This window comes from Aulonocara sp. 'chitande type north' Nkhata Bay, linkage group LG23 (assembly GCF_057382095.1).
Source record: "Aulonocara sp. 'chitande type north' Nkhata Bay isolate Kocher_YH1m ecotype deep benthic linkage group LG23, A_spYH_male_GT1.1, whole genome shotgun sequence".
Lineage (NCBI taxonomy): Eukaryota > Metazoa > Chordata > Actinopteri > Cichliformes > Cichlidae > Aulonocara > Aulonocara sp. 'chitande type north' Nkhata Bay.
The window spans coordinates 25978259-26110255 of record NC_141365.1 but is presented as its reverse complement, the minus strand read 5'-3'; the positions used below and the strand labels follow the sequence as shown (position 1 = coordinate 26110255).

General features: G+C 40.5%; 2 protein-coding genes across 8 annotated transcripts; one reads left to right on the top strand and one right to left on the bottom strand.

The window, feature by feature from the left end:
* Positions 1-12132: 12132 nt before the first annotated feature.
* On the bottom strand, positions 12133-74452 carry LOC147301967 (fibronectin type III domain-containing protein 4-like). The gene is made up of 7 exons (XM_086282248.1): positions 73528-74452; positions 41534-41649; positions 33617-33718; positions 23270-23372; positions 17948-18037; positions 17573-17739; positions 12133-14746 (listed from the first exon to the last, which is right to left on the bottom strand). Exons 1-7 carry the CDS (start codon positions 73610-73612, stop codon positions 14705-14707), a joined length of 705 nt encoding a protein of 234 aa, XP_086138374.1. The 5' UTR covers positions 73613-74452; the 3' UTR covers positions 12133-14704.
* Positions 74453-100134: 25682 nt separating this feature from the next.
* On the top strand, positions 100135-128092 carry LOC147301966 (poly(rC)-binding protein 3-like). 7 transcript variants are annotated; one of them, XM_086284071.1, is made up of 13 exons: positions 100135-100268; positions 110092-110260; positions 110397-110420; positions 110521-110553; positions 110644-110760; positions 114595-114726; positions 115038-115166; positions 118170-118313; positions 120599-120640; positions 122576-122651; positions 123155-123210; positions 123881-124050; positions 124797-128092. In XM_086284071.1, exons 2-13 carry the CDS (start codon positions 110186-110188, stop codon positions 124849-124851), a joined length of 1053 nt encoding a protein of 350 aa, XP_086140197.1. In that variant the 5' UTR covers positions 100135-100268; positions 110092-110185; the 3' UTR covers positions 124852-128092. The 7 variants fall into 7 exon arrangements, with proteins under 7 accessions (XP_086140197.1, XP_086140195.1, XP_086140196.1 ...); XM_086284069.1 differs by having other exon boundaries at positions 123152-123210; XM_086284070.1 differs by having other exon boundaries at positions 122573-122651.
* Positions 128093-131997: the final 3905 nt, after the last annotated feature.

Below are 131997 nucleotides of genomic sequence, written 5' to 3'. Positions count from 1 at the left end.
TAAATAAATTGCACTCTGGAAATACCATGAATAACAGTGCACTACCTTCCCGAGATAACATTAGCAGAGCAAACTTGACAAAGCTACCTCCCGATTGACAGCAAGCTGATGGCTCAGTTACACAAGTAAAAATAGGACAGCAACCTCCTGGAATCTGTTGGTGATTGTTGTGAATTTTTCCACGTGCTGCGACTGATCGTAACTTGTGACTAAATGGTTGCCCAGATCTTGAAGGTGTTGCACTTTTGATTGCACGGATCATCTGATAGGAGTCAACCTTTTTGCAAAAGGTCTTACTTGGACTGACTGCAGTCACTTGGAGAAATTGACAAAGGTTTGAAAGTAATTATTTTCTACCCTACAAATGTAGACAGATTGCCAGCATGTTTAAACAGATATTGACAATATTTTACTTAAACTACATAATTTCAAGTAAAAGAAAATGTGATAAATCACAATATATGTTATTGCAAAACACAAAATGTTAAAAATCTTAATACCATCGTATCATGAGCAAAGTATGGTGATAGTATCATTTTACTACAAATAAATTTCCACAAAAGTTGGGCTGCTGTGTAAAATGTTCATAAAGACTGAGTGCAATGATTTGCAGACGTCAGGAACCCATACTTTAGTCAAAATAGAACATTAAAAAATGTTCCAATGTTTAAACGGTGTGAGACACTGTGCCATTTTAAGGGGACCGAAACAAGGTCACTTTGAAATGGAAACAACACAGTTAAAAAAAAAAAATACTTGGGACTGGGACGCGTTTACCACTTGTTTACAATATCCACAGCTACACTGTGGGTTGTGTATTAATGACGTGGTTAATTATTTTGATTTCAATTTTTGAGGTGTCCTTGGGTGAAATGCTGAACCCCGAATCTTCACAGAGTCCCAAAAAATGAAAATATTTCGTGTTAATCAGTATCTGAATCATCACCTCCCACATTGCAGCACATCTTCCCTCACTACCAGCCTCTCCTCAGGTTTTATAATCTAAAAGAAGCGTGTGCAGGCTGTTCCTCCTTACTGCCTTTATGGTGTGATTCATTCTCACTAGCAACAAGTATTCAGTTTCTCTTAGGCCTTTTTCTTATTCCCTTCACAGAGTCGTGCTGCAGGTTTTCCTTCTAAAACACTGTAGCTGTTATTGCAGTGTATCAGTGTGCGGTCACGTGGGGGTTCGACTACAATACCTCGACACTGAGGACCCTTCAGGCTGCCACCGCTGCCCGTCTAACCTGAATAGCTCATGGGCAGTGCGACTTAAATCCTGATGCTTGATTGTCTCCTTTGGATGAAATTACAGCTTTATCCAGGGTCAAAGAGAATCATATTCTTTACTGCTTTTCTCTTCACCAGCACTGTAAAAATGCAGCGATCCAGTCTCCAGGTGGAAAAAGAAACAACAGCAATTATCTAATTAAATGTATCTGGTTGCTTGCAGAGCTTTGTGTGGTTTTTGTCTTTCTGGTGAGCATCAGTCAAAGCTGGCGTCACAACAGCCGAGGATGTGAGCGCCTGTGAGAGAGGAAAGTGAGCATTTTAAACCAGAAGTGTTTTCCTTGTTTTTGTTTTTAATTTGATGTTATTTAATATCAGAAACCATGTGATACGAGTACAGTAGAGCTTACTTACAGGGACCTGTTTGCCTTGTTTTATTCTTATTTAGAATTCAGGTTATTCTGCAAAAAGTGGTAAAAAATGTGAGTTGAAACTTGTCAGATTCATTTTTCCTGCCTTTATCTAAGTACTAACTGAACAGATATCACCTTTGGTTTTGGAAAACTGACAAAGGTTTGTTTACACACCAGAAGACTGACAAACGATAGACAAAACTTACCTAAATTCCCAGGGGGAGGGACAAATGCCTTTGGAGGTTGCATCCATCCAATGTAAAAGTCTGCCAAATAAAAAAGATGTTGAGCTATTTGCTGAGGTGACAGATGAAAGTATCTTAGTTCTTGGCGCGAACTCACTACTGCAACCATGCTGTGCCTCATGCATGTATGGAAACCCTTATGCTTGAAGGTGGAAGGTGCATTATGGACAAAGTGCGAGTTCAATAACAGAACACCATTTGTGTTCAGGCCTGGCACGCTGTTCCTCCCAGTCAAACCCTTTGAGGTCACAGTTTCATCGCCCACGTGAGAGTTGAAGTGCCCCTAAATGGACAATGCAGTATCCAGATGGGGCACTTTCCGAGCTCAGTCTCCTTCCACACCCAAGAGATGATATTATACAGCCACTTGGGATTGGACCATCAGGGCCTCAGCCACTGAGAGCACTCTGAGTCCCCACTGAATAGGTCTTCATTTGACTCTTGGGAGACTGAGAGATGGGTTGGGGCTGCATTGTGTTGGTATGGTGTGGTGAAGAGACAGCTGAGTGTAGAAACCCTAGAAACCCAGCTGTAAGTTTACCCACTGATCTACACCCCTACCCTCACCTGTGGTCACAAGCATACGTTAGTGATTGAAAGAATGAGATTGGGTTTGCAAGTGGCTTCCATGAAGGGTGGCAGGCTGTTGCCTTAGAGATGGGATGAGGAGTTCTGTCATCCCATCTATAAGAGTAGAGCCACTATTGCTCCACATCAAAAGGAGTCAGTTGAGGTGTTTTGGGCATCTGACTCAGATGCCTTCTGCGTGAAGTGTTCCAGGCATACACTACAATGAAGAGGCCCTGGGGTAGACCCAGGAAATGCTTGCCTGGGAAACCCTTGGTGTTCACCTCAATAACCTGTAGAAGGTAGCCAGGGAGTTGGAGGTTTGCACTTCTCTGTTTAGGCTAATGTCCCCACAACCCAGCGCTGGATATGTTGAAGAAAATGGATGGATGGTCTTTATCTGGCTTCTCAACAAAGGCCTACTTGCTTTGGGAGATTTTGTAAGGGTTAATACACCTTTGACAACGTAGCTGTTGGGATGACTACTAGGGCATAGGCCAGGTCAGGTGTTTTATTCATATCCTGCCAGGGGAAGGCCTCAGGGCAGACCCAGGACCCACTGGAGACATTATATCTTTTGCCTACCTTGGGAACACCTTTGTTTCCTCCTGGTGGGGCTGGAGGAGGTGGCCGGGGAAGAGAGGTCTGGGCTATTTCATCCCCGACTTGCAAGACCCAGAAGAACAGCAGAAAATAAATGGCTGGATATATTTTGGTGAACACATTTAGTAACTTACTTTGCTCTAGTCTTCATGTCTTTCATGCATGCCGTGCAATTAATTAGTGACTTTTTTATTTTAGGATTGAAGCAGTTCAGTTTGCCTTTTTTTTAGTTTTCATGATAAGCTAAGCTAAGTAGTAGCTGGCTATAGCTTCATATTGTACATGGATGGAAGAACAATTCTCTCACAATTCTTTTATTTATATGGTAGGTTTTCAGAAGAATCTAGTCACATAACAGGGTGTTCCACAACAGACTATTGAAAATGTACACATTCTGTAACTCCTTGTTCAAAAACATACCGACTTCTGAATTCCAGTGACAACTGAGAACAAAGCTCTCATGTTAAGCTCCAGAGCAGCAGCTGAAAGTACCAGATGGTGACATTTTTACTTTTAGGAACACCTCACGGCAGACCTATGTTGTTAAATGTCGCACCCCTTCTGTAACATCTCCGTAGCTTATGGATATTTCTAACCAAGAGTTCATTCAGTTAAAAAAAGAAGTGCTTTTCTCCCAAGTGTTACTTTTCACTCTGCGGCTGTAAAACATTGGGTGAACTTGGACCAAGCCAAAACGTCCTCACAGAGGCTGAAGTACACGACCACACACACACACACACACACACGCACACACGCACACACGCATTAACCTTCATGCAGTCGGCTCCTGCAAACTGGGTGAAAAACAGCCTTTTCTCCTGAAAGGTCACAGCCAGATTTGAGTGACAGCTTTAAGTTCTGCGCTCATATTACAATCTGCAGCCGAGACGTCTTCATGGGAAAGGCCGCGAGTACGGGGAAGCAATTAATTGTAATGAATAATGGGACAAATCTGGTTGGCATATGACCACTAATGCTCCTTTTTTCTCCGGAGGGTTAGGACGCTGATGCCAGCCACACCGTAGCGTCCGCCTGCACGCTAATTGAAAATGTGTGGAGGATGTCAAGGGATGGTGTCAACTACTGCCTTCTGCTTAATTCAAAAGAAGATGAGGTTTTTTTATGCCCTCTTGTTTTTTAGTAAACTTTAAAATAGCATAGATTGGGATTATTTTTTAAATGATGAGGTCATAAAATTAAATAAAAGAACAAGTCACCAAATTAATAAATAGCAAAAAGGTGTTTGAATGTCATTTAATGGACTGAATGTCTTCGAAAAATGCTTGTGCTGATATTTTGCATCAGGATGATGCGGTTTGAAAGTCTGCAGCCTGTGAAGAAATATGAAATCCACACATATTGGACAAAAAAAGTTAAATTCAAAGAAAAAAAACTGAAAGAGTGGAAGAGTCAGCATTTATCATCAATGAAATGAAAACTTAAACTATAGAAATTATTTTAAAATTCTACTACAACTACAATTACAGTCGCTTAAAAGTAAATCATGCAGATCATAAGAATTAGCTGTGGTCCTGTCCAGCAAAATCAAAAAAAGGCAAATAAAAAAAACCAAACAAACAAAAACACCCAGAACATAATATTATAAACAAACAACAGCTTGCCCACCCCGATGGGGTTTTTATTGTCGCCGGCGACTTTAACAAAGCGTGCCTAAAGACTGTGCTTCCTAAATTTGTCCAGTTCGTGGACTTTGCTACGAGAGGAGAACACACTTTGGACCATGTCTATTCAAACATCAGGCATGCTTTCAGAGCGACACCCCTCCCCCACCTGGCTGGATCTGACCACCTCTGCATGTCCCTCACCCCCACCTACACCCCCCTGCTGAGAAAAACAAAGCCCCAGACAAAGACAATAAAAACCTGGCCTGAAGGAGCCCTTTCTCAACTGCAGGACTGCTTCTCAACAACTGTATGGGATTTATTCTCCAGCCACAACCTCCAGGAGTACACGGACACTGTACTCTCGTACATCAGGAACTGTGTTGACAATGTCACCGTCAACAAAAGGGTCAGGGTGTTTCCAAATCAAAAACCCTGGATGAATAGCGAAGTGCAATCCCTCCTAAAAAGCCGCAACACTGCCTTCAAGTCAGGGGACAGGGCTGCGTATAGGGCGGCCAGGGCAGACCTGAGTAGAGGCATCAGGAAAGCTAAGGCTGCCTATAGGAGGAGGATTGAAGATCACTTTGCTGACAACGACCCCAGAAAAATGTGGCAGGGGATCAATCACATTACCAACTACAGAAGCAATAACCAGGCAACATCTAGGACTGATGCCTCACTGGCTGAGGATCTAAACCGTTTCTTCGCCCGCTTTGAGACGACCAAGCCCTCAGCTGCCACACCACTTCCACCCGCCCCCAGCACTGGCACACTAACACTTAGGGAGCACCAAGTGAGGTGTGTTCTAAGGTCAGTGAATCCCAGGAAGGCGGCAGGTCCTGATGGAATACATGGAAAGGTTCTCAGAGCATGTGCTGACGAACTGACCGGAGTCTTCACTAAAATCTTCAACCTTTCCTTGTCATCAAACACCGTCCCGCCCTGCCTCAAAACCTCCACCATCATCCCCATCGCCAAGAAGACAGCTGTGGCCAGCCCAAATGACTACAGGCCTGTTGCACTTACGCCTGTAGTGATGAAGTGCTTTGAGAGACTGGTCTGTCAGCACATCAGGGCCGGTCTGCCTCCCACTCTGGACCCCCACCAATTTGCCTACAGGACAAATCGTTCCACCGAGGACGCTATCACCATAGCGCTCCACACTGCGCTGAGTCACCTGGAGCACCGAGGAAGCTATGTGAGAATGCTCTTTCTGGACTTCAGCTCAGCATTCAATCATATCATCCCGGAGATCCTGGTCCAGAAACTGTCTCACCTGGGACTCTCCACCCCCATCTGCCTCTGGATCAAGGACTTCCTGACAAATAGACCACAGTCTGTCAGACTCGGCCCCCACCGGTCCAGCACCATCACACTCAGCACCGGGTCTCCACAAGGATGTGTTTTGAGTCCCCTCCTGTTTACGCTCTACACATCCGACTGCTCCCCTACCCATCTCTCAAACACCATCATAAAGTTCGCGGATGACACCACAGTGGTTGGACTCATCTCAAGGGGGGATGAGTCGGACTACAGAGATGAGGTCAACAGACTGACTGAGTGGTGTTCAGTTAACAACCTCCAACTGAACACCACGAAAACTAAAGAACTTATCTTGGACTTCAGGAAGGGCAGAGCAGACCCGGCCCCACTTTACATTCACGGGAGCTGTGTGGAGAGGGTACACTCCATGAGGTTTCTGGGCGTGCAGATATCTGATGACCTCTCCTGGACTGCAAATACTACAGCGGTGGTTAAAAAGGCCCAGCAGCGTCTCCACTTTCTGAGAGTGCTCAGGAGGAACAACCTGGAGGAGAGGCTGCTGGTGACATTTTACAGAGCCACCATAGAGAGCATCCTAACGTACGGCATAACAACATGGTATGCAGGGTGCTCAGCTGCAGACAGGAAAGTACTGCAGAGGGTCATCAACACAGCCCAGAAGATCACTGGCTGCTCTCTGCCCAGCCTGGAGGTCACTGCAAACTCTCGGTACCTCAGCAGAGCTGGCAATATCATCAAGGACCACTCTCACCCCAGCAACCAACTGTTTGAACTATTACCGTCAGGCCGACGGTACAGGTCACATAAAACCAGGACAAACAGATTCAGGGATAGCTTCTTTCCCAGAGCTATCACCGTAGTAAATAAGCACAAAAACAATTGAACCTATTCCATACCATCACTGTCATTATATTATGCTGCTATTCATACTGTCATTATATTAATGCTGCTATCCTGTATATATTGTACATACTATTGTTTGAGTACTTACGATTGTTTTTTTTGTACTTTTTATATTTTACATTTATATTTATTATTGAAACTTGCACCAAGGGAGTGGCACTCCAATTTCGTTGTACTCTGTACAATGACAATAAAGGCTATTCTATTATATTAGGTAATAATTTTGAGTTTAATGCAACTTAAATATATAAAATCAAGGGTTTATTTATTCAAATGATTAATTGTTAAGGAAAATATGGTTGGTGAAAACTGACTGTATACCAGTCAAGTCAGAATAGATTCCATTAAATTAAATATTTTGCATTCTACTTATGTTTATATGTAACATAATTACACATAAAATGTAATTAAATTACTTAAAGTCAATATCCTTTTGAGAGCAGTCACTTCAAGGTGCTGTATATTAGGGTAAGGTAAAGACCCAAAATATTAAAAAGAAACCCCAACATTACACAACTCTCTTTGAGCAAGCATTTGGTGACAGCGGGGAGGAAAAACTCCCTTTTAACAGGAGGAAACCTCCTTCAGAAACAGGCTCAGGGAGGATGGCCATCTGCCATAGAAAGGACAATTAAACTTTGAACAATGAGTTAACGTTAATGTTTGTTCTTGTTCTTCTGCGGGGCTCCAGATAAAACTGGGAGCATTTTAGAAGCAGTAGTCTGGGTGGGGTCTTTTATTTTGAAAATTGGCCTTATTCTTTATGCTGTTTAGACAGCTTCATGTGTCTTCTCAGAAAATAGAATCAGTGCCGTCTTAAATGACACAGACCAGGTGGACACTTCTGGGATGCTTCTTAATGCAAGTCTCGTATTGAACGTGTGTGATCAGCTGGGCCCATCTGATGTGATCTGAAATGACCTGTGATTGGTCAGCGTCTCCTATCATGAGCTAGCGTTTTCAGAACCTTACAAAAAGGTGCAGAGTCCCCATCTTTGAAGCAATCATTTAAAAGACAAAAAGATCTCAAGTTGCGCATCATTGCACAGGATGGCAACAGCTGTGCTCCCCAGCTGCTGTTTGCTTGTTTTTTTGTGGCATTTTTGCCTTTATTAGATAGTTGAACAGTGAAGATAGACAGGAGAGTGGGGAAGAGAGTGCGCAGGAAAACATTCAGCAATGGACCACAGGTCACACTCAAAGCTAGGCCGCTGCTCTCCGGCTAAGCTAAACTACAACCCCCCAGCAACTGTTTTTCCAAGTGTGACTGTATCATAGCTTTACACTAGGGCTTCATGAGCAGTGTTACACTGCACGGCCTACACACAGACATAATAGTGCATTTACAGGATTTTCTTTCAGGCGATTTTGAAAGGAAACTTGTCAGGTCAGTTCTTCAGGTAAAAATATGGCCACTTTTGTGACCCTCTAAAGTCAGGCTTTAGGATCAGCTTACCTCACTTACCCACAAACTTTTCTTTGTAGTATGTTTCTCAGCTGGCGAGACCACTTGAGTTTAAACATGCTGAAAGGTTATGGATGTTTTTTGTCACATTAACTCACAAATTCCCTATTTTAAATAGAAAACTTTACATTAAGTGTATCTCATTTACTTTTTCAATTACTTGATTTTATTTCTATTTATTTTACTAGTTTCCCTCTAGTAAATAAAACTTAAAAACAAAACAATAGTTTGTCTTTGCTGTAGGTTCCAGCAAGTAAACTGATATTTTCTTTCTGTATTTATTAAATGAGGATATAAAGTGGATGTTTCACATCTTTTAAAGCTTGATATTAGATGTTATGACATCATGCGTGTGCTTGACAGGCTTTTCTGGGTTTATTTTAATCACATTTGCCATAATCCGGCCTCATCATGCATATGATAGCAGTGTTAGCATCTATTCAGTCCCACGAGCTTGAGCGCCAGTGTCAGTAATGAGAAATTTCTAAGTGGGAATTATCAGCTATTCGCCCAGTTTGCACAAACAAGTTTCAAAATAATGCCCTTTTGATGAGTTTTAATTAGAGTGCACCGGGACCAGAGGGCCCCACAATGACCCGCCAGGGCTTTAATAATTATGGTAAGAAAGGAGATAATTAACTGATGGCTGGAGAAATTAATCACATCGACCACTTGTGAGGAAGGAAAAGTTCAATTATTGATATGAGAGGGCAGGTCTGACTAATTTAATATATTGTTATTTAACATTTTTTTGATGTACAGCTGATTGCAAGTGGAAGTCGTTAAACCTGAGGTTGTTTTTGAAATGCGGATGCACTGAAATGACTACCTGCAGTCGCTGATTGATTCTCCAGGGTGCTCTTGGTGACTTTTAGGGGCGTCCGAAAGTGAAAAACCTTCATTTAATGGGGGAAATAATGGTTCAGACCTTTCGGGGGCCACTCTTGAACCTTCTCCCATTGAACAAAAGGTGTCCTGACATTTACCTGGGTCATTGGCAGGCTTTGTGCCTCGCAGCGTGCAGACGGGAAGTTCTTTTAGCTGCGTTTCAATGGATACCTGCCAGTCAGCCGAGAATCTCAACTCCACAATCATTCTGAAGCCGAAAGGAGAAGAGGAACATTAACATCAATAAAGAAAAAAAAATCCCTTCTTCTCAAACAAGGCTTTTTTGTTTCAAAGAGCCACCGATTGGCATGACCAAATATCTCAATGAGAGGAATGTGCACTGCAGTTTAGTGATGCTGGCTACTTCTGATTCCTCCTACGCAAGTGAAAATTGAGCAGTGTCTTTATGAAGAGTTTCCTAATCTTTTGCCTTCCTCAGACTGTGTCCATGATGTGTTTCTCCCTGGCAACAATGCCTCCTTTCACGTTGGACTCGGCACAGTGAGTCATTCAGCTGAATGTCCCTGGCTCTGAATGATTTTGAGTGGGCTGACCAAATGTGTTGGGAGATTCAACACTGAAACAGCTCTTTCTCTCTGAGAGACTGGATGCTTCACTGTCATTTTAGACATATTTTGTTAGAGTTCTGCAAGGCTTTCATGGAGGCATGCAAGGTCAAAATGTTATAAGACTCCCAGGAGAGTTGTGGTTTCAATCCAGTAACACTTCCTGTTGCTGGACGTTTAAGTTTTAACTCTTTCCTCAAGAGGTTCAGGACTAAATATTTTGACCGGTAGAACATTGGTCGGCTTTATTTTCTTTACTAAATGTCTCTGACGGTGAAAAAAATATAGAGATTTGATAAATATTAAGGCAAAATAAATAAATACAAAGACTTCTTCAAAAGTATGTCTGACAGTTTGCTGAGATGGCTTTGCCAGGTAAGGCCCTGCTCTGGAGCTTGTGGGTTTTAATTCTTCTGTGCGTCAATGAGTTTTAGGCAAAACACATCATGAAGACTGAAGAGCTGGAAGAAACTAATTTGAAGTAATTGTATAAATGAATCTAGCAGTTAAAGAAATGCCTGTTAGATTCTGGTCTTATAGACCTTATAGAAACTTGGAGTTTGGATGTTTGTGAGTTTCATCCTCTCAAACTCAGACCAGTAAAAGTCCCATTTCTGTCAGTATAAAGAAGTTTAACAACACATTTAATCCTTGAGGTCACCCTTAATATGAGGGAAAAAGAGCAATTTCCACAACACATCTCAGTGTTTTCTACATGATAAACAAATGTTGGAGTAAACGAAAGAAATCTGGCGGCACAACTCTTTAATTGGAAGAAAACATGTGTAAAATTGCACATTACAGTTAAGTGTATAAGCGTGTACAATGGATACTGTGCAGTCTCTACACAGTGTATCTTGTGTATCCATTGGGCAAGCTAATGTGTGCTGGTTCTGGAATATTTTAGCCTATTTATATGATCATCTGACTGGTGGCATGACAGATTGTTAATTTGATCTTTAATTTCACTTCAGCTTGAGAAACATGTGAGGGTATCTTACCGAATTTTAATTGGATGGAATAAAATAATTAAAAAAATACATATCTGGTCAGGATATGTGTGGGTCGAGCGTACTGTAGAGAACATTCGAACACCTTTTAAAGGCAAACCTTAATGACTTCTTTAAATGTCAGTGTGGAGGGTGCTGTTATGTATGTCTGATTAAAATCTCATTAACTGAGAATGAATCCCTGGCACCGGCAGGAAAGTGGATGTTTTTTTTTTCCCTTTTAAAGAGGAAATGTGATGGGAGAGTCAGTACAACATTAAAGAAGAGGATTTATCCACAGTCAATGATTCAGTCAGCAGCGCTTGATCGATCCTGTTCCCTCGCTCCTCTGCCTCAGTATTACCACAGACTTGTCGCAGACTCCCTCAGAGCATCAAAGAGGATGACGAGCCCCGGGCAAGCCGTGATATTTCAGACTGTTGGTGAAGGCGACCTGCCCTTTACCTCCGCAGTCACTGAGGATTCCTCCACTCCTGTCTTTTTGTTTTTAGGAAGAGAGGACAAAACATTTCAGGAACATATTTCACTTTTAACTCAGAAGGTCGACACGTGCCTGAGGTGGAAGCCCTTCCTTCCTGTGACCTCTGACCTGGAAAGCCTTACAGCTGCAAATCACGCTCTGTGTGAGGTGAATTAGTGACATTTCCCTTTATTCAAATGAAGCAGAAATATACGCTTACTTCTGAATGATATGCAGACCTTGCCTCTCGTTAACTGCAGGCCAGGTTCTGATGGTGTTGTTCATCTGCTAACGTGTGAAGAATGGGATGAATAATCCTCTGAAAAGAGGATAGTATTAAGCTAAATTCTTTTTGCTTTGAAAAATAGATGTTTTTAGATTCATAATCAGTGAAGTCACTGAAATCTTAGAGAAAAAAACTTTCTCAGATTCTCCATGCATCAGAGCAATCCAGTACAATAATAGCATTAAAACAAACAAAGAAAAAAAAAGCTCATTTTAAATCTATGATCTCGTCTTAGATGCTTTACCACTAGCATCCCCAGGCTTCTACCTTTCTACCTATAAAACCGTGTCAGGTCAAACACAAATGCAAGAAAAATCAGGCCACTGTGCGATGTGTTCACTGCAAAAGATACACATGTGGTAAATGCAGACTACAGGTACCATGGCAGTGCCAGGATTGTGAGTGATTGCTGACAATGTTGAATTATTTGTAAATATGTGTACAAATGGTTGGTTTTTTGTACTGTTTTTATCAATAAATGTCAGCAACAAAGGACATACACCCATGTGTGTTGATTTCTCCCCAAGATGGCAAACTGAAACACTCCACTCCCCCACCCCCACTCCCCTCCCTCCAGAATTCCTACTTAACAGCCTAATATACATATGAATGACTAGCCAATTTAGCTTCCACTTCCACCATTTGACTGCTCTCCGGGTTTTATAGGTAGGAATCCCTAAAATGATGGCTCGCGGGGGTTTAAGTGTTACCTGCACGGACAGAGATGCAGATGCACAAATACCCCTGCAGCTTGCAGAACAAAAAACTGTATGTGATGGAGTTCAGGCGCCACCTTGTGTCCAATCTGCATACAGCAGTTATCAAAATTGATATTTGTTTAAGTCCATTTATAAAACATGGCAGATAAAAGCTTCAAACTCAGTCTTAGCTCCATCAAAAGGATTTTTCTGTTTGAGCAGCAAAAGTGTCACGTGTTTGTGTGCACTGATGCAAAACCTTATTGATGTTAACATCTGCACTCCTGCAAACGGTGCCTATTGATTAGCTGGTGATCTGCTAATCATCTTAATGCACCAGTAGGCTCACACTGATAACATTTCATGTTAATTTCCTGCTTGATGAACCCATGACAGAAAATAATGGCTTTGCAGATAATAGCATTTGATGCAGTTTGATTATGTACCCTGGCCTAAAAGCTTTTTCAGAGGACCTTTCCAAAGACAGAAAGTTTGGCTTTTGGCACGAGAAAATTCACTAAGTGTCCATATTGTGCATAATGGCAATGAGATGTCATCTATCCAGATATATTATAGGCTTTAAACTCAATATACTGCAACCAGTATACTGAGAATACATCATCCATCCCAAAATATGGCTTACTCTTATGAGGTTACTTGTCATTGGTTGGCTGTATTGCACAAACCAATAAGAATTCAGATCCACTGGGAACAAGGATCAGGTCATTTCTGTGTGCGAGTTTCACTAAAAACTGAACAGTTCTGCAGCAGGAGAACAAACAGCTACAACAGCTGGTTGTGTTGTAGATGTTTACTAAACTTACATTTTTTTAAACAAATTTAGACATAAAGAAACGTCTTTCTAAAAGTGCCCAGAGGACAACGTCCAGGGATGTCTGGTGTTCAGAGAGTACCTCTAATTGCTTCACATTTTGTTTTCTGTTGGCAAACGCAACTGCAAATGGTTTTCTACCTAGAGTTGATGTTGCTAATGTTGTGATTTACCAGACACTTTATTGGGTACACTGGTTTGGCCTTTCATGATTAGAATTTGATGTTCAACCACATCCCAAATGTGCTCAATGGGATAGAGATCTGGTGACTGTGGAGGCCATTTGAGTACAGAGAACTCATTGTCATGTTCAAGAAACTAGTTTGAGATGATCTAAGCTTTGTGACATGGCGTGTTATCAGAAGATGGTAAACTGTGGTCATAAAGGGATGGACATGGTCAGTAACAATGCTCTAAGCTGTGGTGTTTAAATTATGCTCAGTTGGTACTAAGGGGCCCAAAGTGTACCAAGAAAATATCCCCCACATCATGACACCACCAGCAGCCTGAACGGTTAGTACAAGACAGAATGGATCCATGCTTTCATGTTGTTACACCAAATTTTGACTCAACCATCTGAACGTTGTAGCAGAAATTGAGAATCATCAGACCAGGCAACATTTTTCAAATCTTCTACTGTCCAGCTCTGTTTGAGCTTATGTTCAGTAAGTCATTTTGACCATGTCTACATGCCCTGAGTTGCTTGCACTTGATTGGCTAATTAGAAATTTTAATGCTTAATGAGCTGTTTATCAGACATGCATAATGAAGTGGCCATTGAGTGTAAGTTAAGCTGTAAAAATAGGTGTTTTTGAGGGACAGACAAGGTTTAGAGCTGTACTTTTAAGTGGCTCAGATAGAAATAAAACCTTTTAACAAAATCCGAAACAACAAGAGAAGCTGCTGGAAACTTCAGGTGATATATCTTGAGAGTTGTTCACATCATTTCTGCTTTTAGAAACTCTGAGAAAACAAAAAGCTTAAACTTAATTTAAAAGGCGATCACACAATTTCAATGATTTAATTAAACTAATTATGAATTGTTTTACAATGTAAATTCCCCACTACCACCTCCTACATTCAAATGCTTCTGTGAATTACCTTTACAATCACCTTCAGCCTATGTACAGATTTGAATTGCGATGCTAAATTACCGAACATGAAAGTAATGTGAATTAATCCCATTAAATAACCATCCAGACAGGATTTCAAACGTGTGGTTCTACAGCGGGTAAAAAGAAAAAGGGATGAGCTGAACACCCGAGATGAAAGAATGTCTGCTGAAAATGAATGAGTCTGAGGCGAGTGGGACTTGGCACACGGTCGGGCCGACATGCTGGCAAATATTCACACTTCAGTCTTTGACATCAGAGAGAAGAAAACGGGAGATTAGTTTGGCCGCACTTCAGATGAGTCCAGCTTCCTTCCAGCTGTTTCTGAGCCCCCCGAGTCTCTGGCCACTAGAGAGCAGCAGCCGTCCACGGTCTCCGCAGCATGGCTCCTCGCTCTCATTTCAGTCTGATTTGCATGGAGTGGTTCCTTACTCGGCCCATATTTTACAATAGATTGGACTCTGAGTTTGTAAATCCTCCTCGCTTGTCCAAGAGGCTCCGATCCGGCACCCGCATCTCAGACCCTGATGATGCTGATGGAGGAGGAGGCCCTGTGCAGCTGAAAGAGAAGGAGCACACCATGAGACGTGAATCACAGACCACAGCATGTCATGCATGTCAGAGATTTACTTGCCAATCAATGAGCGAGGGTGAGCAGAGAACTAACTGCTCCCAGGAGCTTTTTATTTAAAGACTATCCTATTTAAAGTAGGATGCTTTTATTTTGAATCCATCATTAGGCTTTGGTATTTAAATCTCTGCAGAAATCTGTGTGTGCACATATATCCCCAGGAAAGTAGACATAGCCCTAAATGAATTATTTTTTTAAAGGATTAAACTCACGAGAAGTAGCTAATAAACTGTAAGGACACTTAAAAGCTGCAGAAATGCCAATAAGAAAAGACTAAATTAAGATAAGAGTGGTGTTTTTATAATTAAATTAACCATTAAATCCAGCCAGTGCAGTTTCAGCTCCGTAAACGCTCAAAGTAACGCTGCCTTTCTCTCACTTTGACACCACTGGAAGCCGTCCTGTATGAATAAACAGTGCGAGCTGCGCGCGGTGGGCGGTCAATTGACCCGTACATCGCGAGCAGTGAAGTCACAGGTTCTCGCAGCGAGAGAGGCCAATTAGAACGGGAAGTGTGAATTAACTTCCGACAGACAGATGCCCTGCCAAAATGTTCCGGGACATTCTCTCCACAAACACTCTTTGATACATATAGACAGGCGATGGATTAAAGGAAAAGATTTTAAAACAGAGCGCAGCAGAGGACAGAAATCTGTAAACTCCACATTTATGATTTGGAGTCACACAGGCTGTCGCTCACTTCAAACTTACCATGCCACATAGAAGCTTTTAAAGGACTCAGTGGCATTGCATCTAAATGCACTGGCTGACCATGGTTCATTTTGTGAAGGGCCGTATTTTAATCCAAGCTGTGAACCTTTCCCAAACCAAACTGACTGTCTCCGTCACATTAAAGTAAAAACAGCATGTCAACCTCTTTGCGACCAGAAAATTGAACTAGAAAACTAGAAAAGCTGGTGATTGCACTGCATTTTTTCATGATCGAGTGCTGCAAGTAGTTGCGACACCAAAAGCATGAACACTTTTGATTGCCTGGAGGGAGGCAACCTGTCTTGAAACAGACTGCAATCACTCTGAGACCACTTGGCAAAAGTTTGGAAATGATCCTAAACGCAAATTCAGAAACACAGATTTCCAGCATTCAATCAATCTAAGTCAGTCTGCACCAAATGAGCATGAATCTCTGTGCAACATGAGACTCAACTTAACTAGTACTCCCCCTTGTAAAAGCAAGGCTGCTGAGCACCAAGATCATTTTGCAGTTAAATGAGTCATGAGAGCGTCTGCTTCGCGAAAATCCGCTGGCAATGAGTCTTTCACATCGCTGTGGAGGAATTTTGTCCCACTCTTCTTTGCAGAATTGTTTTAATTCAGACACATTGGAGGGTTTCCAGCATGAACGACCTGTTTAAGGTCAGTGCAAAGCATTGCAATCTAATTTAAATCCAGAGTTTGACTTCACTCCAAAAACATTTTGTTTATTTCTGCTGGTGTGTCTCTGATCATTGTCCTGATGCATAACCCAAGTGCTCTTGAGCTTCAGGTCTTGAACTGATGGTCGGACATTCTCCTTCACGATTATCTGGTAGAGAGCAGAATTCATGGTTCTATCAGTTACAGCAAGTCGTCCTGAAACAGCAAAGCAGCCCCATCACACTACCACCACCATGTTTGACGGTTGCTGTGATGTTCTTTTTATGAAATGCTGTTAGTTTTATGTCAGATGTAACAGGACTCAAACCTTCCACAAAGTTCAGCTTTTGTCTCGTCAGTCCACAGAATATTTTCTTGGGGATCATCAAGATGTTTTTGGTAAATGTGATACAAGCTTTTGTGATCTTTTTGGTCAGCAGTGGTTTTCTCCATTTTTGTCCAGTCTCTGTTTTATTGTTGAATCATGAACTCTGACCTTAACTGACACAAGTGAGTCATGCAGTTCTTTCAATGTTGTTGTGGTTCTTTTGTGACCTCCTGGATGAGCCATCGAAGCTGTTGGAGTAATTTTGGTTGGCTGGTCACTCCTGGGAAGTTTCACCGCTGTTCCAAGTTTCCTGCATGTGTGGATAATGACTCTCACTGTGGTTCACTGGAGTCCCAAAGACTCAGAAATGACTTTTTAACCCTTTCCAGACTGATAAATGTCACTGACTTAATACATGATTTAATAAAGGGGGCAGTTACTTTTTCACAGCACCGGGATTCAGGCTGCTGGATAGTTCCTTATTCTATTAACGCACATAATCTGTGTCCTCTGTTTCCTTCCTCTTAATGACCAAAGTTTTATGATTTGTTGTAACCTTCCTCTGAGAGTTTGTAATGAGGCCGTGAACGTACAGCCTCGCTTTCTCTACTCAACACCACAAGTGAAGAAATGTTCTTCTATCTGATGTTATTCTCTGCACCAGTAATCTTGCAGATGACGAAATGGGTGATAAATGAAATGTGGCCATTAGGGGGCGCTGCAACCAGGACACCTGTAGCTGGTGTGTCTAATTAAAGCTGCTCGCATGTGGAAAAACAAAAACAAATCGTCTGCCTGTTCGCTTTAACTGAGGAGATGCTCAGCAACAACTGAATGGGCGTTTGCGCTGCTCTCTGTTTTCAGCCCGGCTGTTTTATATTTAGCTGCGATGGCAGTAGCTCTAGTTGCTAGGAGATCTCTGATGCAACTACAAAGACTCTACAGAGGAAACAAAATACTCCTGGCAGCCAGGAGCGAGCGTGCATTATAGAGGAGTTCTGCAGCAAGACGAAGAGGGGAGGAAGAGGAGGAAGTTTTAGTAAATGAGTCACCCTGCTGCTGCGGACGGCTCCGTTGTGGTAGATGGGCGAGCTGCCAGCTGAGGCATTGTAGTAGGAGGAAGTGGCTCGGACCAGCGGCCGCTTGGCTTTCTCCTTGGTGCCGTTGGAGTCGTTGTCTTTGATGATGTCGTACTGCCGGCAGAAAAGGGCGATGACGGCTGGCGGTGTGGAAAGCAAAGAGAAAAGAAGTCAAAAACATCCCTCGCTTGATGAGTTTGCGGTCTCAAGCACTAGATTCAGGTCATATTAAATTAACACATGAATTTTATTGAATACATTAAGGCGGTTAACGGAGTTAGAAAGGAAAATTATTCAGAAGAGATGCTTAGAGTGTCCATTGGATGGTGTCTGTTGGTGCAAGCTGACCTGCCCACAGCAACAGCACAGTGGTGATGATCAGCAGCTCTCCAGTCTCCAGTTGTGGAGTCATACCCAGACCCTCCATCGCTGGCTCATCTGAGGACAAAGACAAGTCTGGTCAAACTCTACTCAACAGAATATACTACAGTTCTATCTTCTACCAGCAAATCCCATTAAAAAAAATAAAAAAATCTGAAAGGCTCACAGTACGTTTAATGTGGACTATTTTTAGTAGCGGATTGATCCACATTTTCTGTTGTTTTCATGGTAATAATGCAACATGTGAGTCAGTGCAACAGTGTGACTCACTGATGTGTTTTTAATGACCACCACAGTGAAGCTCTGAGGCACACAGGAGTAACATGTACGCTATGACACTTTGTAAACACAGTACTTAATGGGATTTTTCCCCCCAGATGTTTGTAGTTGCTATGGCTACTTTACAGGTATTATTTTTACTGCTACTGTTCCACCCTTATACTACAGTGCTATGCAAAAGTCTTGAGTCAACCCTTTCTTTATATCTTTCTAGGAAAATGTGATCTACTGAAACGTGCAAATATATGAGGCAAAAACAGAGTTTGTACAACTCTAATGAGTTGTGACCATCTTTATTCTTCAGGACAGTCTTAGGCAGCTGGAATAGTTCTCCAGGCTTCTTGAAGGACATTCAAAGCTCTTCTTTGGTTGTTTCTGCCTTTTGTTCCGTTCTCTGTCAGCATGATCCCACACTGCTTCGATAATGTTGAGATCCAGGCTCTGGGGAGGCTAAATCCATGGCCGATAGTGTTCCACTATGTGTTTTTCAATCGAGGTATTATTTTACTGCATTGGCATTGTGTTTAGGATCATTGTCATGGTGAAAAATGAAGCTGCTGCCAATCAGATGGTTTCCAGATGGTATTACATGATGGATCAAAAATTCATAATTCAACAATTATGACAAAGATCGCCAAGATGTCAGCCTTTCCTCCCTGTTTCCCTCCATTAATGATTGCTTCCTGACAGCCACGCTTTCACTGAGACCATTTCAATGAGGCTTCAATGAACAGTAGCTGGATCAGCTGAAGGTCCAGATGCATTTCTCGTGTCCTGTGTCTGTTAGGAGACCTGGGTCGTTGACCCAGAGTTTTGAGTTTTCATTATTGTTGAACTTTGACTTAGCCATTTTTTATCATTTCTAGTCTTTTGGTTTATTTGTTAGAGTTCTCTGTCCTATGGTTTATGTATCTGTGTTCTATAGTTGCTCTGTCTCCTCTGTCATCTTTATCCCCTTGTCAAGTCCGCGTCTCTGTATTATGTTTCCTGTTTTACTTTGAAAGTCCCTGATTTTGCTTCCCTTGTCTCGTTAGCCCTGATTTGTCCCAGCTGTGTTTCCCTCCTGCCTTCCATTCCTTGATTGCGCCCTCTGTGTATTTAAGCCCTGTGTGTTCCTCTGTCTGTGTCACGATCTAGTGTCTTATCATGCTGTGTGTTCTGCCTGTCAGCCTGTTTGGTTTTGTCGTTTTCAGTTTAGTTTTTGGTTTTTATTTTACAATAAATCTAAGTTTGAGTTTACATTCCATCTCTGTGAGTCTGCACTTTGGGTCCTCCTTACCACCACTCCTGCCTGCATACAGCCTCACCTGACAGTGTCAGGTCTTTGCTGGATTTCCCCCCCCCCCTGTTTTCATCTGCTGTACTTGTCCAGTTTCCTCAAAATTTTTAAGGACACAGTGCACACCATGCTGAGATATGCCAAGCTTTCAGCTATATCTCTTTGTGAATCACCTTTCTGGTGCAAAAATACTATTTTATGTCTGTCAAACTGTGTTATCTTTGATATTTTTCACAGATTCAACCAAAGAAATTGAAACAAATGGTGTGTTTTTATGATAGGTTGCTAATAACAAAGTAACTAAAGATACAAAAGAACTATGCCTTTGAAGTAAAACACAAAGACATGAGGAGTGGCTCAAGACTTTTGTATACTGAATAACGCGTACAACATTACAACTACATCATTTTATTATTATTGCCAGTGTCTGTGAAGGTTCTCAGTCATCCAGGTCAACATAGTCTAAGGAGCTTGGAAAGAAAAGCGTCTGGACTTCTTTAAGTTGCTTCAAGACGTTTCACCTCTCAACCGAGAAGCTTCTTCAGTTCTAGGGTCAAATGGTGGAGAGTCCCAGATTTTAGCCCTGTGGGAGTATCCCCCCCGAGAGGGACAAAGGACCCCCTAATGATCCTCTACCTAATCACATGAGCCAAGTTGTGAAAATAGGTGTAGCTCACAATCAGCCAGGCTTTCGTGTGGGCTCATTGTGAAACCTAGCCCCACCCTATCATGTGAGTACCTGAGTTTAGAAGGCCCAGGATGTGCGTGGGCGTTAAGGCGTCTGGGAAGGGATCTCAAAACTGAATTTTAGATAGCAGACAGTTGGTGTCGTAAAGCCCCGCCCTCTGTTCATAGATGGTTTGACTGATGGCCCTTACTATAAAGATTTGTTTTGGACTTTACGTTTCCCAATTTTGCTTTAAGTTATAAAGTTATTTTGTTATTTACATATGGCCTAATAATTATCCTTATTGCTGTTTTAGATGCTTCAAAGGATAGTTACAGATTTCTGTCAGAATCTGCAGATTATACAGTACTCTTGAGGGTACACCAGTACTGAAGGTCCAGATACACTCAACTCAAACGCTGCTCATGACATCCTTCCATCTCGTATTATTAAAGATGGGTTTAACATTATCGAGCCCTGTATTCTATCATTAATTAACCTGTCATTGTTATCGGGTTGTGTTCCGGCTGCTTTTAAACATGCTGTAGTGCAACCTATACTCAAAAAGACCTCCCTTGATCAGAATTATCTCGCTAACTTTAGACCCATTTCCAAACTCCCGTTTCTGTCTAAAATCCTAGAGAAGATTGTTCATTCCCAACTTCAAACTTATTTGGATGCAAATAATATCGAGGAAAAATTTCAGTCGGGCTTTAAGCCACGCCATAGCACGGAAACTGCATTACTGAGAGTCTTTAATGATCTTCTCTCAATTGCTGACTCAGGGCGCCCTGTGGTGTTAATTTTCCTTGATTTGTCCTCTGCTTTTGATTTGGTGGACCATAATGTCCTTTTAATGAGGCTTAAACATCTGGTGGGCATCACGGGCAGTGCCCTTAGCTGGTTTAAATCCTATCTCTCAGAAAGGTCCTTTTCTGTCACCATGGGTACCTACTCCTCCTCCATTGCCCCTGTTACCCCTGTGTCCCCCAGGGGTCTGTGTTGGGTCCCATGCTGTTCTCTTTATACTTGTTACCCTTGGGCCGAATCTTTGATAAATACAATATTTCTTTTCACTTTTATGCGGATGACATTCAAATCTATTTTGAACTGGCTGAGGATGTCACGTTGTCGTTGCAACACTTCTCCGATTGTATGAATGAAGTTAAAATCTGGCTACTGAGCAATTCCCTCACTCTAAATGATAAGAAGACTGAAATTGTAATCTTTGATACTCCCTCCTCTCAGGCTGAACTAATTGGTATTCTCAGGCCCTTTGCTGACTCCCTTTCTGACACTGTGAGGAACCTGGGTGTTGTCTTGGACAGTTCCTTCAAGTTGCACAAACATGTGTCCTCTGTAGTTAAATCGAGTTTCAATAAATTATGTCTAACCTCTAAGGCCAAGCCCTACTTACCACGTAAGGACCTGGAGAAACTTATCCATGCCTTTTATTACATCAAGGTTAGATTACTGTAATTCCCTTTACACTGGTCTCAATTCTGCCCTTGTTCACAAACTGCAGCTCGTTCAAAATGTGGCTGCGCGTCTCTTAACTGGAACTGGCAGGTTTGAGTCTATTACTCCAGTTCTTTCCGACCTGCACTGGCTCCCTATTAAATTCCGTATTGATTTTAAAATCATATTGCTCACTTTTAAAATCATAAATAACACCGTGCCCAGCTATCTTACGGATCTCCTCAGCTTTTATACCCCTGGGAGAGCGCTTAGATCAGCAGGTCAAATGCTCCTGGTGCGACCTAGATCTCGGCTCAAGACCAGAGGTGACCGCGCATTCGCCGCTTTCGCCGCTTTCGCACCCTACCTCTGGAATAACCTCCTTCTAGCTATTCGGGCGTCTGATTCAATTCAATCTTTTAAATCTCGATTAAAAACGTATTTGTTTAGCCTTGCTTTCCCCGCCTCCTAGAGCCCGCATTTTTAGTGTATTGTAACTTATCTTTTTCGCTTTATTAATGTTTATAATGTTTTAACCTTCAGCCTTTTGGGTTGTGCCTACTATGCCTGGTGTATTATTGGTTAGTTATGTCTCCCGCCTGTTAGTATATTTTATTTGTTTTTTGTATTTTGTGTTTTGTACTTGTATTTATTATTGCTCTTAACTCGTTCTGTGAAGCACTTTGGCATACAGTACCTGTGGTTTTTTAAATGTGCTATATAAATAAAATTGTATTGTATTGTACAAATAAAATGTTCACATTTCTCCAACGTTGTCTTCCCAACAGTTTCACTAACATCTACACTGGATGGCCAGGAAGCATTCACGATGTCTTCTCCGGCGCTGATAATTGGTGTCTGTCTTGTGTCAGTGACATAAGACACGGATTTAATGCGACATGACCATTCAAACAGCAGTCGCTTTCTAAAACATCAGATATGTATCGGATTCAGTAACACATATGAAAGTAGCCCAGATCGGATTTGAAAATATCGGATTTGTGCTGTTCACACTGTCATACCATGATCGGATATGGGTCGCACAGGGTCAAAAAAGTCGGATTTGATGCGCTTTCGCCTGCCATCTGAACGTAGCCATAGATGGCTTCTTTTCCTCCTATTTCAAACCATCTGTCTTCTCTGTCCAAAATTTGAACATTGGCGTCCTCAAAAGAGTGACCTTTGTCCTTTAGATGGAGATGGACCGCTGAGTCTTGTCCCGTCGAGGTGGAGCCATGCGTTTGTGAAGTGGCTGTTTGGTCTCTCCAATGTAGAGGTCTGAACATTCCTCGCTACACAGTACAGCATATACTATGTTGCTAAGTTTGTTTTTAGGAGTTTTGTCTTCGGGATGAACCAGTTTTTGTCGGTCTTAAAGTCCAGACACATTTCTTTCGAAGCTCCACAGACTATTATTGCCAGTATTTAACATGTGCATACACACCTTGAAAACTTGACTTAAAACAGCGTTTCTGAGACACCAAACTTCTGCGTACTTCATGCAACAATAAAATACCTCAGATTTGTGTCTGTGCTGCTGAAACACGGCACGTCATGTGTTTTACTTTAGGAAGCTCCCCTCTGGAGTGTGTTTATGAGCACTCACGGTGGTCCAGGACTCCGGCTGGATAATGGTCGGTCCTCTCCAGAGTCCTGAAGTGGACGGCACGGCTGGGTGGGCTGTCACCGTGCGGCCCAACGGACTGCACCTACATCCAACAAGGGGGAAAAAAGTATTTAGAGGGAATGTTAAGATATTTTTAAGCAAAGGTAGAGCCAAGCTGATGACAGCTGAGCACAAACTCTGGGTGCATTCTTACAGTGGCATTAACAAAGGACAACATTATGCAACGATGGTAAGAAACTGGCTGCCGAGGGTATATTTAGTGAGCGAGCGGTGCTTTGGCTTTTGGCCGTGATCCTGAATGATCATTGGAGGACGCTGAGTAAAAGCTTGAAAGGCAACAGAGAGAATATGAATTTAAGCTATAAGCTCATTTGGGGACATTTTCAGTCACTGGGAAAGATTATAAAATTAGGCTTTGTGTAAAAAATAAACACGTGTTAATGGTGTTTCACATTCAAATCGGGCTGCAGTGGAGTTTTGTAACAGGAAGCACTCAGTTTAATGCACACACAGGGAAATCAATCAATCACAGAGATAAAATTACATCCACACGAGGTCTCAATGTGCCACAGATGCTCTCTCCACCTACACAACACAGCCAACGGCAGTATGCAGCAAGTTTTCTGTGGAGTGTATGAAGTAAGTCCTTGAATTTAGTGTTTGTTCTCCTCTAATTCTACAGTCTGATGCCTGCAAAGTGTCCTCTGCAAGCTCTAATCTGTCCCCTCATCCTGGATAACAACACCCAACTCCATTGGGAAATTCATCCTGTAATTTTTAACCTCCCCGCACGCCAAAGGGAGGTCAGAGGTCAAATTCAGCCCCCTCTGGACCTCACCGGGCAGCAATGCATTGCTCAATGACACTTTCGCAGGACATCTGTCTGCTGACGAGCACATTGAAGCAAGTCCTGCAGCTGAAGGACAGTCTGCAGTCTGCGTCAGTCTGTTAGGCTATAAAAATTTTAATAGCACCACGATAATGGAGTCACATTAGAGACTCCCTCTTCAGAGAGGAGCTGCAGTTTTAGTTTAAACTTTCAGAACAGAGACGTGTCACTGTTTAGGTTGATCAAACACTGACACTTGATTTAAGAAAAAATGCTTTGTCATCATCTAAGAAAGTTTCTCAGCTGTGATGCAGATGATCCATCTATTCGCTAACCAAGCATTAAATGATACTGAAATAATTAACATAATTAAAATGGTAATTAATGTTTTTATGAGAGGTTCAGCAGTGTTTTTCAGCCCTGGATAAGCAATTTGTAAGGTTGCCAGGTTGTGAAAATATCAAATTATTTTACATTTATGTGGACTTGTGCTTAAAATATGAGTTTATAATCAGCTTTCAGCTTCATTACACTGAGTAATACATAGATATACAGTTTTGGTCAGACGTTTACATCCACTCATCATAGGCATGAATGTCGTGGTAATTTTGGGCTTTTAATTATTTCTTGGAACTGTTCTATTTCTAGGCTGGGATGATTGTACAGGATAAATCTTTAATGACTTTGAAAAACAAGAACTGGGTAAGTTTCAATTCAGTTATCTATTTATTTTGGATTTTTTCTAATCCAAACAGGCTCAAAAATATGCATACACTCTTAAATCTTTTACTAAATGGTGCTGATTGTTCTATGATGTCTTTTAACTCACAAGGCCAATTAACTTCTCGTTAGTGATCATGACTGTGTACAGCTGGTAGTTTCTCTTTGCAGTATTAAAAGGATTTGTTTGACGGCACTCATTAGGCTGACCAATACTCGGAACAATGGGAAAGTCCAAGGAACTCAGTGAAGATCCAAGAAGGAGAACTGTAGATTTGGGAAGGTTGTGAAGGTCTTGCAGCCATTTCTAAACAACTGCAGATTCCAAGATCAGTGATTCAAACAAATGTACATAAGTAGGCTACAAGTTATTCAGATGTGTCACCACTTTGTTGCTACATCATGAAAATAATGTTGATCGTGGACCAACATTATTATTACCTAAGAACGCCGTACCAGCTGTCAAGCATGGTGGTGGCAGGTTCATGCTGTGGGGCTGTTTTGCTGCCAGTGGTACTGGTACTGTCACAGTCTGGCGAGGGCAGACTGTATGAATTGAGAAAAGGACCCAAAACGCAGACTCCAAGGAACAGGGAACAGAACTTGAAATGTTAACAAAAGGCGAGCCGTTTAATATGGCTGGTAGAAGAGATACAAACAAAGGGCAAGGCAAACTGAAGCAAAATTAACACAAACCTAAACTGGGGAATCTAAACAAACAATAAGAAAAACCTAGACAAGAAACTTGGAAGCATGGCATGGCGTGGACAACAGACGACCTGACAATCACACACTGAAAACAGAGGACTTAAATACACAGGAGGTGATTAGGGGAAGTGGAGACACATGAGGAAACAGCTGACTAGGATAAACATAATGATGCACAGGCAAGAGTAAAACTAACCACATGAGCACAGAACACAAGACCCCTTTTTCAAAATAAAACAAGAAACATGCAGACTTAGACACGACAACCAGAACTTGACAACGTAAGACACAGACATGAAACGCATGAAGAGCAGGGGAGATTTAACATGGTTGGAAACGGAGGGGGAAATAATAAGAACTAGAAACACTTAGGCATGATAATACAAACTTGATAACATAAGACACGCAGCATGAAACACAAAGGGTGAGGGGAAGCTTAAATACAGGGGAAGAAAACACAAGGAGTCTAATAACCAAATGAACTTAGATAACCTAATGAACAAAATAAACTCAAACATAAAACGCTGGGTCAAAAGACCCAGGACCATGACAGGTACACTGCAAGAAGTTGATGGAATAATGAAGAAGGATGACTATCTCCAAATTCCTCAAATTCACCTCAAATCAGGACAATGATCCCAAACAGATCAAAACTAGTTGGGAATAGATAAAGCAGGCTAGCATTGAGCTTCTGGAATGGCCTTCCTAAAGCCCCGACCTCAATCCTGTTGAAAATCTCTGAACTGGGCTTAAAAGCCGGGTCTGTGCCAGGAAACCATCCAATTAGAATGAGCTGGCAGAAAGTATAATAGGTGAGTTTTGAAGGTAAAGATATTTGATATTAAAGAAGATATTATATATATATATATATACAAGCTGATCTACAATACGGCAGCAGTGATCAGTGAGATGCTTGGCTACAAGTTGAACAGCCACAAGGTGCAGTACCCCCCATGGAGAAGGAGGCTAGAGGGCAAGATCAAAGTAGCACGGAGGGAGGTTAGCCAACTAACGGAGTTGCAGAAAGGTGCGACAAATAAGGTGCCTAAGACCAGGAGTGACATGTTTAGCCGCATGTTCTCCTTAAATTGCTGGCTGTCTGAGTGGTGTCCCAGAAACGATGTGGGCTTCATAGATAATTGGCAAACCTTCTGGAGGAAACCTGGTCTTGTTAGGAGAGACGGCATCCATCCCACTTTGGATGGAGCAGCTCTCATTTCTAGAAATATGGACAAATTTATTAAAACCCCCAAAATATGACTATCCAGAGTTGGGACCAGGAAGCAGAGTTGCAGTCTTACACGCCTCTCTGCAGCTTCTCTCCTCCTGCTACCCCCCCAAAAACCCATCTCCATAGAGACTGTGTCAGCTCCCAAACAGACAAAAAACAAACTAAAAACCAGCAACAAACAACTTAAACTTAAAAAATCACAAAGAAAGAACAATACAGTATCCACATCTGAACCAAAGAGTAAAACAGTGAAATGTGGATTATTAAATATTAGGTCTCTCTCCTCCAAGTCTCTGTTAGTACATGACTTAATAATTGATCAACAAATTGATTTACTCTGCCTTACAGAAACCTGGTTGCAGCAGGATGATTATGTTAGTTTAAATGAATCAACACCCCCGAGCCATTCTAACTACCAGAAATCTCGAAGTACAGGCCGAGGGGGCGGTGTGGCAGCAATTTTTCACACCAGCCTATTAATTAATGAAAGACCAAGACAGACTTTTAATTCATTTGAAAGCCTGATGCTTAACATTCTCCACCCCAGCTGTGAAACTCAGAAACCAGTCTTACTTGTTATCATCTATCGTCCACCTGGGCCTTACACAGAGTTTCTGTCTGATTTCTCAGACTTTATATCTAATTTAGTTCTGAGCTCAGATAAAATAATTATTGTGGGTGATTTTAACATCCATGTAGATGCTAAAAATGACAGCCTCAACATGGCATTTAATCTGTTATTAGACTCAATTGGTTTCTCTCAAACTGTAAAAGAACCCACCCACCACTTTAATCACACTCTAGATCTTGTTTTAACATATGGCATAGAAACTGAACATTTAACAGTGTTTCCTGAAAACCCTCTCCTGTCTGATCATTTCCTGATAACATTTACATTTACAATAATTGATTACACAGCGGTGGAGAGTAGACTTTATCAAAGTAGATGTCTTTCTGAAAGCGCTGTAACTAAGTTTAAGAATATAATCCACCCACTGTTATCATCTTCAATGCCCTGTACCAACATAGAGCAGAGCAGCTATCTGAACGCTACCCCAACAGAGGTCGATTATCTTGTTAATAATTTCACCTCCTCACTACGTACGACTCTGGATACTGTAGCTCCTGTGAAAACTAAGGTCTCTAATCAGAAGTACCTGACTCCGTGGTATAATTCTCAAACACGTACCCTAAAGCAGATGACTCGTAATCTGGAGAGGAAATGGCGTGTCACAAATTTAGAGGATCATCATTTAGCCTAGAGAAATAGTTTGCTGCTTTATAAGAAAGCCCTCCGCAAAGCCAGAACATCTTACTATTCATCACTGATTGAAGAAAATAAGAACAACCCCAGGTTTCTCTTCAGCACTGTAGCCAGGCTGACAAAAAGTCAGAGCTCTTTTGAGCCAACAATCCCTTTAACGTTAACTAGTAATGACTTCATGAACTTCTTCACAAATAAAATTTTTATCATTAGAGAATAAATTACCAATAATCATCCCACAGATGTAATATTATCTACAGCTACTCTTACCATTGATGTTAAGTTAGACTCTTTTTCTCCAATTGATCTTTCTGAGTTAACTTCAATAATTACTTCCTCCAAACCATCAACGTGTCTTTTAGACCCAATTCCTACAAAACTGCTCAAAGAAGTCCTGCCATTAATTAATTCTTCGATCTTAAATATGATCAACCTATCTCTAATAATCGGCTATGTACCACAGGCCTTCAAGCTAGCTGTAGTCAAACCTTTACTCAAAAAGCCATCTCTAGACCCAGCAGTCTTAGCTAATTATAGGCCAATCTCCAACCTTCCTTTCATATCAAAAATCCTTGAAAGAGTAGTTGTCAAACAGCTAACAGATCATCTGCAGAGGAATGGTTTATTTGAAGAGTTTCAGTCAGGTTTCAGAGCTCATCACAGCACAGAAACAGCTTTAGTGAAGGTTACAAATGATCTTCTTATGGCCTCTGACAGTGGACTCATCTCTGTGCTTGTCCTGCTAGACCTTAGTGCAGCATTCGATACTGTCGACCATAATATCCTATTAGAGCGATTAGAACATGCTGTAGGTATTACAGGTACTGTGCTGCAGTGGTTTGTATCATATCTATCTAATAGACTCCAATGGAGTGTCCTCTTCACACACTGAGGTTAATTATGGAGTTCCACAGGGTTCAGTGCTAGGACCAATTCTGTTTACATTATACATGCTTCCCTTAGGCAGCATCATTAGAAGACATAGCATACATTTTCACTGCTATGCAGATGACACCCAGCTCTATCTGTCCATGAAGCCAGATAACACACACCAATTAGTTAAACTGCAGGAATGTCTTAAAGACATAAAGACCTGGATGGCCGCTAACTTTCTGCTTCTTAATTCAGATAAAACTGAGGTTATTGTACTCGGCCCTGAAAAGCCTAGAAATATGGTATCTAACCAGATTCTTACTCTGGATGGCATTACCTTGGCCTCCAGTAACGCTGTGAGGAACCTTGGACTCATTTTTGACCAGGATATGTCCTTCAATGCACATATTAAACAAATATGTAAGACTGCGTTCTTCCATTTGCGCAACATCTCTAAAATTAGAAATATCCTGTCTCAGAGTGACGCTGAAAAACTAGTTCATGCATTTATTACTTCCAGGCTGGACTACTGTAATTCATTATTATCAGGATGTCCAAAAAACTCACTGAAAAGCCTTCAGCTAATCCAAAATGCTGCAGCAAGAGTACTGACAGGGACTAGAAAGAGAGAGCATATTTCTCCTGTTTTGGCTTCCCTTCATTGGCTTCCTGTTAAATCCAGAATTGAATTCAAAATCCTGCTCCTCACATACAAGGTCTTAAATAATCAGGCCCCATCTTATCTTAATGACCTTGTAGTACCATATCACCCTATTAGAGCACTTCGCTCTCGCTCTGCAGGCCTACTTGTTGTTCCTAGAGTATTTAAAAGTAGAATGGGAGGGAGAGCCTTCAGTTTTCAGGCCCCTCTTCTGTGGAACCAGCTTCCAGTTTGGATTCGGGAGACAGACACTATCTCTACTTTCAAGTTTAGGCTTAAAACTTTCCTTTTTGCTAAAGCATATAGTTAGGGCTGGACCAGGTGACCCTGAATCCTCCCTTAGTTATGCTGCAATAGACGTAGGCTGCCGGGGGATTCCCATGATGCATTGAGTTTTTCCTTTCCAGTCACCTTTCTCACTCACTATGTATTAACAGACCTCTCTGCATTGAATCATATCTGTTATTAACCTCTGTCTCTCTTCCACAGCATGTCTTTTATCCTGTCTTCCTTCTCTCACCCCAACCGGTCGCAGCAGATGGCCGCCCCTCCCTGAGCCTGGTTCTGCCGGAGGGTTCTTCCTGTTAAAAGGGAGTTTTTCCTTCCCACTGTTGCCAAAGTGCTTGCTCATAGGGGGTCATATGATTGTTGGGTTTTTCTCTGTATCTATGAAGCGCCTTGAGGCGACTTATGTTGTGATTTGGCGCTATATAAATAAAATTGAATTGAATTGAATTGAATTGATTCTCCTTATGGGGACCTGATATGTTTAATATGCTGCTGAGAATATAGCCCAGAAGAAGCGTATAGTATAGCTTTTATTCTGGAAAGAGCCATTTCTCTGTAATAAACTCTCTTTTCCAAAGATGAGTGATTCCTCAATCAGACATTTTTTTTTTTTAGTACTTTGTTGTTTCAGCAACATTAAATTTAAAAACTGTACTTATGAGTTAAAATATATATTTATAATTTCAATAAATGACAAATTAAAAAGGCATGAACATTTTTTTTGTATCAAAAAATATCGAACCGTGACACCGTGAATTTTGTGTATCGTTGCACCCCTAAATGCACCCCTAAATATATATATATATATATATATATATATATATATATATATATATATATATATATATATATATAAAAACACCCAGCACGCCCCTGCGGGCGGTTTATCCTTCAAGCTCGGGTCCTCTACCAGAGGCCTGGGAGCTTGAGGGTCCTGCGCAGTATCTTAGCTGTTCCCAGGACTGCGCTCTTCTGGACAGAGATCTCCGATGTTGTTCCCGGGATCTGCTGGAGCCACTCGCCTAGCTTGGGAGTCACCGCACCTAGTGCTCCGATTACCACGGGGACCACCGTTACCTTCACCCTCCACATCCTCTCGAGCTCTTCTCTGAGCCCTTGGTATTTCTCCAGCTTCTCGTGTTCCTTCTTCCTGATATTGCTGTCATTCGGAACCGCTACATCGATCACTACGGCCGTCTTCTTCTGTTTGTCTACCACCACTATGTCCGGTTGGTTAGCCACCACCATTTTGTCCGTCTGTATCTGGAAGTCCCACAGGATCTTAGCTCGGTCATTCTCCACCACCCTTGGGGGCATCTCCCATTTTGACCTCGGGACTTCCAGGTTATACTCGGCACAGATGTTCCTGTACACTATGCCGGCCACTTGGTTATGGCGTTCCATGTATGCCTTGCCTGCTAGCATCTTGCACCCTGCTGTTATGTGCTGGATTGTCTCTGGGGCATCTGTACCCTCAGAAGGTCTGCTAGATGATGTTAATGCAGCACTACGGGCAATACCTACAACCACGATTACCGACACTAACAAGCTGATCTACAATACGGCAGCAGTGATCAGTGAGATGCTTGGCTACAAGTTGAACAGCGACAAGGGGCAGTACCCTCCATGGAGAAGGAGGCTAGAGGGCAAGATCAAAGTAGCACGGAGGGAGGTTAGCCAACTAACGGAGTTGCAGAAAGGTGCGACAAATAAGGTGCCTAAGAAATACAGCAAGCTGTCCATACCTGAGGCCTTGGAAACTGCCAAGCAAAGACTCACAGCCTTGGCCAGCCATGAAACAGGCTAAAATGAGCTTTCAAGGTGTAGGTCTTAAAGAACAGGAGGTAAAACTACTTGTTTCAGACAGAGGATGAACTGAGGAGCTCTATAAACAACCAGTCACAGTTTTTTAAACTGTGAATCATGCAAATGTACTCTAGCTGACTCATAGAATGAAAATAAAGAAGAAAAGGATGATGATAGGTCTCTTTTTTCCATACACAGAGGTAAGAAATCTCAATTTCAAAGCACTTACAAAGACCAAATCGTCCAGTTTTATTTCTAAATGTATGGCTTTGTTAATATATCATTTAGACCTCATGTCTATTTGTACAAACATGATGAACATTTTCTTACCTTATGGCTCAAAACTATGAGTCCCTTTTTGCAACATGCTGAAAATTCTTTGGTCTGGCATCTAAAAGATTGTCCTGACCTGGACAGACACATACTCTTGTGACACAACTTCATTCATTTAAGGTGCACAGAGAAGAGCATTAATCTGAAGACATTAAAGTTCTTTTGCAGCAACTTTTGTGGAATACAGGACTTTATTGTTTAACCCAAATGGTTTGGCTTAGCTTCCATGATTGTTGTCAATTTTTTAAAATTTGCAAAGTTAGGAGGACACAGACAGTTTTTCTTTAGTTGTTTCCTGTTTTATTCTGCTGGCTGATGTCAAGTCTACCTACTTCCTTTTTCTATTTTTCTATTTCTCTGTTGCTTTAGCCACTTCCTGTTTTATTCTGAAGTCTCAGCCAGTCTTACACTTCAGTCAGACGTACTTCCTGCCTGTTTTCAACTGCTTTTTCATCATACCTGTGTTCAATCAGTAATCAATCTCTTAATTTTTGAGGTTTTGTAGACGTGACCGCTAACCACATGATGTTAACTTGTGCACCATTTTTGGACACCTGGCTAAAGCAAAAGTGTCATTCAATGCCCGTTTTCCTCCATCATTTTTCAACTGTTCCTATCATAACAGCCTAAAAGAAACAGCTTCCAATATCAAGAATGTGGAAGCTGGCAGACATGCCAGTGAGCCCCCAGCAACCATCTGTAACTAAGGGAAAATGTATATTCCCCATCTACCTGGCAAAAACTTTGCTGTGATTGATTTTGTTGCTAGCAGATTGCTGTGGCCGTAATTTGAATTGTAGTGATGGGCTTGCCTACAAACACCTGCTCTCTCAGGCGCCGTGAAACTGTGAAAAGTGTGACAGACCAGAAATGGAGAAGGTTTGCCTTCAAAACAAAAGTTGCCTCTTTTGAAGAACGCTGGCTTCTCTTTGAAACTTCTCCATTTTCAGTTCACATTGCACATTATCAAGTTGTGTAACAGTGAGTGATTTGTAGGAAAATATGGAAAAAATACAGGCAAATGGAGGAAGCTTAGGCCTCACTCACACAGACCTAAGGACACAGACCACCCCCTCTCGGTAAACACTGGTTGCTAGGGAGCAGTGTGTATTCCCCAACTGATTGGCAAGTGGTTGCTGGAGGTTTCTGGCAGTGAGACATCACGTGAGAAACCTCCTTAAATTTGCCAGATTGCCTTGTTGCATTCCTCAAACTTCCCAGCCATCATTCCTGGTTTTCCAGAGTTTTTTCTTGTTTCCTTGTGTACAGCTGTGGGCTGAACACTTCAGTCCTGTTCACGGTGCGTCCTGCATGTCGTTCCTCCTCCTGGGTTTCACAACTGCTCCAAAATACTTCTGAATTATCAACTTCTTCTTCTTTTGCTATTTTGTGTTTTGTAAGCCTACATTTGCATAAGACCTTTTGTAATGGCAGTGTTTATGGGTTACATAGCCAATAAAAATGGTTAGTTACACCATTACACACCTGCCTTTTAGAAAAAGATACCATCCAACTAATACATACATCAGTCTAATTAGCTATTAGCTATTACATAGCTATCATTAAATAGGTAATAGCTATTACACTTCACACTGTGTGTGTTTTTCTCTCACCTGCACACTGTAGTGTGTGTCTTCGTCCAGGTCCCACAGCACACACCAGCGGCTGGACGTGTTCACCTCTCGTATGGAGCGCTGCATCAGGCCGTCCTGCCTCTGGAGACAGGATACGTGCACACATGAGGAATACATGTGGTGGATGCTTTTGCACACACAAAGACATTAATGTGCCACACTTACGGCAAATTTAAATCAAATCTCGGGATCTGATCAGCGTATCCGGCTGACAGCTTAAGTATTATGATCTAATAAAAGCAGTAATGGCCTCGTACTTTGCTCGAGGCAGATAGTGTTGTCTTAAAAGGAGAAGAATCTTTTCTGTTTTCTTTTAAAGTAAACTTTGCTAAACTAATTTACCAATAAAAAAAATCATCATTATGTCACATTTAAAGGCAAATACTTGAAATGCAAGCAGAATCCCTGCAGTAACAAGCAGCTTCGCCTCATAGAAATTCACCTCACACCCATACAGCCCCAATGGGAGAAATTAGGTCTGCAGGCAAGGTAACACCAGCAATAGTCATTCAAAATAAACAGAAAAACACATGTTTAGGCAGAGACGCTCTGTTAGTATAAGGAGCTGCAGAATTAATGAAGAAATGTCACTTTCTGGATCAGCAGGTAAACAGATGGTGACCCCGTGGAGATAAAGTTTACTTTTTAACAGCTGTATTTAGTGAAAATTTGGGGATGGGTGGATTTATAAATTGTAAATACAACACAGACATATTATCATCTCCATTTTTGCAATCAGAAGGTAAAACACAAAAAGATAATTATTAATTTAGAGCCATGCTTTAATTCAAGTCCACAATTTAATCAGTTTTAGCTCCATTTTTGGTCACCACCACCTCCCTGGGGAAATATCTGAGTTTTCAGCTGCTTTAGCACTGAGAAGATCACATTCACCGTGTTTATTTAAAGTCCAGTGATAAAAGGTGCCTGCAGAAGAAGACAAAATTACTGGAAAGACAACACAAAGCAGTATACATCCATGAGGGGCTGCGAGAATCGAGGCAAGAACATTTTCACAAGGTTACCCACCAAACTCTACAGTTCATATCTTTAAAATGAGCTGTGGATTCAGAGGGTAATATGTAAATACACTGTGCATGTAACCCATATCAACTACTCCCTGTCACATGACCCACGTCAGCTGATTTGAGGTCCCTCTTCTGATTGGCTCCTCCCACGTCGCGGCAACTCTGAAAACCGGCTGTGGAGGGATACTTCCGGGTTCGACTCCTGCTGTGGCTGTGAGCTTATGGCATTTAGAACGGTGTTGGAAAACAAAGCGTTTTCTCCCCTCAATTCATCTTTAAACTTTAAACTCAGCGGTCAGGTTTTTTTTCCCTCTTTGAATTGATCTTCTTCATATTGAAGTGGCGAGCCGGTAGGACCATTCTTTCTTTTCCCCCACTTAGCCGTCTTTGGATTACGGACATATTTCCCCCTTGTATGAAGCTGGACCCTAAGGAGGAATACCTTAAAAGTGAACTTTAAAAAGAAAAGGACCAAAAAAGGACTCTTAGCAAAAGGACTCTTGCACAGAAAAATCACAGCACTGATTTATTATTTAATTGTGGACATTTACGTTGTGTGTTGTGTTAATTATTTTGTTCCATTTCCCCTTTCCCCTATTTATTCAATATATTTTTGGTACAAGACATTGCAGTTTTTGGTCTCATCATTCACACCATCTGGGCTCCATAAAGAACTATTTCTTCTGCGCGTCAGTCAGTAAATTCATCCATTGACATAAACTAGTCCTTAAATAACTTAGCGTTACACGGAAGTATCCCTCCAAAGCCGGTTTTCAGAGTTGCCGCGACGTGGGAGGAGCCAATCAGAAGAGGGACCTCAAATCAGCTGACGTGGGTCATGTGACAGGGAGTAGTTGATATGGCTTACATGCACGTGGATTCAAAGTAACAATTGCAAATCAAATCCTTCATGTTATGTGAACATGAAGACTGGTGGAGTCCCAGGACCCTGAATTGATAAGAGGAAGAAAATGGATGGTTAATAATAATAATAATGTCTGCAGAGGATTCTCTGCCAGGCAGATATCTGCACTATATGGAGTAAATAAACTTACTAGTAGTTCAGTAAAATTAAGAAAATGGCAAAAAACAAACAACAACAGAAAACACAAGGCTTCCACTTAACGTGGCACCATGGTAACAGCAGTTAAGATGCATTTTGGTTCTTCATTCCCCCTCGGACACAGAAAACAAGCTAAGAGTTTCCAGCATAATTTGCATTTGTGTTTGTGTGTCTGGAATTGCTAAGCCAACACAATGAGACCTGATTTTAGCCTTTAAGATTGGTGATCTTGATAAAACTGCACATGTGGCAACGCTTGATTGCAGTTCTTGCGGCCAAGTGTGGCACAGCTAGTTATTAGATTTAATTTAATTTATTTAAATTCAATTCAGTTTTATTTATTTGGTGCTAAATCACAACAGCAGTTGCCTCAATGTGCTTTATATTGTAAAGTAGACATCCTACAATAATACAAAGAAAACAGAGAAAACACGACAATCAGTCCCCGTACAGGCTTGGCGAGAATGGGGATGAAAAAACTCCCTTTTAACAGGAAGAAACCTCTGCATGAACCAGGCTCAGTGAGGGAAGGCCATTTGTCACAACTAATTGGGGTTAAGGGGGGAAAAAAAAGACGAAAACATGTTGTGGAGAAGAGACAGAGATTAATAATAACTAATGATTAAATGCAGAGAGGTGTATAAACACATAGCAAGTGGGGAAAAAATCAAGTGAAGAAGAAACACTAAGGGGGCAATTACTCTTTCACACAGGCCCAGGTAAGTTTGGGTAAATTTTTCTTCTCCTAATAATCAAAATTATAATTTAAAAACTGCATTCTGTATTTATCTTGTTTAGCGTGACAAAAAAAAAAAAAGAAATCATGTTTTTGTGTGGCTAAGTTTTCCCGACAACACGAGACTTGCACGAGACTTTAATTGCTCTGATTGGAGACTCTGTATGAAGGAACCTTTAACTGTCTTCTTTTTAACTGCAGACATCCTGATGAGCGCTGCTCAGAGATAACTGGTGTTCACACAAAAGCACCAGCCTGCATTCTTGTTTTTGAGATTGTAGAAAATGGCTCATAATATATTCAAGCTTTTCGTTATTGTCATTGGTGTGTAACTTGCCCATTACACACCAATTACACCAAATATTCTAAAAAACCACCAGCTCGGCATCAGAACAGCTCATAATGAGGATTTTTTAACAACTGCTTGGTAAGCATCATCTAGCGACAGCTAGTCCAGTTTGAGAAAGTTTCCCAGATTGCGAACGTGCCTGTGGAGCACTGAAGGCTGAGGAAGAGTCAATAAATAGAAAGCTGTCAGGACGCTCGAGGCTCTCCAGATGTCTCGCGTGGAGAGTCAAAGTGGTGTTTGCTGCTCCTCTGGCAGCCCTGCAGGCAGCGAGTCAGCCAGGACACTTTGATCTAAAAGGCCGTCATATAAAAGTATATACTGAATCAACGGGGGTTAAAAGGATCGTTAATCAGCACCAGTGACTCAGCTGTGATGGAGGCATTACCATTTTGGAATAAAAACTCCAAAACCATCTAATTTTGAAAAGTGCCGCTGACGTAACTCAAGATACTTTCTAATTTTCAGGTTTTGTCAGTTTATCTCATAGGCACATTTAATTCTGCAGTTTTAAGTAAGACAGTAAACCAGGAAATCAAAACTAATGGACACTTGTCACAGCCATCTAAAGGTCTGTGCAAAAGTCTTGAGCCACCCCTTTTTCCTTTATATTTTTGTGCCACAAAGGTCAGCTCCAAAATAGATAACCGCTTTTAAAAAAAGCTGGTCATCTTTATATATATTTTCTAATTGTAGTTCACATAGGAATACCCATGGGAAAACAGATTTTTTCTAATTCCTAACAAGCAAAAGAGCATTTGATGATGAGCGTTTTATACTGTTTGATGACAGAAGAAAGTAAAGCCTGCAGGTTTGAGGTGCCTGCTGAGAGTCAGTCTTTATATTTTCAAGGTAGGTAAAACAAATGTTCTACATTGACAGACTCTCTGCTTTTAGTTGATTTCATGAGTGTTTTATAATCCCTGCATCCATTTACAGGATGGAAAAAATAGGATTTTTAAAGTATGCATAATTCAGTAGTTTGTAGAACCACCTTGGGATCAGCGACAACTTGAAACAATACATTTCTGTATGTCATATCAGTCTCTCACATCGTAGAGGACTTTGGGTCTGCTCTCCTGTCCATGCAGCGGTGCTTCGGTTCATTGAGGGTTTGAGGGCATTTATTTATGCACAGCTCTCTTTTGCCAAGCCACAGCATTTCAATCAGGTCGAGGTCTGCACTTAGAGGTGGTCATTACTTTGATCCACACTTTAACTGCCTAACAGATGTCTCTAGAGTACTTTGGTATGCAGGGGAGTTCATGATTGACTCAACGACTGTAACTTGCCCAAATCATTACGCCTCCACCTCTATGCTGACAGCGGGTATGAGGTGTTTGTGGTGATACGCGGCGTTTGGTTTTGTGCATTATGAGCAAACATAATAACAAACTTTAGCCTCATTCCAGGGATTTTGTGGGTTGTTAAGAGCAAAGAGGCTTTCTCCTGGAAGCTCTTCCAAAGAAGCCATACTTTTTCTGTTTCTTTCTAATTGTACTGTCATGAAGTGTGGTGTAGCTCTTTTTGCAGTTTCTCTGAGCATTGAACAGTCTGACTTTGGGGTGAATTTGCTGGGACGTCTACGTCTTGAAAGACTGTGGCATTGTGATTTCTGAAGACCAGCAAACTGCCCAAATGTCTGCTTTTATAGAGGTGCTCACACTCACTAATGATCAGTTTATCAAATGGATTTGATTATCAACAACTGGCTGCTACAAACCCTAATGTGTGCTCTTGGAAGTTCTCTGACAATTGAAGTAAATATTTTCTTGTTCTTGCAGGGGGTTTTGAGCTTTCTTTTAATTTTGGCAGCAGTCTTAAAGTTTGATTTGTCAGGGTTCAGCTTCAGACACTTTAAAAAGGAACAGAAGGCACCTTTACTTCAGTAAAATGTGACTGTGAAGTCTGCAGGTGAACACGAAGTTTGGGTGCATCGCTATTTTTAGGTCAGGAAAGAAGTCAGCAGCAGCCTAATGCATTTCAGAAGGAAAGTGGTGCAGAAAAACAAATCTCTCCTCTGATGTTGTCACAGTCTGACAATCTTCTTCTGGTACAAACATCACAACACAAGTTTAAAACAGGCACTCTCTGCAGGTTTTATTTGATAAGCATTGCCCTTGCACTAATCATCAATTAACCCTGTGTGTTTGATATTTGAAGTCATAGAAACCAGGACTGCTGGGAGTCTCAGACACAGAAACTTAAACTGGGTTACTTCATGTGTTTGTGTGCTTGGGAGCGAGGTTGTGTAACGCGTGCATCTTGGCAGCCAGCACCGTGGGATTTGGAACAACTTTAGATGAGTGAAGCAACTCTTTGTCTGGGCACATTCACTCGTCCTGCTTCTCCTTCACAAACAGAAGGCTCGGCATGTCACCGAAAAATACTGTGAATGAAATAATCCCACAAAGCAGCCACGTTTGAATCCTAATCAAGACTTAAGCCTGATGCGAGACCACTCTTGCAATAAGGAAAATAGAAATGGTAGAAAACATACTTGATTGACAGAGCAGCCTTTTATATAACAGCATTTTTTGCCCTTTTGTAGCAGCTCACTCTGATCCAAGGCAACCTTTGATGACTAACAATGGAAAATACGGGCTCGGTAGATAAAACCTGCAGCACGGATACCCGCTGCATCCACCTGCTACCATCACCTCCCCGATTAATATTTGAGTAAGTGTTTTTTACATAAGTGCTTTCTGAGGTTAAAGCAGGAGATGTTTTAAATCCCGATCCTGTGTTTTCTTGAAAATGCCAAAAGGTTGATGGATTCTGACTCAGATGTGAGGTGACTTGGGAAAAAAAACCAAAAAGAAAGAATAAGAGTTGTTTGGCATCGACACCGCTGTGGATGTTTCTCCTGTGAGACGAATCCTGGCCAAATAATTTCCGCTAATGGAGACAACACCCACTCAGAGCTCAGCTAATGTCTCATTCTCCTTTTGCCAAAACTGTAGGTGGTGAAGACTGATTAAAATGAGCCAAGCTGAGCTAGCAGCCGAGGTTTTTAAGAGATCTCAGACAGACAAAATGTTGTTATGTAACAGCAGAATTAATGTGAAACGTCTCTTACGGTGACGCAAACTTCTTGTACTTTAGGTGACAGTTGTGTTCTTTAAAGGTGCTACGTGGAAGGACTGCAGCGTTTAATTAAATGAAATGTAAGCAATGAATCGATGAATTCATGAAGAAAAAGAAATACATTCTGAACAATCATATTTTGTTCAACCGCTCATTAATGCAAATATCTAATTAACCAGTCAGCTGGCAGAAACTCAATGTATTTACACAAGTGGACATGGTTAAGACGACCTAGTGAAGTCCAAACTGAGCATCAGAATGTGGAAGATTATGTTAATGTGGTAATGTTGTTGATGATTTAAGTATTTCAGAAACTGCTGATCTGCTGTGATTTGCCTGCACAACCATTTCTAGTGTTTACTAGTGACCTGAAGAAGAGAAACTATTTGGTGAGCATCAGTTCACTGAGGGAAAATGCCTTTTTGATGTCAGAGGAAAATGACCAGTGTGCTTTGAGCTGATAGGAAGGCAACAATAACTCAAATAACCACTTATTACAACCAAGGTATGCAGAAGAGCATCTGAACAGCAGCAGAAGACCACACCTGTAAGCTGAGAGCAGTCTGTATTTCTTCTTCCAGATGTTAGGGTCAGAAAGAGGACAAAATACACTATTGTTCTATTGTCAGCTGTCTGAAAGGCAAACAGACAGCTGTATGAAGTACAGCTGAACACAGTATCTATAATACTAGACAGAGCAGTAATGAGTGAATTCATGGCTTTAATAAAGCATGTGCTACCAATGTGTCTGTTGCTTTCAGCTATTTGTTGGAGTCTTTTTTTCCTGAATTAATTAAATACCTGCAACTTCTTATGAAGATCTCTAAAGCCCATTTTTGCATTAACACACCGTTATGCATGTGGCCCAACAGCTGTGCAACTAAATTATTTATGATAAATTACCCCAAACACAGGCAGAGCATATGACTTTTGTTAACCTCACACAGTTGAGCTGACACACCAGTGCACAGCTGTGGATGTCTTACTTGTGAGCGATCTTTTCCCCCTCAAATCCACGGCAGGATCTTTCCTCCTGGGGGATATTTAAAGATCGATTAATTCGATAATCAGGTTTTTCTTGCTAATTGGATACTTGGAAAGTCCTTCTTTTGGCTGCACCTTATGTAATTAAGAGATTTGGTTTTTTATTATTACCTACGTCAACCAGTAGCCATCCTTGACATTAATGAGCTCTTTAAGAAGTAAAATGTTAATGAGCAAATTCCTCTGACAGGTTTCCAAACTTTCCCACCCCTCATGACTCAAAGTGTCTTTGAGCCGAATGCTGACTGCCTACCCGGCTAATGAATGACGCAGCATTTTAATAAATCCCAGAAGACAGCAGCAGGAGGACAAAAGAGAAAGAAGTAAGCCCTCGTGAGATCGAGATGAGCATGAGAAATACATAATTTATCTTTGAAAAGCTGTTCCAGCCCCGAGCATGGCACCGGTCCAGCTTTTCTGGGCATTCAATTCATAATTTGGATCCCTGCAAAATTAATCGGCCTTCAGCTGAATGAGAGGGCACATCAGGATGTATTTGACATTCAGTTTAAAAAGAAGAAAAGGCATGGTCCATTGGCCGTGCATGCTCAGTGTATGCATGCAGCGATGATACGAGGCTGCTGTATTGTACCTGCTGTGAGATGGCGTATCCGATGACGGTGTCTCCCTGAGGGACATTCCAGGTCACCATGGCCGAGTGTGCCCTCAGCTGGGTCACCGATACATTCACCGGGGGTGCTGGCACAGCTGTTAACACACACACACACACGCACACACACACACACACATTTATATAGTTTGTTAGCGACGGTCAGTGAAGGCCAGGTAACACATGCAGTCTGCAGAGCATTTAAACTGAGATGATCACAAATATGTAGGCACACCAACATTACTTGCAATTCATTTATGGGCTCCTTTTTTAAGTATTTATTTATGCCTTTATTTGATCAGGATAAACAGAACAAGTGGAAGGAGAATGATCAAGAGCCTTAATCGAAGCAAGGAGGACCTAAACCTTTGGTCCATTCAATATATATATCAATCAGTTATAACATTATTACCACCTGCCTAAAATTGCATTTGTCCACCTGACTCATCGAGGCATGGACTCCTCTTTACCCCTGAAGGTGTGCTGTGCTATCTGGTACCAAGATATTAGCAATAGATCCTTTAAGTCCTGTAAAATGTGAAGTGAGCCCTTCAGGGGCCAGACTTGTGTGTCCACCACATCCCACAGATGTTTGAGTGGAGTGCATAGTAGGGCTGGGCCATATCATACCGTTCACGGTAATACCAGTATAATGTTATAAGAAAATGAAATATCGCAATAGAATATGGGTAAAACGCGCATGCGCAGTGCCTTTGTTTTCATACGCACATGGCGGAAAAAGCATGGCAGAGACGGAGAATGAGAAGGCCGAAAGCGGATCGTTGAATGAAACAGATGAACCAGAATTGGTTTGTAAAAACGTCGCAGCTCCAGTGGTGTGGAACTGGTTTGGCTTTTGTCCGTTAGATACACACCAAAGCACATTTTTTGGTAGAGCATGCAAGCGGGCCGTCGTTATTACTGTTATTACCAAACCGATTTTATGTGGTACACGGCGCTCAAAAATCTGTCAAAAAATGTTTTAGTACGACTTTGCTAAGCTACAGTCTGAACTCTCTGTTACGCCTGATGGATTGTCGGAGCATTACAGCTACCGTAGTCGGGAGCCTCGCGGAGTAATACATACTGTGTTTCAACATAAAATTATGGTATTGTGTGTGTATAACCTCTTTTTAAGTTTTGTGGATATTATACATGGTTATGCTGAGGATATGTCGGCCAATTTCCACTGGAAATGCCTTTTGGCAAGTAATTTGCATTTGCACTGTTAAATTTTTATATAGCTTTAATGCACATAAAAAACAGCTGCTTGTTTAAGTGAAAATACATTGATGGGGTTTTTTTTTGCACTAATAAAGTTGTGGAGTTGTAAAGTATTTTATCTCACGTCAATTATATCGTCAGTTATATCGTTATTGCAAATTTTCAAATGTATATCGTGATAAATATTTCTGGCCATATTGCCCTGCCCTAGTGCATAGTGCATCCTGGTATCAGGTGTTCCCCAGGTAAATGACTCACATGCACCTGGCAATCCACATGATGTAAAAGAAAATGTGATTCATCAGACTAGAACACCTTCCTCGGTGGTCTAGTCTGATGCTCACATGCCCACTGTTGGTGCTTTTGACACTGTGCAAGGGTCAGCATGGGCATCCAGAGTGATCTGCAGCTATGCCGCCACATACGCAACAAACTGTGATGCTCTGTGTATTCTGTCAGAACCAGCATTAATGTTTTCAGCAGTTTAAGCTACAGTGGCTCGTCTGTTGGATTGGACCACTCGGGCCAGCCTTTGTTCTCCACAAGCATCAGTGAGCTTTGGCCACCCATGACTCTGTCGGTGGTTCACCGCTGTTCCTCCTTTGGATCGCTTGTGATAGATACTGACCACTGCAGACCAGGAACACCCCACAAGAGCTACAGTTTTGGAGATGTTTTGACTCACTCGTCTAAGTCATCCTCAACTTCGCTTAGATTCTTACACTTGTCCATTTCCCTGCTTCTAACAAGTCAACTGTTTTTCACTTCACCTGTCTGTGGTCATAATGTTGAGCCTTTTCAGTGTAGAGACATCCAGCTGCACCAGATGTTTTGTCATTTGCTTCCAATTACTTACAGGGGTATTAGTGAAGGCTGATGCTGATTTTGATTTAAAATCTTTCCCATAGTAAAACTGAACCAAAAGTTTAAAGTCAAATTTTAATATCTCTGCATCTGCGAAGTGTTCAAAAAGCTTTCAAGTCTTTATCTCTGTCAGGAAAATCAATCCATTAAGGATGGATTCAATCATATGAATAATGTACTCCAGCCCCCTGGCATTTCATAAAGACCGTTCTCCCATTTATTCATAAAGAAATACAATTTAAAAATGGCTTATGACCTAGAACAGAAGCTGTGCATTTGCAGAATTATAAGTGAAACTGTATTTAACTGTAAAATAGCATTATTATGATAATAATTTAATGTACTCTGCCAACAGTACAAAAGTATTCATTGCTGTTTGATCGGTTCACACCTGAGTGTCAGGACTTGCTCCAGTGGATCAAACAACAGATTTGAGAGGTCCATGGATCAATTCCAGTCCAAATTTCATCTTTCACAGAAATTCTAGCAATTATTTGCAGTCCCTTCATTTTAAAGAGGCCATATGCTAACTGGGAGGTAACTGGATATTTTAAAATGTCTATGTTTAAAAAATATGTTTAAAATTACATGGATGGATAATTTGTAAAGGACAACCATAGAAACACGCTGACAGCTGCACAGCTGCACAGACTGTGTCTATATACACTCAACAAAAATATAAACGCAACACCTTTGTTACTGCTCCCATTCCCCATGGGATGGACGTAGAGACCTAAAATTCATTCCAGATACACAATATAACCATCCCTCCCAAACAGTGGTCACAAATCAGTCCAAATGTGTGGTAGTGGGCACATCTGCTATATTGAGATAATCCATCCCACCTCACAGGTGTGCCACATCAGGATGCTGATCTGACATCATGAGTAGTGCACAGGTGTACCTCAGACTGCCCACAACAAAAGGCCACCCTGGAATGTGCAGTTTTTTGCGCTATTGGGGGTCTGGGGACCCAGAACCGGTCAGTATCTGGTGTGACCACCATTTGCCTCATGCAGTGCAACACATCGTCGCATGGAGTCTATCAGATTGTCAATTGTGGCCTGTGGAATGTTGGTCCACTCCACTTCAATGGCTGTGCGAGGTTGTTGGATATTCATGGGAACTGGTACACGCTGTCGTATACGCCGGTCAAGCACATCCCGAACATGCTCAATGGGTGACATGTCCGGTGAGTATGCTGGCCATGCAAGAACTGGGACATTCTCAGCTGCCATCTGCCCTGAACAATGTGAACCATGATTCATCCGTGAAGCGCACACCTCTCCACGCCATCGAATGTGAGCATTTGCCCACACAAGTCTGTTACGGCGACGAGCTGGAGTCAGGTCAAGACCCCGATGAGGACGACGGGCATGCAGTTGAGCGTCCCTGAGACGGTTTCTGGCAGTTTGTGCAGAAATTGTTTGGTTGTGCAAACCAATTGTTCCAGCAGCTGTCTGGGTGGCTGGTCTCAGACGATCTTGGAGGTGAACCTGCTGGATGTGGAGGTCCTGGGCTGGTGTGGTTACACGAGGTCTGCGGTTGTGAGGCCGGTTGGATGTGCTGCCATATTCTCTGAAACGCCTGTGGAGACGGCTTATGGTTGAGAAATGAACATTCAATGCACGGGCGACAGATCTGGTTGACATTCCTGCTGTCAGCATGCCAATTGCACGCTCCCTCATTGCTTGTGGCATCTGTGGCATTTTGCTGTGAGACAAAACTGCACATTCCAGGGTGGCCTTTTGTTGTGGGCAGTCTGAGGTACACCTGTGCACTACTCATGATGTCAGATCAGCATCCTGATGTGGCACACCTGTGAGGTGGGATGGATTATCTCAATATGGCAGATGTGCCTACTACCACACATTTGGACTGATTTGTGACCATTGTTTGGGAGGGATGGTTATATTGTGTATCTGGAATGAATTTTAGGTCTCTACGTCCATCCCATGGGGAATGGGAGCAGTAACAAAGGTGTTGCGTTTATATTTTTGTTGAGTGTATAACCAAAGCTAATGTCCAAAACCAGTCCCTTCGTGGATGTTGAAAGATGAAACTATTTTGTTACAACTGAGACAAGTTTTTGATGTCAACAGAAACAAACATTCATCTGTTTAACCCTTGTTTCACTCTGGTGTGTGAAAGCCGATCAAAACTTAACCCTGTCATGCATGAATTATGACAACCTAAATCAGGATTTTTTTTCTTAAGTATTTTTATTCATCTTTAGGCATGAAAAAATATTTTTGAACTTTATTTTTTTAAGCATGTACTTTTCAAATAGTTTTTTACATGTTCACTTAGTCAGTCCGCTGGCTGACCAGTGGGTGGCAGGGTATGGAGTGACACATTAGTGTCCAATGTAGTAGTTTATGTGCAAGTATACCATCAACACTGACACAAATACAAGAAAACAGCCTTTGAATATGTTATGACTTCAGGATAAAAATGCTCGGAAACTCAGGTGCCACTTTTAGGATGTTTACTGACCACTTTTAGAAACAACCACAGCTAGTTGCTACACAAACAGGAAACTGTTTCTCACATAACATTCTGACAGAGAAAACCCTGAAAAACCTCTAAAGGTTCCGGGGTGCAACGCCCCCAAACATACATTAACATCAACACTGTCTATAACAGAATAGCTGTCCACTGTTATGACCACTATGCGTGAAAGGGTTAATGCAGATGTTTGGTCATAATGCACAAAACCAAACACAACATATTAGCACAAACACCTCATACCAGCTGTCAGCACGGTGGTGGAGGGGTCGTGATTTGGGCTTTTTTTGCAGCCACATTAGCACCTTACAATCATTGAGTCCACCATGAACTCCTCTGTATTCTAGAGTCAAATGTGAGGACATCTGTCAGACAGCTAAAGCTTGGCTTAAACTGGGTCATGAAACAAGACAATGATTCCAAGTACATCAACACATCTACAACAGAATGATTAAAAAGGAAACATCAAGGTACTGCAGTGGACCAGTCAAAGTCCAGACCTCAACCTGACTGAAATGCTTTGGTAGGACCGCGAGAAAGCTGTGCATAAATGAAAGCCTGCAAATCTCAATGAACTGAAGCAATGCTGTAAAGAAGACTGGGCCAAAAGTCTTTCACAATGATGTGAGAGAATGATAAAGTCATGCAGAAAACAATTACTTTGAGTTATTGCTGATAAAAGTGGTTTACAAACTACTGAATCATGGGGTGTAATTAGTTTTCCACATGACTGCAGAGAGACCTGCAAAAACGTTCTTTGTCATGGCTCTCTATATATCACAAGTTATTCCTGCTTTTCTGGCCGATTTATAATCTCGAGCTTGTTTTATATCTTGTCAATAGCAGGAAAGGATTATAGTGCCTATAAGGTACCTTAGGTAAAGCTGTAAGTGGTTATCAGCTTTGTAAAACAAATTATAAGATTGTGTTAGATTTTGATGATGATCAGAGTGTGATTTTAGGTGTTGGAGGGCCACTGCAGAAGTCTTTAGTTTGGAAGAAGTCAGGCACAGGAAGGAATTACCAAACTTTAGATGTTCTCGCAGGTTGTATAACCTTTGGACAAAGTCAGAATAACAGTTTCCCCCTGAGGGTGTGCTGTGCTATGCTACAAAACTGTTGGATCCAGCTTCATATATTATCATGACAGTGCTACCTGTCACCTGTCTCTCAAACTAATCGTCTAACTCTCAGCAACAAAATATTTACAGTGTTTTGTATTGTTTTGTATTTCTTGTTTTGTATTTTGAGTTTGAACGATGAAGAAATCAAAGAAAAGTAAGAAAAATGACTGAAAGTCTTTCTAACTGATTAACCTGAACCTTGGAAACATGAGATAATATTTCCTTTAAAATCTTATGTTAGACAGGTCTTTTAAGATGTTGTTAAAAATGTTTTTGTCCCCAAAACAACTTTCTCCTAAACCAAACTGAGTAGCTTTCTTCCTAAAACTAACCAGACTGAAAGGCATTCTTCATCGTTTGCTTCCATCAGTGTTCTTTAGTACGACCGCTCCTCCCGCACTCTGATTCAGATTGAAATGCCAACTAAATGGCTGAAATTCGTATATTTTATTTATATTGTCTCTGTATTTATATATATGTGTGTGTGTGTGTATATATATATATGTATATATAATATTCTGTAACTTCTGTCGGTGCTGTGCTTTTTTGGAAATCGAATTTCCCAGAGGAACCCACCCGAGGGATTAATAAAGTTCTATCTAATCTAATCTAATCTAATCTAATCTAATCGAAATGTAAATGTATGATCACACCCACGCACATACTGTACTTACAGGCGTGAATGATTCTCTGGGGGCCGGTTAAAACTGATGGGAAATCTAAAGCACTCACAAATGAAGTGTGTGATTTCTTTTCTCTTTTTTGTATTTTAATGTTACTAAATCATCAGGAAACATCATGACCTTCACTGAGAGTGAGACAGGGAGAAAGTAAACTCTAAATGGGAGTTTAAAAAGGGATATTTGCTTTTAATGGAGAAAACAGAAATGGAAAACAGGGGAAATGAACATTTATGGTTACAGTAACAGAAAGTGGATTATTAAAGGACTAAGCTTTTACAGAGACCACAATTTGTTTGCATTTATTTAGTTAAATCTATGAAGAAAGTCAAAGACAACAGTTTGACAGACAAAGTAACATTTTTCCCATCATTCCCTAAAAGCTATTAGCTGAACATTTGTCTAAACCTGACAGGTCAAGGACAAAAGAAGATGTGTCAGGCCTAGAAAAAAACACCCCAAAAAACTATCTACAGCAGATGAATATTTTCTGAAAGTCACTCTCTTAAGAGACAGGAAAAAACCCAGCAAAGACCTGAAACAGACCTGAGAGACACATCTGAACCTTCAGCTCATTCAGCTATATCACTAAAGCCTCATCAGAAATGGTCTCAGTGGAAGAACTGGACTGAAAAATCAGTGGCAACTGTTGGAGTGATGAGTCACTAATCACTAACAGTATGTATGGAGGAGGTAAGGTGGAGGCTCTGTCATGGTTTGGGTCTGCATTAGAGCCAGTGGTGTTGGAGATCTTGTCAAAATTGATTAATTATAAACAAAGAAAAGTACCATCAGATATTGATCCACCATGAAGTACCATCTGGAACTGCACCTGATTGGCACCGGCATCATTTTTTAGCATGACAATGATCTCAAACACACTGCCAATGCAGTAAAGTCGTACCTGGATAGAAAAACACACAGTTGAACTCTATCAGTCATGGATTGGCCTCCCCAGACCCCAGACCTCAACTATTGAAGCAGTGTGGGATCATGTTGGCCAGAGGGGCCGATGGCGCGATAGGGCAGCCTCGCATCTGTCAGTCTGCCCCAGGGCAGCTGTGGCTACAACTGTAGCTTGCCTCCACCAGTGTATGAATGTGAGAGTGAATGAATAGTGGTATTGTAAAGCGCTTTGGGTGCCTTGAAAAGCGCTATATAAATCCAATCCATTATTATGTTGACAGAAAATAGAACGAAAGGCAGAAACATCCAAAGAAGAGCTTTGAATGTCCTTCAAGAAGCCTGGAGAACTATTCCTGAAGACGACTTAAAGACATGACAAGAAAGCTGCCTAAGAGAGTTCAGACTGTGCTGAAGAATAAAGGTGGTCACACTAAATGTTGACTTTCAAGCTTGATAGAATTGTACAAACTTAGGTTTTGCTTTATATACTGTATATAAATGTAATTTGCACATGTTTCTATACATTGCTGAACCTATTCCACAATTTCCTAGGACAACACAAAGAAATGACGGGTGACTTGAGACTTTCCACAATACTTCAGACTAAAAAACAAGAAAAACGTGTTAAAAAGACAGAAAACAAGATGAAACGAGCTTCAAAAAAGTGAAAAAAGAGAATACATAACGCAACAACACAGAAAGCTGAAGAAGTGAAATTTAGAGTCAGAAAACTTCCAGGAAAAAAATGAAAGTAAAAACAAGAAGAATTCTAAATAAGTCAGAGAAAGAAAGTTTGAAAGCGAGAGACACAAAGACAAACCCTGGAACAATGAAAGGAAATGACAGATGAGCAGCCATCCCTACTTTCATCTTACTGATGATAAAACATCTAATGGACTCAAAAGCTACTTCAAAAGCCATCGATGAGTCTAGTCTGCCCACTCCAGCTCCTCCTCCTTTACTGCGGGACAGGAATAGCACCCCACATTTCTCTCTTTAGTTTTCTCATCCTCAATTAATGAGTACCCGCTGGTAGAGTGTGTGTCCTTGTCTGTTGGTGTGTGTTTGTAGTATGAAAAGACACAAATACACGATGATGAGGGAAAAGGAATCAGCGCAGCAGCCAATTAGGACATCAAGGCTAAAAAAAAGGACATTAAAATGCTGCGATTTTGCATTACACAGCACTAACTTGCATTCCTTTCTGAAAAATGATGCAGCATATTGTTATGCTTCAGTTTAAACTGCATTTTACTCAAGAGCAGCAACCTCTTATTTCATGGCGGTGTCACGATCCTGGGTCTGTTGACCCAGCGTTTTGAGTTTTAGTTTTATGTAAGCCCTTCGGGTTCCTAAGTTCATTTGTTATCATGCCTAAGTGTTTCTAGTTCTTATCATTTCCCCCTCGTGTTCCCAACTATGGTAAATCTCCCCTGCTCTTCATGTGTTTCATGTCTGTGTCTTACATTGTGAAGTTCGGGTTGTCATGTCTAGTTTTAGTGTTTCCTGTTTTATTCTGACAGTGTCATGTGTTCTTTGTTCATTGTATTTAGCTTTCCTCTCCTGGTCCTGTCATTAGGTTTATGTCAGTCAGCTGTTCCCCCATGTGTCTCCACTTCCCCTGATCACCTCGTGTATGTATTTAAGCCCTTTGTTTTCTGCATGCTGTTGTCAGGTTGTCTGCTCATCCATGTCACTTCACTATGGTTAAGGTTTTTTATGTTTTGTTATTAGTTCACCCAGTTTAGGTTATTGTTTAGTTTTCACCGATGCCCTATTATTTTGTACCCTCGTTGCTAGCCTCAATAAACGGCTTGTTTTGTTAATCCACACCACGTTTTGGTCTGCGTTTGAGTCCTCCTCTGCAACACATACGGTCTGCCCCAGCCAGACCGTGACAGGCGGAGGAGAAAATTATGGTTTTCAATCATTTTTATGCAAAACTGAGTCAAACTAAAGACTAAATCCATGACTCTTACTTTCTGCAAACCAGCATTTATTTGTTTCTGCAGTACTCAAAAAACCTATAGATTAAGGTGTGTGAAATGGTGTCTTAAGTAGCATTATACTACCATGGTCAGGATGTTGTGACTTCTGTGCTACTGTTTCAAACTAAATCTGAGCAAACCTCTACTCTGGACATCAAATATTTTTTGCAGAAAAACTAATTAAAAAGTGAGGTCTGCATTTCTTTCGATGTTGTTCTGGGGTCTTTTGTGACCTCTTGGATGAGTTATTGAGTCGCTCTTGGAGAAATTTTTGTCAGCCAGCCACTCCTGGGAAGGCTCACCACCTTTCCATCTGTGGATAATGGTTCTCACTGTGGTTCACTGAGTCCCACAGCTTTGGAAATGGCTTTTCCAGACTAAAAGATCTCAGTGACTTTGTTTCTCATTTGTTCCTAGATAAGATAAAACTTTATAAATCCCTCAGGTGGGTTCCTCTGGGAAATTCGGTTTCCAAAAGCACAGCACCGACAGGAGTTACAGAACGTGAGCAGAATAATAAATATATATATACACACACACACACACACACACACACACACACACACACACACACACACACACGCGCGAAAGGGATAAATAGGAATAAGAATACAAGGGACTTGCACATTTCAAGTATTGAAGTCTATTGCACCGTTGACTATTTACAAAAAGTATTGCACAAGGTATTGCACAGTGAGGTGAAGAGGCACTACAGCTTAGTTGTTCCCCCCTCCTTTGTCCTCCTGTTTCCCCTCCAGAGAGGAGTTAAACAGTTTGATGGCGTGTGGGACAAAGGAGGTTTTAAGTCTGTTGGTTCTTGTCTTTGGGAGAAGCAACCTGTCACTGAACAGACTCCTCTGGTTGTTTACGGCCGTGTGCAGAGGATGCCCAGCATTGTTCATAATGTCCAGCAATTTTTTTTTAGTGTCCTTTTCTCTGCCACTGTCACCAGAGTGTCCAGCTTCATGCGACCACAGAGCTAGCCTTCCTGATCAGTTTTTCCAGCCTGGATGAGTCCTTCTTTGCTGTGCTGCTCCCCCTGCACACCACAGCATGGAATGATGTCTGGCTTTTGAGGATCTTTTGGTCCACTCCACTTTGTCAAACAGATCCTATTTACATGATTTCTTGGTTTGAGAATAGGTGTGGCAGTAATCAGGCCTGAGTGTGGCTACAGAAATTGAACTCAGCTTTCCAAAGATGTGATATACCACAATTAGTTTATGTTATAACGGGGCCGTCTGAATGTTGCAAAGGAAATTGAGACTCATCAGACCAGGCAACTTTTTTTTTTTTTTTTTTTTCCACTCTTCTAGCTAGCTAACCCGTAGACTCATTTATCTGTTGTTAGCTGACAGAAGTGCCATCCAGTGCGGGCTTCTGCTGTTGTAGGCCATCAATTTTTGCTGCTTAGAGGAGGCAAAACTATTCTATTCAATTCAATAAAACTTTATTGATCCTGAAGGTTGACCCCGAAGGAAATTGGGTTTAATGAGGGCTGCAGTTTTCTCCATACAAAGGTCATGTTTTGAAACATCCTCTTTATTTAATTCATTATGTTTTTCTGCAAATGACATTTTAGGCACATTCTGTGTGATGCTGGGCTAAAACAATAACATCATATTTGAGATAACTGGATATTTCTCCCATGAACAGGTTTCCATACTGGGTAATAATTACCCGACTTATCTTCTGTTGCCAGCTTTTTGTGCTTGTCCTCGTGATAAACAATCAATGCCAATAACTTAAAAACCTGGTGGAGGCATTACTTCAAGTGTTACAGCTGTAGAAGGTTGGACATGGAGCCTTCTCATAGATTAAATTTTACCATATCAGGTTGGTCTGTTACCTGATTTTGTTCGGTAAATCTACCAAAGTCCTCCATTGATGGACAGTGATGCAGTTTTTGTGATTTTGCAGCTTCACACCAGCACAATTATTTTTTACTAAAGCAATAAAAACACGATTCAAGTGGAGATTGTGAGCTTTAAGGTTCTTAACAAAAGAGCGTAGAGTACGCTTGGGGAGTGTGATCGTGTGTACAGCGTCTCTTTATGTCTGTCTCCACATTGGTTGAGTGTGGAGTAAGTGCATATGAGAGCATGAGGGTGGGATGTTTGTATCTGTGTGTGCCTGTATGTCTGTGTCTATATGTCAGGTTGGGTGTCAGGCGCCACCTCTCTGGGGACATCTTAGGCCCTCCAAGGTTTGGAGGCCTATCTCCACCCACCACCACTTCCCCTGCCAGTGGCGGACTCCCTCAGGTGTCGGTGCGTTGGTGGTTCTTTGTGTCCGGGGATGGGCGTCCAGGTACACACCGGCTCACTCCTTGGTGGCCGCTTATCGGGGCCTGGAGCCTGGGGCTCGCTCGGGCCACTTCGGAGGTGGGGTGCCCTCGGCCTCTCGGCCTGGGGCTCGGTCACTCAGGCACGGCTGGCTGCCGGCGGAGCTCACGGGCGCGTCACTGCAACTCCCCCTGGCTTCTGCTCCGCGGCTGCTGAGTGAGCCCTCATCTGGGACTCTCCTCAGCTCTTTCTGGGACAGTGGCGCAGCTGCCCCTCTGTTGGTCTTCCTTGGTCTCTTGTGTTCTGGGGGCCTCTGGATGTCTGGAGTTTTGATCTCCTCCATACCTGCTTCATGCCCTGGAGGACGGGGCTGTGGCCCCCCCACACCCTCTAGCAGATCATTACATGAAGGAACCTTTTAAAAAAAAAAACAAAAAAAAAACAAGCGCGTCCATGCTCACAGGTGTACACACAGGTGACCCCCCCCCCCCCCAAACTACACCCTTTTTGGCTCCTACCTCAAAGCACACTGTGTTCTGTTGATCTTATGTGCTGCACAATAATGTTTAATATTTAGTATTTACTGTCATATTCCCATATATCATTGTGATGTTGTTTATTCTATTACTCTTGTTCTCTTCTGCTTGTTTTCTTTTTTCTTTCTCAGCAGGTGATCCAGGTGATTGATATATGCATTTTTTTATTTCTTTTTTTCTTTCTGCTCATTCTGTTGGTTTTTGTTTTTTGCCCTTCTCCCCCGTCCCTCTTCTCAGCTGTTTCTCTTTCCCTCTTTCTTTCTCCCCTTCTTTCCCCCAGTCAAGTCTGTCCCGTATTCAGTAAGTGAAAATAAAATAAACAATAAAAGGTGAATCAAATGGACCATTACGGCAAGGCTGGGATGGTCAATTTGGTAAAGTAAATCCGTTGGGCATCTTTCTTTGCCTTTAGACAACAATTCTGATGGCAAAAGAGCCAAATGGGACAGGCAAAAAAAAAAAAAAAAAAAAAAAAGGTTCTTAACAAAAGTATTGCATCGATAGCGTGAGAAAGTAATGGGACAGTTGACTGATGTGATTAAAAAGCTGGCGATCACCCACTTTAGTTCTCTACAGCCTCACAGCGCTGGTCTCTAGCCTGATTACGCAATCCTCATGTCAGTGCCACCTTGTCTGGAGGAACGACAACCAAAACAGAAATGCCAGCACTGCCTTTATTTTGTGGTTAGACAACTACAAAGGACACAACTCAATCCCAGGCTGGCGGAGGAGCCGAGCGCGACAAGAACTCTCCAAACCGAAAGCATCTGGCTTGGCTCTGTGGACTGTGACCATGAATGTCAAGCTCTATCTCAGGCTAACAATCTAACCACAGCTCATTATGCAAGCCAGCTTTCCCACACTCCCTGCAGGACACCCAGGCCTGCCTGCCTGCCAAGACTGCTTCAGAGTGGTTAAAGGGAAAAATCCACAAAGTGTCTGTAGCATGACGCAAAACGATCATCAATCTGCGATAAGGCAGAATCCTGCTCCTTCTGTCTCCCTTGTCTGCTTCCATTTGTGACTTCTTACATTTCCCTGGTTGCCCTTTGACAGCTGACAAGGAAGGATTATAAATCCGTTGCATCCATCATGTGTAGGTGGAGTGAATGAAAGCATGGCAAGAAGCACAAGTAGGTGGGAGTCTTTTTTTTCAGTTGAGAAAAAGCAGCATTTTACTGAAACTGTCCTGTGCCTGCATTGAATTCTGGTCTATTTCCTGATGCTGTGGGCGTTAGAGTTGGCCAGTGTGCTCGTTTTCTGACATATTCCTCCCTCTATGATAACTGAAGACTGTGGGTGCAGAAAAAAGCATTTGCACTTTACAGCCGACCTGAAAAAACAGATGTTTTTCAATTTCTCTTCCTTTATAAAAAAACTAAAACATTTAGGTGAATATCCAAAGATTACAGTTACATATGTGACCATAGTTGTAGATTTTTTTCTCTCTCAATGAGCCACAGCAGCCTGTGGTATTCTTCAGATGAGATGCACATTTTAAAGCAGCAAAGGCAATGAGAAAATGCTGTAGGAGATGAAAAAACACATCCACTGAAAATGTTTTAACTTGGGCAAAAATATATGTGGTTGTACAGGAGCTCTATGAAACTAGAGCAAAACAGGAAAGCAATTGAGGGAAAAATCCTTGTGAGTTTCTTGTGAGATCACTGACAGGTTCAGGATGGGATACGCACTACTAAAACTAGACCCCCATGGAAGATTTCCCGATCGCCGATCTGTTTTTTGTATTTAAGTAATTCACGTCTAAAGTTGGGTACAGTAGTAGGTTTAGTCTTGGGGTCCAGCCTTTATCCAGCAGCACAGCTATCCATGTCAGTTTGGCGATTCCCACCTTGAAAAAGGTGCAGGGCTTTTTTCACCACAAAGTTATCCTACCATCAGAGCATCCTGTCAGGCTCTGTGGACTGTGACCATGAATGAATAACCACAGCTCATTATGCAAGCCAGCCTTCCTCCGCGCTCTGCAGGATATATACAGACCTGCCTGCCAAGACTGCTTCAGAGTCATTAAAGGAAAAGTCCAACAATTCTCCATCAGTGTGACTTGGAGCTGCTTATTTCACATGGAGGCACCTTACTCTATAAGTCATTTCAAGGCCAATTAGAACTCAAACCCATCGCAGACTTCTGAGCATAACTGTTTCCAGATCAAATTTTGTGTAGCAAGACGTTAATGATGAAAACCCTCATCGTAAACATTCAACATCTTAAAGTTAACTTGAACATTAGACAGTAAAGTCTCCAATTGGTGACTTTTATGAACACTTCATGCTTTCATCTCTTATATTTCAAGGTTAGGTCTGGCTTTCAGTTTGTTTTCTAGTTCATCCCAATGGTTCTATGAAGGGTTGAGGTCAGGACACTGAAGGCCACTCAAGTTCTTGTATGTCAAGCTTCTTCTGGAGTTAATTTTAAGGGATTTCCTTATTATCCACATACATTTGTCCACAAACCTTTGCCCACATGGATCATCTGGACATGATGCCAGATGAGGACTTTAAATAGACAGTATTTAGGCATTTAAAAAAACAAACACATAATGAACACGTAATGAAAATATGTGGTGAAAGCACATCCTCCTCCTCCTCCTCACACCCTCCCTGTCTCTGCCAGTGACAGCCAAGATCCCCCCGAACTCCCATCGCGCTACGGTTGCTAAATCCCAACTGCTTTCATCTGCCAGCGCTGCAATGGAGTGCTCACACACTGAATAGACTTCTGCAATTACATTATACACAGGAGAAGAGAGGAGATGAGAGGGGAGGCTTGGATGGAGTCAGGAAGACAGAGGAAAAGAGAGAGATGAAAGAGAGGTGGATGAAAGACGACAGGAATATGACAGAGCAAAGAATGAATGAGTCAGGAGGGGGGGGAAAAGAGATGGGAGAGCGAGAAGAAAGAGCAATTATCCTGGGCAGATATCAAGAGATGGGGACGGCGGGGTTTTCAATCTTTGGTTTTGGAGAGAAAAGACAGACGAAGGGCAAAGTGGGATGGATGGATGGAGGGGGGGGAGAAAGATCAATGTGCAAGGAAAAAAAATGGAGAGAGGGTGGAGGGACAACGGGGGTGGGGAAGTAGTATGTGGATATTGATTAAATGGTGAAATACAGCAGTGATCAGGTGGATGTTAGAGCACATACATACAGTTTCTACATGCCCTTGTTTGTCCTTCATGTTTGAGTCGAGTTTGTCTGATTACATATTTATGACCATCCATTTTTAACTTCTGGAATATTTCAGCACACATCTGGCTGCTTTTAAAGTCTGTGTTTCAAATTATCCTAACTTGAGATTTTCATTTGTTTTCTAAGATTATACATACACAACAGGCAATCAAATAAACTGACTTAATAAAAAAAACATGTCAATAGCACTCAATTCTTTTTATTCAAAAACGCCCCTAAAGCGGAAACGAGCTAAACAGCGGTTGATTAAGGGCTTAACTACATTTAAGTCCCGCTTAGTCAAGCTTTATTTATTTTTACTGATAATTTAGAATAAATAAACTATTGCTGTAATTACAATTATGTATGCACAATTATGTATTTAGAATTTTCAAGTTTCTTGTCAAGGAAAAAGTGACTCTCCCATTTATAAGTATAAGAGGTATGATCCAACTGAGCCAACCATCCATCTATCCAACCAACCGACCATCTATACAACAAACCATCCATCCCTCTCCAGCTTATCTGTGGTTGGGTTGGTAATTATAGGTAACCAGAGACTAGTGATGCGCAATGAGCAGTCACTTCCTGTGTGGACACCTCTTTAGCCTCTAGCCAACAGCCAATTTTGGGGGGCTTCCAATTAATCCAGGGTATCCGGTAAATGGATAACAAACAATACACAATGTCTATTCAAATTTGATTCCTCAGATTCTGTACACTGTTCACTCTTTACATCAGGGGTGTCCAACTCCAGGCCTCAAGGGCCGGTGTCATACAGGTTGTAGATGTGTCCTTCACCCAACGCAGCTCATTTAAACGGCTAAATTACCTCCTCAACATGTCTTGAAGCTCTCCAGAGGCCTGAGAATGAACTAATCATTTGATTCAGGTGTGTTGACCCAGGGTGATATCTAAAACCTGCAGGACACCAGCCCTTGAGGCCTGGAGTTCCCCACCCCTGTTTTAGGTAGATTTCTAAAAGGGTCTCTTTTGTCCTCTACAATACTTTTGTCAACACGTACCAAAACCTGCTTAAACATGAACTGTGAGAATGCAGGCGGATTACAGATGTGAACAAGGAGGTTGAGAATTAATTTAGAGCCAATCAACCTCATCCGGATGTGGAAAACCAGGGCTAACCATGTTGGAGTCAATGGAGTTATTATTTTGTTTGTTTTTTGTTTTTTTGATAATCTACAGGGTGGGCCATTTGTATGGATACACCGTAATAACATGGGAATGGTTGGTGATATTAAAGTCCTGTTTGTGGCACATTAGTATATGTGAGGGGGCAAACTCCTCAAGATGGGTGGTGACCATGGTGGCCATTTAAAAGTCGGCCATCTTGGATACAACTTTAGTTTTTTCAATAGGAAGAGGGCCATGTGACACATCAAACTTATTGGTAATGTCACAAGAAAAACAATGGTGTGCTTGGTTTCAACGTAACTTCATTCTTTCATGAGTTATTTACAAGTTTCTCTTTGTTCACAGCCTTTGACATGTCGAAGAGGTTAACATGTGAGGAGCGGATCGAAATTGTGTTGATATCTGGTGAATGCCATAACCGGGTCATTGCAGCAGATTTCAATGCAAGACACCCTACGAGACCACCCATCTCCCATGCTACAGTTAGCAAACTGCTTGCTAAGTTTTGTGAAACTGGTTCAGTGTTGGATTTGCCAAAATGTCGACGCAAGAAAACTGTCACTAATAAAGAAACATCAGTGGCTGTCCTAGCTTCATTCAACAAGAGCCCACAGCGTAGAACTCGCCGCATGTCACTGGAGAGTGGCATTAGTTGAACATCCCTTCGGCAGATATTAGCTACTCACAAAGGGCACCCTTACAAACTCCAGCTACTGCAGCATCTCAATGAGGATGACCCAGATCGGTGCACAGAATTTACAGAATGGGCAAAACAAAGATTGGAACAGGACCCTCAGTTCACGCAGAAGATTTTGTTCAGTGATGAGACAAACTTTTATGTGAATGGTGAAGTTAACAAACAAAACCAACGCTATTGGTTGACACTAACCCACATTGGATGGATCCCTCCAAGACTGTTGGAACAACAAAAGTGATGGTTTGGTGTGGTATATGGGGTACAACGATAGTGGGTCCATTCTTCATCAATGGAAACCTCAAGGCCACTGGATATTTGAAATTGCTACATGATGATGTGTTTCCCTCTTTATGCACTGAAGCTGGCACGTTCCCTGAGTTTTTCCAGCAAGATGGTGCACCACCACATTATGGGTGCCAGGTCCGAGCATTCCTAGATGAACAGTTTCCTGGAAAGGGGATTGGTCATCGTGGGCCAGTTGAATGGCCCCCAAGGTCTCCCGATCTGACCCCCTTAGACTTTTATCTTTGGGGTCATCTGAAGGCATTTGTCTATGGTGTGAAGATACAAGATGTGCAGCACCTGAAACTACGGATACTGGATGCCTGTGCTGGCATTTCTCCTGTGGTGTTGCTATCAGTGTGTGAAGAGTGGGAGAAGAGGGTTGCATTGACAATCCAACACAATGGACAGCACATTGAACACAATTTATAAGTGGTCAGAAACTTGTAAATAACTCATGAAAGAATGAAGTTACGTTGAAACCAAGCACACCATTGTTTTTCTTGTGACATTACCAATAAGTTTGATGTGTCACATGGCCCTCTTCCTATTGAAAAAACTAAAGTTGTATCCAAGATGGCCGACTTTTAAATGGCCACCATGGTCACCACCCATCTTGAGGAGTTTGCCCCCTCACATATACTAATGTGCCACAAACAGGACTTTAATATCACCAACCATTTCCATGTTATTACGGTGTATCCATATAAATGGCCCACCCTGTATATTAATAGAAGTGCCACCGCTTAGAATATGCTATGTAAAAAGGGTGGGTGGAATAAGCTAACTCTTTACAGCACAGGTGTCAAACTCATTTTAGTTCAGGGGCCACATGGAGAAAAGTCTATTCTCAAGTGAGCCGGACTGGTAAAATCACTGTATATATAACTTAAAAACAACAACAACTTCAGATTGTTTTCTTTGTTTTAATACGATCAACATAAAAAATAACGCTAGAGCCTGTGGACAGTATGTTCAAAATAGTACAGGCACAACATAGCTATTAATTACAAAACATTTCAAGCTATTTGAAAGTTCTGAGGACAAAGAACACACAAGCACAAAGTGCCTCAGTGATTCACAGAAGTATATCACAGATCACAGAACTACATCAGGGTGTCTCATGCAACACTTTCAGTGGGGTTGCATAGTTTATTTGACTCCTGATACCTGGCATCGTTTAGCTTTCACCAGCTCATCAATATCGATCATCACATCCTGAGCGGCAGCTAACTTCAAGATGTGATTCAAGTGCTTGTGCGTGAGCCTTGAGTGCAGTTTTGTTTTATTTATGCTCATTACAGAGATTACAGAGAAAACTTGCTCACAAAGATATGTGGTTCAGAACATGCACAACAGTTTTGCAGCAAGGGCTGTCAAGCTGGGGTAACCTGGCAGGAGATTCTGATAAAAATGTGTTCAAGCCAGCTGCAGCAAATTTGGCCTTCAAATCCAAGTCACACTGCAAGTCTATTATTTCAAGTTGGATCCTGACGGGCAGATCAAAGGGATTCACGGTGAGTCTTTCTCCAGTTCACCAAACAGGTGAACACTAACAGTCCCGTTATTTTATCTTTGAACCGCTTCGTATCTGCCACACTTTGGGTCGTGCACACATTTTTCAGATAGGGGAAGTGAGCTGCATCACCACCAGCGAGCTGTGTCTCCCACAATGACAACTTCAACTTGAAAGAACGTAGGTTTTCATAATACTGCGTGACAACTTTGTTGCGTCCTTGCAGCTGTTTGTTCAAGTTATTCAGGCGCTCTGTAACATCCACCATAAATGCAATGTCCTGCATCCATTCTGCGGAATGAAATTCTAACACTGGTTTGCCCTTTTCTTCTGTAAACTGTTCAATTTCTTCTTGTAAATCAAAGACACGTTAGTCCTTTATTTATCCAGGTAAAAAAATCTCATTAAGATTAAAAATCTCATTTCCAAGAGAGACCTGGCATGATGTGGTCTTTCTCTCTGAGAAGGCTGTCAAACTGAGGGTGATTGAGGCTTCTGGATCGGATGAAATTAACAGTTTGGATGACCACCTTCATGACGTTATCCATTTTCAGTGACTTGCAACACAAAGCCTCCTGGTGCAAAATACAGTGAAAAGTCCAAAAATCACATCCTCCATTTGCAGATTGCACTTTATCTCTGAACTTTTTTACAACGCCCGCGTTTTTCTCGATCACTGAGGGCGCACCATCTGTAGCCAGGCTGACAGCACGGGACCAGTCCACTCCGACCCTGTCCAGCACACCGACGAGTGCGGTGAAAATATCAGCTGCATTCGTTATTTCTGTCATCGGCACCAACTCCACGAACTCTTCGGTGACGGTCAATGTGTCGTCAACTCCGCGGATGAAAATTGCCAGTTGTGCAACATCTGTAATGTCCGTGCCTTCATCAATTGAAACTGAAAACGCAATAAATGACTTTAGTTTTTTGCTTCAACTGGCTGTCCATCCGCTGAAAGATCAGAAATCCTGTTGGCAACTGTGTTTCTTGTCAGGCTGATATTTGCAAAGGCCTGTCGCTTTTCAGGGCACACAATCTCCGATGCCTTCATCATACATGTTTTTACAAATTCACCCTCACTAAATGGTTTTAAAGCTCGTGCAATTTTGTTAGCAATGAGGTAGCTAGCTTTCACTGCAGTGTTACTGATGGCTGTGAGTAAACACAGACTGCTGTTTCTTCAGACCCGCCAACAGTTCATTCACCTTCTCTCTTCTCCGCTGTCCTTGAAAGTTGTCATATTTATCGGCATGAAGGCTCACATAGTGGCGACAGAGGTTATATTCTTTCAGCACTGCAACATGCTGGGAACACACCAAACATACAGCTTTCCCATTCATTTCCTTGAATAAATAGGAGTATGACCATTTTTCTTGGAACACTCTGCATCCACTTTTCTCTTTTTTGACAGAGACATATTGGGGCAATGAGGGTGCCAAAGCACATCAGGTTTAAATTTCGCAGGCAAAACTAAGTAGCTCACAATTGCTATTGCGCCATCCAATGGACGCAATTGAACAGCAGGTTCTTTTTTGAAAAATTGCAGCTCATTTTCATAATGCATTTTTTAAATTTTATTTGGGGTGCCTTTCAGAAACCCAAGGTCACCTTACAAAGAACAAAATTAATAAAAGGAACAGTAGTCATAAAATACATAAGATAAGTTAAAATTGCAAAACAGAGGTTGACAACAGATAAAATCAGCACTAAAGTGAATAAACCAGTTTAAACAGATGCGTTTTGAGCTGTGACTTAAATACGGAGAGGGAGTCAATATTTCTTATGGCTGGAGGAAGAGAGTTCCAGAGCCGAGGAGCAGAGCGACTGAAAGCTCTGTTCCCCATAGTAATAAGGTGTGAGGACGGAACAGTAAGATGAATAGCAGATGATGATCTGAGAGGGCGGGAAACAGTGGTGATATGGAGCAGGTCACACCAATATGAAGAAGCAGATTTATGGACACACTTGTATGTAAGACGTAAGATTTTAAAATTTATCCTGGGTTCTACGGGCAACCAGTGAAGCTGCTGAAGAACTGGGGTAATATGAGCTCTTAACGGAGTGCAAGTTATGACCCGAGCTGCAGAATTTTAAGAAGTAAGATAAGATAAGATAAGATAAGATAAGATAAGATAACCTTTATTAGTCCCACACGTGGGAAATTTGTTTTGTCACAGCAGGAAGTGGACAGTGCAAAAGTTATGACGCAAAAATTAGAATACAATAAGAATAAATACAGTACACAGCTGTACAGAATAGAATAGAATAATATACTATATACAGTAGAATAAAATAGAATAAAAATATACAATAAGATAAAAATAGAATACGAATGCTATATACAACTGAGTAAAAATACAACGATGCCAGAAAAGATTATTGCACTTAGTGTTATTGCACATGTGTGGATGTGTGTGTTTGTTCAGTTAAAGTCTTTGTTGTGGAGTCTGACAGCAGTGGGGAGGAAAGACCTGCGAAATCTCTCCGTCCCACACCGTGGGTGCCGCAGTCTCCCACTGAAGGAGCTGCTCAGTGCTGTCACAGTCTGCTGCATGGGGTGGGAGACGTTGTCCAACAGGGATGGCAGCTTAGCCGCCATTCTCCTGTCACTCACTCACCATCAAGAAGTTGGAGTTTATGAAGGGACCTTTCAGGGAGACCAAATAGGAGGGAATTGCAGTAATCAATACGGGACGTAATAAGATTATGGACAAGGATGGCAGCAGCATGGGGAGTAAGGAAGGGACGGAGTCGGTTAATATTACATAAGTGGAAGTAAGCAGACCGGGTTATGTAATTAATGTGAGACTGGAATGAAAGAGTATTATCAAGTATGACACCCAAAATCTTAACCTGAGGGGAGGGAAGGGTAGGAGAATTTTCAACGTTAATGGAAAAACTGTGGGATTTGGTTAAGATAGATGGTGTACCAACAAGTAAAACTTCAGTTTTATTACTGTTACGGTAAGTTTGAGAAAATTGGAGAACCAGGATCTAATCTCAATAAGACCGTTTGAGAGGGAGGTAGGTGGGAGGGATGAATTGGGTTTAGAAGAAATGTAGAGCTGGGTGTCATCGGCATAACAGTGAAAATTTATATTAGATTTTTGAAATATATGACCCAAGGGCGTAGATTTGGTTTTGGCATTGGTGGGGACGGATGATTCAACCACCAAACTATATATGCTATTCTACATGCTTTTAAACCATTTAAAATTACAATTCATAGTTTTATATGTGAATTGTACACAGCAAATCCAGCATGTCCAAATTAACACTGTCGGATTTGATTTCAACACTATTAAAGTGTCTATATGGGTCCACACCAGAGAGTGTTAATTTAACTCTTTTTGGAGAGTTGGTACGTTAACTCTGATTTAGTGTTAAACACCAAATCTGTCTGGAGTTGATAATTTAACACTTGGTGTTAAGAGTTTATATATTAACTCTCAAAGAGTATTTTAGTTTAACTACGTAAGAGTTATCTTCTAATTCATTCTAAAAAGCGGGAATTTTACTGTTCTGAACTTCCAGAAATTTCTTTTGGAAATAAACATTTACTAAAAAGATGCAATGGTTTTTGAAAAACATTTATTCTGAACTGTGACCACAATTTCAAAACATTTTCTGAAAGATGTAACAGTATACATGTTCTCACTTTCATTAGAATTTTGTTTATCAAAAGGTCTGACATGGTAAATGCAAATAACAGCATTCTCAACACTTATTTCTTCAATACAATATGCATGTCCTTCATTCATCACTTTGTGGAACTTCAACACACTTCTGCTCTCCCCCATATTCCATCTTCACAAGCATATCCTGTGTGGAGATTGAATAAAAATTAGTTGACACTAATTAATGGCACAAATAATCCAGTAAACAATTGCAGCACAGTAAAAAAAAAAAAAAAAAGGAATCCTCTTTGAGCCATTACTTGTGTAAAGTATTTTCCCAAAAGACAAGGACACAGGCAACAGGTAATACTGAACTGAATGTAAAACCTCAACCTTTTTCATTTTTACCTAAACCGTGTGCACAAAACTCTGGATGGATCTATGCTAACGTAGAATCCAGTCAGGACGTCAGCTACTGCTGTTTGCTCGTTTTTTTTTTTATGGGCGATCGTTTTCAGGCTTCAAGTAGCACCATTATACCAACATTTCACATTCTAGACATTGTTTTAGGTGTATTTGACCAAAAGTTTGACTGAAAATTCACATGCAAGCTTTTTTCAAGGCTGTGGTATTTGCCCGCAAACAATACCTTTCAGCTAGCTAAAACAGAATATTATGCTATCAGCGAGCAACATGGCTAATGCCTTTCACACAGCTTTGTCTCAACTCCAAAGAGCCACAGAAGTAAAAGCTCATAATAATAATTGAAACAATCTTTGAAAAAATGACTTACCAAGCATGGCAAACAACTCGAATATGTAGAGCAAAATGTTCTGAAACGGCTTCACTTCAGCTTCGATTGGAGCCGTGCTGTGAATTTACTCTGTTGGTGTCATAGCCCCTCTAGGAGTTCAGAGTTAAGAGGTCAAGAGTTAATGTTTCCATTGTAACACCTCCAGATTTGACAGAGAAACACTCATTTTTAACACTCGATTTTAACTACTATCATTTTACACCTCAGAGTTACATTAAAAGAATGTGACTCTGCTTAGAGTAAAATTAACTCTACTTTTGCAAGAAGACTATTAACACCAAAACATTTAACACTTTTGAATTTGCTGTGTATAATGTTAAATTACTATTAATCAAATGACTAAGTATTTTAGACTTTAGTTTACTTCAGCCATATTCCATACAAATCAGGTATCATGCAAAAATAAAAATAGCTTCAAATACAGTCATGACAATAAAAATATGACTTTAAGGATTTAACAACATTACTTTAGTTATAGTACACCAACATGTCTTATACATTAGCACTAAGGGAAAACTGAATTATCTGGTGGTTTTTGTCAATAAAACTACTCATCTAAGATTACCACAAAGTAAAAGATCTGTCAGCAAAATTATGCAACATTTTAGGCACACTATCAAATCAGTGAGCTGGGATTTTTTATTCTAAACATGAACTACTGTTACAGCAACAGACATGGACACAACTCAATGTTCACTATGTGAAGGAGCCAAACACATGCCTTCTCCTCTCGTTAACTGAGATAAACTGCTGCCATATTTGTTTTACATCTATACTGTCCAGTCTCTCCTGGTGGACATGGTACAGCCTCTGTAAACTAATATCCTGGCTTGCTCGAGGCTCTCTGACAGTTTCAATCAAAATTAGAAATGCTACTCTGAGACTGAGATAACTAATAGTGCTGCCTGTTGTGCAGTTAGTTTCCAAAACACTTATTCATGGTTACATATACTTTTAGATTGATGTGGGCCAAAACCTAGGATAGCCTGTAACGTTATTATGACACATCTTATGAGTGAACTTGACTTTAAGTGACTTACAGGTTTCTTTGAAAAATACTTTCTTATATCCAGGTTCTTCCTTTTTGCTGCCGTCCTCCTCTCCTCCTTGCAGGTCCTCGCAGCGCAGCTTTGCTGCCATTTGTTTATGTTTTATTGGAGGTTTTTTTTATTGTTCTTGTCATATCAAACTGCAGTATGGAGCAAAATAAGTTGAAAAAAATCTCTTTGGTTCTGGAGTCAACATTTTAAAATAGGTTTTTGTTGCAAAGGAGAAAATGCACAACTTTTTTTTCCCTCTACAGATTTTCAAAAAAGTAAAAAAGAAATGCATGTTTGATGCTGCCAATTATCAGCAAGAAAATGCAGCCTGTTCTCAATCCCAGGGTTTCAGATACCTTCTTTTGTCAAAGCATGTCTGGCATCTCCTTTTGCACACAGTGTCCTTCTGAGCCTGCAGCAGCATGTTTGACCTGCTAAAGGCTGAAGGTAATTAGTTTTTGTGGCACGTTCCTTCAAAAGCAGCCGTGGAATTAATAAATGCCACAAAACGTTATTGCATTTCTCCAAAGCAGACCTCAGAATGCAGAATAATAACCCCTTTTTCAGGTCTTGGAGTTTCTCTCACAGCTCTGCTTGTGCTGAGTTTTGGAGACAGTAATCCTAATCCGGATTTTAACAGGAAAATAAAAAGATAATTTAACAGAGATGTGAAGTTCGGCCTGGATGTGCTTACTCTGGAGAATTTCCCTCATCTTCCCGTCCTTATTTGAAGTAAAAAAAAAAAACAACAACCCTCCCACACTGTGGTTTGATCTCTCCACACGGTGCTGTATCTGTGTGTTGTACTATGAAATGGACGAAAGCCAAATCTACTAAACATGGATTTTTTCGTCGGCCTCCGACCTCGTGTTTCTCTGCAGGACCACAAGATGAAAACAAAAACAAGTCCGGAGATGGCAGCTGTTTACCTCCGCTCGTCCTGGAGTACTCTGTGACGTGTGACTCGAGTCGGACGTTCAGCTGTAAATCACAGCGAAGAAACAGTTTGACGATTGACTCAGACAGCCTAATCTCACTAATGGCTCCCTACCACTCTCTGAGATGGATGGATGTCCGTGGATGTGCACGATCTAATATAGTAACATCCTCTCCATACTGATTAAATATACAGTATGAGTGCATTATGAGACATTGTTCCCCTCACTCCTCTTACATAAGAGCGAGACAGAATGAAACTTGTTGTTGCTTCACTTTGTGTTTTTTTTCTGTCCCTGGCTACCTTTGAGGTCATTTCATGCTGCACTAACTTTCTTTGGTGTCTCTTTGCAACTGTTTGTGTTGATTTCCATAAAAGTCTTGATTCACCACTCATTTCTTTATGTTTTGCTCAGAAAACAGGAACTTAGGATGTATTGAAACATACAAACATATAAGGCAAAAAACCCCAACAGAATTTGCGCAATTTTAATGAGCTGAAAGTAAATATTTGGTTTGACCATCTTTATTCTTCAGCAAAGTCTGAACTCTCTTAGGCAGCTTTCTTGTCATGTCTTTAAGTCGTCTTCAGGAATAGTTCTGCAGGCTTCTTGAAGGACATTCAAAGCTCTTCTTTGGATGTTTCTGCCTTTTGTTCTGTTCTCTGTCAACATGATCCCACACTGCTTCAATAATGTTGACAGTGTGTTTTTCTATCCAGGTATTATTTTACTGCATTCTCATGGTGAAAAATCTTGCTTTTGTTCATCAGATACTTACCAGATGGTATTACAAAGTGGATCAAAATCTGATGGCGCTTTTCTGTGTTCATAATTCATCAATTTTAAGTGGCTCAACAAAGAAAGCCCCCCAAAATACTTGGGGGACTGGACTGGGTTAAAAATGAGTGGAAAAGTAGCCAAAAGAAACACACTGGAAAACCTCCACAAAGTTTTAAGAACTACTGGTCCAGAGACAGAAAGTCTGGCCCCTTGGAAGCAAAAATATAAAGAAATGACAGCTGGCTCAAAACTTTTGCACAACATTGTATGTGCTCCTTTCTGTTCATTTTCAAAATATTTTTTGTAATTTTGTGCCAATTTTCATCCATCCGTGACTCTCTCTGGTCACTCTGTGACTGTTGTTTTCGGATGTCTTCATCATGTACCATGGAGGCTCTGCTATGCTTGTGATGATTTTGTGTTCCCGCAACGTAATTTTCTCCTTCTCTGTGAACCATTTGCAAATCTTTTCAGTCCTTTTGTGTCATTTTTCCATCATTTTTGCCTCAGTTTGTTATTTGTTGTCATTCTTTGCCACTACTCATTTTTTAGGATGCTTTCCATTCTTGTAATAATTTTGCATGATTTTTCATTTGTTTTTGTTTTTGTTTACAACTGTCTGTTTTGTTGCTTTGTGCATTTTTTTTAACGTTTTTTGTGATTATTTTGTTTTTCTTTTCCATATTTTTTGTGCTTTCTGTGTCTCGTTATGATGAATTTAGGGTCATTTTTGTGTTGATTTTCAATATATTTGTTACAAGGACACTTCATTTTTTTGTTGTTTTTTCATTTGTTTAGTGAATCCGGAGACACTCAGCTTTTGTGGTTATTTTAAATGTTCTATTTACACTGTGCATTTGTGTTGTTTTCCATTACTTTTGTGCCTCTTTGTACACATTTTGTGCTTTCCATTATATTCTTGCATTACTTTCTTGTTTAGTGTAACTTTTATATTGTCACCTTTGAGGAAATTTTCAAATAGTGACTTTTTTGTTACTATTTGTGTAAATGTCATTCACTGGATGTCTGGATGTGACCAGGTGATAGTTTCTGTGATCATTTTGTTTCTCTATCTACATGGCAGAGCTATGCTTATTGCTTTCCATACATTTATGTTTCTTCGTGATTATGAAAGATTAATTGAACCCTAGCGGCTGACACTACGAGTCCTCCTTACCCCTGGGCGTGTGCCCTGCATGTCCTATTAGGAATCCTTTCATGAGAATGGCAATTTACGTTTGCTGGCCTAGCAACTGTAAACTGTAAAGGGGTGGACATGGTTGGCAACGAGTCTTAGTACTATCCCCCACACCATAACACCACCACCACTAGCAGCCTGAATCTTGAAAGCATGGATCCATCCTGCCTTGTATTAATCTTGTTTATACCAAATTTTGATCCATCTGACTGTTGCAGCAGAAACCGAGACTCATCAGACCAAGCAACATTTTTCTAGTGTTACATTGTCTAATTTTGGTAATTCTGTGTGAATTTTCATTTAAATCATCAGGTTGCCATGGAAAGATAAGGACAATCAGCACTGAGCTGAGGCAGTTATGTGAGGCTGAGCTGAGTATAAAGAGAGGCTTCGCTGCTGGAATAAAACAGCACTTTACCCTGCTCCTTTTAAAATAAATACCTCCTGTGTCTGCAGTTGGTGCATTTTTATGATCCCCCTACAAGCTCTATGCTTATCTTTCTGCTTTGTTCTCCTTTCTGAAGACCCGTGTAGGACAGCTTTCGTCTCACTCCCGAGGTTTTCATCAGGGAGCGGCGAGATGCAACAGAGAGAAACACAACTGCAAATAAATCTTGGGAATTTATTCTTGGCTTTGACAGCATACGGACTAAAAATATTGTCGTGCGAGGTCCAGTTACTTGACTAGACTTTTTAGCCACATCCCACGTAAGCTGGCAAGAGCTTTGCCACGCGATAAAGAAAGCTCAAATATAGCGACTCCTTTACAGAATACACACACTGGCCTTTTAAATATAAGTTTATAATGAAGGTCAGAGCTGTTGGTGGTGTCACAGTGGACTGCCTTATATTAAAAAGTGTGGCTAATACTCTCCTTCCTCTGTTAGAAATCCTAGCTTGTAATCACTGTAGAGTACAGATGCAATAACAAACTCATATTGAAGTAGTGCCAATCAGAACTAGACACTGAGTGCATGCCAAATAAAGCGACAAAGTGGCCTCTGCTGAATTCTCTGCTGGTACAAAGACTAAAATGTCACCCCAAACTATTCAAAATATCAGCTGAGCGTGTGCATGTGCGGCTTAAGCAAAGGACACAAACCTGCAGGTGTTTAAATTTTCATTTTTGAAAAAAATGTAAGTAGACTGACCTTGCACATCACCCACATTTACTCTTAATATCCAAATTAGTTTAGACTAGACACTCTTTGACCTATAACTGTTTTCTCAGTTTCCTTAATAAATAAGACTTGGGATAACATATTCTAATTTTAGTTTGTCATTCTAGATGTGGGATATTATTTGAAGGTTGACAACTTAAGCAAAAAATTGGCTAAAATGAAAAGACGGCTAAGCGATGCGTATTTCTTGCCTCAGAGGTTTTCAGAAACACATTTTGCTGAAGCATCTTCTTAATTCGTAAGATGAAAATTAGCTCCAATGTTTGTTGAAATCTGGGACCTCACAATCAACATAAGCTATTCCTCTGCATGGTTATACAACCATGTAGGAGAAGGAGATCACTGTGTAGTACTGGCCGTCAAGCATCCATTGCAGTGATGCAAATATGCCCCTATGGCCAAGCATATCGTTATTTTGTCAGAACCACAGGCATCCAGGTTCATGCATGAGGTGTCCTTTCGAGCGTGCACCCAGACAGACAGGGTTGTGACATCGAGCAAAAGGATCTGGCACTCCCAACTCATCATTTGCCAATATTCCTAAACCTAACCGAGTCAGGTTTTAGTGCCTAATGCTAACTACTGAAAGCAAAAGTTAAAAGTGAGTGAAAAAACAAAACAAATACGCATGTGAAGAACAAAATAAGCAAAAATGAAAACACACGATGCACTGTCTCCTAGCTGAGAAACCTGCAGCCTCCTAAGGCAGACTCGGTAGGTCTCTAAAATAAGACCTTTATCTCTCTGTGTTAGAGCAGCAACACCAGGGAGCAGATTCCTGAAATCAGGAGATGCAGCTGATAAATCAGCATTTCAGACCAGAATCATACAAAGCAAAAAGAGATGGTCATGCTCAAATGAAGACTTGTCACATGTTAAATGACTTGTCAGGCACAAGTCGTTAGCTGAGCAGTGTGTGGCTTCAGAGCCAGATGCTCAGTTCAAGCCTTCATAACAGGACTTCACTAACTGTCGGGAGATGTAGCAGTGACTACGTCCATCTTCAATCTGTGGTCAGGATGACAACATGACGGCACCACCACAACAAAATATTAACTGTAGGTAATGTAACTCATTCCACATAATCCTCTGTAGGGCCCAACATACATAGAAAAGTTAAGACCGATACAGATACCAATACCTAATACTGATATTGATCCTTATACCAATACTGAGCGTAATACCGATACTTGGTGAAAAATCCGATACATTAGCTAATAATTTTTTTGATATGTGTAGTTATTTATGAGTTCTTACTTACATGTCGTAACACTAATATGATATAATTGTTTTACTGACCCAAAAAGTGGTTGATTACATGTTTATGCCCGAAACTGCTCGAGTTGGCAGCTGGTGGTCTCCCAAACATGCGTTTTGTGAAACTATTCAACATCATTTGCTTTTTAGATTTTTACTATCGGCTAATACTCATATATCAGCAAGTAGCTAATATGAGGCCGTCCTGGCAGAGCTAATCCCCGGGATGCATTTTTTCATTTTTACTTTCAAACAAAGACATAAATTGGATCAAAAATGACTGATCATGCCTGTTGAGCAAAGATTTTAGATTTGCACATGTTGGAATTTTAATTTTCTGATTCAGGTTGGTCCCTAGTTTAACGCCCAGTGAACAAATTCCATTTGTTTCAGTGTTAAAATCTTTTTTATTTGACTGAAGACTCTTCAGCTAGTTAACATTGCTTATAATCCTGCTCAGAGTCTGGGATAAGCTAACATCCACCTCTTTTTATGGACTTTGTGGGTATATAAGGCATGCAAAGGAAGATACTTATAAAACAAGAACATACATAATCATAAAGGATAAAGCAACTCATTTATTATAATCCCCCGTGTGCGGGTAATGCATTGTTAAGAATGTAACTCACACTGAACACAGATTGTTGTGCTAGCCAAAGCCTTTTGTTGAAAAAGCACAATTTTCAATCTCATAAAACATAGAACAAATATTTTTACACAAAGCTATAACCAGGTGTAATATCACCTGCTGCTTCAAAGTCATGAATCAATCTTTTTAAAATAAGACGCCGGTCGCTTCCTGAAGTGCTGCTGTCTGTGATTTATGGTGAAGGAGGGAAAAAAAGGCTTCCTCCCGCAGCTGTTTGTCATGACTGGAAATCTGCATTTAAAATTAATGGGTGGCAGAGAGCAGGAAAACGAAGCGTGGTTGATGAGCTCCCATAAAGACATGACGTCTGTGACGTGAGCTGAGCAGGTAAAGGCCGTGTGGGGGGATATAAAGACATAGCAGCTCATTGGATAAATCGATACAGAACCTTGTAAGCGCAGATTAGCTGCTCTTTGGTATTCATCCAAAAAGAAGCATGTTAATTCGGTGCTATTTGCCAAAGGCTACTTTGGATTAAACCTCATGGGAAGGTGCAGAGGAGGGGGGATGTGACCAGTGGTCTGGGTGATTTAGGTGCATTCCTGCAACAGCTAATTAAACAGAGCAAAGGAGGAGTGAGAGAGAGAGAGATTGCTTTGAAATTCTAATCCCCCGATAAGCATTCAATTAAGGTTGGGACACTTTTTCAACAGCTGTTAGTCTAGTTGAAATATGAGGCGTAAACAGAGCGCAGCATACGCTCCACTCACCTCAAATCACACAGGTGGACACACAAAGCAGTGTGTCAATGTAGAGTCGCGCCGCTGTCACGTACTTAAAGCTGTAGATGATAACGAAATATCGATCATCTTTCAGGGCCAACAGCTTATTATTACTGCATATAACGCCAGTTTTTACAGGCTAACATCCAGGTTTTCCCTCTTTTGTCCCACATGGTATTTACACTGATGGTTGTTATTTGTGTTTGGCATCTTTGCAAACTTTTGCAGCTTAAAAATGATGATGTGTGGGCTTTCAGCTGTCCATTTTCTGTGCAGAACACCACGTGAACAGTATCGCCTTTTCATGATTGCTTTCAGATCATACAAAAGAATGAAAATAATGAGGCCGTCCTGGCAGAGCTACACACACACACACACACACACACACACACACACACACACACACACATATATATATATATATATATATGTAGGGTTTTTTGTTTTTTTAACACTGCATTTAAATCACCATTCCACTTCTTACTTCTTATCAGTCAGACGGAGGTATTTCTAGAGCCAAAGCAAAACGAGGCTCTTGTCCTTGCTCAGATATAACAAGGACATTGGGCTTTTTAAAAATTCGATGTTTTTCCAATGGAGTTTTGAACGCAGCTTGATTAAAAAAGACAAAGCTGCTTCAAATGAGCTTAAATGGAGAGAAACAGCGTGGTAGACATGTGTTCAAACACCTGTGTCCCATCATGCCGTAAAAATGTCATAATTATGTGAGTTATGCCAGCTGTTTGTGCCAATCCTGTCACTGCTTCCTAAAGTTTCTTATATTTAGATTAAATATGACACACAGAGAAGGAAAACGGGACACTCACTTCCTCCGACCATCCCCGGGGTCTGCCAGCAGGCCAACAGGAGCAGCAGCATCAGCCCGAGATCCAGGTGAAGAGACACGGTCATAACCTCCTCCTGTGTCTCCACGCACAAATACGCACACACCACCACCAGCACCTCTGGCTCCTTCTGCACGCTTTCTTCTCTTCCTCACCTTCTCACCTCCTTTACCCCACCTCCCCCTGCTGCTTATTTACTGAAGGTCTCGCCACGGGGTCACCACTGTTTCCACATCACCCGTCATCTTCTGCTGCTGCTGGTGCTGCTGCTGGTGCTGCTGCTGTGGAGGGCACAGTTTTGCCAGACCGCACGGGTCGGACTCCCAACTTGCGCGAAGTAGGTCAGTAGGTGTGCAGCCTAAATCCCAGCCTCTGCTCTCTCACCGAGGGCACGGAAAAGCGCAGAGCGGAGCCCGGAGGAGCAGAAGAAGGTGGAGGGGGTGGGAGAAGCTAACAGGTAGTCTCCGTGTCTTGCGGTTTCTGGTTAAATGTCGGAGATTTCGTCGCAGCAGGTGGAAGGTCGGAGCTCGGTCATTTATGAGGAGAAACTGCGCTCATTCGGGGTTCGTGTGGATACATAAGAGGACGGAGGGGCTGATGCCGAGGCTCCCGATGTCTCTCACAGGAGGACGCAGGAGCCCAAAAGGTGGTCCCGTCTCATCCGGAGAACAGCAGGCTGGTTTAAAATCTGGCAGATTGCGGGGAACCTCTGAGGATCAGAAAATATATGTGTGTGCGTGTGTGTGTGTGCGCAGGAGCTTCAGCCGGGAACTCCTCACGTCAGCCGCAAACACAGCCGATCTGCACCGACACAAATCCTGTCACTACACAGAGCATGGAGGATGATGAGGATGAGGGGGGAGAGGAGAGCGAGAGAGGGAAGGTGGGTGGGAGGGAGGGAGAGGACAAAGAGGTGCGTTTCTGTTCGCGGAATAACCTGCAAGCTGCCAGAGACGAGCGCTCTGAAGTGCCAACTGTTGCTTATGTAATAAGCCTCGCAGCACTGATCTGAATTCATTCCTTCAGAGATCAACAAGTACAGCCACGAGGCCATCTGCCTCTGACTGGTTTTAAACTGGGTGCTGTTTAACGCTCAATTCCAGTCACAGCCTCCCAGTGGTCTGTGACTCATACTCACTGGTTTTCTATTTGAGCTATAGCTGCCGTTTTGTTACCTTTTAGCCATAGCCTGTATGTAAAAGATGGACATAACCACTGAGGACTGTCAGAATTTTCAAATAGTTGTTAACTTATTTAAAAAAAAAATATAAAAAAAAATAAGAAAAGAAATATCATTTGTAGGACTATTTTTTTCTCTTAACCCTTTAAAGCCAGTCAGAGCAGGCACGCTCTGTTTTGCGTAACTATTTTTAAATCCGGGTAGAACTGCAACCATGTAATTTTTTTTGCTTATGAAATGGAGGAGTTGTACTTACATCTTATGCCATCAGCTTGATCTATGTCACGGTTTCCTTCCACATATAGCTTTGCAAAAATGGCATAAAAAGCACTTACAGCAACAAAAACATAATATTCCAGAAACATGCTTTGCCGATCCGATCAGCTGTTCATAACACTTCCTACGTCCATCAGCGTGAACTATCGCATGTCTGCCATGACCTGCCCGAAACCGGAAGTGATGTCATTTTGCAGAAATGCAGTTTTTTTTTACCTTCAGGGCCTTACGAGCCTATACTGGTGTTTTTAAAAGTTATGTTTGACTTTATGACTTTCTTTATCGTTTCTGGGATGCTGAGGACTCAAATTGCACTGCTGGAAATAGTTAATTTTGGGCTATAATGGTTGTATTGATGTATATCAACTTGAAATGCTCCCAAAAATGGCACTACAGCATGTAAAAATATAATATAAGCTCTGGCGAACTTGGTTCTATGGTAGGTCTTAAAGGGTTAGCTATACACTCACTGGCCACTTGATTAGGTACACCTTGCTAGTACTGAGTTAGACCTTCTTTTGTCTTCAGAACCACCTTAATTCTTTGTGGTATAGATTCAACAAGGTGCTGAAAACATTCCTGGGGGTTTTGAGATTGTAGCATCACACAGTTTAATGCAGATTTGTCAGCTGCACATCACAAGGCAAGATGGATCCATGTTTTCATGTTGTTCATGCCAAATTCTAACCATATCATCTGGATGGTATTAGAACAGGTGATGTCGTTATAGTCTTCTGTTGCCCAACTTTGGTCAGCCTGTGTGAATTGTAGCCCCAATTTTCTGTTCTTAGCTGACAGGAGTGGCATCTGCTGTGGTCTGCTGCTACTGTTGAGATGCTTTTCTGCACACCTTGATTGTAACAGGTGGTTATTTGAGTTACTGTTGCATTCCTATCAGCTCAAATGGTTTATTACCTATTCAGGTTGTGTATCATGTTTTTAAAAAGCACCCAAGCAACTAAGTAATAAAGTAATTAATTACTTTTGAAAAGAAGTAATCAGTAAAGAAACTGGATTATGTTTTTGGAGAAGTAATTAGCAATTAATTACTTTTTCAAGTAACTTGACCAACACTTCTGGTTAGTGAAGTCCAGTTGTGAAGCTCCAGCTGAGTGTTTTACTCGCTCACTGGCTGATGACTCATAAATGACAAGTGATTAGCCAATACAGACGCTGTACTACCAAGTATTACTGCCAAGACTTACTTCTAGAAGCATTTTGGTATAAGAAACTCACTGATACCAAACCTCTTACTATTCTACAGGAAATGAATTTGTGAGCTCTGCCTGTTTGTCTTCTTTTTTACATAAAACACAACAAATATTGTTGTATAATGTTATTTTTCTTTATATGATGAGCAATGTTCCCTCTAATTTTTCATGTGTCTGAGCAAACACACAAACTCCCTGAGCGGTCCCTTGGACCACTGTGAGCAACAGCAGACGTTTGCACTCATTTATCTAAGTTACATGGTTTATTAAAGAATCTAATTACAGTATTTACATTTCTTTTAGAATCCTTTTAATTAACTGCTTTATCCCACTTACAATGAAAAATTTAAAAAATCTTGTTCATGACCTGTGTAGTATGTTAACACTATTGGAAGTAAAACTAACTTGAACTGTACCAATTTGCTACAGTCTGTATCAAATAAGATGCCACACAAATTATTTAAACACACAAAACTATCGACTACACTACACACTAATTACACAACGCAACACACTACCTTTCGACTCCAAACACGCTTAACGTCACAAATCTCTCACATCTCCTGCCGCAGTCACTCCTACAACGTCCCCTTGTTCCTAAACAACCAAATGCCATGTTGCCATATCATTTGTTGATTTGTCAACATGGTACATTTTTCCACCAATAGGAAAGGTCGGAGGTTTTTTTGGTTTTTGGCTTTGCTCACACGCTTTCGAGCGCTTTCCTTAGAAAACGCAGTTTTTACAGTTTCTTGCCGCAGTAAATATAAACAACGATAGTGTTCAGGAATAAACATCACATATATTTATTTTAATCACAACTGTGGTTTTACATGGCCCATCAACACAATTTAAAAACTGGTATATAGTTTGAAGTCCACACTTTAAGACAAAAATGGAAATCGGGGTTGTCTTGGGTTGACATAACATCTTTTTGCTATGTCATCTTAATTTGGTCATGTGATTGGTTTACCATGACTACTTTATTCTTCCTCAGCTAATCAGTAGCACATGTGCGATTGTCTCCCCCTCCTAGCTCCCAGTAAGCTGAAGATAGGTTCAAGCGTCTGTGCGTTGAAACATAGTAAAGAGTCCACACCGCATTTTCTTGTTAGTAACAGCGTTGTAATGATTGAAATGGTAATTATTCAGATTACTAGTTACTGAAAAAAGTAACGGCCGTTATTCCCATCTCTGATAATGACACAATTATTTGTATTTCTACTACTCATAAACTAGTGACAGTATTTATTGATCAGTATCCACAAATTAAAATTGTAAATAAATGACACTATGTGCACAAATCTGACTGAGACCCTAAACTTTACCTTAAATTTTCCGTCTTCCCTACTCACATTTCCAGTGGTTGTACGCGTTGTCATTAGTGTGTCTTCCGCTTTGCTACCTAAAACACCGGTGTCATAACCTGTCAATGATGTTGATTAGCTGCGTATATACAAATGTGAATCCTTGGCTGGAGCCGCCAGTCACCGGTCACTCACTGACTCACACTGCAAAATGGCACAAAATGAATTGTTACGTATATATTTTAATTTGAATTCAGGTTGGAATTCTTTGTGCGTAGCACAGATTTTCTGTGCTCGGAGACCGTGTCAGCAGTGCGCGATTGCGTGCGCATGCAGCATAGAGTGAACAGTGATGATGAGTTGATTATTGCCAGCTGCCTTACAGCCACTAATGTGATGGAGTAATAATAACTTGCACCAGGTTTTCAGCATTTTCATGACTTTAGAAGCAGTTTCGACAAACAAATATGAGAAAAAATAAAAGTACACGTGCAAGTGTGCTGCACAATGTTTGAATCACACGCTATGCAAACAGCCCTAACCCTTTTATAAAGCAATACTGAACAAAAATAGCACAAACCATTTAGTGATTTTCTAAAATGTGGTATGGATTTAATGACTTGAAATACTTTTCAACACATGAATACATATTAAAGCTTGCACAGAGGAAGACAGAACCCATGAAACTGCACTATTATGTCTCACAGTACCGACTGTAGTGAGGCAAATATAGTTTCTCATTGATATGCTGGTTTTTCACAGGCCACAGAATTGTCCTTTAATATTTTAACCACTACTTGGGGTTTGTTATTAAGAGCTTTATTTCAATTATAAGTCTCTTGAGATACATTATGTACAATTCACAATAGTTTTTTCTTTAAAAGATTTACTGAAAAAAATGACGTAACTACATAGAAATACTGTAATTCCGTGTTGCATGATTATAGAAATACACTATAAAGCCATCTCATTATAACAATGTTATCCTAAAACTGTAACTAGAAAAAAAGCTGCCTTTAAATAAGCTAACTATGGGAGGTAGGGCTGAGTATATGGACATATATGGACTTCCTACGTTGAAGCTTGAGTTATGGCAGCTATGAAGCTGTAAAACCTACTCAGTAAACTGAGTGCATGCCTTTCAGCCCTCTCCAAAGCCTTTATATCACAATAATGGTTCTTCCCAGATGTTGGATGGTGTCAGAATAAAGCTCGATATATTTTCATGGTCTTGACTTTGTTCAGACTCATATTGGACTCGAAGTGAAGCAATCGATATTTTCAGCTGATATTTTAATTTTCTTTTGTATACATTAACTTTAGTGTATTTACTGAAGCTTTGCCTTCATAGACTGAATATTTATGAGCTTCAGGCTCCCAGAGCACATCAGGAAGGTTCAAAATTTGGTGCTTTGTCTTTATTACCTCCACCAAGTCATTGGTCATTCTGCCTGTAAATATGAGAGCTCAAAAACTTTGGCTTATATCCACAAAGGTCTTCGAGGTCAGCTTAATGATTTGTTGATGGAAAATCGACAAAAAGCCTTGTAAGAATCATAGTTTCTAAGTTATAAGTGTGGTCTCTGTTGTCAAAATATAAAAAGTACCATGTAAAGGTTTAAAATACCACATCCGATATGACCTCTGACCTCTCCTTTAAGGGATATGAAAGATAGATTGATCTGAAGGTCAGAGTGATAAAAATGCTATAAATGGTAAGGAAAAACTTGTATTAAGGCACTCCATGATGCTGGATCGTAGGCATAAAGTGTTCTCACACTGTGGTGAAGTATGCTTTGGAGTCGATTGCTGGGACAGGTACTTGCAAAATGCACCAAAGACTAGAATCATATTGAACAGATTTGGGAAAAAAGCTTCATCCGAAGCAAACCTCTGGAAACAGCTGGAAATTTGGAACTCAATAAAAAAAACAAAAAAAAAAAACAGTTCGAACTTACATATAAACAATGTCAGCAAGAATTTGAAAAGACTTACATGCAAACAAAGCTCTTATTCATAATTACATCACTCTGTGTGAAAACGTGTGCATATTAAAGCTGTTAGATTGTTTGACCACACCTTGATTGCTTCAGTTCAAATCCACTGTGGAAAATAACCGAGGCAAAGACGTGAAACCTGTGTCACGGTCTAAATACTTGTGGACCCAGCAGTGAAATACCTCTTTAATAAAGTCCTTGTTTAGACGCTGTAGGGCAGCAGCTGTCTGTTCTGACAGCCTTCATTCGTCATTTATCTTGAGCTGAAGATTTCGATTTTTAGCACTGCGAGCGAAACTTCACTGCAAAACTACACAGGTTGACATTTTCAACATGATTTATTGATTCGAGATCAAAGGCAGCGCATGCTTTTCTGGGATCAAACAGAGCCAAATGTCTTAAAAACCTCAGAAAGGGTGAACTAAGGAGAGTACACGTGTATTATACAGGGAAACAGCATGAGAATCAGACTGCTCACCAGTATTGGGAATGAGCCACATCCTGTTTGAAAAGTGAAATTCATGTACTCAGCTGCAGATAAACCCTTCTTCCTACTAATAATTCAAGAAGTCTTGCTGCTCGTGTCTTCTTAGTCAGTCTCCAGCAGTTCATCCAAACTGCTTCAAAGTTAGCACGTCAGTGGGGACAACAAGTAAGTGTAGTGTTGAGTTTGATGTTGTCATGAAGAGTGTAGATTTAGACCCAGATGCAGACTCATAAACAGAACTGAACAAAAACAAAGCTTTATTTGGGAGAGCAGAAAGTCCAAAGGCAGCCAGTAACAGAACCCGACAAACTCAAACTGGAAACACGGGAGGAAAGACCAACAGAGAGCAAAGGACAAGACACAACTGAGGAAAACAGATGAAGTTAATCAGCCATAATTAGACTGGGGATGAAAACTAAATACAAAGCACACGGACCAAAAGACTATCAAAGTAAAACAGGAAGTACATACCAGAGGAATGCCTAACACTGAGACTGAAGCTTAACAGGGAGCACAGTGACAAAGTGAAACAAGGACTATGACCATGAACATGACTTAGACAGCAAAGCTAAAACTTAGAAGGTCGATGAATATATCACAGATAAACTAACCAGGTGGCATCTGCTGAATATAAATCTCGAAGTGCCATAAACGATAGGCTAAGGGTTTATGGCACCAAAGTTGAGAGAGCATGACGCATGGTGCCCCTTTTGTCATACAGCAAACAGTGAGCATAGCCAGATAGCAAGGCGATGGGTAGGTGGAAGTAGTCGTTACGTAGCAAAGACGTGCGCTTGCTCACTTGCAAGAGGCCGTTCATATGTTGTTTAGTGCTGTCTTGCCTCCGTTTCACCTCTTTCTGCACGACCCACATGGAGAAGCATTCGGTAGCATTAATGTCACTTTCTCAGCGGTGAGACATCGATAAGAAACATCTAATGTTTAAAGAGTTAATATGAAAGTAAACCACCCTGTTTTGCCTGGAATTTAGGCAAAATAAACTTCCAGCTGTGCAGAGTAATGCCAGACATGAAAAGATGGTGATAATTTTTTGAGTGTACCTCCCAATTTTGTCATATTGCAGATATGTGCTTTGCCTCATGTCTTAATGAGCTGGTATGTTGTGTGGACGTGGGGTTACAAATCTCTTTACTTTAATTTTTGGGGAGTTTTCGAGGATTGAGTGAAAGTTTAGTCATAGATGTTTTATGTCTTAAAGTAACTTAAACTAATTATCCTGACACACAACCAGTGTTTTGCTTTGTTGACAGGAGCCAGGTGAGGTGATTCAGACATCTGCTTACAACGCCTCCAGGACGCCTCCCTGTGGTGGTTATTTTGAGCCACTGGGAGGAAGACAAAAGTGGGGAAGATCAAAAGCATGCTGCAGGGTTTAAATATCCCATCTGGTATGGGAACGCCCTGGGATCCCCCTGCAAACACTGAATCATCTGCTGGAGAGATTTTTGATCTAAAGAGGTGAGAGAAGACAGAGAGGGAGGGAGAGAGAGAGAGCCCACAGAAGCAACAAAGACGAGCACATAAGAGGAAAATATCTGAGGTCAATCAGCAAAAAGAGCCACAGATAAAATGTCTTTACAAAGGATTATTTCACCCCACAAAAGAAGCACATAGTACCAGTTATTCAGTTGTTCATAACTCCAACTGGACACTTAGGAGCACCTGTTCAGCTGGTGTATATATCTAATCAACCAATCCATGTAGACAACTCGGGGTATTTAGGTACATAGATTAAGATGACCTGAGCATCAGAATGATTAAGAAAGGTGATTTAAGTAACTTTGAATGTGGTATGGTTGTTGGTCTGAATATTTCAGAAATTCCCAGATCAGCTGGGATTTTCTGGCACTTTTGTCTCTCTCTGGGAGAAGATGTCTTTTTGATGTAAGAGGTCAGAGGAGAATACAAAACTGCTTTAAAGTGTCAGGAAGGCCTCAGTATCTTGTCAGAAGAGCATTTCAAGAACAGCAGAAGACCACACCAGGTGCCACTCCTGTGAGCTAAGAACACCAAACTGAGGTGTAGGCTCACCAACCTTGGACAACAGAAGTTTGGAAAAACATTGTCTGATCTGATGAGTTTTGATTTCTTCTGCTACATTCAGATGGTAGTGTCACAATTTGGTGTAAACAACATGAATGCATGGATCCATCCTGCCTTGGGATGTGCTTACGGCACATCTGCATCAAAATACATGATGCTAAAATATCAAAATCTCTGAGGAATGTTTCCATTACCTTGCTGAATCTGTGCCGCGAATGACTGAGTCAGTCCTGAAGGGGCCTAGCCCAGTATTACCAGGGTATACTTAATAAAGTGACCAGTGGGTGTAATTCTTCCATAATGAATCAGATTCGCATGCAATAAAGTGGCTGGCGACTTTATATGCTTGTGTGACGTTTTTAATGATGACGATGTTTCCTACTGAGAATTTGTCTGTTTGCTTCTACTACAGCTTCTCGTAGTTTTACTGGAACTGGCTCTCTGCTGCAGTGGGGATAATGGAAAGTTCTGTGAAATACTCCATATGCACGTTTTAAACGTTACAGGCTCTGATTTTATTGTAATTTCCCACTTCAAATTGCTGTGTTGTGATGTTCTGGAGAGAGCCATGACTAAAAAATGCAGAGAACCCAAATCTGCTGCTGCAGAAGCTTCAACTTTGAGGGTTTTTGCACAAACTACTTTAAAAGTGACACATCTACAAACCTTTTTACTAGGGGTGCAACGATATTCGTATCGATATTGAACCGTTCGATACAGTGCTTTCGGTTCGGTACGCATATGTATCGAACAATACAACATTTGTAATTTATTTTATCAATTTTCCTTCTGACGATGCTGTCTGTGTTGAGCGCTCAGTGAATCTGTGTTCGACTACTCCGCCTAGGCTGCACTGTCGAGCGCAGATCCACTGAGCGCTCAACACAGACAGCATAGTCAGAAGGAAGAGCGCAGGGCAAGCTAGCGAGACAGAAGTTAAGCTCTCCTTGCAACATGGCAAATTGAACCTCATTTAGATCTGGCGTTTGGAATTATTTTGGTTTTCATGTGACGTATGACCCTGAAGGTAAGCGAGTCATGGACTAAAGTAAAACAGTATGTTGGATGTGCCATGCAATGCTCAATTACATGGGTGGGAACTAGTGTGTTAGCGCAGTTAGCTCGTTAACGTGTTGGCCGTCTAGCCCCATGCACGGGACGATCGGCGGTAGCTCGTTAACGGAGATTTGCCGTGTTGTGGCGTTAAGGTCATTTCAACGAGATTAACCTGAAAGCACTAGTGGGAACACAACAAATATGACTGCACATTTACGCCGACATCATCCTAGTGCAAAGACAAGTGGAAGCAGACAAAAAAAAGCAAGCATGCTACTAACTTTAGCCGAGTCATTTAGACAGCTGTTAGCACATGATTCTCCTTATGCTGCTGAGAATATAGCCCACAAGAAGCGGATAGTATAGCTTTTATTTTGGAAAGAGCCATTTCTCTGTAATAAACTCTCTTTTCCAAAGATGAGTGATTCCTCAATCAGATACAGGGCTTGCAATATCGCTAGCCCGACGTCCCGGAGCTAGCGATTTTTTCAGTCGGGCTACCAAAATCTATCTCTTCCCTGCCCGTCGGGCTATTGTAGGAAAAATATATGTCAATGCTTTTGCATTCTTTCAGAAATGTAGCTGGGTAATTATGTCATTGGCATCGGTGAGCCACTGTCAATATGTGACATATTGAAGTCGCGTTTGAATTTGCGCTTGTTTTTTTGCTTTCACTTTGCAATCGTGCGAACTGTGTATAGAGAGCGACAGCACTGATCTGTGAGTGATGATAATTTGTGCACCAATTCCTCTGACATCGTCTTATTAATCGTTAGCTTACTATGCAAACATGACAAGTGAAATCTCCCGCAGCTTAAACATGTGAGAGGTTGATCGCGCAGAGAATCGCTGAGCTTATGTGAGTGTGTGTAAAAGCATTTCAGTTTTGCTGAGCCAAATAAGACAGGTCAGGGTGAAGAAGTGACAGCCAAAGAAAAGCTTACCACAAAACGGAGAAGTTATGACAAATCAGACTATAAGGCAAAAAGAAAGTGCAGCTTTATGGTTTCATGGACAAAAGAATTTCTGTGGCTGCGATATGACGAGCTAAATAACCAGGGCTGCACATAAGTGGTCCGCAGGTGCGCATTCACTGTCAAAATAAAAAACACGCACAAGGGTTAGGGTTAAATTTAAAAACTGTACTTTTGAGTTAAAATATATATTTATAATTTTAATAAATGACAAATTAAAAAGGCATGAACATTTTTTTGTATCGAAAAAATATCGAACCGTGACACCAAAGTATCGAACCGAACCGTGAATTTTGTGTATTGTTGCACCCCTACTTTTTACCATAAGCCACATTCACTCTTTCTGTCACACACATTCACGCTCCGATGGATGCATCAGGGGCAGTTTGGGGGTTCAGTATCTCACCCGAAGACACTCTGACATCCAGACTGGAGGAACCCGGGGATCAAAACAGCAGCCTTCTGATTGGTAGATGGCCTGCTTCCTCCACTCTGTATTGAATAAAAGATGATGGGTTTGGATGTTTTGGAGTTGGCTGATGTGACAAAGGTTCTGTAACAACCGTGATCATCACAGTCTATTAAAAACACAGCTGCTTTATTAAAGACGTAATGATGAGCTCTGCTTTTCCATCTCTGCTCCTGGTAGGACTCGCTAGCAAAAATTAAGTTTTACTTCCTTATTTATGGCAAAATGCAAATGTATGTTTCAGCTGCGTGGGAAAAAAAGCAGAAGGAAAGAGCCCTTAAGTGAGTATGCAGAGTAAAAGGATTAAAGATGCCTCTGGTTTGACTGTTACACAATGCAGGGTAAACTTATTTGACACATTTTAAGCCGATTTTTGGCTTTGAATATTTAAATTTGACCTAATTTTGTTGAAGCTTCTTTTCAGTCAGGCCTAAAAATTAAAGATGCACCAAAGAATTTAATTATTTTGCTTCCTGAATACATTTCCATGCAGCTCTCAATCACGTTGGCAGGTTTTGTGTGTTTGTGCTGGGATAATTAAATCTGAATAATAGCAATGAGAGTACATCCCTCCTTTGACTTTAATGTCCATGGGTCATTAATGGCAGATTTTGGGGGAGCTTTAAATCCAGATGAAGGTGCACAGCAGTGGCACGCTCCTGTTTACTCCTGCAGCGTTTCAGTGTACCCATTCTGTCCACCAAGGGGCGCTAGCAGCCTGCACTTAATCATGTGTCCTTTGGCAGTGCCAAGATTATGAGTCAACCAACTTGAAATCATGTTTTCCTTCAGCACAGCACAAAAATCCAGTGAAGAGAGGCTGGTTCATGAAGGCCAAGCCTCATCGCACAATAGGATTAGCCAGAGGATTTGTCGAGACTTTACAAGCAGGAAATGGAAAGAAGAGCCGAAGACCGAAGAATACTGAAAAAAAAAGCAAAATCATTCAACGGGAAAGTGAGCTGAGGCTGAAGGAAAGGTCTTTAGTTTTACAGATATTTTGTCAAGAATCTGAACTGATTTGAGGATTTTCAATTTAATCCACAATAGCTGTCAACTATTATATTTAAGAGTGAAATATTAGCATTGTTTCAACATTGCACGCATAATTATATAAAAAAAAAATGCGCAGACTCGCAGACTGTTTTCTTATCAACATGCACTTGTATTTTTAATTGGTTTAATTAATTTGCTTAAAAATGAATTTGACTGGTAGCATTAATGTTACTTTTTAGGTATTTTTTTCATTATTTCATTTAATTCAGTTTAATTTATATAGATCCGGTTCACAATAACATTCATCTCAAGACACTACAGTGTTAGAGAGATAAGTCCAATAATTAAATGACCACTATGAGCAAGCACTTGGTGACAGTGGGGAGCAAGAACTCCCTTTTAACAGAAAGAAATGTCTGGCAGAAGAGGGTGAGGGAAAAGAGAAAGAAGAAAAAGAGAGCATAGGTAGGCAGGACAAGAAACAAACCATGGGAGAGAGAAGGCACATTCTGATGGCTATAAAGCAATAATAAGGGGATGGTTCAGCCCTTATACTTTATCAAAAAGGACATTTTAAGCCTAATCTGAGGGGAAGAGAAAGTGTCTGTCTCCTGAATCTAAAATCCAACATTTTATTTGAAATCCTTCTATGGAAGCCCATCTTCTATGGAAACGGCTTCCAATTTAAAGGGATTTAATGAAGCTATTATGAAAGAAATACACTCGCTGGTCACTTTATTAGGTACAACTTGCTACTACTGGTTTGAAGCCCTTCAGAACTGCCTTAGTTCTTCATGGTATAGATTCAACAAGGTTCTGAAAATATTCTGCAGAGATTTTGAGACAATAGCTTCATACAGTTTGATATAGATTTGATGAGTCTATACTTTCAAGCTGTTTATGCTAAATGGTGACCCTACCATCTGAATGTTGACCAGGCAAAATTTTTTCAACCTTATATTAATCCAGTTTTTATGAAGCTGGGTGAACTGTGGCTTTAGCTTCCTGTTCTTAGCTGACAAGAGTAGTGCTCAGTGTGGTCTTCTGCTACTGTTGAGATGCTCTTCTGCATACCTTGGTTGTCACAAGTTATTGTCTGAGTGGCTGTTGCCTTCCTATCAGCTCAAAGCAGTCTCACCATTCTTCTCTGATATCAACAGAAAACTGCCGGTCATTGAATTTTTCTGTTTTTTGAATCATTCTCTGTAAACCCCGGAGTTTCTGAAATACTCAGACAAACAACCATGCCACATTTAAAGTCCCTTAAATGATCTTTCTTCTCCATTCTGATGCACAGTTTCAAGTTCAGCAGGTCATCTTGACGATGTATTGACACCTAAATGCACAGTCCCTACCATGTGACTCGCTGAGTAGATGTTTACATTAATGAGTAGTTGAACATGTGTACCTAATGAAGTGTCCAGTGAATGTATCATTCTAGTCCCAGTTAATACTATTGCTGCGGTGTTTTTGAAAACAGCCTGATAATAATAAATAGCAGTAATCCAGCCTACAAGTAATAAATGCATGAACTAGTTTTTTAGCATAACTCCGAGACAGGATGTTCCTAATTTTAGCGATATTGCGCAGATGAAATAACACAGTCCTCTCTCTTTGTTTTATGCACAAGGACATATCCTGGTCAGAGATGACTCAAAGATTTCTCACAGTGCTACTGGAAGCCAAGGCAATGCCATCTAGAGGATTCAGGATTAAAATCTATCCAATATTTGCTTAAAAATATCACACAAATGCTAAAAGTTCAGCATAAAATACAAGGTAAACATGGTGTGTAAACGCTTGTTTGTATGTTTTTAACATATTAAATGCAAAACTAGTTCATGACAATGACTTATTAAAGATACCCCTCTGTCAGATATGCACTGTGCTGAAGGGTTCATTCCCATTCTTCACAGCTCAGCGGTCCGGGCCACCTAAAAGAAACCCTCAGAGATGTGAATAAAAATAATAATAACACATTAGAAACAACATCAAGAATTATGCATCACAAAGCCTCCCTGCTGGGGTTTAATAGAGAAATTAATGCTCTTATTTAAAGATTGCCCTCACTTGATTTTGGCTTCTTGATTTGCCTTCTTATCTTATTTTTTCCTCTATTTTACACATTTATGCAGCCAGCACAAATCAGAAACCGCCCACTCGAGGAAAAAAAACTGCTGGATCTTTACTGGAGGGCGAACAGAAACGCTTGAAATTACAAGGCCTAATTTATTTATTTTTCCTCTATCCTTTGCTAATGATGAAAGCCAGTCATGCGTGGACTAAATGAGCAGCTCCGCATATGGTGCTGCAGCCATGAGGAATGTCAGTTTTAGTGGGCAGCAATTGTCTGCGTGTCCGTCCTGCTCGATTCACTACGCTGCTTCAACATGATCTGCAAGAGTAAAAGAAATCAATGGAGGGGCTGGAAACCTGAGGTAGACACTGCCCAGAACTTTATGTTGTCAGAAATATAAATAAATGAGGCTTTTATCTCCATAGCAGCATTTTATCCACACATAGAGGAGCCAGTTATAATTTCATACAGGCATGAGTACCAGACAGCTCATTTGGCCCGATCTCAGCTACAGCTACCTCATGCAAACATTAATGTCACCCCCTTGTGCTGAGCTTTAATATCGGTTAACTGTGCACTTTTGTTGATTGCCTGTTGTAGATGGTGTAGATGTAGAAAAAATTTCCTTCCTTCCTTCCTTTTTCTCAAAGAAACAACATGATCAGTCGCCACAGTGGGTAGCTCTGCACGGTTGATCTGGCAGATTTTTATATACCAGATGCTGTTTCTGATGCAACCCTGAAGAGATTTGTCTCTTCGCCTAGGATCAAACTGGGAAAAATGATATTCTTCATACCTTGAGTCGTTTCTCTTCTTCTCCAAACGTTTTCTTCCCATCATTCTGCTACAAGTTCATCTTATTTTTTAATATGTCCAAATAATTTATTACTTTATTAATGATTATAACTATGCAGGCTTTCAAAATCTAAACTGATCTTCTTGTTCTTGAGTGCAACCAGTGGTTTGCACTCCACTGTGTTTCCATTCAAGAAGGCGTCTGTTTATTGTAAGCCTCGACAATGATACCCCTGCCTGCTCCACAGTGTTCTTGACTTGGTTAGCTGTTGTGAAGTTGTATTTATTAACTGTGTAAATAATTCTGTCATCATCTGCTTTCGTTTTTTTCTATGGTCTTTTAGTCCTTTTGGTGTGCTAGCGCACTCCTTTTTAAAAAGGAACCAGCCTGTTGCTTTGGGAACACATAAAGTTTTTGTTGTCTTTTACTTTCAGATTTTCAGCCTAATGATGGCCTCCCTCACTTGCATCAGCATCTCTCTGGACCTCATATTGAGAATACAGAACAGCTACCAAATGCAAGTTTGTCATGGAATAATTAGGCTAATGATCTCAACTGGCTCTCAACTTTGGGGTAACTACGGTGGACTGTGTATAACTATGGCTGTAATTCCTAAAGAGTAAATGCAAGGATGTCAAACTCTTTTTACATTGTGGGCTACATACAGGTGGACCAGTGAAACTCCTTTTTCTGGCAGTGTAAAGTTTTTTAACTACGCATTTAATCCCTGAGAAGTGCAACATCAACAGAACATTTCAGTTTTTATTCATGATAAGGAAATGCCACTGTAGTAAATTATTGTAATTATAAAAGATTTTGTTAATTCACAGAAAATGCCTTTTTTAAAACTGTCGACCCTTTGTTTAAAAAGAGCTATATTTTTAATGACTATTCTTTCATGTAATTGTTTATCTGTTACTCATTTACTTGGTTTAGTATGAATGGCAACGATGGAGGTCTTTATCCGTTCCAAAGCTCTAGTCTTTGCTGAGTCGATTCTGTCCCTTCTCCTTAAGTTTGAGTTAATGCAATAGTTTTCTCAAACCCCTTAAATTAAGGCTAAAAGTCTACACTTCAAACAATCCACTGTGGTGGTGTACAGAAGCAAACAATGGTGGCATTGTGGACCAAACTCACTACAGGTTTATGTTGGGGGTCGAAACAGCAGGTACCAATGCAAAGCAGCAGTGATGACATCCCAGAGGGAGAGATGAATGAGACATTTTGCACTTTAAACAGACTTCAAAATGGGAGGGTGTGTTTTGTATGAGGAGAGAAGCATGTATGATGTGATGTAGCTGCCTGAGCTGGCTCGCAGGCTTTTGCTCCATTCAACTCAAAAAAATGTGCAAAGAGTTTAAGCCCATTATTATCGTGACCTTCATACTGGAAGTAGAGTTTCAGCGCCACTCCAGCTTCATTAAGCCAAACTAATTCACCCAAGTGAGTCATCTTCATCTTGCCTGACACTAAACTGTTCATATCTGTCCGACTATCAAACATCCCCTAATCTGGTCTAATCTATGTTTAATACCTCAAATCAGGATTTCCTTCTGCTGCTTTGGTTGTATAGATTTTGATCAAAATCCTCAAATCTGCCAGGTGCTCTGATCTAAATGTGCTTGCATGGATTTGTGATCCCTGAGAAACACTTCCCATAAACATTTAATACTTCATATAAACTGTGCACATGTTTGAGGTATTTCCCAGTACACCTTCTGCTGGCTCTGGTAAATGCAGAAGAGTACACACACACACACACACACACACACACACACACACACACACACACACACACACACACACACACACAGGCCCTTTGCATACAGTATGGAGACACTCAGACGTGCACCCACACGCTAACAGTGACACTTCCAGTATATTCAGGGCATCAAGGCTTCAGTCCTACTGACACCCAGGGGAACTTGTGTCCTTTGTCAAAGCAACTGGTTCTGTTGCAATGGCAGCTTCAGCTAGAAGGCAGCCAGACTGTGTGTGTGTGTGTTTGTGTGTCTGTCTGTGAGTGCGTGTGTGTGTGTCTGTGGATAAGAGACACTATGAAGGTGAAATAACTGTATGTGTGCAGTATTCGATTGGCAGGTCTACAGTAACACCTACAAACCCAATCTGCATAAAATGCAAATGCAAAAGTGCTCTCAGCTGCCAGGTTTGATTAGCATGTGAGCTACAGCTGCTGCTCGGCTAGTGCTTAGCAACAAGAACGGAGACAAGATGCATCAGCACTTAATCTCTTATCCTGAAAACATTTTCCCGGCAGGGACTGCAGCCAAAAAAGGAAAACAATTGCTGTATGTCAGAAACGTCCACATTTAATTAGAAAGACCCACTGAGAAAACACTTATCAATAATCTGGAGTCATGGAGCAGTGCCAAATCTTACATCACGCCAGCATCCAGCATCCTAAGGTTAAATCAGTGGTTTTCGTTACAGTTCCACCGTAATTTAAAAAAAAAAAATCCATTATACAATACATAATAATCTAAAAAACCTAATATTTTGCATGGCCTCCTTTAGCCTTGATAACAGCTTGCATTCTTGCTGGCACTGTTTAAGTGGGAGAAAATGAACGGCTAGATAATCTCTGCAAACACACATCTACATACAAACACACAAAGTCTTTCAGTGGGGCTTAAGATTTACAGAGTTGTTTGTAAAAAGTAAATTGAGATCATTTGCTCATCAAACATTACTTGCTTCAATCATTCCTTTGAAAAACTGCTCTGCTAATGTGAAGATTTGCTGCTTTTCCTGGTGTTCATTTATAACAAACAGAATGATTTGATGGAGAAAAAAGGCAATAAATCCGAAGACTTTATTTGGGAAGTACAGAGCAGATAATCAAGAAAATAACTAGCAGATTAAAGGAGAGTTTTTTGTTTTTTTTTTAATCCGTGCCACTCTGGCTGCTTCAGTCGACTGTACTTGAGGCCCCCGAGGTTGTCTGGAGTGTTTGTGCATTACGGGCCCTCTAACTTTGCTAGCGTCAAAAACTGTCCTTCTGAGGTTCAGTGATGTTCCTTCGTGTGTGTGTGTGTGGTTGTGTCTCATCTCCAGCCTCTGGCATGGTCAGGTCCAATTTCTATCACTGTGCTCTTTGGACGGGCTAAGAAAAATGGTTTGCTCTGCCTCTGCAATGCACCAGTCATCCGTCCATTTGCTCATGCATCCTCTGTTCGTCCACCTATAGATCCTTCTGTCCATTGATTTATCCAACATGAGTTCTCTTCGCTTTAAATCATCTCCAGATGTGCATTCTTGTACTGCCTGCACTGCAGTTACCACACCCATAATCCCCTGGCTCATATCACTGCAGTTCAGCACATGGTTGCCCCTTGCAACATCATCATCCTCATCTGATTTCACATCTGCACATACCCCGCATCTTAACGCGTCAGATCTCATCGAATGGCATGAGTCTAAAATCCTATCGGGACTGTTCCGGAGGAGCCTACGTGTCGATGAGTTGTGATGATTAAAATAGATTTCAGTCATAGAGTGTTTGCCGTGACTCAATACTAATGTTCTGTCCTGTATTACCACCGAGGTAATCCTCGGATTGGAGCAGACACCCTCAGAGAGAGACTGTGCCACTTCCAACGCCTCTGCGTGTCTGCGGAGAGCAGAGAGACACACGCTGAAAATGTAAGCAAGGAGCACAAAAATCAACACAACTGCCGTGGTGGTTTTAAAGCTGAGCGGGGCAAGATTTTAATAAGATACTACAATTTTATCAGCACAGGCAAACGATTCATGAATCTGCCCTCAAGAAATGACAAATATCAGTTGAACACCATCAAGGCTGGTTTGCAGCTTAAAACAGTGACTTTGAGGTATTTGATGAAGTCTGATGCTCTGCAAAAATGTGTTTAATGTTATGATACTAGCATTTCCGAGAAGGTATAAATGTTATAACAGGTGATAAATTAAAGCAGGAATTTCATGTATAATCTTATGCTTGAGAAAAAAAGGATGTTTTTCTTCCTTTAAGTCTCAGGAAAAGCTACAGCAATAAGGCCTGCTGCTCATTTTAACCTGTTCACACAGCAAAATATAAAATAGTGTTCATCAAGAAAAACTGTGCCCTTTTGTTTTTCTTGGAATGAGCGTGAGGACTTTTGTTTCGCCATTTCACGGAGTCAGCAGATATACTGATGCAAAATGTTGTTGATGTAAATTTTTTTTAAAAAGGAGGGAAATGTCATATCCAGTATCATGGGGCCACCCTTCATTTCTTCATGTTTTGCTAGGCAAATGGGAAAAAGGTGCAACAATTTAAGCAAACCTGTGCAAACATACATGGAAATAAAGTATATAAGGTCTGATTTAGACTTCTAACCTATGTATGTGGCAGATGTTATTATCAGCAATTACCATGTGGACATGCCCCAGAGTTTTATATGCGGTACCAGCCGATTGAGACAAATAAAGTACTGTGACTTTTTCCCCTCCTGGTTCACAACTATTTATTGGGGACAGTGTTTTTCAAAGGCAAACATATTTGTCCCTGAAGTTTTTCCACTTATTTGTGCATTTCCCTCAGGTCACTTCCCAGATGTCTCCCTCCAAGCAATTGCTGATGTTCGTGAGTTGATGCTATTACTCTTACTGCTAAATTTAACAGCTGTAGTGGAAAAGTACCTAAAAATACTCAAGATGAATTGACAGCACTGCATCGACCCGACGTGTGGTTACATTTCTCAGGAGGTGCGTGTCAAGTTATGACGTAGAGTTTCTGAGTAGTTTGCGGTTACAATATAACAACGTCACCAATTTCATGCTGAAGTGTAAATCCCCAGTAAGGCCAAAACATAAAAACGACATCTAAACGAATTGCCTCCCCAGAGTCTGGACCTCAACATTATTGAAGCAGTGTGCGATCATCTTGACAGAGAACAGAACAAAAGGCAGAAACATCCAAAGAAGAGCTTTGAATGTCCTTCAAGAAGCCTGGAGAACTATTCCTGAAGACGACTTAAAGAAATGAAAAGAAGGCTGCCTAAGAGAGTTCAGACTGTGCTGAAGAATAAAGATGGTCACACCAAATCAGAGCAGGCAATGTTTTTCTAATCTTCAACTGACCAATTTTGGTGAGCTTGTGTGAATTTTAGCCTAATCCTAATCTAGCATGGTCTTATTAAATTGAGCTCTTGTTTTTTTTTACCATTGGTGCGGTTTTTTTTGTGCAGGCGTGAACACAGTAATCGCACTTGCGTGTGCACCAAAATAACTGCACCGAGACCCCTTTGGGTGAGGTGCTTTCTGTATGGTCCCAACCAGAGATGGGCAGTAACGCGTTACTTGTTACGCGTTACTGTAATCCGATTACTTTTTTCAAGTAACGAGTAAAGTAAGGGATTACTATTGCAAAAACGGTAATTAGATTACCGTTACTTTCCCGTAGGAACGCTGCGTTACTGCGTTACTAAAACCGTGATTTTTTTTGCGAGAATGTCTCATGACAGTGACGTAAGCAAGTGCGACGTTTGTGACAACAGCTGTGTGCAGATCAACAATGGATCATATATCGAATGCAGGAGAGAGTATGAGTGTGCAGCGTTTAAAGCGTGGAAGTACTGACCTTACTTTGAGTTTGATTCCATAAAAAGTGACAAAAACATTAGTGTCCGTTGTGCGTGGGAAGAAAACTTCTTTTTACAGTGAAAAAAAAAACCTAAACTTCCAAGCAAGCACCAAGTGCGCAACGACGTAATGGAAAATTCACAGAGAAACTCGCGGATTCTTCCGCTGACCGCCGCGGCACACCTGCACCAGGGTAAACCTCCGCCTACCCCACTCCTGCTTTACAGGTGAAAATAAAGCAAAAGGACCGCTAGTCTTTGATGTTATTTATTTTCTGCTGTGTTTTACTTGCATCTATTTGAAAGACTGAGTGTAAACACACACAAAAAAAATTATGTGCTGGAATGTGCAGAAAATAGGTTTAAATATTAAACAAATTTCTTCCAGTCAGAGAATGTTGCATATAATTTAATTTTTGCTTGATGCATAAAGTTAAAAGATCAAAACTAATAAAACAAGTTTTAAAAAGAGACTTTTCCATTTGATTACATTTTGTATGATGGATTATGCAGAAAAAGTAGAATTGGGCTGAAAGATCTATCGCTTTATCACCTATTCAGGTTGTAAATCGTGTTTTTAAAAAGTAATTAAGTAACTAAGTAATTAATTACTTTTGAAAATAAGTAATCAGTAAAGTAACGGGATTACTTTTTTGTGGAAGTAATCAGTAATTAGTTACTGATTACTTTTTTCAAGTAACTTGACCAACACCGGTCCCAACAAACTTCAGAGTGACTCGTTTACGATGTGAATGTGGCCCAACACCACTCTGAACCAGCTACCAGGTGTATGTTAGAAGTTTGAGCTAAAAGATTTCCCATAGCCACGTATGCTTTGTATTCTCAATACAGGATGGTGCAATGGTCTGCATAGGCTAGCAACTAGCTGCGAAATGAACGTAAATTATCAGTGTTTTCCGATAGCCCAGAATACAACACCATCTTACTGTACTTACTGCTGTTGCCCCCACCTCAAACACATCTGGTCACTGAGAAGAGTGAATATTGTCACATGGTTTGTAGGGATGCATTTTGGTCTGCTTGGAGTTCACTTGGGTTTTTCTCTGTGTAAAAACAGACCAAACTACGCAAAAATGCTACAAGTTTACAAACTAATCAACTGATCTTGACCAGAATACACAAACTATAGGAGTGAAAACATCCTAAGTTTGTTGCTCACAGGAGTGGCATGTGGTCTTCTGCTTCCTCTTCAAGTCTAAATATCTTGTGTGTTCAGAGATGCTCTTCTGCATACCTTGGGTGTAACAAGTGGTTATTTGAGTTACTGTTGAAGAACTCTGAACTCTGTGACCTCTGAGATAAAAAAAAAAAAGAATTTTCTCCTGGAGAACTTGATATTTTCTCTTTTCCAGATCCTTCACTGTACACTCTGTAGATGGTTGTGTGGGAAAATACCAGAAGATTGACATTTCCTGAAAGTCTCTTAAATCACTTTTTTGCCTCTTTCTGATGCTCACTTTGAACTTAGGTTTGGCTACATACCAAAATGCACAGAGCTGCTGCCATGTGATTGACCAATTAGATACTGGTGTATTTAATGAAGTGGTCAGTCAATGTATGTAAAGCTCCGTTGCACCGACTTGATTTTTACATAAAGTGTTTTATAAATAAAAGACTATTTCTTCTTCCAGAAATTTAATTCAGTGTTGATAATAAATTCTGTAGCATTTAAAGGCCAAAGAAAAACTACAGCAACTTCTTTTAAAGTCCTTAAAAACTGAGGCGACAGTACTCTCTTTCATATAAAACCTCCAAACTGTCATGTTTGTTCTGATGTTTCATGTTTCATTTTTTAAACAGTCAGTTTAAAAATTCTTGCCTCTTTCAAAAAAGAGGCAAGAATTTATCCTAATGTTTATCTTCTAAGCGAGTTAGACCCTGACAACTGTGAAGCAGAAAGAAACGAGCCCCTAAGATGTTGAAGTCTATTTTTATTCATGCTTTTCTCTTCTTCTTTCAAGGTAGACAACATCTGCATTTCCTAAGGGCGTTTTGGTTTTTCTAAAGAGGATATACTTTGATAAGAGATTTGAAGTAATCTGCAGCTTTGGAGTCAAGATAAGGCCACGTTCAAGTGTTGAGAAATGTGCAACTTCGGAAACTTATGAGACCTGTTTTCCATACAAACTTGTGTTCATTGTTAAAATCGCTCCAGGAGATCAAGGTTAATATTTCATTGCATCCCCCTTCAGAGGACAATGAGATGGGAAACAAAGCCTCCCTCCTGACTCTGGTCATCAATGTGTAATATGTTTTCTTTTTCCTCCTGTGTGCCATCAAATAAACTAAACTTCCTTACAGATAAATGCCCAACATATCTCGCATTTGTGTTGTTTTTGAACACTAGTAAAGTACGACCACAGCATTGGAGGCTAGAGGAGTCGCACACACTCAAAGCTCCTCACCAAACAAAAGTCTATTCATCATCGGTTTTTGCCAGGAGGCAATGTGTACCCATTATGGGCCGCATTGACCACATGAACAGAAAGGGTCAGACAGTATTTTCCATTAGGAGCGTGGAGCTTTAGCGTTGAGGGCGAAGGCTTTTAGAGCATGCTGAACACTTATGAGTGCTTTATTGTTCCCAAGACATAGGAGTGCTCCGGTTTGAGCTATCGGGGATAAATTCTCAACATAAAAGAGGATAGGAGCACGTTATAAAAAGGAAATTGGTTCAAAAGGGCTTATATGTTGCTCTTCATTTTTGTCATCATTTATGTTTAAGCAAAGCTTCATCTTTATCACCAAACCGTATATCTACTTCTTTTTTTTCCCACTACAGGCTTAGAAAAATAATGTTTTAATACCAATAAAATAGGAAATTATTAGAGGTTTTTATGTCCTCAGCCAGATTTAAAATATTTCAAGAAAGAGCGGAGAGGGTGTATCAACTGTTCCTGTAACAAATATTTACTTTAATCACTATTTATAAGAGGAAAAAAAGATCCCCAGCATTAATACACCACCTTCATCAGAATTAAATGTTTGAATAACCATCAGAGTAATTTGATTTTGGTGTGACTGAAAGGAACCCTGAAATGTGTAGCCAAAGGACAGATATGTGGATGGATGGATGGGTGGATGGGTGGATTGATTGAGAGGAGCTTGACATTTGTGATTCTGAGTCAACATCTTAATCTGTTTCATGGATTACAGTGCTGATGGTCCAACTGGCAATCCACCCAATAAGGGTGATTAGAGAAGTCTAAAGTTGGCCAACACTGGCTTATTACCAATTCCTGCTAAGATTTTCACATGTTCAAATGAATATTGTGTCTTAATTATATTTGTGATGGTTATGTGTTGATTTCACTTTTGGGTTTGCAACTGTAAATACTGTGCCTTGTGATTTTTGTAGTGTGACCTGGTCCCTAGTTTGGCTTGTTGGTCGATTTTATTAGAACTTCCATTAGGCTGCAATCTAAAATGATTCAATTCATATCAGAGAGCCAATATAGGAGACCAGTGATACATTTTACAGATTCAAGCAGCCAGACAGCATTGAGAAATTCTTTTGGAGATACCTGTCTGGTTTCTCTGCATTACTGCGTCTTCTCATCATGGAGTTTATCTGTTGAATCTGATAAGCAGCACTAACAGCACTGACAACAGAAGCTTGAAATACAAAAAGCCAACACTAAGTGCACCGGTTAAAAAAGAAGTATCAAATCTCACATGGTAACAATAGCAGGACAAACTTAACACTTCAGGGGAGAAAATGCTTTGATGTTTATGTATTTGAGTTCTTGGAAAGGGGCTCATGAAAGCAACAACATCAAATTAAAAATTACACTCACCAGCCACCTCATTATAGATACATGTTCAACGAGTTGCTGCCATATGACTGTCTGATTAGATATCTGTATTAACAACCAGTTGAAGTTCAAAATGAGCATCACAATGGGGAAGAAAAGTCATTAAAGTGACTCTGAACGTGGCATGGCATTTAGTCTGAATATTTTAGAAAGTGATGATCTTCTGGCATTTTCCCACACAGCCATCTGTAGAGTTTACACAAAACAGTCTGCAAAACAAAATATATCCAGTGAGTAACAGTTCTCTGGGAGAAAATGATGATGTCAGAGGTTAGAGAAGAATAGGCAGAAGAAAACTTTGCCTGGTTTAATGAGTCTTAATTTCTGCTGTGACGCTCGAATAGTAGGTCAGCATGGGTCTATGCACACTTTTGGTCCCTTAGTACCAACTGAGCATCATTTAAGTACCACAGCCTACCTGAGTGTCGTTGCTGACCACCCTTTTACGACCACAGTGTACCATCTTCTAATGGCTGCTTCCAGCAGGGTGTCACAAAGCTCAGATCATCTCAGACTGGTTTCTTGAACATGACAATGAGTTCACTGTACTCACATGGCTTCCACAATCACCAGATCTAAATCTAACAGGGCTGGGATGTGGTGGTTTTTGATCTGTAACTGACAAATCTGCAGGAACTGTGTAATGCTGTCATGTTAATACAGACCATAGATGAATCTATATCTTCGTGGCATTGATGAATCTATGCCATGAAGAATCAAGACAGGTTTGAAGGCAACAGGGAGTCTAACCTGGATCTAGAATGATTTAAGTAAAAAAGTTTTGATTAGAAGCTGAGTGTATTTTTTTAAAAAGCTCTTGATCACATTTAAAGCCTCAGAGGAATTTACCTCAGTTTGATTTCGAAATAAGTCCAATAAAAACATCAATATACAACAGCCTTCAGCTGAAACAAGAAAAGATATAAATGTAGATACAGAACCTACATAAAGTTCAAAAAGAAGGTAAAGGCTAACCTTAATATAGATTATCTGATGTGGGATGCAGAAAAACTGAGATCTGTATCTAGCTAATGGTAAAACCAACATTGTGTCCTTGAACACTTATCTGAAAACTCACTAGAATCTAGTATTAGAATAATAATAATATATAATATAACAGACAGGTGAAAATCTAAAATTACAGGGGGGCATGAATACTTCCTCGTGCTACACCAAAGCTTTATTAAAAAATAAATTCTGGTCATCTATGGATGTGTCAGCTGTGTAATTTCTCATAAACATGACTAAACCATGCCTGCAGTCATCTTTAAACAGCCATATGGCTTTTTAAAAATATCATATAAGGATTATTATCAGCATATAAGTGACAACACATACAGACAGATGCAGGAGGCCCAGAATATTGCTTTATGACACATACAAGTTTTATTAGAATATTTTGATATAATTTATTTATTCTTTACTTGTTTCATTTCCAATAATCAGCAGACGGTGTAGATTTTGAGGATATTTTGAAAGTTGAATGGCTGTAGCCCAAGTCTATGACAGTCAGTGGTTACATGTTGTTGCTGTTACTCACGGAAAATCAATACTGATTGCAGAGGAAGGGATAACAGGCGTAGCTCAAAGTCAATATGAATCGTCACTCTCCTACTTTGCCTCTTTATTGTCCGCATGAAAGAGATTCTTACATTTCTAAGTTGTGGTGTTTCTCGGAGTCATTTTAGCACTTTTATTCTAGTCTTTTATGCTGATTTTCTACTTTAGCTCAAGATGGCCTAGACTGAAGTCTGTGAATTGGAAACTCAAGGAACATGAGAGTCACTTGTTATTTCTTTATATTCTTCCCCCCAAAAAAGAAAAACAGGTGTAGCAATTTACACTGAAACAGCAAAAGAACACTATTCATTTTGGAATTTCCTGTATTTTGTGACTTAATAATTGCAGTGATGGTAGACACTGGTACTGCTGAGCCACCAGGACAACCCTTTATGAGTCCGAGTTTCACAACTAACATGGAAAAGTTGAATTATGCTGCCAGCTCTTCCATCTCTTTCCCCACACGTGTGACCACTTTCATCCTCTCATCAACAATCAGTGGGATTGACTGTCAGTGCGATCTTCTCTCACTCTCTCCTTCACGCCTCTCTGCCTCCATTAGGACCCTGGTACCCTGATAGGGGATGTGGGTGGATATGAGGACAGGCTCTGTTTGGCAGGAGTGTTGGGGGTAGGGGTGGGGGTACATTTACTGGATCAGCCTGGGTTCATCACCTTGCTGGAGGCCATAGGCGGCGGGGGGGTTGACTCTACTTATAGGGCCTTGGGAGCTGTCCCAACTCTCAGTGTGCCCAAAATCTGCCATCTTGGTCCTAAACTCCCAGACTGCACCCAACCTGCTCTGCCCTGATCAGGAGCATCCCTACATCTTAACCGGTAAGCAGTTTAACCTTTGACCTTTTGGTCCTTGTGGCCATTAACACTCCATCTCAAAACATTCCACAGATTCTCAAAGGACTGTCGTACTTAGAACCAGCAAAGATTAGACTTAATTATACAAGGGTGTTACATAAACTAGCTTTTTTTGATGGTTACCACTACTCTTGGATCTTTTTGGAGTTTTGAAGATGAGCCAAGACATTTTTGGGGGGGGAGGGGGGGTGTCAAATAATGAGCAGATTTCCTCTGACGTGGTGCTCCATTTTACCCCACACTCTTTCTCCTTCTTTGCCTCGTATGATTCAATGTGGAGCAAATTTAATGCTCTATTTGTAGTTTATCCCATGGGCCATTTTACAGTCGGGTGGGTAGGTGGGTAGGCATGTTTACCATTTAGTGGTCTATAGGAAGAAAAATTAAAAGCCTCATCACAAAAACCTGCTTTTTGTAATTTGATACATAATCAGTTTTTCCAATGGAGCGCTTCGGTGTCAAATAAAAAACACAGACAAAGAGGTGAATCATGTTCTTCATTGTCTGCACTTGCCCCTAATCCAGACAGTATAACCCCACTGTTTTGCTTTCTCCTGGCAGCTCCCTTAAATGTTCTGCCGCTGCTGCCGTCCCACCCTAATAATGTCAGATTAAGCTCTGCACAACTGTCCATCTGACATGAGGGCTGGATTTGTGCTGGATTTGAAAATCTGGACGGGATGCCTCCATCCAAAAGCTCTGTAATTCTGCACACACACACTCACAGAAGCAGATTAAAAAGCAGAGGATGCGCAAGTCCACGAAGTCTGTCGGTCCGCCACGCTGCCGTGCACAGTTTGGCACGGGTGCATTTTGCTTTGCCCTCGATCGCTTTGAGGTGTCTGGTTGCGTCAAGCCCCGACAAAGTTCCTCAACTGTCCTGAGCTGAGTCCCTCATAAACAAGCACTTTGGCAGCAGTGCCGCAGCATTGTTTTAATCTGAGGTTGGGATTATTTGAACATGTAGCTGGGTTATTCATGTGTCGATTGTTATCGGCAACGACAAGGACGCCGGCTTTGTGGATTTCAGAGATTTGGGGGGTTGGTGGGTGCTCGACCCTCCCCTGGCACAGATGAACACCCCGGAGGCTACAGTTCTGATTCAGACCAGCCTCATCCCCAGACATGCCCCGGTGATGCCCGTGTGCCTCACTGGGCACGTCCCTATTTTGTTGCAGCTGACGGAAAGAGGGGGGTGGGGGGTGTTGGGGGTTGATGGGGTGGTGGGTGATGGTCACCCAGATTATGCCTCATCATACGGCCTATTTACAATTGACACCAAACAGTGCGGCAAACAGCGGCGCAGAAACGCAAACTGAGCTCATCGGGGGAGTCGGTTTTGTTTCATCATATAATTTCGAGGTCCGTCACGTGTTCCTCTGGTTGCTCATGTGACCTGTCGGCAAGGACCAATAGGGTGTAAGAGTTTGTTCTGGGCAGAGCAAAAGGCAAAAAAAATAATTTTCCCTTTGCAATTTTTAATCGTCCAACGCCGAAAGTGGTCGTCAGCGACTGTCTCCTGCACTGCATAAAGGTAAACCCTCTTCTTGTTGCTTCTATTCAGGAAAAACTTGTTAAAGCTCCAGAGTGAGCCTTTTCCTTTACAATAATAATAATGAATAATTTGCATTCTTATAAAAATGATTTGTTCTCTACTTTAGTTAAATACATACTTGAGTTGATTGCTTGACTTCCAGGCACATTAAACAGTTGAAACTTTAAAAAATGCCGCTCCTCGCCGAGTTGGGTATCGCCATCAATAATTAATTAACTTCATAACTTACCCACAGCCAGGATTAAATCATTACGCACATAATGAGCTGTGACATGGTGCAACTTATCGACCTATTGTTACCTAATTTGATGCTTTCAAGTTTACGTTTTTTGTAAGTTAGCCTCAGTGAGTGCCAATAAGATGACCCATGCGGGAGGAAATATTTTGGTTCTCCCTGGGGAATTTTATGGTCAGTCGATTTTGCTTTCAGGCGTCTCTTGATTCACATTGTTTAGGTGTTCGTTGTCTTGGTTTAGATTCAAGCATGAGCGATTTTATTGTTTCGAGAATTAGCAGTGAGCACGAAAACAATAGTAAGTGGAAGAAAACCTGCTTAAATTCTGCTAACGATGAAGCCGGACCGCCCGAATTTATAGTAGAAATGATGCTCAGTGGAATTGATACATCAGCCCCCGTGCCACCCCCCAACAAAAGATCATTATTCCAATTATCGTCACATAGATATTAGCACTGCTGATGGCCTTATTTGCAGCTAGTCATAGACCAAAAATGTCATTTGCCATTACTTCAGAAGCGGCTCTCTGTGTTGCACTTGGAAACCGGCGATGAATAACTCCTTTGTTTGGGTGAAAAGCTTCTGTTTGGCACTCAGATTAATAAGGTCTGATACACTCAGAAATTTGCTGTTGGGAGGTGACAGAGGCCGAAAAAGAAAAGAGGATGAGGACCTGGATGAGGATGCGATTTCAAGCCGTTCTGCTCGACCACTCGGCGAAAGCCCCCACGTATGGAAGCCATGACTTTGTGACAAGCAGTGATCTCACATTACAAATTGTGGCAAATCTAAAATGGCCGACTTAACGCTGGGCTCTTAGCACCGCATTCACATCACAACATGGTGCGCCTGCATTGTAAAGCTTACTCCTCGCCCTCCCCATCCACCCCAGGACACTTGGGCTATTTTAAGGGAACGCAGAGTAGGCTGTGAGGTATTTTTAAAGCCACTTGGCGATACTTGGTCTTCACGTCTTCCTCGCTCAATTTGTTCTCTGATTTGACTGGTCGCGGTGAAGATGTGGTGGCCAGAGTTTTGATTGTGATTTGGGCTGAGGTATCAGGATGCTGGGCTGCTGATGTGGGCTGACAGCTCTTGAGAGCACTGTCATAGTGGCGTACAGGAAGGCTAACTGGGCGGACGCCCCCCCACTCAGCCGCGTACAACAAAAGCCTGTGCCAGACGAGACGAGAGCTGCTCATATACCAGGAAACGCAGGGCGAAAACCTCAGGACTTAGAGCAACTCTTCTCCATTTCTTCTACTTGATCTTGCTACAGTTACTATTTCTGACAGCAGCTAGCAATTATACACCACCATTTTCCTGTTACTTCAACTATCACAAACTGCAACTGAGAAGAGATTTGTGGGTGTAAATGTAGAAGAGAATTGCCAAACAGCGATTTGAGCGGATCCACAGGAAACATATGGATCAATGAGGTCACCCTCTGCCCAACAACCCGGTTTTGGGCAAACATATTGGCAACATTACGGATACACGTTTTCTCTTGGTTGCTTGACATGCACCTGCACACATCTGTCAAGGTGTTTGCAGCATCATTAAATACTGCACCACTGCATTAATTAACCCCATAACTGAAACGCAAGTATTTACTGAACCTTCTGAAAAATTAAATATAAATGAATTAATACAATAAACATTAAATAGCATATGTACATTTTAATTTGCATCATATTTGTTCAGTTTGGCATTGTTGTGAAATTAATTTTGTTTTTTCAGAAGGAAGAAAAGATCACACTGATGTAGAGATCTCAAAGACTCATGCATCAAATACGATACGAATGGGGCTGCAGGCTCAACGTTAGCATGGTTGGTGCTGGAGGTGGAGCTAAGAGAAGTCAGAAAATTTTAAACAAATCTTGTCAAAATTTCTTAGAGCCAAATGCAGTTTAATTTTTATGACATAAAATACTAAAAAAAAAATACCCCTAAATTTTAATGGAAAGAGAATCTGCTTTAGTCATATTCTCTTGGTTATCAATATGGTGGTCGACCCACATAAGCTCCACCCACCAAGTGCTTGAGAAACTAGGACTGGCGACTAAAGGACCAATTGCATATGTTGTTGTTGCCCTTGGCAAGAGCGAGAGTGACAGCAGACTGTAAAAGTGCATTATCTTTTTTACGGCAGCTTTTGTAAATGGTAAAATTCAATAGTAAAAATATGTTGGTTAAAAATAAAAATTTGAATTTGTGGCAACACCTAACAATGAAAATAACGCTGCAGCTGGTGACAGGTCTGTGCTGATGCCACTGTTTACAACAAGTACAGTAAAAATAACGGGCCCTATTAATTAACCTTTATCAGACCTGTTGCAGAGATGGGAGTGCTGGGAGTGTTGGGAGTGCAGCTGTCCAAAGAGTTCGGGGAGACCTCATAAATGAACACAAAACAAGAAATTGGATGGTAATCAGAACAAAGATGTCCAGATATTTGCATTATTATATTAAAGGTAATTAATTAACTATCCCATGAACACTTTTTAATGACAGAAGACTGCACACAACTCGCTTGAAACTTGCCACCTAATCAGTAAAAATCTTGCCGTCTCAAGCTGCAGATTCAATTTCACAAACCTCGGCCGTGCAGCTTTGGCTCAGGCTCTGTTTGATGTCGAAACGTCATAATGACATATCTGTAGATATGTGGATTAGGATGGAACAGATGACAGAGGCTTTGGCCTAGATTAGACTACCGGCCGCCCATTTAATGATTTTTCTTTTTCTGCTCCTCTGTTATTCTCGTGACACGAAACAGCAGCAGTTAGTGCCTTGTTTTTCTATTCCACAGGGAGGAGTTTGATTAATTATCCTCTTTGTCTTCGACTTTCACATTATGGCGGATGTCACGGTGACGGTTTGCACTGTCAGTTTAGCCCCGCAAAATAAAAACAGCTCACAGTCGAGGCCGAGGGTGGAATGAGAGAAAGTCGCAGAGAGTGACTTCATCCATAATGTAGCCCTTGAAATGCAAAGCACCGACAGCTTCTGAATTCAATAACCTACATTTTAAATCAGTATGTGAGGCACTACATTAGTTTCCTGGCCAGATAAAGTTTCACATTGCATCTTTAATCTATAAAAAATGGCCTAAAGCTGAACATTTTATGCAGAAATCTGATATTCTGACCCCTCACACCAAGTCCACTTTGATCTGCAACCACCTCTGCCAAATAATTTCCAATTAAGAATAGATAATACAGTTAATGTTAGTTAGCTTCCCTCCTTACTAAAACAATTTTCAAAAAGAGCCCCTTAACTTCACTTCTGCGAGTGTTTTTCCATCATTCACGCAACACCGGCTCTGCACAACAACAGCGTCTCCTCATTGTTGGCGGGAGATAAAAGAGGAGGAGTTCGAGTTCTTCTAGAGCAGCTCTCGAGCCTTTTCTGCGGCGAGTGCCGAGCAGTCGCAGCGTGAGATGATGGGAGGAGAGGGGAGTTGGGAAGAGTGTGTTTGCGGAGGTGTGTGGGGGGGGGGCATTTTTGTGCACTGCGTTGTCCAGCCGAGCGTAAAGCGTGATTAATTCAATAGCTGCCATAGAGGAGGAGGCTAGCAGTGCTGCAACACCGAGCATGACCCACTTTCCCCATCAGATGTCATGAAAAATTCCCTCTCTGCATTCCCCTTCTCCAACTTCCTGCCTGAGCAACGGAGACAAGGAGAACAGAATTATATATAAAAAATAAAAGTATATAAATCAGTGCAACAGCAGAAATGATGGACACAGGAGGAGGGACTCCTATCAGAGACCAATCCTTCTTTAGCTTTTATCAGGATATCTTTAAATTAGAGTTTTTATCAGGCTTGGAATTTTTTTTTTAAAAAGCTGCAAGGTTTTTGCCCATTGGCACCAATGATTCACAAGGCCTTGACCCAATTCTATTATTATACAGGAAACATGAGTAGAATACAGTCTGAGAAAGCCACTACTGAAATGCAGCTCTTAGCGCTGTGACCCCATTCGACTCTGAGGTTCAGGCAGCCTCGATTTTTGTTGACCTAAATCTACAGAGAGGTTTCACGGTCTTAATCACAGGGAAGGAGGCTCCTCCATCGAGGAGGGGGTTTTTTTGTTGCTGGGAGGGGAGCTGTATTGTCCGAAATATTTAAAAAAGAAGAAAGGATGTGAAATGATATTTAATCTGAAAGATCAATCTTCCCAGCAAAGACCCTTCTTTAAGCACCTTCCCCCTGATGTGAAGTTTAGAAAGGGATGAGGATCTTCCCTCGCTCATCTTCAATCCCGTTGTCAATCTTAAATGTTTTTGCTTTTTTTATTCCCTTCTCTCTCTCTCCAAGCCCCTGGAGAGGACCTGCACCGCTGGCTTGGGTCTTAAACCCGGATTAAAGCTTTTTATGTAATCTGGTCTCCTCTGGGAGATTGGAGAGACAGCTGGCAGCAGAATCCCCGTCCTTATCTCTCGACCCTCCTCTGGCCTCCGACCAGCATCCCAGCGTAGATTAAAGGATGAATCTACGGCTACCGTTTCACAAAAAAGCATTATTTTCAACATATGTCTGTCTAGGTTAGAGGATATAAGAACTGTACATTACAAAAAGAAAGATGAGGCATTTAGTCTACTAATCAATTTTGATATATTCAATTATTAAACCCTGTGGGGTCACAGTTCATGGCATGTTTCTTTTCCCCAGCACAAACCATGAGTCTTAGGTCCAAGCCTGAAATTTCAGTTTAAGACAGTAAAAAATAAATAAATAATGGAATAAATAAATGCTTTTACAGGCATGAAATGCTAAATGAAATGATACTTTGGTTAATTTTATTATCATAAACTCAGTATATTTCAGTTTCTGGACTGCTGGTCAAACAAAATGAGAGACGTGAAGCCATGTTCTGCACTTCATGTTGTTAAGGTTTAGGGTTTGGAGTTAATTCATTTCTTTAATGTGAATATTTCCTGCTTTTGTCAATTTTTATATGAAAATCACCTAAAAAATCTTCTGGTTTTTGTACCTCTCTAATCTCTAGCACCCTGACTCCCTCACTTGGACTTTTATTTCACATATTCACAGCCAACAAAAAGACAAAAACTTTTCAACATAACATCTTCCACATAAAGTGATGCCAAAAAGGAAAAATGTACAACCTCTAACAGCTAAAACCCTGAAGAAACTACACAAATCTTGCACATTTTTACATACATTTTTAAAAAGGGAGTCACATACCGTCCTTTAGCTCAGAGCACCGAATAAAGCCGCCTCATCTGAAATGCGAGGCATCATAAAAGCAGATTTTTTTGCCACGTAACAACTGCGACTCGGTCGACTGAAGGCCTCGACAAACATCTCACCAGCAGGCACAGCTGGTCGGGTCACCATTTCAAGCAACACTCATTTGAATGATTCACAGCTACAAATGACATCAAGTGATTAGAAATCAGACAGGAAGGGAGCCAGAGAACACATTACATATATATATATATATATATATATATATATATATATATATATATATATATATATAGAGAGAGAGAGAGAGAGAGAGAGAGAGAGAGAGAGAAAACACAGCAATAATGACTGTGATTGGCAGACTGTGACATTAACTGTCTCTGTATTCAAGGTCAGCCACTTCAGGATCTCTCCCATCCATATTTCTGTCTTTTTCTTGACTGCATTGTCAATCACCAGAATAAATATTCATACTGACTAAAGCAGAGGTTTCTAAAGCGTACTTGGGAAGGTTAACTCGTCTTGTACTTCCTGTCTCTGAATTTGATCTGAAAAAAGGGACATCTCTCTTCTCCCCCCCCCCCCCCCCCTTTTTTTTTCTCTCTCTCCATCTGCAGTGCGTAACACTTCTATTCCTCTGATTTATTTTAATAGATTTCCTAATAATTCAGGCTCACAAAAATGGCTTTCCCTTCTGGAAAAAAAATTGGATTATCATCATTTAAATCTTGTTATATCAGACAATTCTCCCCGTCAAGATATTCCTGATTTATTTATTAGCAGGCACAGTTTCCAGTTGTGGATTTTTAAAAAAGAAGAAAAAAAAAGAAGAAAGAAATCCTGCAGAGCCACGTTCAGGTACATAGCGCCATCTTGTGCGTGCTCTCATCACTGCGAGTCCTCCCTGAGTCATTACATCACTTGTCAGGCAGAATTAGAGGCGATCTGGCTGAAATGGGCTTGATAAAAATAAATATGGCGCTCGCCGTTTGATGGCTCATCTCGTGACTGCGGAGACATATGCTGACCTACATTTCAACTGCTTTTATTGCATTGGATCAGGAGACCACTTATCCATCCACTTCCATGTCTTCTGTAATATTTGTGGTATTACCGATATATTTAATACCTAAGGGGAGAATAACAAGATGCTCCTCTATTATTTAACCCCTTCTCCCATCTTTGCTTCTGTGTGTGCAGTGGTTACTGGTCATTTTTAAATACAGTTGAGGTATGTGTCACAAAACCTGCACAAAAAAGTTGCAAAATCCAGTTTTTCTTAAAAAAAAAAAAAGACAAAGCAGCGACATTAAAACCCTGATAATCTTCCTATAACACCTCTAAGACTATTAAAAACACAGGATTGAGCCACACCGTTGCACTGACCTGTTTCTTCATTATTATGAGCAAATACACTGTTGTTTATTTTCACTCAGTCCCACAGAGTCTGAGAGTGGATTAATCCACAGCTAAAAATAGTCAACAACAAATCCAGTTTTGTTTTGCTGCTGTTTGAGTGATGGTTGCTATAAACTGCAGTTCACATCCATTTTGTTAAATTACATCTTTCTTTTTCTTTTACGACATTCCCAAATTTAGTAAGAACAAATTAGGCACACAGTCAAGAAAAATACTGAATGTAACCATGTTTGTAGTATTTTTAAATGTACATTTCCAGGTGATTTTACACAGTCTGCATAATGAGCTGGGTCCCAAAGAGAAGCTCTCATGCAGGCCTACATTTTTATAAAAGCATAAGGCAAAGACTGCAAATGTTTACAGCTTTAGACTTGCATGGTTTGGATCCATTAAAAAAAAAAAAAAGTGATGCACTGAATCTCTGTCCGACAGCGGCCCCCAGTGGGCCAAGAAGGCACTGCAGTTAGGCTTGTTTTAAATTATGAGTTAATATTTTTAAAAAAGTGTAAAACCACAAAAACTAAGCCATGTCGTTTCGTTATATTATTACTACATATTTAGTTTCTTATTATATATATATATATATATATATATATATATATATATATATATATATATATATATATATAGATAGATAGATAGATAGATAGATAGATAGATAGATAGATAGATAGATAGAGATATATAATTCTGAGGATTATTTTTAATTTCTCTGACCTGTTATTGGCACAGAAAGAGTTAAAACTCCTCAGAGGACCGTAAAAGGATGATAAGTACAAAAATATAGTACAATGTAATGTTTAATTTAAAGGAATTTCACATATCAAATTCATTACAGATGTTAAATTTTTCACAGTAAAGGTCAAAGGCTGGATAAAAGTTACCTCCACAACTAAAAAAACATCATTTCCATCTTACAAATATTAGAATAATGTAGTGTATCAACCACAGTTTGTATTTACGGAGTATTGTGGTTTTAAATAACTGACTGCTGTAAATCTTGTTTGTTCACTGTGGATGTAAGAGCCCAACAAAGGATACATGTTTACAGCTATAAACTCTACGTGCAGCACATCAGTATTAAAACCACGTTAAACATGAATTGCCCCGTTTAAATAAATAAATACAAATAAAAAATAAATTTTTACAGATTTTACGTACTTTTTAAACACACATCAAATTTTAACACAAAAAAGTAGAATTTACTGGCATTTTCTGTTTCTTTTACAGTGTGGGTTGTAGAAAGTGCTCTGATAGGTCAAATTTAAATTAGGGAATGGCTGCCCTACACTAACTGAAGCAGAATAAATTAAAATGAAAGCATCAAGCATTTTTGCATGTCTGCGTTTCTTTTACCTGGCAGGTGACCGGTTGGCTGACTCTACCATCACACTCGCATTGGCCCTCGACTTCCTCTGTCACGTGAGCACGCCCCTTCCTTCACATCCAATCCCAACATGGAGCCCATTAAGGTCCAATCAGAAGGTGGACTGAATGTGACCCTCACCATCAGGCTGCTGATGCACGGCAAGGTACAAACACACGAATTCAAACTTGTCTTTTCTTGTTCTGCTTCTGCTTCCAACTATCTGTAAAAAGAGCAAAGAAAACAAAGACTAATTTCAAGGAGCCCATGGCATCTAACATTTCTTTCTGTTGTTTCTGCAGGAGGTTGGAAGCATCATAGGAAAGGTATTTATCACAAGCACAACAAGCAGAGCATGTAAAGCATGATAACGCCGGTGGGAAATGCACAAAACATCTCACTGCTCTTTCTCCCCTTTGCTTTCAGAAAGGAGAGACAGTCAAGAAAATGCGTGAAGACGTAAGAAGAATTTTTCTCAAACTCTTGTTAATTATTTTTGTCCTATAATCACGTATTTAATGCTTTTTTGCTCTCTCTTTCGCTCTAAAGAGCGGCGCCCGTATCAACATCTCAGAGGGGAACTGCCCTGAACGGATAGTCACCATCACCGGGCCAACAGATGCCATTTTCAAGGCCTTTGCCATGATAGCCTACAAGTTTGAAGAGGTACCGTTCATTATTTTACACCACAAAGAATCTGTTTTTAAAACAACAATAAACTTGGTATTATTTAAGCACTGATTTCAAATCAAATTTGAACCATTTTCCTCTATAAGATTTTTTTAAAATGGCACATTTTAAAAGAAAAATTAGCAAATGTAGCAACATTTTTACTTTAACATCTTAGTGGTTGCATTCAAGAATCTTACAACTGTATGTAAAGTAATGGCGTAAAGGCTTTATGTGCATCTGAGTGCGACCGTACTTATGAGAGAATCCAGCACCACAGGCCGGCTTTAGCACCTGCACTGACTCATTTCCAGGTGGAATACAAAGCAGCTTTGGCCCTGATATGTAGGACAGAAATGTGCTGATCTAACCTTGCAACACCCTCTGAAAATGGGCCAGTGCTGTGTTTTGATTTGGGTGCCATATCAGCATACTTTCAGCCCGACCGAGCCAAGTGTCTCCATAATACAATAGATAGACTCAACCACTTATTATTCAGGCGCTGCACACAAGTGCAGCTTTAAGTAAGTGTGGAGATTTCAGGGTCAGTTGTCGTACTACGACGCAAACACAAGTCACTTGATTTTGTTTAACTCTGCAACTCAGCTACACTCACATATTAGTGTAGTCAAGGTGTTATCGATTATGCCTGAATTCACTGTATAGTAAGTGTGAAGGTACGCACATGCAACGCTTACCAAATTATTAGAACCCCACCCCATGTAAGGTTTATGTCCCTGTAAGGGTTAATTCACCAGCATGTGCAGGCTTTTTAATTTAAATTATAGTTTTAATGCTAAAAATAAGAATTTTCATCACTCTTAATCAATTATCCATGAATGGAGTCCATTTACAAAAAAAGGTGAAAAAAGGCAAAGCACATTTTTAAAAAAAATATTACAGTCTTTGCTCAATAATGATACGTTTAGTTTTAAACGCGTTTTTGACAGATTTCTGAAATATTTCTCTTTTCCTCCTTTAATGACAGGTGGTAGTAATCACTGTACTTTGTACTTTTACAACCCCCATTAAAATAAATGTTGTGTTTGCTCTGTGTACTATAGGTGAACAGGGACTACAGAATGTTAATCATTTAAATGCTCTATTTAAGTGAAAATATTTCACGGACTGCATATTAAATTGGCAAACTGAGAAGCTTTTTATTTTTTATTTTTTAGGAATCATGGATGTCACGCTCTCTAGATAAGAAGATCTGTATTGTTATCAATGATAAGTTTAAAAGCCAGAATCTGTGATGCTAATTGAGTGTTGTGCCTGCAACAATGCAATTTATATGCATTTATACAGGGCTTTACTCAAAGCACTATTATGCAGAACTTTGTTCACAGCTAGCTTGTGGGAAATACATGTAGGCACAGGAAGATCATCTACTCCACACAGAAAGGCTCCAGCCAGGTGAGGCTTGAAACTGCTGCCAGCGGACGTGGTATTAGCATGCAGCACATCTGTGAAGGCCCCATTAATGCTAAACAAAGCACACAGGTTTTAGAGCAACGCTGCCAGCCAGACAAAGTGTTTTTCACCGACGTTGTTGCTTATTTCAGCAAGAATATGCAAAACAACAATCGCATATCCCAGCAGCAGATCTTCATAGAACTTTTCAAAGTTGCAGAAATTTGACTTCTCAATGCCAAAACACTTGAAGTCTGGTACAGTGGTCCCTCGCTATAACCCGGTTCACTTTTCGTGGTCTTGCTGTTTCGTGGATTTTTTTGTGCAATTTTCCATGTTTTGTTTTTGTTTTTGTTTTTTTACGGCACATTGTGTTCTGCGTCCTGATTGGCTGTAGACCATTGTGCAGTGTCTCCTGTACAGTACAGAATGCGTTCGGCTTGTCAAATTTACATAAATCTTCTATCGCTAGCAGTGTGACTCTGAAGTGCTGTACTGTATGTTTGTAAGTTTTCTCCCCAACAAACACAACAAACACAACAATGTCGACGAAACGTTTTGCACCGTCAAAGGAAGCCACGGGTGCTTTGGTTTCATTCTATAATACTGGACTTATTTTTCTATGAAGGTTTGAACTTTGAGAGTGTGTAAACAAAAGAGAAAAGTGTGAAAATGTTCATGCCTGTCTGAGAAAAGTGTATAAAGCTTGTAGTGAGGGGTTTTACAGCCTTAAAACGTCTATAATAATTGTAAGAAATAAAGTTGGCGACTTCGCGGATTTCACCTATCGCAGGTTATTTTTGGAACGTAACTCCCGCAATAAACAAGGGACCACTGTATCATTAAAAGCCCCTACCTTCACCCTTTCACCTTTTTTCTCCTCAAAAGAAGTCATATGCACATGATTTGGACATGCATTTGCCCATTAAACTTGTAAAAATCCTGCATCTGTCACGGCGGGGTGCGCCGATGTGTGCGGAAACAGGACCCAAAAGCAGATGATGATGAGGAATAGTAATGATTAACAGAAAAGTGAACCTTTATTGCGATGACGACAGGAAATGAACCAAGAGACCAAAGCAAACAGGCAAAACACTAAGAAACAAAACACTAAGCTGGCAAAACACTAAGAAACAAAACACTAAAGGTACTAAGACCAAAAACTATAACTATGATTGAGGTGGAAAATAAACAGGCTAAGACTATGACTATGAATGTAACTCTGGTGAGATAAACAGACGAACTGACAATGGCATGAAGAAAACAAAAGGCTTAAATACAGACATGAGGTGATCAGGGGAAGTGGCGACACATGGGGGAAAACAGCTGACAGACATAAACCTAATGACAGGACCAGGAGAGGAAAGCTAAATACAATGAACAAAGAACACATGACATTGTCAGAATAAAACAGGAAATGACAACACAACTTAACAGACCTAATACGTGATGAAATAAATAGAAAACCCCAAAACATAGAAAACCCAGGAACAATAACTGCCTAAACTAAAGGCAAATAGGAAATGACACAAACTAATAACATATCAAAAAATACAAAGAAAACTCAGAGTGCTGGGTCGGAGACCCAGCCTGTGACAGCAACCACAGCTGTCTCTGCCACAAGGGCATAATGGTGCATGTTAATTATGCTATTACATAATAAACCGGGGTAATACACGAGATCATGACGGCAGAAATAAAACAATCGAGACTTCCATGTGTGGCAATCATACATTTACATGGTTCTATGATAAACTCTTTTTCAGTTTCCTTTACTTGATAAACAACTTGGAGTTAATTTTAGCTAAATGCAAAGGACGAGCTTTCTCTTGCAATAACTAGACTTAATTATATTTCTTGAAATAGGATTTTTGGACAGTGTATCAGGATTTTATGCTTCAGTGGCACTGATTTATTTAAGTAAACTCTCTTACGGCTCTGGCAGCCAAATTTGCCTTTTTGCACTGTCATCTCAACAGGATACCTTCTGTTAGTGCTTCATTATTAAATAGGATCATATTAATAATACTGCTTTGGTCAGTTTCTACTGCTGTACACTGGCTGTACAGTACCTTATAAAATAGATTAGGTGGAAAATATTATAATTATAGCCAACAGATAAAATGGTCAATTTTAAAGTAGCATCATACTGAAATACAGAGGCTTTAACCCTGTTTATTAGAACAATATTAATAAAAGCAGCAACTTAAAAGTATGAAGAGATGTTATTGCCAAAAAGTAAACATCATTCTAGCTTTTTAAAGGTCATTTTGTGCCGAAGCAAAGAGTTTTCTCAAAGCGCTGATGGTGAGTTAAGAACCATGAAGGTAGATTTATTACAAAGCCTCCACTTCACAGACAGAAAAACACTATGAAAGTCATCGCATCTGACAAAATGTGGCCTTTCCTCGCCCGCAGGATATTATCAACTCCATGAGCAACAGCCCAGCCACCAGCAAACCCCCCGTAACCCTGAGGCTCGTCGTCCCAGCCAGCCAGTGTGGATCCCTCATCGGCAAAGGAGGCTCCAAAATCAAAGAAATGAGAGAGGTGGCGGCACATTTTTCATCCTAACGATGTCCATAAACATAAAATCAATCATGTTTTTTAAAATAATGACACTGCCAGAGGATATGCTTGTATTTATCCCTCATATAGCTCCCATGTAAGCTTCCCAAATCCCACATTTCTGGTTCATGTAGTTTCCATTTAAGTGTTCAGTCTTGCAAAATACCCGGTGTGCACTGCTCCAAGAGCTCATTTTGCTCTCCCATATCGGTTTCTGCTCAGTTTGAAGGGATGCAGGCTCATGTAATGAGATGATATAAATTTTTAAAAAAATGTTTCTTTCTTGCCTCCAGTCCACAGGAGCTCAGGTCCAGGTGGCAGGAGACATGCTCCCCAACTCCACTGAGAGAGCGGTGACAATCTCAGGGGCCCCCGAGGCCATCATCCAGTGTGTCAAACAGATATGTGTGGTGTTGCTCGAGGTACGGTGAGGGGGGTGGGGTGGCCACACAGGGGACATGAAAGAAATGTTATGTAGCTGAAAATTAGTTTGATACGGAGAATTCAGAGGCTTGACTACACTTTTTAAAGTAATTTACTCCTAGAGTTTCTGCTGTATCCAAAGATTTGTTTCTAAATGTAATTTTTCACATTTAATGTATCCGCATGTTTTTATATTGTTTATGTTTGCAAGTCTGGATTATTAACATTACTGCACTGCTGCAGACACATTTCTTTGCCTTTTAGATGGCAAATGCGACACCAAGTACTCAGTACATGACGCCAGAGACGTGCAAATGTCCTGCACTGACTTAATGTTTGCACAGTCGGGAGGAAAGCAGGTTTCCATAGGTCGAAAACAGCAGCCTTAAGACCTCGTGTGTGGACTTTTGGGTGATTTTTGTTTACAGATAACGAACTGACACATCTGTAAATAGGTTCAGGCCATAAGCTGTACATAAAAGATGTACACAGTCATCATAAAGAAACTCTTTGTTTTTGTGAACTCCTATTCTGAAGCCTCAAATTTGGGGTGTAGTGCCAATTTGTGAACTAATGCTAATTAGCTGGGTTATTACAGTTCATACAAAGACCGGGGACTTAAATATGGATAGCTTTAAATAAATGCTAACTTGAGGATAAAACACTAAAATTTCACTCAGGAAAAACTGAAGTACAGACTTCCTCCAAACCAGAAAATAAACCACACAGCAATCTAGTAATACCACAGTCACAATGGAAAGGTTTACTTCACTTGAATTGTATGGTAAAGCCGACAGTGAAGAAACCTTATAGAGCTCAACAGTGAGCTTCCAAAAATCCCATTCCCATTCATATTGTTCATAGGGATTTCGATTATTACCATAATGCTGTGAGTCAACTTACTACAACCTGCGACACTGTGAAACGATGATAATCTCTCCTTTAGAAACCATAATTCGGCATTACACCTATAGTCCATAAATACAGGATTTTTAAGGCCAATACCAGTAGTGATATTGATACCAGTACCAATGCCGATACTGTATTTGGTAGAAACCCAGTATATTGGACAATAAATTTTCTTTCACAGATATGAAACTCAAACAGAGTTACGAAGTTATGTGTCGTTATTTATGAATCCTTACTGAGATAATATGACAGTATAGTTCAAAAGTCACAACAAGTCATGAATTATTATGCTTGGTCTGATTCTGCTCGTCAGCTGGTTGATCTCTTTGTGGTGTTCCAAACATGTGTTGCCAAGAGGGAAGTTGTGGAGTGCCCTCTGGTGGACAAACTATGCAACAGCAACACTCATAACAGAGCTGAAGGGTGTTTCTCCCATCTGTTCTGTATAGGCCTTTAGAAATGCCAGTACTGACATATGAGATCAACTTTGTTTAGGCAAAAACACAGTTTAGTCGTAACTTTGGGGGGAAAGAATACTCTTCCACTTTCCTGAACTGAAACAGCAATTTCTCTGTTTTGTGAAAGTCACTGTTTAAACCTACGAACATCAGGTTGGTTAGTGAGTGTAAAACTTGCGGTGACTGCAGCCAAGAACTAAGCACCATCAAAAACAATACTACAACCTTACAAACTCTGAAAGCTGTGACAATGAAAAGGAGGAGATTTAGACAGGCTGGAAGCCAATCCCATTTCTAGTGCATTATGGGATAAGTTGTTTCCTAACCCTAAAAAGTAATTATGTACATAGTCTTGTACCTCTGTCTATTTTTATTATTATTATTTTCCTGGGTTTTTTTTTTTTATCCAAATCTAATTTTCTAATGGTCAGCATGGCTTTACAGTGGTCATGGCTTAGATCAAGGCTTAAAACTCTTTATGTAAGGATCTTATGAAACATTAACAGAGAAAGTTCACTCCTGGAACCGGACTTCTTAAAAAAGTGGGCAGTCACTGCTGAGCTCAATCGATCACTATCTCACATTTACCCCTTATTACAAGTCAAGTGTTAAAATCCCACCCAACCTCAGTTTTAGAGTCAGCCTAAAGATATTACAATTACAGATTTAATTTTTATAGCCATGAAGTGTAGTTTATTAAATCCAAGATTAAACTCAGGATTGTGTTTAAGCTAGTTTGGATCACTGAAAGCTTTAACTTATGATATTTATATCATCTTCTAATGAAGGTGGATGTTGGTGCAAACTTTCACAGCAATCTGTCTCATAGTTGCTGAGATAATTAAGTGTTGGACTTACCTGTGAACAGCATAAATAGCATTAACCCTTTCACGCACAGTGGTCACTACAGTGGACAGCTATTCAAAGACTGTTTTCTTGTATTTGTGTCAGTGTGTACTTACACATTAACCACTACACTGGACACTGATGTGTCATCCTGATTGAGGTTGTCATAATTCATGCATGACAGGGTTAAAGCCTGATGTATCAGTAAGAAAAATTCACCCAAAAGATCAAAGCAGGAGGCATATATTTGATGTTTTTGACAAAAGTATTGTTACCTTCTTGTAATTCTGTGTCGAAAATGGAAAAAAAAATGCTTTGGATCAAAGGGCTACACGGTATTTAGGTGTCTCTCTTTTTCTTGCACCATTAATTTGAACTATCTGCACAGCCAGTTCTCCATTGGGCCTTCATGATGGCACCAGCCATGGATACTAGGACATTTGTGACATGACTGTAAGTCTCTAGACTTAAGAAAAACAAAAGTTAAATAACAATATGTTGAGTCATCATTATCCAGTTGAAAGTGGTGTTCCAGGTAAATCCAAGTTTAGTTGTGCACTGAACCACGATTTGGACATGTAATGTCAGCATGAACGCACAGTGAAGAGCACTTTTTGTGTGGGTGTCCACAGGTTGTCTTCCCTAAGGCACTCTCCCTTCTGGTCTCACTTTATGCAACTTCTTTCTTTCTCTCTCTCTATTATTTTCTGTCTTCCCGTTCTAACACTCTCTCCACATCCCGCCCCTTCTTCTTCTTCCCCCCACTCTCTCCTCCTTTGCTCTCCTCAGTCCCCACCGAAAGGTGCCACCATCCCCTACCGCCCCAAGCCTGCCTCCACCCCTGTCATTTTTTCAGGTGGCCAGGTAAGAGCAGACCCACTGGGGGCGTCCACAGCCAACCTCAGCCTCTTACTGCAGCACCAGCCACTGCCTGTTAGTGTCGCACCAGGTTTTACTCACTTTTCCTCCCTTCCTCACTCCCCTCACCCACCCAAATCCCAACTAGCATGAAACCCTCACTGCTTTTATTTGTTTTAAAAGTGTCATCCATCACCCCCAGCCACTCGAACCAGAACTGAGATCAATTGCGTTCAGCTCATCTGAGTCAGAGGATCCATCAGGTGACTTACCTTTTATTTAGTGAAAATGGATGCTGGTGCTTCTAGATGAAAATACTCTGCTTAAAAGTCTAAAAGAAAATCAGGAAAAACAAATGTTAAGCTTGATGAAGCTTGGGGAAATTAAACTTTACTCTAAAGCCTAAAACAGTAACCAAGTGACCAAGACAGGAAAAATCCTCTAGAGTAGATACTCTTGGAAACACAGCTTTTTCTTAGTTTGGAACCAACAGCAGTAAAAATACACAAATATACTACTGTAATTCTACTTCAGCCATAAACAGACATAGGGAGTAAAGGAGCTCATAGCAACAGAGCCAGCCACAATGGGGAGGCTCACAGGAGCAAGGTGTGTTGCTATATAAGGTGGTCTGCAGGGGAAGGGAAACTCAGTGGCAGCAGCTAGTGGATAGGAGTAGTATGGCAGGACAACAAATGAAGCAGCAGCTTATATTAATTATATTTTATTCATTTCAAAGTACAATTTTTTATTTTTGGACTCTAATAGAGCAGCTTTGTATGATTCACAGTTAAAAATAATCCCAGTTTATCTTATACTGAGACACGTGCAGCTCCTTTCCTTTTATGGAAATCCATTGGTCAAGCAAGCTATCTTGTGATTGGCCACTCCTCATTAAAAAACAGTAGGGTGGGGCTTCTCTGCTCAGAGGCGGCTAATGGAAAGCAAGTTTTTTTGTTTTTAGAGTAATCCAAAAACTGCTTTTGAGCTGTAGGTTTTGGCTACAAGTGAGGTGTGTCTGGCTCACTTGTAGAGTGCTAAACACATTTTTAGATCATCTATAACAAAAGGAAGAAAACACCAATAATTTAGAAATCTGTCTGTTTAAAGCAAAAAAAATTTATATTGATATTTGTTAATAGTATTATTATTATTAAGACACACGCGCACAAACACAGGTCTTGCTTTTCTTTACTTTAGCTCCAATTAACTAGAGCTCATTTTTTACTATAGGCTATGTTCCCCTCAGCTTTGCTGATCAGTAGGTTGGAGGCTTTCTATCCTCTGCTATAACAGGACAATGGTGAAAACACCCAGCAAATGGCCTGGGGCAGATTCACACCTGTACCTCTGCAACAGCCTTAGGTATATGAATCACTTGAGAAACACTGTGAGTTAAACTGGCACCCCTGCTTGGTGGTTACATCAATTATAAAACAGGGCAAAATTGTGAAGGAAAAATCTTCAGAGTCATCTAAATTAATAAATATTCACATCCAAAAAGCTTGAATTTGTGGAAACTTGGCTATATTTATATTCAGCTGTGCAAATTACTGCTGGTTGACAAGTCTATGAATAAAAAAACTGCTTCAGCTCTATGTTATTCAGGTCAGGTTTGACTCAAAAGATTCAATACTTCCCTTTAATTACCTTTAAGAGTGGAAAAACTTAATACAGGAACCCATAACAGGAGTCCGGAGGCAGATTTTTAATTAAAATATTCAGTTATTCAAATAGTTGCAGGCAAAGTTCTTGTGGATTGACTAACTGATTAATCACTTTAACTACATTCCTGTATAGCATCTATAATTTGTTTGTTTGTTTTTAGATTTTAGTGGTTGATGTCAGACTATTGAGAAAGGCAGTAAAATATCTAAAGCAGAAGCCACAGACTTGGTGTGTTTTTATTCTTATATTAAAAATCAGGTTTGTATCTTGTGGGATAAAATTCAATTTTGCTCAGTTCTGACCTCTGTGGCTCTTATAAACCACATGTCCAATAGGACACGACACCTTACTCCCCTCAGGGTCGCTCCTCTGGTTTACTCCACACCCTCCCAATCACCTTCCTGCTGTCTGATTTGTCCCTTTTTTATTTAGTTCAACTGGATTTGATTGATGAATTGTAGGAGAACTTGACAGGAAATCTGTAATGCATGTCTTACATGTAATATGACTCATGAGATATAAAAAAACATTTAAGTCTATGTTGTCCTTGAGCTGTAGAAATGTCGACAGTTCATTTTTTTCTTGATTTATATTTTGTTTCAGTCCACTTTTGTTTATTTAGCTTTTCAGAACTTATTGAATAATGTGTCTTGTGGGATCATAACAGTGAGCTCTTCTCCTCATGTTTGCAGGCGTATACCATTCAAGGACAGTATGCCATCCCACATCCAGATGTGAGTGCCCCGCGAGGCAGTCAACCTTGCACCCTCTATAACTCTGTCTCGCTGCATCCAGATTTTCTTACTTTCTTTCCACCCTTATTAATATTAATTGTTAATATTAATACAGCTTTTATTCTGATATGTTATTTCCTATGTTTCTAACTTTTCTTATTCTTGCCTCTGTGCCCTCTGATTGGCATTAAACCTCATGGGGCTTGGCCTGAAGAAGTTATCAGATTAGTCTTGAAGTTCTTGATGGACTTCAGATCGGCTCCTGACCTCCACTCCATTTCTTTTTACAATTTAATTTTAATTAAACTAACTAACTTTAATTAAACTTTCCATTTGTTGGCATCTTCAAACAAGCTCAAGACGAAGAAGAGGAAAAATGCTGTTTTTGCAAGTAGAAAGGAAACTGTATGGAATCCCAAAATGAGGAGTTTTCATTGATTAAAACGGCTGCTTTGATGGTAAAGATGACTTTGAATACAAGAAGGTTTTGAAACTCTCAGTGTTCAACTCACCTCCAATTTGAGTTATTTATCTTAAAGATAATCCCCTGTGGGCAAGCACTTGGTGAGAGTGGGAGGAAAAAGCTCCCTTTTAAAAGGAAGAAACCTCCAGCAGATTCAGGTTCAAGGAGCAGCAGCCATCTGTCATGACCAGTTGGTGGTAAACATTCAAAATGTAAAGTTACAGCTGTTAGAAAATGTAAACTCATGAGCATGATTGATTTACTGACAGTCAGTGAGCGTGAACAATATCATTGACTGACATATGAAAAGGTGATATTAGGCATTAGGGGAAGGTGACATCAGGGGATTACATTGGCAAACATCCACCCATCCATCCACTATCCTCGACTATCTAAAGTTGGATCACAGTTACCTATGCAGCCTATTCCAGATATCCATTTACTGGCAACGCATCACAGGAGGTATCCAGGAGTCATCCTAACAAGATCCCCAACTCAGCTGGTTGGTTGTTCGCTTGTGGACATTCAAGGCTTCAGTTGCCTAGATAATCCTCTAATGTTGTTACCACCAGGTCATATCTCAAAGGTATTTTTCTCTCTCATTGCTTGTAGCTTTAATCACTCACTTGGAAGTTGAGAAAAGCTTATCCCAGGTCCTGTCCACTTCGCGTCACCAGTAGTGTCGTTGGCAGGTGCTTGAAGTCGTGGAATGTCATTCAAATTCTGCAGTTTCTGCTCAGCAAGTTGCTGCAAATCACTTTCAGTTTGTATGGCTTTAAGTGATAGTCACTAGTTTCATAATTTCATACCCTCTTTTGCTCTCCACACAGACTGTTTATCTGCATTCAAACAACACCTGCTTTAAAAAAAAAAGGCAAATAAAAATCAGACAAGAAGCACATTACATATGGCAACCAGAATGCTTCTGCTACTAAAACTCTCATCTGTGGTCACCAGATTCTGAATGTGAACCTGTGCAGAGTGATTGATTGATTGCAGAGTTCTATTCTAGAAATGCAGAGTTTCAAGAGTTTAGTTTAACAACTGCAAAGGTCTATTTCAGAACTGCAGCAATTATTTTAGCAAGTGCAGGATTCCAGGCCAGAACAGCACAGTGACATTTTATTCCCTAAACTGCAGTTTCAACATAGACTGTTCCATGTGTAGCAACAGTAACAATGAGGGGCGGGGCTTATGAAATCCTCCCAAATGCTCCAATCTCAGGCCAAGTCCTTCATGAGGTTCTCCTCTTCTTCTTCTGTCTTTCTTTCATGGTCTCTCTCTTTTCTTTCTGTCTTTGTCCTTCACCTGTCAGTGTTGTTACTTCTCCTCAGATCCTTACTTTACTCTTGTAGCATTTCGGACTGACCTTTGTGCGTGCGTGTATGTGTCTGGTGAGCGTGTGCGTGTCAGAGTGCGTTTTTAACGATGACCTCATAGCTCTGCTGTCCTCCTCCTCCCCCCCTCAGCAGTTGAGCAAGCTCCACCAGTTGGCTATGCAGCAAACCCCCTTTACCCCCCTCGGACAGACCACCCCTGCCTTCCCCGGTACGTACCCACCTACACAATGACCCTCTTCACCAAAGATCCTTCTCTCGTTTTTACCTGTAGAGACGAACACATTCTCTTCCTCCTTTTTTTCTCTTTCTCTTCTTTTCCTGTCTCTGTCCTTTCTTTCTTCTTCTCGTTGTTCTCCTCCTAATGGTCTCTGTGGTTCACTGCCATTGACATGGCCTGCTGGTGGTCTGCTCTTGTTGATGTTGAGGCTTCTTTTGTTTTTTGTTTTTTGTTTTTCCCTTAGTTTCCTTATTGTATAGAATTGCAGTTGTCTTGGATTTTTCTTCTTCAAAAGTTAGAACTCAAATTTGTGTATTGCATAGGCTCTGCATAGGGCTGAGCCACATTCCCAGTGACATGCGTTTGCTGCTGGTTTATAGATAACATAGTATTTTATAGTAGATAATCGCAGTTTGCCTCCTTAACGTGCCAAACTGTACTTTATGTCCTTTCCCTTTCCTCCACTCTTTCTGTCTGCTTCCTGTGTTCAGCAGCAGGTCTGGATGCCAGTAACCAGGCCAGTACTCATGAACTCACCATTCCCAATGATGTGAGTACATTTGTCATGATATGCAGACACCCGACAATGCGCTTTCACTCACCATTCGTCACTTTCATTTTTTCCTGACGAAAAGGTTTAACGAAACTTGCAAACAGCAGTGGTTTAAAATGAGACATTTTTCACGAAATCTGACAGAGAATCAGGTTATCCATTATCAGGCTTCAGGCAAGTCAATATTGTGAATGCTGTTGCAGAAATACTGTTGTCTTCTTCAGTCACACTTATTCAGCAGTTTGGGTAATTTGGGCCCACTTTCTGCTGTTTTGTCACTCCCTAAAGCTATAATCGGGGTGAATGCTCAAAACTGCTACAAAGGAATAAATAAAACAACAGAAAGTCTGCATTAAACTGGTAAAACTGGTTATCAAAGCACAAACTCCCAGACATGCTCTGTTTTATCATCTTTTCACATGGCTTCCTGCTGAAGTTTCCAGCTATGCAATGTGACAGCAATTCAACTGCAACAATTATAGACAAAGTGCAGCCAAAGGCAGTTAGCTTTGCAAAGTGAATGTCCTTAATGGAAAAGACTTGTTGGACCTAAATAAGGAGCATCTAAGTTATAGTTGAAAAGCTGTCAAAGACTGGCCAGTACTCACACGCTCCACTGAGAATCAATCAAATGTCTCTTTTATGTCCCATCCTCTTTTCTTCCCAGCTAATAGGCTGCATAATCGGACGCCAGGGAACCAAAATCAACGAGATCCGTCAGATGTCTGGGGCGCAGATCAAAATAGCTAACGCCATGGAAGGGTCATCGGAACGCCAGATTACCATCACAGGGACTCCCGCCAACATCAGCCTGGCCCAGTATCTCATCAATGCAAGGTCAGAGATCAGTGACTGTTTGACTGCAAAAATAGTCCAAACAAAGAGAAAAATGTGAAAAACTTCCTCCTTGTGAACATGGATGATATCTTTTGAATTAGTGCCTAATTAGCTGCTCTCACTTTGTCAAGATTTTGCAAAAGCACTTTTTTCTTCTCTTAATGAGCTCTCAGTGAGTGTTGTTTGTTTATTTTATTCTGTTTTTAATTGCCTTTCCATCAATGTTTTGCTTTGTAACATCACATGTTTTACTACCATAACTGTTTAAAATTACATCATAAATAAATAGTAATGTGCAAGAGTTTTGAGCCATCCCCCATTTCTTTATATTTTAAATTGTATATTTAGGCTCTTTGTTTCTAGCAGCCTATCACAAAGGCAAATATTTCTATAACTCAATCTATGAAAAATACCAAAGATAAATATAAAATGGTATTTTAAAACATAAAAATGCATAAAATAGTACTTTTGAGTTACCGAACTTCAAATACATCTGTAAAAATTTTAAAAACTATCTACAGCAGATGAACAATATCTGAAAATCATGTCCTTAAGAAACTGTAAAAAAATCCAGTAAACACCTGATACAGGACCTGAGCGATACATTTGGACCTTTAGAAATGGTCTCAGTTGAAGGGTGGCAGTCAATAAGCCATTTTTAAGGAAAGGAAACGGGGAAATGGGGTGAGGTATGCTGAATTACACAAGAACTGGACTGAAAATCATTTCCAATCATTCTCCTTTAGGTTCAGAGACGTGGCGGCTATGTGGACTGACCCAACTTCCATGACCACATCCTGAGATCCCTGACTGGCTCCTCCGTTTGGCCCTTTCCAATGACTGACTACTGCAGACAACCCTGATGAAGCCCTTCGGACTCTGGCTCTGGCTCTCCGAAAACCCTGACCACCTCCCCACCCTGGTTCAAAGCACCTCAGGGAGGATTGGGTGCTCACTTTTGTTTCAGAGAGCCACATTAAATTAACAAAAAAAGAAAAAAAAGAAAATGGATAACAAAAAAGAAATTCTCTGTTGCTTAGATTTTTTAGAGAACTGTTGAAGCATGTTGAATGTTTATTAGGAACAACTTGTGTTACTCTTTCTTCTTTTTCTCTCTATCTCTTGCTTTTGCTTTCTCTCTGTCAGTGCTGCGTCATAGAACATCATTTAAAAGTAAAAAAAAAGTACTAGTAAAAGACTGAACGTTTTTTGTAGGACATAGTTATTTGCATATAACAGCTGCTCAGTGATGCTATCGGTAGAGTGCGTGGTGGGATGTAGCCAAATTATCAAATTTTGATAATGTATTTCTGAAAAGACAAAAAAATTGGACTGTTCTGCTTTTGTCCTAATTTGCATCTCTGTCGAATCTCTACCCATGACTCTTTGCTGCATCACATGACCCTTTCAAGCCAATGGTATCACTCCTAGAGCCTCCCTTCTCATGTTAATTTCCTAGGTTTGCATTATATTGCATGTTTTCAGTGTTGTATTGTCGCGTATTTCAGTAAGCCTGTTCCGTGTACTTCAGATGTTATTATTATATCTTTGTTTTCCTGTTCTTTTCCGCAAACTGTTTTCAGCATTTTTGGCCACTCACGTCTAGTTCTACTCCCTGTCCAGACAAAAAACCTTCCGACACAGCCTCCTTCTATCAACACCGAATATTAGTATATAGATGCATGAATGGGAATTAGTGAATAACCAGTGGCTAAAACACTGACTGAAATTTAAAATGATTGTTTACTAACTTATTATTCTACTGTATTTGTTTTTGTATGAGGACTCTTGTGACTTAGCACATTAGTCGACTACGCGGCGCTCATGCAATAGACCACTCAACACTTTACTCTGGACTGCCTCTGATGTAGGGAGGATTAGTTGGACTTAAAAGCCAAGCGTTGCGTCCAAACCTTTCGGCTTCTTTCCCTTGTTTTGGAAAAAACTTGCTAGGCTGAGAGAGGTTTCTAAAAAATTTAAACTAAGAAATTGGAGGGAAAGAAGCCGAATTTTAATGGCACAGAGGCCTAGACGTTTGGACGAAGCCAGATGGTATTTTTTGGGCCAAGGAATGTTCAGGGGTTCATTGGGGGGAACCCGTGGGGCCTGGGCGGACGTGACCACTCAGTCTCTTTTTCACGATTGTTCATCTCGTCATGTTCTTTTCATTGTCATGCGGTTGATTTTAACGCTTTAGGTTTGAATGTCATTTTATTGTCGCGACTGTGTCAGCAACATAATTGTTTTTATTTTAAAAGTAAAAAGAGGACAGGTTGGATGACAATTCCTGCTTTGCTGTTTTCTAGTAAAGCCAGCATGTATTTATTTATGGTGTGTTGATGCACTTATGAATTTTCATTCATTGATCATGAACATTAAGCTAAGTTAGTTTTGTTGTATTGTACTTAATATGAGAGGGAGGTGTGGGTAATATTTGGTATGATTCAGTAATTCAACTTCTCCCACCATCTTCTGCTGAAGATGCGCTAAAGATAATAGACAGCTTTGGGTCATCTTTACTTCTGAGTTTCAGCTAAGCTCTTTTCAGCGTTGACGCTAACAAACAGCTGTTGAATGTTATTGTTGACTCACATTATCTGCCATCCAACACAGAAACTTTCTGCATTCACAGAACGTTTGTTTTATTGCCAGTAGCCTACACTGAGCTTAAAGGAGAAGTTTAACAGTTTGGGGGAAAGCTTTTAGGGAAATATGCTTATTTCTGCCTTTTTACATTGAACAATTGATGTTTGCATGCTAAACACTGACTAGCACAAGTCTATGAAGCTTATAAGCACATAAAGACTTTTAAATTGTATGCAGCACCTTATTTATACTATTAGAAATGGTCAAATCTTTTTGCTAAGCTAAGCTAACTGGCTCCAAGCTAAAGTTTCAGATCCCCTTTTCTTTTTTTTATGTACCAGTGGTTCCTGTAGTTCATCCCACAAGAAACCATAGACAATCTAGTTGTCTCTGTTTTTCATGCTAGGTTAAGTAAGCTTACTGCTAACTTAGCCTAGCTATAAGTACACAAATAAGCATATTTACCAGAAGTGTCTATTCCTAAGACTTTTAGGTGTGTTGATGACATAAATGGACCAAATGCTGTATCAATATACTGAAGGAGGCATAGTCAGTGATAATTCTGCAATAATTCTTACATTTTGATGTGAACTCAAGTAGTAGTGATAGAAATGACATTTGGGATTCGTGTTTCTTTTTGTTTTCACTTGTCATAGCTTGTATTCTAATGGGAATGTTTGTCAAATTACAAGAAATTTTGTTTTTTGGCAAACTTGGTTTTTTTGGGGGTTTTTTTTTTTTAGAACTGTTAGCTAATACCTATTAAGAGGATATTCTTTCTAAAATTGCCCACAACACTGTAATGGTGAAAAAATATCCTCAAGGGTATTGTGGCTCTTATAAAACAGTTATCAGTGCATGCTGAAATGTTTGCTTAAAACGTGAATAATCAATGACTAGACAGTGTGCATTTTACAAATTTAATCTTGTTGTGTTTTATGAATTTGATTAATAAGCAGGAATATTGACTTGTAAGTGATGGCAGTGTGACTTCAATAACATCAATTTTCATGTGTTACTCAGTGTTTGAAAACTGTATTTACATTTGTGTATATGCCTGAGTATACTGCGACTTTGAAACAAACTGCAACTAATGCAATAATAGGGTGCAATGTGCAATTATTTATTCAGTTTATTATTAGTATAGATACAGAAGAGCGGTGTAGCTTGTTTAAAAAAATGTTTTTTTGAGTTTTATCCACTTTTCGTTTGGTGGCAACAGCGGGGAAAAAAGAATGGCTAGACATGTTTTTTGGGGGGTTTGTTCGTTTTTCAGCTTTTCTTTGTGTGTATTGCAGTTTGGGGGGGAACAAAATGATAGAACTTTGTAACTATTTTCAATTGATTTATTTGCTATGTGCAGATCTATATTAGTTGTGAGTAATTACATAGGTTTTAATTTTACAGTGTTGGTAAGTATACAAACAAATAAAGTTTCATTTTTTTCTTTCTGTGACTTGCCTTTTGACGTCTTTCTCAATTATTTTTTTCTACAACAGCTGATAAAAATCCCATAGAGACATTTTGAAAGTTCTTGAATGAAGCTAATTATTGTGCCATAATGAAATTACGATAATTAGATGATGAGATCTTAATGGGAAGCTCATCTGTCCTTTTTTGAAGGTTAGGTTTTGCATAAATCAGATTAAAGAAAGTCACCTAATTATTACCAAAGCTGCAGCATGCTTATTGTTTAGAGAAATGGTTCTAAAGTAAGGTTAGAGGGACCCTGTGAGGTCTTCTTACAGTTCTGCAGCCAAATGAGGGATAACTGTAATTTCTTAATAACCATTGACTATAATTTGATTTTAATTCATCCTAATTAAAGAATGAATTAAAATATTATCTTAATCACAGTCTCCTTTTGTTCCACCTACAAAGACAGTAAGATAAAATCATAACTCAACGGGATGAGAGATCTCTTGGGATAAATTACGATCAACGAGGGGTGTATTAAAAACCTGTGTGGATGTATGAAGTTTAATGTATGCTTGGCTGGACCGCAATGAGCTCTCTCCAAAACAACAACAACAAACAAAACAAACGAACCTGTGTTTAAAGTTTAATGCCAGTAAAGCTTCTACAGTGAGTTCAGGTTTTCACTCTTTGCCCATTGAAAGCTTACTTGCAGTAACCATTGAAGCTCTTTCCTAAACTAAGTTTTTAATCATATTTCAGTCCTGCTAATAGAACAAAATGACTGGATGTGCATTACAAGTTGGGACAGTGGTTTCAGCCTATGTAGCTACCCTTGGAAAAATCAGTAAACTGTTCTCATGGTTGCTGAAATATGACTTTATTGACATAGACCTAGGTGTCAAAACCATAATTAATTATTAGAGATTATTGAAGGTACAGGGGAGGTCATCAAATGTCTTTAAGAGTTCATGTATAGGCAAAAACAAAGAAGTATGATGAGGTATAAAGTTAATGTGGAAGATCTGGTGCAAGTCCAGTACCTTAGTTACACACTTCATAACATTAACCAGATTCCCATTAAAATTTTATGCAAATTTTAACAATGTTTTCTGGTTATCTGCTCAACAAAATGCTAATATAGACTCACTGGCCACTTAATAGGTGTTCATCTGCTTAAAAAAGGCAAATGTGTAATCAGCCAATCACATAGCAGTAACTCAGTGCATTTAGTCACGTAGACACAGTCAAGATGAACTAACTGCTGATCTTCTGGGATTTTCGCACACTACCATCTCTAGAGTTTACAGAGAATGATCTGAAAAAAGTGAGCAGTGAGCAGCAGTTCTCTGTGTGAAAATACCATGTTGATGTCAGAGGTCAGAGCAGACTGGCCAGACTGCTTCAAGCTGGTAAGGTGGTAAATAAACACTTGTTACAACCCAGGTATGCAGAAGAACATCTCTGAAGACAGGACACATCAAGGCTTTTAAAGCCATCGCTTTTTTCCCTGGGAACTGGATGATTTCTACATCAGTGCTTTCTGTAATTTCACATTTCATGCTGCAGCAGACATATCTCTTTCTGAAATGTTGAAATGAGGCTCATGCATCTCCTATGAAGCCTTTGTTTTCCTCTGCAAAGTGTTTCCCTCCACCCCTAGTAAGAAAACGGGTCCGATACCACTCCTTTATCAGGAATCTTTGCTGTGTACGCCTTTAAATTTAATCAGCAGACACACAGAGTAATGTCCAGAACACTCCTAAAATACTCTTTAACACCAACAATTACATGTTAGATGGAAATCTTCTCTCATCTGCAGCTTCACTGCTAAAGGGGTACCCAGTGCACTAAAAAGTGATGGATCTGGCTAAACATACATCTGAATTTCTACGTGGCTTCAACTAAAGTCGTGTACTTCACATTTGTTCTCATAGTTTACTGACAGTCAATTCATTTCCTTTTTTTCTAAGGGTATTGGCATACCTGCATCTGATTAGTACAGTACCTCTTTTAATGTACAGCTTCTCCTCTTTCATTAATATATCATATGTATGGACAGCATTTGTTCTAGACAGCAGCAGATTGAGATCCAAAGATTCCTTCCTCACTGCAGTGAAAGACTCCCTTCAATGTAACATCTTGATATGAGCTAGCTGTCTTTGAACCTGCAAATTGCTTTTTCAGAGTGCAAGCTGAACATCCAAACCTGCAGACAGTTCACAGGCAGCTCCCAAACAACTGAGTTTTTCACCCCATTGGAGTAAATCATACAGCGATCTCCACTGAAACTAAATTATGTAGGACGCTTGTATGCAGGAAGCATATAAAATCAGGATGTCAGTTTTAATTTCTTGTATGACTCTTCTATAAAACGTTGTTCCAAGATTTAAGGCTGAAGAGATCTGAAATGACAGAAAATTGGTCCTATTTTATGTTGCATGGGAGAGTGGGAACACTAAAGGCTTAAAACTAAGCACAGGACAATGCTGGAAAATATAAGTTTAATGCTTTTGATGCCACAGCTTTAGAGAAAAATATAATAGCTCCTGGGCTCTCGGCTGGACTAAGGCCCAATTGAGATTTTTTGGGTGATCGCCAAGAAGCTGCCTGAGAAATTTAGAAGTGGGCAGGCTATAATCACAGGCAGGGATCCAGTGGAGAGCTTTGCAGTGTGTTGCAGATTTTATTGTGCTGCTGACAGTGTGCCTGACTTAGGACCTCCTGACACACGACAATCACACTGTACCATCAGGAAAGTCTTCAGGGAGACCTAAGCACTTCTGAGAGAAAGGATAGTGATTTATATATGTCAGCGCCGAAGCGATGAAACCAAAGTGAAACAAAAAGAAGTGAAGAAGTTGCCTACAAAGCAGTTGGAAGGTGACACTTTTTAAAATATGGTAATTGTTCCTCATCTTTTTTATTTTATTTTCAGTCCTCCTCAACTTAGAAACACAGAGGTTTCCTAGATGTTTTACCTGAAAATGGTATAGAGGACAGTATATCCACCAGGTTTAGCTTTATAACATGGTCACAAAATACCAGTGCCACACGGCCATGCATTCGTTTTGAATAGCTCCCTTTTTTTGTCTCTTTGCTCTAAACATGCAGAAGTACGCTGCAGGCTGCACTTCCCTTCTATATATTCATTTCATATATTATATAGATGACCAGATTTAATGCACAGGTGAGAGCTGGACCCAGTTATTTGGACTTGATCATGTTTCTCGAGTCTAATCACAGAATCTAATTAAGTGTACAAAATTACATGTAACACCAGCACACTAAATGTCCTTCACAGTTCACAGGTTTCTTCTGAGTGTGCCACATGCAGTGTACAAACAGTTTAACAGCAGATGAACTCAGTGAATGTGTGCATGTGTGAGATTGTTCCTGTTCAAGTCGTGGTTGTGCAGACCAGGAAGATTGCAGGCTGCAATTTTCTCCAGTACCGGTCATCCAGAAAAAACAAGTGAGTTTATCTCATTTATCTCAATAAACCGGAGAGAAAAAGATAAACGAAATTAAATGTCCAGCTATCTTTGAACAGATCTGAGTCTCAGACCACCACAGTCGAGTCATGTTTTAAAAGTTATAACTTTGCGGCTGGATTTCATTTTTTCCACACGTTTCAAACCCTTCAAATTGTTTTGTTTCAAGGTTAAGGGTTGGCCTTTTGATTAAAGTTGGATTTTGATCAGGATATGAGTTCTGCTTTTAGTTTTGATAGTTAACTTTGCAGTTCTAATCAGAAGTTTACATGCACTCATCTTGGGCATGAATGTGATGGTATTTTTGGACTTTTAATGATTTCTTTAAATTGTTCTTTTCCAGCATGGAATGATTGTGCATCATACATCTTTAATGACTTTAAAAAACAAGAATTGGGTTTGCATACATTATCTTTGGTTTTCTCTAATCTACAAAGGGTCAAAAGCATAT

Bases quoted from the DNA above. Each gene is read 5' to 3' on its own strand.
- LOC147301966 (XM_086284067.1), top strand. From the start codon at position 110,186: ATGGAGCCCATTAAGGTCCAATCAGAAGGTGGACTGAATGTGACCCTC. The intron at 110,261-110,396 runs GTACAAACACAC...TTGTTTCTGCAG, and splicing joins GGCTGCTGATGCACGGCAAG to GAGGTTGGAAGCATCATAGG. The intron at 124,051-124,796 runs GTCAGAGATCAG...ATTCTCCTTTAG, and splicing joins CAGTATCTCATCAATGCAAG to GTTCAGAGACGTGGCGGCTA.
- LOC147301967 (XM_086282248.1), bottom strand. From the start codon at position 73,612: ATGACCGTGTCTCTTCACCTGGATCTCGGGCTGATGCTGCTGCTCCTG. The intron at 33,719-41,533 runs GTACAATACAGC...TCCTGTCTCCAG, and splicing joins GATACGCCATCTCACAGCAG to AGGCAGGACGGCCTGATGCA. The intron at 18,038-23,269 runs GTGAGTGCTCAT...CTTTGTCCTCAG, and splicing joins AGCCGGAGTCCTGGACCACC to ATGAGCCAGCGATGGAGGGT.